The following is a 106,365-nucleotide window of genomic DNA, read 5'->3' on the forward strand; positions in this document are numbered from 1 at the left end:
CGCTTAGTGCGCCGGCGCTCGCAGCCGGCCGCGCTTAGTGCGCCGGCGCTCGCAGCCGGCCGCGCTTAGTGCGCCGGCTGCCGCGCTTGCGAGATGGAAATGGCAATCCACTCCAGGACAGTTGCCTAGAAAATCCCATGGACAGAGGAGCCTGGTAGGCTACAGTCCATGGGGTAGCAAAAGTCGGACATGACTGAGAGACTTCACTATTTATTAGTAAATTCTCAGACTTAGCATGCACGCAGAGCTTAGAGTTCTTTGTCACTGAGACTGGAATGGAAAGCATTTTCTTCAGAGCAGGGGTGTTCAATAACATTTCTGAGAAAGAATCAACATCTGGGGATGTTTCAGGCAGGTGTGCTTTTTTTTTAAGTCTTAGTTTTTGTTTATTTGATTATTTTCAGCAGGATATTGATATAGACAGATTTCAAATAAGTAAGGAGGTAATATTTTATTCTATCAAGAACCGATCTGAAATTTTAGAATTAGAATGGCCGCTGGCACTCTAGGCCGCTGCCCCTGACCTCGGACGTGGGGTAGCTCCTCTCCTCATTTTACATATGAGGAAACAGACACACAATGTGTAAGTAAAATTTCTAAGGTCACTTGGTAGTAAAGCACCAGTAAATATAGAGTTCTATTGATTATCTCTCTCCAGAGCCTTTTTTTTTTTTTTAAACTATACTAAACTTTTGGTAATTATTCCTTCTTTACTCCTTGTCCTCGTGTATAGCGTGTAGTTAACTCATTTAATCTTCATACAACACTGTGAAGGTGGTGCTGTTTTATCAATTTATAAAGATATTTTTCTGCTTCTTTAAAAAAAAATTTGAAATCTTCTCAATAACAGAGAGCAGAAATTCACAGTAGAATATTTGAACAACATAGTTAACAACCTAACAGCCATATGTAGAATAGGTAATTGAAGTCACTCAGTCATGTCTGACTCTTTGCGACCCCGTGGACTGTAGCCCACCAGGCTCCTCCATCCATGGGATTCTCCATGCAAGAATACTGGAGTGGGTTGCCATTTCCTTCTCCAGGGCATCTTCCCAACCCAGGGATCAAACCCAGGTCTCCTGCATTGCAGGCAGACGCTTTAACCTCTGAGGCCACCATGTACTCCCCTCTGGCCTGAGGCACCTGGCTCACTTGCAGGTTAAACCAGGCCCAGAGAATGAATCCTGTTTCCAATCAGTTCCTTCCCTTGGCCTGCCTGAAACAGCTCCAGATTTTGATTCTTTCTCAGAAATGTTATTGAACACCCCTGCTCTGGAGAAAATGCTTTCCATTCCAGTCTAAGTGACAAATAACTCTAAGCTCTGCATGCATGCTAAGTCTGAGAATTTACTAATAAATAATGAAGTCGCTCAGTGATGTCCGACTCTTTGCGACCCCATGGACTGTAGCCTACCAGGCTCCTCTGTCCATGGGATTTTCCAGGCAACAGTCCTGGAGTGGATTACCATTTCCTTCTCCAGGGGATCTTCCCGACCCAGGGATTGAACCTAGGTCTCCTGCATTGCAGGCAGACGCTTTAACCTCTGAGGCCACCAGAGTGGCTCATATGTGGAATAATGTAGCCCAAAACTACAAAATAATTCATTTCAACTATACTGTACAGATAACATTTACCAAAAATGTTATTTAGAAATTATAGTAAATATTTTAAATGTTATTAATTTATAAAAATTTATAAGGCAAATGTCAGTAAGACTCAAAGGGTTGAATTATACAGACAATGCTATTAAGTGAGAAATTGGTACCAAATGGGAATTAGAAAGTACCCAAAGGTTTAGAAATTAGTAAATAACCTTCCCAAAAAAACCCATGAGCTGAAAAATTATAATAAAAAGTAAAAATATTTTCAACTAAATAATATTTTTAGTGAAGAATTTTTTGTCCAAAAATGTCACAAAAATGCTTTTTATTAAAACTTTGTGGTATAGCTATAGCATCACTTAAAGGAAAATGTATAGCTTAAATGCTATAGTATAAAGAAAAACTGAAAACTAATGAATTAAGAGTCTGTCTCAAGAAGTTAAAGATGGGCTTCCCTGATGGCTCAGTGGTAGAGAATCTTACTGCCAGTGCAGGAGACAGGGGTCCAAGCCCTGGTCTGGGAAGATCCCACATGCCACAGAGTAACTAAGCTCATGAGCCAGAACTAAAGCTGCAACACAACCTAGAGTCCATGTTCTGCAGCAAGAGAAGCCACCACAGTGAGAATCCTGCACACTAGGCCTGGCGTGCTGCAATTCATGGGGTCACAAAGAGTCAGACATGACTAAGCGACTGAACTGAACTGAACTGAACCACCAGAGAGGAGCCCTTGCTCACTGCAGCTAAACCTGCAAAGCAGTGAAGACCCAGCACAGCCAAAAGTGAATAAATAAACAAAATTATTTTTAAAGAGTTAAAAAGAAAAAGTCAAAGATAACTCAGCAAATAAGCTCCTTCCCCACCAAAAAAGTGAAAAAAATAAACAGCAGGAAGGTAGAAAAAGTCAACAAATATAAAACCTGGAATTTTATAATGACCATTAAAATTAGAAATCTCTGGGTGAGGTACATCCCAAAAAACAAAAGTCACAAATAACCAATTTCAATATTAAAAAGGGTGAATATAGCAATACATACTGAAGACATTTAAAAAATAGTAGAAGAATACTGAATAACTTTGTGGATGTTAATAATAAAGAAATTAAATTAGTGGTTAAAAATCTTTTCATAAATAAGACTCTAGGCCTAAATGGCTTTACCAGCAATTTCTGATAAGCATTAAAGGGAAAATGAAGTCTATTCTTACATATACTCCTAAAAATAGAATGAAAAGAATTCTCCTGCACTCACCTTAAGAGTCTAGCATAACCTTTACATGAAAACTCTTGACAGTGCAAGAGTAGAAAATTATAGTCTGGTCTCACTTATGAACATAGATGCAAATATGTGTGTGTGTGTGTGTGTACACTGTTTATCTTCATTATTCAAAAATTCCATATCTGCAAATTCACCTAATCAATAAAATTTAATTCCAAGATCAGTACCCTTGGTATTTTCAGTCTCATTTTTGGACATGCTCAGTGTGGCAAAAAATTTAAGTCATCTGACATACACCTTCCTAGCTGAAGTTGAGCAAGGCAAGCTCTTCCTCATTGTTCAATTCTCAAGTATAAAAATGTCCCTTTTTCAGTCTTTTTATTGATTTTACTTTTAAAATGACCCCTAAGCATAAACAAAGTATATCTAAAAACAAGAAGGCTGTATGATGTCTTACAGAGAAAGTACTATATTAGATATGCCTCTCTTAGGCATGAGTTATAATGGTGTTGGTTGTGAGTTCAGTGTTGATGCATTGTAATATATATTAAATAAGGTATTTTTAAACAGAAATACACATAAATCCAAGTTATATGTTGATCTGATAATTAAAGTATTGTAATCAGAGGCATAATCTTCTGTTTCCCTTAGGAGCATGGTTCAGTGATTGTGATGACTTTATAGACCAGAACCACCACAGATAGAACCAGCTGTATATACATATATAAAACAAATCCTTTAATATATAAAAAGAATAATTTATCAAAACCAAATCAGATTATTCCCAATAATGCAGGCTTGATTTAACACTACAGAACTGAGTGTACTGTATCACATAAACAAATTAAAGTCATATCTCAGTAGCTGGGTAGAGTGCATTTCATAAAATCCAACATAGATTTCTGTGAAAAATTTTTTTAACAAAAGGAACTAGCAAAGTATAAGAAGAGCTTCTTCAGCTTTATCAAGTTTTCTATATAAAACCTGCAGCAGTCATTGTGTTTAATAGTGAATTATATATTAATGGTGAACTTATACTTAATGTCTCTCCTGAGACTGAAAATAGTAACTGCTTGTATTAGTCCTGTTTAGTACTGTATTAGAGGCCTGAAGTTTGAGCAAACACTGGGAGATAGTGAAGGACAGGGAAGCCTGGTGTGCTCTAGTCCATGGGGTTGCAAAGAGTCAGACACGACTTAGCAGCTGAACAACAACAGAAGTCCTGGGAAAAGCAGTGAGGCAAAAAATAGATGGATGGATGGGTGGGTGGATGGATAGACAAGAAAAGAAATAAGAAATGTTTTTCACAGATTTCATATAACTATATACCTAGACTAGGATACTCAATATACAGATTAGCAGTTGAAATAACAGAAACTTAGTCAAGCTGCCTGATACAAATCATTATACAAAATGAGTTGCATTTCTGTAACCAACAATGAAAAATTAAATTTTTTAAAAAAATAAGAGGGTTTATCCATAGGGGGAAAGCAGTAATAGCATCAAAAAATTATGCTAACAAATTTCTTGAGCTAACGAGAAATATAAATCCAATAAAATATACATGGGACCTTTAAGAGAAATTGTTAAAGCTGTTTGGCGACAATGAAAGAAACCTAAGTAGATGGAGAATAATAGCATGTCCATGCATTAGAAGACTTGATATTGTAAAGATGTTAATTCTTCCCAAATGATCTTTAGACTCAGTACCATTCTCATCAAAATCACAATGGGATGTGTTGTGTAAAAGGTACTACAAACACAGCAGTGAATCTGAATTAAATTATAGAAATAGAGATGACCTTCACAAATTTATATTAAGTGAAAGAAGAAAGTCACAAAAGCAAATGTGCAGTGTGAAACTGTATTACTCAGAAAACATTCATGGTGGGAAGACTATAAAAGGAAACCGAGGGAATGTTTATCACTAAAATCAGGAAAGTGGCTGCCTTCACAGAATGGATTTGGGGATGTTGTCAGGGAAGATTGTGTTTCTAGGATGCACCTGGGTAGTATTTATTTGATGTTCTCTTCACTGTGTGATTAGTGTTTAAACTGTAAATATATGTTTGATGTAAAAAAAAAAAAAATTGCAGAGCTAAACCAAAGAAATTTGAAACGGGATTAAGTGTATTACTGAGAGCAACAACCTCAGATATGCTGTTGATACCATGCTAATGGCAGGAAGTGAACAGCAACTAAAGAGCCTCTAGATGACAGTGAAAGAGGAGAGTGAAAAAGCTGGCTTAAAACTCAACATTCAAAAAACTTAAGAACATGACATCTGGTCCCATCACCTCATGGCAAATAGAAGGGGAAAAAATAGAAGCAGTGACGGTTTTTTTTTTCACCCTTGGGCTCCAAAATCACTGCAAACGATGACTGTAGCCATGAAATTAAAAGACGCTTGCTCTATGGAAGGAAAACTTTGACAAACCTAGACAGCATATTAAAAAGCAAAGACATCACTTTGCCAATAAAGATCTGTACAATCAAAGCTATGGTTTTTCCAGTAGTTGGGTACAGATTTGAGAGTTGGACCAAAAAGAAGGCTGAGCACTGAAGAACTGATGCTTTCAAATTGTGGTGTTGGAGAAGGCTCTTGAGAGTCTCTTGGACAGCAAGGAGATCAAACCAGTCAGTACTAAAGGAAATCAACCCTGAATGTTCATTGGAAGGACTGATGCTGAAGCTGAAGCTCCAATACTTGGGCCACCTGATGCGATGAGACAACTCATTGGAAAAGACCCTGATGCTGGGAAAGATGGAAAGTGAAAGGAGAAAAGGGCAGCAAAGAATGAGATGGTTTTATAGCATCACCAGTTCAATGGACATGAATTTGAGCAAACTCTAGGAGATAGTGAAGGACAGGGAAGCCTGGCATGCTGCAGTCCATGGGGTTGCAAAGAGTCAGACATGACTAAATGACTGAACAACAATGTTATTAAGTTATTCCATTATATTAAGTTATATTAAAAAGTGTCTCTTTGCAGCTCCATAGACTGTAGCTTGCCAGGCTACTCTGTCCATATAATTTTTCAGGCAAGAATTCTGGATTGGGTTGCCATTTCCTTCTTCTGGGGATCTTCCCAATCTAGGAATTGAACCCACATCTCCTGTGTCGGCAGGCAAGTCCTTTACCACTAGCACCATCCACTATCTGGGAAGAGCTGCTGGGTGGGCAAGAGACAAACTGGAGAACAATTATACCAAAGAAGTTCTCGCATTGGTGTGAAAGTTCTAGGCTCCACAACAGACTTCCCAACCTGAGGATTTGGCAAAAAAGATTGAGAATCCCCAATGGATTTGACTTTGAAGGCCAGTGGGATTTGATTACAGAACTTCCACAGGACTGAGGAAACAGAGACTCTTGGAGGGCACAAACAAAACCTTGTGTACACCAGGACCCAGGAGAAAGGAGCAGTGAGCCCACAAGAGACCGATCCAGACTTGCCTGTGAGTGTCCAGGAGTCTCTGGCAGAGACGTGGGTTGACTGTGGCCTGTCACAGTGTCAGGGGCACTGACCACACCTGGGAGCCACCAGGGAAACCCCTCTTGTGGCTCAGCTGGTAAAGAAACCGCCTGCAATGCATGAGACCTGGATTTGATCCCTGATTGGGAAGATATCCTGGAGAAGGGAAAGTCTACCCACTCCAGTATTCTGGCCTGGAGAATTCCATAGACTGTATAGTCCATGGGGTCGCAAAGAGTCAGACACAACTGAGTGACTTTCACTTTCGTATTTGATGTTGAATCCACTTAAATGATTCAGAATACTCTATTCAGGTAGAAAGTTTATAAGAAGCACCTTTTAAACTGTTACAAATTTTTTTTCTACCCAGTTTATTAGATCTATCAGAATAGTGTAAGGCAAATTCTGCTTTTACTATGTTTAGGAAGGTCATTAGTGGACAAACCACATAGGATTTTATAATATAACAGGATGTTAATAGCTAACAATATCTACCACCTTTTTCAGCATTTACCATGTACCACATACTAGGTCAAACATTATAAATGTAATCTCATTTAATCCTGGAAACAACTCTTAAGTGCGACTATCATTGTTGTCTCCGTATCACACAGATAAAGGACTGTGTGATATAGAGACATGAATCACGTTTTAAGTCTTTGATTCCAGAACTCCTGTTCTTAACCATAGCTCCATGTAAGGATTAGAATGGCAATCTAGTGATGTATTTAGCGTTACATATTGTTACAGGTTCTCATTTAGTCTAACTGGTTATGATTTGAGTATTCATATTTGTTAATTCAGCAGTAAATGTCAACTATATGCCAGGCATTTCCATGGTTTATATCTACTCAGTCTTTTGCCCCATTTGACAGCTTGCAACCTATACCGCAAAAGTACGCTTGTCACCTTCTTCCTTGGAGCTAGGGTATTGTAATATTTCAAGTATCACTAAATTTAATTCAGCTTTACAGATGATTGTTATACATGTCACTTGGACTACACAATAATTGACTTCTTGATTTTGCTGCAGTACAGAAAATTACCTCTTGAGCCCAAGGAGCAGCTCTTTTTGCTGAGAGTGCTAATTCTTTTATTTCTTTATACCCTATAACCCCCTCTTTAGATGAGTTTTTTAAATAAAATTTTATTGACAAATATTTTGATATGTTCATACTGTTTTTACAGTACTATAACCTGCCATGTCCTGTACCAGACTGATCCTGTATAGTTTATTTATGATCAGATGGTGATTCTGGTCATTTCTATAAAATGTTAGGATATCAGGCTCTTGGTTAAAAACATACTCCTATTTATTGCATTCATTTATGAAAAAAAATCTTTATATTATTTTGACTTATAGTGCCTTTTCTAGGAGCTTAGTATAGTTTAACACCTCTCTAATGGATCCTATGGCAGTATACTAGCCAAGGTATAAGGAACAGAAGCTGGGCAGATTTTTTTGTGCCCTATAGACTTTAAAGAACCCAAGATTCCATTTATTTACTCAATTATTTCACTATATTTCTTTCCTTTATGTTTCCAGTATCTACTCATAATTTTTTCAGAAAATTTTTCTAAATATCAGTGAAAATGCATATGTCTGAAGTTGGTTTTTATTATTGCTTTACCATATGAAAACTAGACCAACAAAATTCTACTGTTTTCCTTCATCCTTATTTGCTGCTATGTAGATCCATATTGGGCTTTCCTTGTGGCTCAGCTGGTAAAGAAGCCGCCTGCATGTGGGAGACCTGGGTTTGATCCCTGGGTTGGGAAGATCCCCTAGAGACGGGAAAGGCTATCCACTCCAGTATTCTGGCCTAGAGAATTCCATGGACTGCCCATGGGGTCACAAAGAGTTGGACACAACTGAGCAACTTTAACTTCACTTCACTTCTTCAGATCCATATTAGCTGCATTTGACTAACTTTAATGATCATGTATAGTTTGGTTACCTTCTTTTTTCCTACTACTTTCGTAAATGAGGCATGCTCCTGCACAAAATAAAATTTTTTCATTACTTAAAAAATACTATTCTATTTTTTTTAGATATTTGTTCACTTTCTTTTTTTTAATTTTTAAATATAAATTTATTTATTTTAATTGGAGGTTAATTACTTTACAATATTGTATTGGTTTTGCCATACATCAACATGTATCCGCCACAGGTATACATGTGTTCCCCGTCCTGAACCGCCCTCCCTCCTCCCTCCCCGTCATCCCTCTGGGTCGTCTCAATGCACCAGCCCCAAGCATCCAGTATCATGCATTGAACCTGGACTGGTGACTCGTTTCATATATGATATTATACATGTTTCAATGCCATTCTCCCAAATCATCCCACCCAAAAATACTATTCTATAACAGCTTTTCTCTTTGGTCCTTAAGTCATTGACATCATTATGTTGGCAACTGAGAATTAATTTGTGAATGGATTCTCTCATCTATAGTTTTCAAAATGCGATCTAGGAATCTGAGAGCCTTCCAGGGTCTCTTTGGGGAGGAAATTATTTTCATAATAATACTAAAATGTCATTTGCCTTTTCTACTTTCAGTCTCTCTTGAATCTAGGGTTGAGTTTTCTAGAAATTTCATGGCATGTGATATTACAATAGCTTGAATGAAAAGCAGATAAAGAGAATCCATTCATCTTCTATTAAGCCAGACATTAAAGACTTGAAAAAATGTAAAACAATAACTCACTTTTACTACCTTTCTAATTTAGATTTTCATTATGAATTAATGTTTTTAAACCACTGAGTTTTGGTTTCAAACATGGTATTATTGGTAGATATAACTTGCATAAACGAAAGAGTTCTTCAAGGCCCTCAGTAATTTTTAAACATGTAAAGGGATCCTGAGACCAAAAAGCCAATAGTCTATGTATCTTTTTTATTCTCAAACGTTTGAATTTTTCTTATATTTTATTTCATATTATAAAAGGCATACACTGAAAATAATCTATTTTTAGGTTGCTACAAACCTCAGGAAAGATCAGATTACTTGACGTTGGCAGCTGCTTTAACCCATTTCTGAAGTTTGAAGAATTTCTAACTGTTGGCATAGACATTGTACCTGCTGTAGAGGTATGCATAGTTCTGTTTGTTTTGTTCTGAGACTTGAACATTTTACATGTATATATACAAAGGAAAGCACTGTCTTTACACTCCTGAAATAGCAAATATATTTCCTGTGTACAAGTTGATAAGAGGCTCTTTCTATTCAAAAATAAATGTATAGTCTATGAAAATTTGAGCATTTCTTTAGCTAATATTAATTTGACCAATACCATATTTGTCATTTTGTTTCTTGTTTATCATCTGTCATTGGAGTCAAGAAATTGTAGTAGGTTGCAAAGTTCAAAGGTGTAATGTTTCAGCTTTTTATTTTTTATTTTGATTTTTTTAATGCATGTCTTTCTGAAATGTACTGTGATGTAGAGCTAATATGGAATAGTAAAGAGCAGGGTCTTGGAGACTGCCAAATTTGTACTTAGTAGATAAAACTACTTTAACTTTAAAAAGAATGTTTCCTCTGCTTTTAAAATTAAATTTATTTCCCTCAGTGACATAAATTCATAACTTTTGCAGTTTTAACTTTTGATATGGCACCAGGCATGAAAAAATTTTTACTAATTTTTATTGCTATGAAGAGATTATGTAACAGTATAAACTCTAAGGGTCAGAGATTTTTTTTACCCCCACCATTATGCTCCCAGGATCTAGAAGAGTGCCTGGCTTATTAAGTACTCCATAAGTACTTTAAAAAGAGAAAGAAATCTTACTTTCAACCTCACTTTGACTGTCTGAGCCTCAGTTTTCTCCTCTGTTCAGTGAGGTTTGTAATGGACCATACCTATAAAAGTACTTAAAGCATCTAGCAAAGGGCCTATTATATAGTAAGTGCTAAAGAAAAGTTTGCTGTTATAATTGAAAAATTCCTGCCTGAAGTGTCAACTTTTAAATGAATTTATTCTTTAATTTTAATGAGCTTGGCAATCTTTATGACTAACATTGACAAGAAAATGCTAGAAACCTTTACTATTATCTCTGCTTTATAAAGGTAGAGAATTCCTGTGCCATCAGAAGCTATAGTCTTATTTTATTTTCTTTTAAATATTTACTTATTTATTTGGCTATGCCAGGTCTTAGTTGTGGCACACAGGATCTAGTTCCCTGGGCCTCCTGTTTTGGGAGCACAGAATCTTGGCCACTGGACCGCAGAGGAAGTCCCAGAGTTATAGTTTAAAGTGCAGGTCGATTTGCACATGGATTCTCTCCCCTTCCTTCCTCAAGATACACATTAGAGATATCCTTCAGTGACTGCTAAGACATGATGACCATTTAAGCTAAACCTCAAGCTTAAATATTATTCTTAAAATATTAAATTATTTATAGATAGGGCTATAAATTTTCAACTGTAAAACCATTAAGGAAGGCAGAAGAACATAAGTTTAGTAGTAGAATCAGACTTTTATAGTTCCCAGAACCCTATAACTAATTTTAAAACAAAAGGAAGGGACTTATACTTCCAGGCAAGATGCAGTGACAGGGACCAGTCTGACCCTCTTTCCTCCTGCCTGCAGCAACTAAAATGTTGACAAAATATTCAGAATAATATACAAGAGACTGTACATCAGGTAATGAAGGACAGTGATCCCCAAGAGATGGAAAAACAAGTGAGGCATACAGTTTTACCAGCACATAGTCTTCAGAGAGTTTCCAGTATGTGGCACAAACAGTGGATCCCAAGCAGAGCACAGCTGGTAACCCTGAATTATGGAGGCAGAGGTGAAAGGCGTGGGATATCAAGACAGCTAGGGTTCATGGACAAAGTACCAAAGATGTGAGAGCTCCACAAAGAGAAAATTCCAGAGGTCTGCAAAGAATTATTCTTGTGTACTCAACTGAGTACTTACCAGTACATTTCTGTGAGAAAACTATATGAACCTGGAGGGTGTACCACTTCAAAGGTCTAAGGGTTATATCGTGTGGTGCACTCACACAGGCTGGAAAGCAGTACCTGTTCCCCCTAGCCACACTGAAAACCTCAAGAATCACAGTGCCTTGGGTAGAGTACACAAAACTGCCTTACCTCAGTGGTGGTGGTGGTTTAGTCGTTGTGTCCGACTCTTGGGACCCCATGGACTGTAGCCTGTCCATGGGATTCTCCAGGCAAGAATACTAGAGTGGGTTGCCATTTCCTTTTCCAGGGGGTCTTCCCTGACCCAGGATTGACCCAGGTCTCCTGCATTGCAGGCAGATTCTTTACCAACTGAGCTACAAGGGAAGCCCAGTAGTGGAGAATAATTAATAATGGCCTCAGTAGTGAAGAATAATTAACCTTCGACTGAAGGCTGCTCTAGTCCCATGAAACAAATCTGGAAACAAGAACCAAAAAAATCAAACTGTCTCCAGATAATTCAACTATTAATACATCCCAGAACAAAGTTAGAATATTTATAGCAGTACAGAGTAATCCAGTACAGAGCAAAGTAAAATTCGCCATACCTGACATCCAATAAAAAAGTAATCAGCCAAGTAAAGAAGCAAGAGAATAGGACCCACAATGAGATCAGTCTTCTAACAGAAAGCAACTGTGAACTGCCACAGATGTTAAAATTAGGAAACAAGGACATTAAGATGGGAATGTTATAACTATATTTTATATGTATAAAAAGTAGAGCTATGAGAGAGAATTAAAAATAGCCAAATATAACTTCTGAAGATGGATACTATGGTGTATGATATGAAACATGTACTAAATGGGACTAATAGTACATTAGCTATTACAGAAGTTAAACTGAGGACATAACAATTGAAACTACCCAAAAGTAAATAGACTTTTTTTTTAATGGAAGAGCATCAGCAAACAGTGAGTCAGTTTCAAGTGGCCAGATATAAGCACAATTGGAGTTCCCTCAAAAAGGGGGAGAAGAGAATAAAAGAAATAAAATAATGGTCAGAATTCTTCCAAATTTGATAAAAGCTAATAATAGAGCTGGCCTTGAGCATCCCAGGGGAATGGTTCCGGGACACCCCACCACCACCACAGGTGTCAAAATCTGGATGCTCAAGCCCTTAGAGTCAGGTCTTACCTGGGTTCTATGTCCACAGATACAGAGAACTGACTGTATATTTCTTAAAAATAAACCCATGTCTAATTGGACCTGTGCAGTGAAAACTCATGGCATGTGTTCAAGAGTCAACTGTAAAATTGAGTTTATAATCTATATAAAAATGTATGATAACAATAGCACAAGAGAGGAAAAAGGGAAATATACTATATGTATAGTAATAGGTTTTTATACTATATATTAAGTGGTAAGATATTATGTGAAGGTAAAAGATGTAAGATATTATGATAGGTAAAAGATGTAGACTATAAATTCTAAAGCAACTAGTAAAATAAAGAGTTACAGCTAATAAATTAGCAAAGGAGATAAAATAGGATCATAAAGAAATTTCTTTAATCCAAAAGATGGCATATAGAGAAGAAAGGAAACAATGAACAGATGGGAAACATAGAAAATAAATAGCAATATTATACCTTTAAACTTAAGCTTCCCAATAATCACATTAAATAGACATGGCTTAACCACCCAATTAAAAGGTAGAAATTGTCAGACTGGATTAAAAAACAGGACTCAAATACATGTTGCCTATAGGAAATGCACTTCATCCCACACAAGTAGGATGGTCAAAAGATTTAGAATGACACTATTAAAATCAGACAAAGTAGATGTTAGAGTAAAATATATCACTAGCAATAAAGTTGCTTATTTCATCTTAAAAAGATCAGTTCATCAATAGTACAAAACAGTCTTCAACATTTATGCATCTAATAAAAGCTTCAAAATACATAAGCCAAAAACTGATAAAGTAGCAATTACAGACATTTATAAAATTATAGTTGAAGATTTAATCAACTTTCAATAACTGATGGAATAATTAGAACATCAGTGAAAGAACACTAAGAAAATTAGATATTTTGGAATGAAGATAAATAAAAACATAAGCTATCAAAAACATAGGTATGCATAGGATGCCTCTAAAATCACTACACTGTACTTCAGAGACTCCCCTAGCAGTCCAGCAGTTAAGACTCCATGATTCCAATCCAGGGTGCATGGGTTCAATCCCTGGTCAGAGAACTGAGCCCACATGCCATGTGGCTCAGCCAAAAAATAAATTTAAAAATAGAGTAATACTGTACTTAAAGGAAATTATATAATACTAAACACCTTTATTATAAAATAAGAAATGTCTCAAAGCAATGACATCAATTTTCAATTAGAAAAAAAAAAAAAAGCCCATACTAAATCCAAAATGCAAGAAAGAAAATAATAAGATTATAGCAGGAATCAATGAAATAAAAAACTTTCAGAAATATAGTAGGGAAACAATTGAAAGCAAATGCTACTTGAGAAGAACAATAAAACTGATTAAATCACTCAGCATACCAATTAGGAAATAAAGAGAAACATGACATCCTACATATTTTACTAATATTAAAAGAAAGGATAATAAATATTGCAAAAAAATCTACACCAATAAATTCCACAAATTAAATGGACAAATTCTTTGGAAGACACATAACTACCAGAGCTCACTCATAAAGAAATAGACAACCTTAACAGCTCACAATGTATTAAATAAATTTTAATTGGCAGTTAAAAACTTCCCCATAAAAAAGAAGACTCCAGGCTCAAATGACTTCACTTCTCAACGTATTCTGTGAGGCCATTCAGTTCAGTTCAGTTCAGTCGCTCAGTCGTGTCCGACTCTTTGCAACCCCATGAATCGCAGCACGCCAGGCCTCCCTGTCATCACCAACTCCCGGAGTTCACTCAAACTCAGGTCCATCAAGTCCGTGATGCCATCTAGCCATCTCATCCTCTGTCGTCCCCTTTTCCTCCTGCCCCCAATCCCTCCAAGCATCAGAGTCTTTTCCAACGAGTCAACTCTTCGCATGAGGTGGCCAAAGTACTGGAGTTTCATCTTTAGCATCATTCCTTCCAAAGAAATCTCAGGGCTGATCTCCTTCAGAATGGACTGGTTGGATCTCCTTGCAGTCCAAGGGACTCTCAAGAGTCTCCTCCAACACCACAGTTCAAAAGCATCAATTCTTCGGCACTCAGCTTTCTTTACAGTCCAACTCTCACATCCATACATGACCACTAGAAAAAACATAGCCTTGACTAGACGGACCTTAGTTGGAAAGTAATGTCTCTGCTTTTGAATATGCTGTCTAGGTTGGTCATAACTTTCCTTCCAAGGAGTAAGCGTCTTTTAATTTGATGGCTGCAGTCACCATTTGCAGTGATTTTGGAGCCCAGAAAATTAAAGTCTGACACTGATTCCACTGTTTCCCCATTTATTTGCCATGAAGTGTTGGGACCAGATGCCATGATCTTCGTTTTCTGAATGTTGAGCTTTAAGCCAACTTTTTCACTCTCTCACTTTCATCAAGAGGCTTTTTAGTTCCTCTTCACTTTCTGCCATAAGGGTGGTGTCATCTGCATATCTGAGCTTATTGATATTTCTCCCAGCAATCTTGATTCCAGCTTGTGCTTCTTCCAGCCAAGCATTTCTCATGATGTACTCTGCATATAAGTTAAATAAGCAGGGTGACAATATACAGCCTTGACGTACTCCTTTTCCTATTTGGAACCAGTCTGTTGTTCCATGTCCAGTTCTAACTGTTGCTTCCTGACCTGCATACAGATTTCTCAAGAGGCAGGTCAGGTGGTCTGGTATGCCCATCTCTTTCACAATTTTCCACAGTTTATTGTGATCCACAGAGTCAAAGGCTTTGGCTTAGTCAATAAAGCAGAAATAGATGTTTTTCTGGAACTCTCTTGCTTTTTCCATGATCCAGCAGATGTTGGCCATTTGATCTCTGGTTCCTCTGCCTTTTCTAAAGCCAGCTTGAACATCAGGATGTTCTCGGTTCACATATTGCTGAAGCTTGGCTTGGAGAATCTTGAGCATTACTTTACTAGCGTGTGAGATGAGTGCAATTGTGCAATAGTTTGAGCATTCTTTGTCATTGCCTTTCTTTGGGATTGGAATGAAAACTGACCTTTTCCAGTCCTGTGGCCACTGCTGAGTTTCCCCAATACCAAAACCAGAGACATTACAGAACAACAAAAACCTATAGGTCATATCCATCATGAATATAAACACAAAAGTTCTCCACAAAATTTTAGCATATTGAACCCAACAATATTTCAAAAAGGATAATATATTACGGCAAATTTTGACATATTCCAGGAGTGTAAGACTGGTTTAATGTTCAAAAAAATGCTCAATCTCTTAACATCTATACAAAATCTACTCAACATGGATTAAAGAAAAACATAGGCAGAACACTCTCTGACATAAATCACAACAATATTTTTTAATCCATCTCCTAGAATAATGGAAATAGAAACAAAAGTAAACAAATGGGAGCTAATTAAGTTTAAAAGCTTCTGCAAAGGAAACCATAAGTGAAACCAAAGAGAACCTACTGACTGAGAGAAAATGTATGGAAACAATTCTACTGGTAAGGGATTAATTTCCAAAATACACAAACAGTTCATGCAACTTTATATATATTTTAAAAACCCAGTCAGAAAATGAGCAGAAGCCCTAAAGAGACATTGTTACAAAGAAGACATACTGATGGCCAACAAGCACATGAAAAGATGCTCAGTATCACTAATTGTTAGAGAAATGCAAATCAAAACTACAATGAGGTATCACCTCCCACCAGTCAGAATGGCCATTATTAAAAAGTCTACAAGAAATAAATGCTGGAGAGGGTGTGAATAAAAGGGAACCCACCTACTCTGTTGGAGGTTCTTTAAAAAACTAAGACTAGAATTACCATATCATCCTGCAGTCCCACTCTTGGGCATGTATTTGGAGAAAACTCCAATTAGAAAACATACATGCACCCCAATGTTCATAACAGTATTATTTACAATTGCAAAGATATGGAAGCAACCTAAGTGTCCATCAAGAAGATGAATGGATAAAGAAGATGTGATATATATGCACAATGGGAATATTTCTTAGCCATAACAAAGAATAAAATAATGCCATTTGTAGCAACATGGATGGACCTAGAAATTATCAGATTAAGTGAAGCAGTGAGACAGAGAAAGACAAAATATTATATGTTATCACTTATATAGAGAATCTAAAAGCTAAATGTATATAGTAAAGCAGAGGCAAACTCACAGATAGAGAAAACAAACTTGTGGTTACCAGTGGGGAAGAGGGAAGGGAACAAGGGCAAGATAGGACTATATGATGAAGAAGTATAAACTACTATATATAAAATTGATAAGCAACAAGACTATATTGTACAACACTCTGGAATATAACTATTATTTTGTAATAACTTTCAATAGGATATAATCTATAAAAATACTGAATCACTATGCTAAACACCTGAAACTATTAATAATAAAATATTGTAAATCAACAGTACTACAATAAAAAAAAAGACATCATTAAGAGAATGAAAAGATATAATCTGAGAGAAATATTTTCAAACAATATATCTGATTAAGAACTTGGATCTGTAATAAAGAACTCTCAAAATTCAATAAGAAAATAGGTTTTTAACGATCCAGCTATTTTTCAGCATGCAAAAAGTTGAACAGATACTTCACCAAAGAAGATACCCAGGTAAACATCACTACTTATTAGGAAGAGCCAAATTCAAACCTCAGTATACTACTACACACCTATGACTATGATTAAAATTTAAAAGTGTCAGTATTGTAAAGTAAAATAAAGTAAAAATAAAATTTTAAAAAAAGTGTTGAGGAGGAGGTGGAGAAACTGGAACTTCCATAAACTCCTGGTAGAAATGTAAAATTCAGTCTAAGCACTTTTGAAAATAGTTCTGGAGTTTCTTTAAAAGTTAAACATGCACATGCTATATGATCCAGCCACTACTTTCCTCGATATTTGCCAGGACAATTGAAACATGTCTGTTCAAAGACAGGAATGCTCATAGCAGCTCTAGTTGTTACTGCCAAAAATTAGAAACAACTAAGTTATCTATGAAAGGTATATGGAAAAACAAACCGTGGTATATCTTTTATATAGTATCATACCTCAGCTGTTAAAAAGGAATAAATTATCAATACATGCAAAAAAAAAAAAGAATGAATCTTAAAATAATTGTGCTGTATGAAGGAAGCCAGGCAAAATAAGAGTACATTATTCTGTACTATTCCACTTATGTTAAATTCTAGAAAATACACACTTGATCTATAGTGATAGAAATCACATCAGTGATTGCCTAGTGATGAGAAAGAACAGGGAGGATAAAAGGAAGAGCTATATAAGGGGCACAAGAAAACTTTAGGGAGTGTTGCATCTGTTCTTAATTTGATTACAGTAGTGGTTTCAAAAGTGTATAAACATTAAAACTTATTAAAAACGTACACTTTAAATGTGTTGGTTATTAATTCAGGTTGTACATCAATTTATACTTCAATAAAGCTATCCCAGTCTCCCCTCCAAAAGGAACAAAAGAAGAAAAACAATCTCTTTCCATATAATAGAACTTTATGTATTGCTTTTCTTGATAGATAGTCCAGATGCTAATGAGACCAGCTTGTCTATACACTAATGAGGGACTAAGGTATTAGCTCATATCTTTGATAATTAACTAACTATTGTTTTATATAAGGATAGCTACTTTTATCTAATTTTAAAACTGCATTCTTATTCTGGATTATTTTCATACAATTTTAATATTCAGCAAATGATGCAGTGCTGTTTCTTGTAGTGTACTTCACAGTCACTTGACTCAGTTAATTAAATTTAATGTGTAGTTTATTTCAATAGATATATTATTAAAACTACTTTTGAGACGGTTAAAGTTAAGGATTGAAAAGATGCTTTACATGACTTTAAAAAGATTTGGTATTTTGCTTTTTTACAAATTTATAAATCCACTTTCATTGTCCTCTGACTTCTTTGGTTCATCTTCATTTCATAGTATTTTTTGTTTAAAGTTATTTTTATACTAGCCTGTTTTAGGTAACTATAAATGTTTAAGTGAATGATAAGTATGGCTAAGTATAGAAATAAATCATCCCTGTAAGTTCTTACCCAAGTTAAATTTCAAACAAAGCCTTAATATTTTAACAATATATGTATTTAAAAAGTATTTTTAATTGTTTCTCAGAAATACATTTTTTTAAATGATGACTAGAAATTCTCTAGGCTTAATTACTCTGAGATTTTTCTGAGTAAAAGTTTTGGTTGAATAACTGTGTAAGTGGAATAATTTAGACGTGAAAGGTACATACTTAAAGCTTGAATTATATAGAAATGCTGTGAAATAGTTTGGTTTAAAATTTGTGTAGTTCGATGCAAGTAATCTTAAAATTCTCAATATGCCTTGTTTTTTTCTTTTTGCAGAGTGTATATAAATGTGACTTCTTGAACTTGCAGCTTCAGCAACCACTCCAGCTTGCACAAGATGCTATAGATGCCTTTTTGAAGCAGCTGAAAAACCCTATTGATTCTCTTCCTGGAGAACTTTTCCATGTGGTTGTTTTCTCTCTTCTTCTTTCTTATTTTCCATCACCTTACCAGCGATGGATTTGCTGCAAGAAAGCCCATGAACTGTTAGTGTTAAATGGTTTATTGCTTATCATCACACCTGATTCCTCCCATCAGAACCGTCATGCTATGATGATGAAAAGCTGGAAGATTGCTATAGAGTCCCTGGGCTTTAAACGTTTCAAGTATTCAAAATTTTCACATATGCATCTGATGGCATTTAGAAAAACCTCCCTAAAAACCACAAGTGACTTGGTTAGTAGAAACTACCCAGGGATGTTATATATTCCTCAAGATTTCAACAGTATAGAAGATGAGGAATATTCTAACCCTTCCTGCTACGTTCGATCAGATATAGAAGATGAACAACTAGCATATGGTTTCACAGAGCTCCCTGATGCTCCATATGACTCAGATTCTGGAGAAAGTCAAGCCAGCTCTATTCCTTTCTATGAGCTAGAAGACCCCATATTACTTTTAAGTTAATATAAAAGCAAAAGACCCTTTCAGTCCAGATTCCTAAACTTAATTGCTTACACTAATCAGAAATACTAACATGAACTCAGTACTTAAAACCTGGTTTGCATAGAAGAAATGCAAAGGTTTACAGAGTTTGCTATTTTTTTCTACTTCTGGATTTTAAAATTTATTCTTATAGAGAAAGCTTAATGTTTCATGCAGAGTGACTCCTGTCCTAGCAGAAACCACTGTTACTTAGCATTTAGCACTAAGATATTATAGAAAGGTACCTTTTTCTCTTTAGTGCTATTGTGAAAAATGAAGCATAATTTGCTATGTATTTTTATTTTCATCCTCTCAGTGTTGACTTAAACCATTGCAATGAGAAACTAAAATATGTATGTAGAAAGCTGTAGATTGCACTTTGATGACTCACAAGTTAAATGTGACAGAGATAGATTGGTTTAGCAGTTTTGTGATGCACTTATCTTATTCTTTTTTTCTAACTAAATTGTTACCTGTTATAGAAAGCCATTTTGGCTTTGCCTGATGATTCAGCATTCCCTAGACCTTTTGGAATTGATGATGATTCTTTTTCTTTCTTGCTCATTTGGCAACGTCAGACATTGGGGATCTATTTCCCCCAACGTATGTATTCTAATTTGATTAGCACAGTACAGTAAACGCCATTGCCAAAATAGAGTTTCCATATCCCTCTGGTTGATTTGGGCATTGGTGGTGAGTATATATTTAACTGTGAGAATTCACTTTTACTTTTTTAAATTTAGGTTTCATTACAAAATTTTCTATTTAAGCAAGGAACAATAATACTCGATACTGACCTAACTCACCTTTGTGAAAGGGTTTGCACTTGTAAGAGAACTTATGTTCTACCTAGACCAACCTTAATAGGGTCCTCACCTTTCCGTTAAGGAGGTGCTGCACTACAAGTCTGGAAACTATATAGAAAAATTTTAAATTAACCCTCTGCTGGTAATCTCATAAAATGGTTTTGACCTTTTGGTATTCTAGTTTCTATCTAAAGCCCTAGCAGAAATTTGTCTTTGAATATATAAACATTAGTTGGCTGTGGGAATTTTCCCTTTCCACATTGATAAATGCCTTTCTGTGTTTCTGAATCAGAAGCAAATGATTAAGGAGAAATATATGTCCAACAAGACAAGATCAGTTTAAATGTTTAAATGGCTAAGAACATTTAGTCCACATTGTCTTGTCAGCCAGCAATTGTCATGTAAACTATCATTTTTAAGAGTGCCACTGTGTGGATTTTTTTTTTCAAGTGGTTATTACATTAAAATTACCTCATACTGAGGTTTTTGCACTGAAATATCACAGTTTCAGATTTCATGGTTAATGTTGTGTGTGTGTGTTTTTAAAGGAAACTTGCATTTTCAGTAGTTGATCCTAAATTCATAAACTGCACTTCTTTACTCTGGTAAAAGTGTTTTTGTGCTTATTGTGAATTGCTGTAGTTAACTTTGAATGTCACACTTTATTTAGAAATACAAAATTTACCCTGTAAGATATAAATGGCTGAGTGTGTGTACCCAATATTTCAAATTAAATTTCAAATTCTAAATTAATGAAAGTAACAAGATTGTAATTAACCTAAAAGTCAGTTGAGTAAATGCAATAAATATTGGTTGCTCAAATGTGCCAGAAGTAACCTGAAGTTTTGCAGTTACTTTCAATAACTAAGATTACTTAATTATAAAGAAAAATTAGGACTTTCTTTCCAGTTAAGCACTACAGGTCAAATCTTGTAGCTCACCCAAAAAAAGGAGGGGAAAAAAAAAAGTACTGTGTTCAGGGTAACATAGAAATGTGTGTTGGTAGTACTCCCTTTAGCATACAGGCATTTTCTGTGATTGGGCTAAATGCCATCTTAAGGGCAAAGAAAACAACATATGAAACAAAATTACTTTGAAAGTAAATGAAAACCATACTTTTGAGAGGCTGGTATAAGTATTTGACCTTGGATTTAGCCTTTGTGTTACAGCTAAAATGTTGGTGCTATAAAATCTTCTGATTGTTTACAGATGTTGATTCTGCTTATGCTCCAAAGTGTGCATGGTGTATTTTAAATAGTACTTTAAAGAAATATCTCTTTATAAAAACCTATACTCTGATTTAGTATAAGTTCGTTTGGATATATAAATCTCGTTTGTTACTGTAAATTCATCTTCAGAATTAGGTTGGCGCAGAATTTAAACTAATATGTATTAATATCCACCAAAGCCAATTTAACATATAAATGTTAAAATGTAAGCATTCCTGTGGCTTGGAGCCAGATTCTCTACATAATGACAAGAGAAGTCCATAGAGCCTTCTAATACTGTATGGGTACTCTTGAAAATGATTTCATTTGGATATAAAGTTAAAGGGCCTCCTGTCACATTTACAACAGTATTCTCCAAAACAATTTGATGTTTCAAAAACAAATGATCATTTGCTTGGTTTCTTCAGGATTATGACTAGATCAAGTGGTTTATAATGGTAGTTGCCAAGTGGTGGGAGGTGGCTTACCTGAAAATGTATGTTTGTGTTTGTTGTATTTTTTCACATTTTGTGAACAAAGCACATTTATTAAAAATTTTAAATTTTCTAATATTCATTGTCTGTTATTTACAAATTGAAAGTTTTGTGGTCTTGACCTAATCTCACTAAGTGATTTCAGAATTAGGGAGCAATTTGAAACTTAAATGACTTAGAATTTTCTAGCTGGTTTCATCTAGTCCAGTCCCTTAATTTCATAAATTCATTCACCGAGATTCAGAGAGCTCAAGTGACCTCCCTATTGTCATACTATTTACCAACGAGCGAGGACAACCAACAACATAAATTCTTGTTCATTATTTGTCAACTATATCATATCCTACTTTCCTTGAAAATTACATCCAAGATAAATTACCTAAGTATATCAGTTATTTTAGGGCAGCAGATGGTTTCCTCATGACGTGAAGGAATTCTTTATTCACGGAAGAAACATTTGAATTCTGCCATGTACAGTATGCTAGGGAAATAGCAGGGCTTGGTATGTTCACAGCCCCCTGCTTTCATGGAACATGATCTAATGATGATGACAAGCATTCTACATGGAGTTAATATCAGTATCTAGGAATGATTGCCTACTGCTCCTATACCTTTGCCCCTGCTTAACTCCATTAATTTGCTTCATAAAAAGTGAAAAGGTTAAAAAAAAGTTGTAAGACAAGACAAAAACTGTTTAGCAAATCACAAACATATTGTAGATAAGAGGGATATGTTGTTCATCCCTCTAGAAGAGTGCAAACTAAAATTCTGATTGTAAAAGGCAAGAAAAAAAAATAGAACTGAGCTTTTGCTCCATTTTCCCATACTTTTCTGAGCACAGGGCTGCAATGGTATTCCTCCTCAAGAGTTTACATACTAGGTAAGAGAAATGTAGACAAGATTTGGGTCCTTCTTGGTGTTGGAAATTATTAGCAAATAACTCAGATGGTAAAGACTCTGCCTGCAGTGCAGGAGATCTGGTTTGATCCCTGGGTTGGGAAGACCCCCTGGAGAGGGGAATGGCAACACATTCTAGTATTCTTGCCTGGAGAATTCTATGGACAAAGGAGCCTGGTAGCTACAGTCCAAGGATTGCAAAGAGTTGGACACGACTGAGCAAATAACATACTTAAAGGTAAAAAACATTTCTCTAAATTACCAGTCCAAAAAAGCATGATACAAATGTTTATTCAAAGAATGTTGGTATCATGGTAATTTTATTCTTCCTCAAAACCAGAACGTCCATAACAGTTTAAATACAAATTCAAATCCATGATCCACTGAACACAAAGCTCCCCAAGATTATAAGTGGTGGCCCATGTGGTTGCAAAGAGTCAGATGAGACTGAGCACTCACACACATAACACAAATTACATACTACCCAACAAACCACCATGCTACAATAGCTAGCATTTTAGTGAAGGACATCCAGATGTTACCAAGGGAGAAAAGTAATTAGGTTTGTGAGAGCTGGACTGTGAAGAAATCTGAGCGCCAAAGAATTGATGCTTTTGAGCTGTGGTGTTGGAGAAGACTCTTGAGAGTCCCTTGGACTGCAAGGAGATTCAACCAGTCCATCCTAAAGATCAGTCCTGGGTGTTCTTTGGAAGGACTAATGCTAAAGCTGAAACTCCAGTACTTTGGCCAACTCATGCGAAGAGTTAACTCACTGGAAAAGACTCTGATGCTTGGAGGGATTGGGGGCAGGAGGAGAAGGGGACAACAGAGGAAGAGATTGATGGCATCACGGACTAATGGACATGAGTTTGAGTGAACTCCAGGAGATGGTGATGGACAGGGAGACCTGGCGCACTGCAATTCATGGGGTTGCAAAGAGTCGGACACAAATGAGCGACTGAACTGAACTGAAACCCTAATTTGTCTTCAGCTCAGTCACTCAAGTCATGTCCGACTCTTCACAGCCCTATGGACTGCAGGACGCCAGGCCTCTCTGTCCATCACCAACTCCCGGAGTTCACTCAAACTCATGTCCATTGAGTCAGTGATGCCATCATACAATCTCATCCTCTGTTGTCCCCTTCTCCTCCCTCCATCAATCTTATCAGGGTCTTTTCAAATGAGCCAGTTCTTCACATCAGGTGGCCACAGTATTGGAGTTTCAGCTTCAGCATCAGTCCTTCCAATAAACATTCAGGACTGATTTCCTTTATGATGGACTGGTTGGATCTCTTTGCTGTCCAAGGGACTTTCAAGAGTCTTCTACACCACAATTCAAAATCATCAATTCTTCGGCACTCAGCTTTCTTTATAGTCCAACTCTCACATCCATACATGACTACTGGAAAAACCATAGCTTTGACTAGACACACCTTTGTTGGCAAAGTCATGTCTCTGCTTTTTGATATGCTCTGTAGATTGGTCATAGCTTTTCTTCCAAGGAACAAGTGTCTTTTAATTTCATGGCTGCTGTCACCACCTGCAGTGAATTTGGAGCCCAGAAAAATAGGCTGTCACTGTTTCAACTGTTTCCCCATCTATATGACATGAGGTGATAGGACCAGATGCCATGATCCTAGTTTTCTGAATGTTGAGTTTTAAGCCAACTTTTTTCACTCTCCTCTTTCATTAAGAGGCTCTTTAGTTCTTCATTTTCTGCCATAAGGGTGGTGTCATTTGCATATCTGAGGTTATTGATATTTCTCCCAGCAATCTTGATTCCAGTTTGTGCTTCATCCAGCCCAGCATTTCTCATGAAGAAAGCTGAGCGCTGAAGAACTGATGCTTTTGAACTGTGGTGTTGGAGAAGACTCTTGAGAGTCCCTTGGACTGCAAGGAGATCCAACCAGTCCATTCTGAAGGAGATCAGCCCTGAGTGTTCTTTGGAAGGAGTGATGTTAAAGCTGAAACTCCAGTACTTTGGCCACCTCATGCGAAGAGTTGACTCATTGGAAAAGACTCTGATGCTTGGAGGGATTGGGGGCAAGAGGAAAAGGGGATGACAGAGGATGAGATGGCTAGATGGCATCATGGACTTGATGAACGTGAGTTTGAGTGAACTCCGGGAGTTGATGATGGACAGAGAGGCCTGGCGTGCTGCAGTTCATGGGGTCACAAAGAGTTGGACATGACTAAGCGACTGAACTGAACTGAATCTGCATATAAGTTAAATAAGCAGGGTGACAATATACAGCCTTGACATACTCCTTTCCTGATTGGGAACCAGTCTGTTGTTCCATGTCCAGTTCTAACTGTTGCTTCCTGACCTGCATATAGATTTCTTAAGAGGCAGGTCAGGTGGTCTGGTATTCCCATCTCTTGAAGGACTTTCCAGTTTGTTGTGATCCACACAGTCAAAGGCTTTGACATAGTCAATAAAGCAGATGTTTTTCTCAACTCTCTTGCTTTTTCAATGATCCAGTGGATATTGGCAATCTGATCTCTGGTTCCTCTACCTTTTCTAAATCCAATTTGAACACCTTGTTCAAGTTCATGATTCATGTACTGTTGAAGCCTGGCTTAGACAATTTTGAGCATTACTTTACTAGTGTGTGAGATGAGTGCAACTGTGTGGTAGTTTGAGCATTCTTTGGCATTACCTTTCTTAGGGATTGGAATGAAAACTGACCTTTTCCAGTCCTGTGGCCACTGCTGAGTTTTCCAAATTTGCTGGCATATTGAGTGCAGCACTTTCACAGCATCCTCTTTTAGGATTTACAATAGCTCAACTGGAATTCCATCACCTCCACTAGCTTTGTTCGTAGTGATGCTTCCTAAGGCCCACATGACTTCCCATTCCAGGATGTCTGGCTCTAGATGAGGGATCACAACATTCTGATTATCTGGGTCATGAAGATCTTTTTTGCATAGTTCTGTGTATTCTTGCCACCTCTTCTTAATATTTTCTGCTTCTGTTAGGTCCTTACCATTTCTGTCCTTTATTGTGGACATCTTTTCATGAAGTGTTCCCTTTGTATCTCTAATTTTCTTGAAGAGATCTCTAGTCTTTCCCATTCTATTGTTTTTCTCTATTTCTTTGCATTGATCACTGAGGAAGGCTTTCTTATCTCTCCTTGCTATTCTTTGGAACTCTGCATTCAAATGGGTATATCTTTCCTTTTCTCCTTTGCCTTTCACTCCTCTTCTTTTCACAGCTATTTGTAAGGCCTCCTCAGACAACCATTTTTCCTTTTTGCATTTCTTTTTCTTGGGGATGGTCTTGATCCCTGTCTTCTGTACAATGTCACAAACCTCTGTCCATAGTTCTTCAGGCACTCTGTCTACCAGACCTAATTCCTTGAATTATTTTGTCTTAGAGAAATTCAAACCATAACAATTGGAGTTAATTTATTTTAAAGTCAGATTTAAATGTGTGTTTCATCCCAGATTTGTTTCAGAATGAGCTTGGTAGTTTAGTATGTATTTTTCAAATAAGAATTTTTTTACAGATGGCACTACTGAGTAGTAATTTTGAGTCTATATAAGCAGTGTTCAACTGTGAATTTTATTTTTAAACATAACACCTTTGCTCAATTAATAGAAAGCTATTCCACTTTTTGCAATAATATAAAACATTTATTATTAATGTCACTGATTGTCTTTAATAATTGAATATATTGGTAACTGTTTTCCATTGTGTGTGTGTGTGTGTGTGTGTGTGTGAGAGAGAGAGAGAGAGAGAGAGAGAGAGAGTCACTCAGTAGTGTCTGACTATATGTAACCCTAGGGTCTGTAGCCCACCAGGCTCCTCTGTCCATGGAATTCTCCAGACAAGAATACTGGAGTGGGTTGCCATTCCCTTCTCCAGGAGATTTTCCCAACCCAGGGATTGAACCTGGGTCTCCTGCATTGCAGGCAGACTCTTTACTATCTCAGCCACCAAGGAAGCATTATATTTTAACAATTTCTAAGATTGGGCCTATCAGCAGTACCAAAAATGAAACCTGTTTTTGAAGTTAAAAGAAAATACGAAGAATTAGGCTATAAGCTTATATGCAGAGTACACCTTGCAAGCCGGGCTGGAGGAAGCACAAGCTAGAATCAAGATTGCAGGAAGAAATATCAATTACCTCAGATATGCAGATGACACCACCTTTATAGCAGAAAGTGAAGAGGAACTTAAGAGACTCTGGATAAAGGTGAAAGAGAAGATTGAAAAAGCTGGCTTAAAACCCAACATTCAAAAAAACTTAAGATCATGGCAAATAAATGGAGAAACAATGGAAACAGTGACACTTTATTTTCTTGGGCTCCAAAATCACTGCAGATTTTGACTGAAGCCATGAAATTTAAAGCTGCTCACTCCTTGGAAGAAAAGCAATGACAAACCTAGACAGCATATTAAAAAGCAGAGATGTTACTCTGCGTACAAAGGTCCACAGTCAAAGGTATGGTTTTTCCAGTAGTTATGTACGAATGTGAGAGATAGACAATAAAAAAGGCTAAACACTGAAGAACTGATGCCTTCAAACTGTGGTGCTGGAGAAGACTCTTAAAAGTCCCTTGGACTGCATGGAGAACAAACCAGTCAACCCTAAAGGAAATCAACCCTGAATATTCATTGGAAGGACTAATGCTGAAGCTGAAACTCCAGTACTTTGGCCACCTGATGCAAAGAGCCAACTTATTGGAAAGACCCTGATGCTGGTAAAGATTGAAGGCAGGAGGAGAAGGAGACGAGAAGGGATGAGATGGTTGGATGGCATCACTGACTCAGCGGACTTAAGTTTGAGCAAACTCTGGGAGATGGTGAAGGACAGGGAAGCCTGGTGTGTCCATGGGATTGCAAAGAGTCGGACACGACTGAGCCACTGAACGATAACAGATGACTTGCAGAACCATCTCTTGAAGTTGTCGTTAATAATTAGAAGACTGTAAAACATAAATTTATTTTTATTGTTGGATTCGAATGCCCATGTAAACCATAACAGTAGTAGGAAACATTACTCAAAGGACAAAACAATGCCTGAAAGTGTTTCTTGGCTCTGGGCCTATTTATAACTCTTCACAAAGAGCCAGGATAATACACATACATCTTTGACTTGCATGTATATCTAACCTGTTGAAGGGGCAGTCACAACCAAGTAAATCAGTATAGTCTCCTTTTGACATTTTTTCCATATACCTTTGAGCTGGTGTGGGGAGATTCAGATACTGAGGAGAATGACTTGTCACAGAGATATATTCCATTTGAGGCTATTATAGATCTCCATAAGTTATTTACATTTATACCCTAGACCTACAAATGTTTCTTACAGTTAACTAATGCTACTTTAGCTATTCCCATTCTCTTCTTCTAAGGAAAAAGAATACAAACACGGCCATGGCCATTATTAATTTAGTTCTCCCTCAAACTCCTGTCCCCTGTTTGGATGTGAGTTTGCCCAGATATGCTAAAACATGTAGGAAAGATGAAGTAATTCAGAAACAATTATAGTTTTTAAATCACCCCAGGCCTTTTCACTAGGAATCTAGGACATAACATGTTTCCCAAAGCAGGCCTAGAAGTGAAAATTCATGCTTGCTGGAAAGAAGAGAAGTAAGCAGGCTAAATCTCTGGAGCCTCCCTATAAGTAGAAAGATGCTTAGGAAACAGACTTGAGCCAGAGGCTCTAATGGCTTGATTGTAAAAAGGAACTTACATGTTTTTTTAGTTTCATTGAAATATGAGTATAGATCAAAGTACCAGAGTGCAGGTTACTTGGAAAGTAGGAAGTCAGGAATTTGAAAGTTAAGAAGATAATACTTTGATAGAGAGCAAAAGATCTGGAGCTTGTGTAAGCAGAAATATTATCAAGGTAGGAGGGACCCCAGTGACCTGGAGAATGATGCCAACTGGAATGAGCTATAGAATAGGAGTTAGAATGTCAAACCATCTCCTTAGCCTTGCTTGATTCATCAATTGAAGCTTCATTACTACACTATTACACTAGACTAGGTACTGTAAGGAATGAATATCTGTGCTTTTTAGGACTGAAAATGTAACTGAAGAAAAGAAATTCATTAGCATTAATATAAAGCCAGAAAAACTTTAAAGAAAAAATTTTAAATTGAAGAATAGCGTATCCTGGCACTGTTGCATCTAGTGGTACATATCAATGAAATCTGTTCATGAAATTGTGGCACACTGTTCATAACCAGTTTAGATGCAATTTATCTAAATATGGATATCTCTCATCATGGAAGTACTAAATGTAAGTGATGCCCGTCCCTGCATTATTTCCAAAATGTCAAAGAAGTGGCTTCCTTTGCGGCTCAATTGGTAAAGAATTTATCTGCCAACGCAGGAGACAAAGTTTTGATCCCTGATCCAGGAAGATCCCATATGCCGCAGAGCAACTAAGACTGTGTGCCACAACTACTGAAGCCCGCAATCCCTACAGCCTGTCCTCTGCAACAGGAGAAGCCACCGGGACGAGAAGCTCACACACCAGAACTAGAGTAGGCCCTGCTTGTCAAAATTTAAAGAGAAAGCCCATGCAGCAATGAAGACCCAGCACAGCCAAAAATACAATAACTTATTTTACATGTCAAAGGAAAATTAGCAAAAAAAAAAAAAAAACTTTCAAAGACAAAATATTCTGCAGCTGAAAAGTAGTTCATTGGCAGCAGTAACAGAATGATTTCTTTCTGGCAAGAAAATCAGCAGTATTAGTTAAGAGTCCTAAAAACATTCATATTCTTTAACCCATCTAGGAATCTATCAAAATAATAATCAGAAATGTAATAATATCACAAATGCAATGAGCTTAAGTGCTCACCATTATAGTATTTTCAACAGTAAAAAGGAAATGCATCCTCAACTTTTAAAATTAAGGAAAACGTTCACTAAATCATGGTTCAAGCACATGATCAAAAACCTATCATCACTGATACAGTAGAGAGGGCTTCCCTGGTGGCTCAGTGGTAAAGACTTTGCCTGCAATGCAGGAGAGGCAGGAGATGCAAAGTTAGTTAAGTTAGTTAAGCTCTGGAAAAGACTGCTTCTTGTCATCTATTATTTTTTCTCTCTTATTTCTCAGAAAGACAACTCTGGTTTTTGGATGGGGTTGTGGCCACTCAAAAACATGGCACATTTCCCAGACTCTATAAATGCTAAATACTGGTCAGTGTGACATAAGCCAAAGTATCTTATACAGCTTTTAAGAAGTGTCATTAAAGTAGGGGTGAGGGGGAATACTCTTGCCTCTTGTACTTCCTTCTTCCTGTTGATGAGAATTCAGAAGTGACAGATGGAAATTAAGCAGCCATCTTGAACTCAGGAGGGAGCAATGCCCTGAATAGAAGGGCAACAAGGGGGAAGGAATCAGGAACTTGAACACTGAGGAGCACATCTGCTCTGGAACACCTACTTCTAGAAATAAACTTCCATGAAGTCAGTTATGAGCTTTCTGATACCTACATCCGAACATAATCTGAAAATCTGGGGTCTATGCTTTGGGTTTCTGATTCAGTTGACCTGGGGGGCTGTAGGTCCTGATAATCTGCATTTCTAACACTTGGAGAATCACGACACTAACGGAACTAATAACTCAGTGGTTCTCAACCCTTGGTTCATGTTAGAATCACTGGGGAGGTGAAAGGGAGGGTCTTTTAAAACACACACAATCTACCTGGGACTCACTGCAGAGGAGACTAATTGATCTGGACTGTATGGGTGTGTAGGCTAAAGATCTTCCAGATGATTATAGTAAGTGTACCAGGACTAAACACTGTAATCCTTTCCCTGCTTACTCTGAACAGCCACAATGAGACTGTGTTTCCTGTAAAGGGGAATGGTAGAAAGTTGTACTTGATGGCCTAGGACTTCAAGCCCAAAGACCAAGGTTTAAGTCCCTGCACTGGGACAGTGTAGTTTCTCTGGACCTTGGATACTTTATCTATAAAATGGTGATGAAAATATTTACATCATTGTGTTTTTGTAAAGATTTGATTATATGTTTGAGGTGAAATAACTGTAATCTCAAAGTATTACATAGAAATAAAAAGGAATCAGGCCAAGAAGATTGCTTATAGAGAACCTGAGTTGATTTAGCCCTGCTGCTGCTACTGCTGCTGCTAAGTCGCTTCAGTCGTGTCCATCTCCTAGCGACCCCATGGACTGCAGCCCACCAGGCTCCTCCATCGGTGGGATTTTCCAGGCAAGAGTACTGGAGATTTAGCCCTAGAACAGGATTGAAGAATTGAAAGAAGTAGGAGAAAAATAAAAGAGAACTTAGAAATAATGTAGGAGCCATCTGTGACCCCCTTTCGACACAGGACTGAAATGGTAAGATCATCCATTTCCCCTGCCATGGGTGCTGCCCCTCCTCTTTTTTAAAAAATTATGATTCTATTTTCAACAGGTGTTCTTAATCTGAAGTAACTCCTCTGGTGAAATTCCTGGCCTGGAGCACACAGTTCTTGCCTGCAGAGAAGCAAGTGTTGGAAGAATGGATGTCCCAGTTAGGATCATTACACTGTCATCAGCAACTGCAGCTTGAATTCTGTCACTGAAATAGTTCCCAGGTGGCTGTTTCATATACAGGTGTTTGGCTATCCATGTGGCTGATGTCCAAGAACTGACCCTAATAGTTCTAGTTTCCAGATAAATGGCACCAGGCAAGGGCTTGGGGCTTAGAACATACCTCTCAGGGCCTCAGTTGCCAGTTTAGGAAGTTTGGGCTTAATTTTTCTAGTTTGTATAACTCATGATTTTAATCCAAGAAGTGACACAGAGTGTCTGCAGAGTATATCTGTCAGGGGTCAAGGCCCCCGTGTGGTGGGTTAGGCTGTGGTGAGGCTGACAGAGAGGTGACCAGCATAGAAGTTACTAAAGTAATTCAGGGTCAATACCTCAGCTCAGATAGTGGCAGTGCAAGTTGACAGGAAATGACAAATGCAAGAAATATGGTGAATGAATAAAAGCAGCACTTGGCCTTCACAATCGTCAGGTCCTTTTAGTAAATGCTGGCAGATTTCAACAACTGAAGATGGGTGAGAGGTACTCATCTCCTCCCTCGGCCCAAGATAGTGTCCTACAATGTAAGCAAATCTCAGACAGAATAGTACTACATAAATATTTATCAACAAGCAGGTACACAAAATAACAGCACACAGACAATATTTTGTGACAAAGTACAAAACAGAAGTCTAGACTCCAAAGGAGCCACTCTGATGGGTGTCCCTCTGCTAGACTCAACAGACATACCACATTTATGCAAAGACAGAAGTGCCTGTCCAATAGTCTGCTGCTGCTGCTGCTGCTAAGTCGCTTCAGTCGTGTCCGACTCCGAGCAACCCCATAGACGGCAGCCCACCAGGCTCTGCCGCCCCTGGGATTCTCCAGGCAAGAACACTGGAGTGGGTTGCCATTGCCTTCTGCGGTCCAATAGTCTAGCCAGCCACATATCCTGACCACCAGTTATTTCCACAATGAAATATTCTAATCTTTTATTCTAATTAACATACCTCTTGTGAAGATTTACTTACTGATATTGTAGGCATTCGGAGAAGGCAATGGCAACCCACTCCAGTCCTCTTGCCTGCAAAATCCCATGGACAGAGGAGCCTAGTAGGCTGCAGTCCATGGGGTCGCTAAGAGTTGGACACGACTGAGCGACTTCCCTTTCACTTTTCACTTTCATGCATTGGAGAAGGAAATGGCAACCCACTCCAGTGTTCTTGCCTGGAGAATCCCAGGGACGGGGGAGCCTGGTGGGCTGCCGTCTATGGGGTTGCACAGAGTCGGACACGACTGAAGCGACTTAGCAGCAGCAGCAGCATTTTAGGCACTTGTGCATCCAACTTTGAAGAGTTCTGATTAATCTTTCAAATGCTAATTACCCACCCTGGAGTGTGCTGATTAAAGTTAAATAGCTACCCACTCCCTGGAGAAGCCCGTGAAACAGAGGAGCCTGGCAGGCTCCGTGGTGTCCCAAGAGTCGGACACGAACTTAGCGACTAAACCGCCACCACCAAGAGCTATAAACAGTGGGAAATAATGGTAGGTACAGAAGACTGGCAAACAGGAAGTGCTTCTTAGAGAGGGAGGAGGGAATTCATACTTTCTGAGTACCTTATGATTCCGGGGGGAGGGGGTTCCCTGAATATTCACAATATTTTTTAGATGGAGAAACTGAGGTCGCACATACGATAGGAGAAACCAGAGTGCAAGTCATCAGCTCCACAGCTGTTGTGAAACGCTGCCTGAGTACTATCCCCTTACGTTTATTCAGCGAGTTCAGATACAAAAGAGAATCAGCCGTGCACTCAGAAGGACCCTCGGGCTGTGGGGCGCGTGAACGTGTAAGAGACTGGGGGAGCAAGGGAATGGAGCAGGCCATGATTGGGGAGCTCAGCGTTGATGGCGGAATAGAGGCCTAGGCGGTGGACTAAAGGGAGGCTTTAATTAGAAAATGAAGCCAGAAGGGCTTTGAAGGCGAGACTAAAGAGCCTAGGCTTTTAGCCGGTCAGTGGACACACATTCATATATTATGCAATATATACTAAAGAGCAGCAACGCCTCCTACAGTAGTTATTGTCCTTGGGTAGCCAGGCTGCCGGTCCTGCCCCAGTTTCAGTCCAACCCGAAGCGGCGGCCTAGATGCTTGATGGACACGGCCGATCCTTCGTGGTCTTCCAGGTACCAGTTCCCCGCCCATTCTATGTCTGAGAAGGCAATGGCTTGTGCCCCAGGTGGAGCCGTTTGCGTTCGCGCAGCGCCGAGAGCACCTGGGTCCACGGCGGGGCGGCGGCTTTGGGCGGGGCCAGGGGCCGGCTGCCGGGTCTCGCGGAGGAAGCGCGTAGCGCGGCTTGACCCCGGCGGCGTTCCGTACCGTCGCGAATCCGGCGGCGGGAATATGGCGGCCGCAGCCGGGCCAGTAACGGAGAAAGTTTCCGACGAGACTGGCCTGTGTTAGTGCGTGTGGCGTGGGGCCCTCGACTTGCCTGGAGTGCCGTGTCCGCGCTCCGAATCGCAGGCTCAACCGCAAGGGCCCTTCCTTTCCCCTGCTGGCGCAAGGGCCGACTCCGAGGGCTGAGAGAGCATTGGTAGCAGCGGCCGAGGCCGGGACAAGGGGTCACCGGCGGGGCGGTGAGACCTGGGCACAGACAGCGCGCAGGGCTTCGGCGAGGTGCGGGCCCCGAGCTCCGCCCGCCCGGCCTCGCGGGAAGGAGGTAGGGCTATCTGCCTGGGGAGAAGTTGATGTGTGGGGTGGAGGATGGAAGGCAGGGCGCCTCTCCGTATCCCCCAGCGGTCCCCCACTCAGCTGGGTGCCCACTTGTGGTTTCCCACAGCCGGGCTGCTGCTTAGGCCTCCTCCTAGGAGAAGGCAGAATGGAAGAAGAATTGCTATTGCTGCCGTATTGCTGAGGGGTTTAATATTCTAGATACCTTTCTCCTCGTGTGGGATGGGTCCAAAGAAGAGTTCTCATGAATTTGTAGAACCGAAGCACTGGAATTCCCCGACCCTGGCTGCTCTGTAGATTCTTTCAGCTTTTGACACTTCCCCTAGACTGGACGTAAGTAGTTTCCGAGTCAGAACACGATGCGTGTGATAGTGTTTTTTGGGCTCAGTGAACCATTCCCTAGAAGGACGTAAAAGAGAACTTGCCGGTTTGGAGGAATTTGGATGAGATAAGTGAAGGCTGGAGTAAGGCTGGGAGAGAAACAAGCCAAATGTTCATGGCATCTCCCTTAGTTCTATGACTTCGGAGTTGTGGGTTATTAGACAACTTGTTTATTCTCTTTGTATATTAATATGCGTCCTAGAACTGATTGACATTGTTATTAAATATAGTTACTTCTGTATCAGTCTTCATTTCTTCAGGTATTTGTTGAATATCTACTTGGAGTCAAACTTTGTTGGAGTCAAACTTTCTGCTAAACCCTGGGTGTACAGTTTTGAAGACAAACTTTGAGAGACCTTGTGATCTAGTGGGGAATGCAGATATTAAACAGTTGATCAATATTTTTCCTATTATACAGAAAGTATGTGGATCATATAAATGAGTCAAGGTGATTGCCCTAAGAAATGATTTAAGCTGAGACCTGAAGAGTAGGAGTGAGCCAGGTGTGAGGACCTCTGGTGGGGTCTGGAGGAAAGAAAGGAGTATACCTGGAGAGGGAATAGCATTAGTGTAGTTCAGAATTGAAAGATCCCTGTGGCTAGAATACAAAGAATGGTAAGAGATGAGGTGGGAGAGTTATTCACATCCAAGGAGAAAAGCCTCCTAAGGCATTTTAAGGAGCTTAGACTTTATTGCTTAGAGTGATGGGAAGCCTTTGGAGGCTTTTACATAACAGAATGATGTGACAAGTTTTGGCTTTAAAAAGGATACTTTTTGGAGAAGGGCAAGAGTGGATAGAAGGAGACTTTCAACCATGAGATGACGGTGGCTAAAATTGGGGTTGTGATCTTGAGGATGGAAAGAAGTAGAAACATTTAAGAAGTGTCTAAGAAGAGTGGGCAGGACTTGGTGACCATTAAATATAGGTGGTGAAAGGAGGGTTAGAATAGTATATAGGATGCTATAAAACAAACCTGACAATTACTAACTTTTCCTGTATCAGTGGACTCTTCTGTGCTCCTTTTTTATCTACCTCTCAAGTAATTCCCACTGAATCATTTGTGCTGGCAGACCCACTGAAAAGGATTGCACTGCTTTGTTGTTTTACTCTCTTGATTGAGGATGTTTGTCTTTTAAAGAAGGTCAAAATGGGGAAAGACTTTTGTGAATTAGCCATTTAAAAAAATAATATTCTGCCATGTTGATTTTGCCCCATAACAGGGTAACTGCATATATTCCATGCTATGAATGTTCTATACTTTAATAATTACATGTTTTCCTTTATTTTTTTTCTAAGCTTTTACCTCAGTGCAGGACAGAGCTAGTACTTTCATTTCTGTCAGGTAGGTTAATATATATTAATGCACATTTAAGTGTATAGTGAGAGAAGGGCCTAGGCTTGGGTTTGAACATCCAAAGGATAGATTCAGAATGAAGAACCTGCAAGGAGACAGGAGAGATCAGTGAATTAGGAAGAAATTCTGAAGACTGGTCTTTGGAAGCTAAAGGGAGGGCAGGTTTCAGAAGGTGAAAGTGAAGTTGCTCAGTCGTGTCCGACTCTTAGCGACCCCTTCCAAGCAACAGACTGGAGTGGGTTGCCGTTTCCTTCTCTAGGGAATCTTCCCGACTCACGGATTGGACGCGGGTCTCCCACATTGTAGGCAGACGCTTTACCCTCTGAGCCACCAGGGAAGCTCTGGGAGTCAAAAATGTCAAAAGTTGTTTGATGAATGTGCAAGATAATGAGTGTAAAGTACTTATGGGATTTAGGAATTTAGGTTATTTTAGAACTTGACAGCAGTTTGTTGTTGTGTGGTGGAAACCATGGTTTAGTTCATGTGAGAAGTAAAGCAATCAAATATTGGCTGTCAAGGAGACAGATGACTGAACTTGGGGGAGGAGATGGATTATTGAGTTTCAGTTTTGTTTCTGTATGTATATATATATATATTTTGGTATCATTTTTTAAAAGAGCTTTGCAAGTGTTTAAGCACCAGTGGATAAGAGAATAGTAGGAGTTGGAAGAGAGGAGCGAGTGTGAAGTTCTGGAGGAGTCCATGAGGAAGAGTCACACGTACGGCTAGAAGATAGAACCTTCTTTTCTTAAATCAGGAGATGGTAGATATAGGTGAGTTTGTGGTGTTGGAAACTCAGGTAAGCTCCCTTTTGATGACATCATTGGAGACAAAGTCATCTGGTGAGAATTTGGTCAGAAGTGGATGTCAGAGATTTGAGACTAGGGAAGGGAGGCTTGCCTAGCCCCAGAGAATGAGAGTGTTGACTAGAGAAACACAGAAGTATGTCTCATGAGTTGAGTTGCAACCATTTAGTCTGGTGTGTGATTTTTTTTTTTTTTTTGTCTCCCACAGTGTTCAGTTTTTGAACCCAGACTGTACCATCAACCCTTAGAGGACATGTATTCCGGCGTATTTGTTGAATGATTATATAACACGTATAAGTGATGTTTTTTAAAATGCAGTGCATTCTAGATGGTGTCAGTTTCTCATACTTAAGTAAAAGATAAAACCTAAATATACCAAAGGAAGATATTTTCTTTAGTGGTGTGTGGTATCTTAAGGAATGATTGAAAATATAATTGAGGAAAATCATAATTCTTAGTTAATTAAATAAACTTAGCTGTAAAAAAATATACTTGTTGAACTTGTAAGTTAGCAATAGTACTTTGAACCTCCCAGAGACCCTAAAGTTATCATCCAATGTCATTCTTCTGCAGCAGTATGGGTAATTCAGGGTTAATTCAGGTTATCTCATATTTCTCTTGGCTCTTTTAGTGTCCTGCGAAAGCAGAAATAAGCTGATTGCAAAGTAGTTACGTTTTGAGTTTTTAATCTTGTTGAGTTCTCAGTGGATATTCAGTGTGACCATAAACCTTTGCATGTATCATGTTTTCTGAAATAGCATACTAGAAAATTATCTAGTAGATAGTTAAATCATTTTGTTTGATGATGTCATGTTTGAAGTGCAACCTGAAGATTGAAATAATTATCTGAGTCCTTTAACAAATAACTGTTGTGATAAGTTTCCAAAAATAAAATCATAGGTTTTAAAATTTACTTTACAGTAAATATTGGTCAGCATTTCAGTTTTACAGTTTTGACTAGAAAGGTCCAGAATTGGTTTGCTACAGAGATTGTATGTTTGATCATCAGAATAACTTAATAGAGTTAAAAGTACAGGGAGAATGATGGATCAACTTTAGTGACTGAGTAACTTTAATACAGTTAAACTTCTAATAAGTTTATTAGTGAAACAGTGTTGAGACTAAGGTTTTATAGCATTTTAGAAGTAACTGGTAAAAAGATGTAGAGGATTTTAGGCAGGTGGTAATGGTTGCTATTATTGGATTATTATTAAAGAAAGCTGTAAGTGAAATGAAGTCACTCAGTCATTTCCGACTCTTTGCGACCCCATGGACGGAGTAACCTGCACCAGGCTACTCTATCCATGGGATTTTCTAGGCAAGAGTACGGAGTGGATTGCCTATTTCCTTCTCCAGGGAATCTTCCCGACCCAGGGATCAAACCCGGCTCTCCTGCATTGTAGACAGACGCTTTACCGTCTGAGCCACGAGGGAAGCCTGTTATTGGATACTGGTGCTTTTCAAGTTAGAGGTAATAATGACGTCCCTCATTTTGTTTGAGTTGACTAGCTTTCCACTATTCCAGACCCATCTGCTACATTTAAGCTGAGTTGAATATCTCATCATTGCTGTTGTTGAAAAACTGGGTATTGGAATAAAAATAGATTAGGTGAATTCCTTACCATCTCTGGAAAAAATTTTGTTGATGGCGACCTAGTCATACAATCCTAGAATAGGATAAGTAGAACAAATCTCCATTTTTGTTTGGATAAACTGAAGAGTTTTTAAGCCAGAGACAGTTACCATTTAGATACATGTAAGTCAGATTTTAAACTGGGTATCTAAACAAACTTTATCTCTCACTTGGTCATTATTTTTTAATAAGAAAGATATATGTGAAAGGTAAATTACATAAAATTAACAGTGAAATATTTTTTTCTTCTTTTTTAGATCACTGTAAACAAATTCCACCAGAGAAAGTGCTGAAATAGGAGTTACAGATACATTGGATTTGCTGGATGAAATACAAGCAGTTAATTTTCATAACGTGGGGAGAAAGCCCAGATTGACAGATTAATGTGTAAATCACTGCGTTACTGCTTTAGTCATTGTCTCTATTTAGCAATGACAAGACTGGAAGAAGTGAACAGAGAAGTGAACATGCATTCTTCAGTGCGTTACCTTGGCTATTTAGCCAGAATCAATTTACTGGTTGCTATATGCTTAGGTCTCTATGTAAGATGGGAAAAAACAGCAAATTCCTTAATTTTGGTCATTTTTATTCTTGGTCTTTTTGTTCTCGGAATTGCCAGCATACTCTATTATTATTTTTCAATGGAAGCAGCAAGTTTAAGTCTCTCCAATCTTTGGTTTGGATTCTTGCTTGGCCTCCTGTGTTTTCTTGATAATTCATCCTTTAAAAATGATGTCAAAGAAGAATCAACCAAATATTTGCTTCTAACTTCCATAGTATTAAGGATATTATGCTCTTTGGTGGAGAGAATTTCTGGTTATGTCCGCCATCGGCCCACCTTACTAACCACAGTTGAATTTCTGGAACTTGTTGGATTTGCCATCGCCAGCACAACTATGTTGGTGGAAAAGTCTCTGAGTGTCATTTTACTTGTTGTAGCTTTGGCCATGCTGATTATCGACCTGAGAATGAAGTCTTTTTTAGCTATTCCAAACTTAGTTATTTTTGCAGTCTTGCTGTTTTTCTCCTCATTGGAAACTCCCAAAAATCCAGTTGCCTTTGCATGTTTTTTTATTTGCCTGATAACTGATCCTTTCCTTGACATTTATTTTAGTGGGCTTTCAGTGACTGAAAGGTGGAAACCCTTTTTGTACCGTGGAAGAATTTGCAGAAGACTTTCAGTTGTTTTCACTGGGATGATTGAGCTTACATTTTTCATTCTTTCAGCATTTAAACTTAAAGACACTCATCTCTGGTATTTTGTAATACCAGGCTTTTCCATTTTTGGAATTTTCTGGATGATTTGCCATATTATTTTTCTTTTAACTCTTTGGGGATTCCATACCAAATTAAATGACTGCCATAAGGTATGTTTTACCCACAGAGTAGATAACAATAGCCTTGACAGAATCATGGCATCCAAAGGGATGCGTCATTTTTGCTTAATTTCAGAGCAGTTAGTTTTTTTCAGTCTTCTTGCAACAGCAATTTTGGGAGCAGTTTCCTGGCAGGTAAGCTTACAGTTTGTTTATTATGTCAATGCCTATGATATGTGATTAAATGTTTGCTTCAAGAGTTGAATTATTAGAACTGAAAGGTCAAGCTGATAATTTCAGAAGTAGATGTCGAGGGCGGGGCACTTATTTAGTATTGTTTCTGGATTTGAGTACTGAATGAATATTGACAGGATAATTTCATTTGCTTTCTAGCAAGAGGTATGAAAATATTAGGAATACTCAGGATGTGACATGCCTCCTATCTTCTGACTGTTGATTAATGAAACACTTCATGGGTTAAAAATTCTTAGAATATTAACATTTGAAGGGTATTTAGAGATTGTTCTTTAATTTTTTCACTTTACACATGAGGAAACCAAAAGTCAGAAAACGTACCCAGAGTCACTGGTACTAGCCAGAACGAGGTTGCCTAACTTCTGTCTAGTCCATTGGTCTCATTTCCCTAAAGGTTTTATATAGAAGTTGATTAGATATGTAATAACATATCACATTCTTTTTTTAAAAGGATTTATTTCTTTATCTGGCTGCACCGGGTGTTAGTTGTGGCATGTTGGAACTTCAGACTTCATTGAGACATGCAGAATCTTTATTTGTGGCATTTGAACTCTCAGTTACAGCATGTGGGATCTAGTTTTCTGACCAGGGATCAAACCCAGGCCGCCTGCATTGGGAGGGAGCACAGAGCCTTAGCCCCTGGACCACCATATCAAATTCTTAATTTCAAATTAGAGCCTCTCCTAAGAAAGGAAAAATTAGTTTTGCAATACATTTGCCTACAATATGTTTTAAAAATATATTTTGTAGACAAAGACATTCAAACTAAATGGTTGGAGTTTATATCTATAGTTTATATCAGCCTTCTGTTCTCTGAACATTTATTGACTGTACTATATAACGGGTCATTGGAGAAGGAAATGGCAACCCACTCTAGTATTCTTGCCTGGAAAATCCCATAGCATACTGAGGCTGAAGATCTCAAGGTGAATGAAAAATTCCTCTGTCATTAAAGAAGGCACAGTCTCTAATGGGAAGCAGAAGAGGCAGGCATGTAAACCAGTTATTATTATTACACTTTGAAAAATACTATAATTTGAGTATATCAGGTTGGGATGTAGGGCAAAAATGAAGGTGCATTTTGCTTGCAGTTCTCTGCTTTGCACTACTTAGTTGCAACGGAGTGATTTCTAGATACGAGCATTTGAAGAGAAGGTGTGGAGACTTGCCTGGGCATGGTGCATTTTAGTCATTGTGGGCTAGGGCATAGAACCTGTGTGGGAGTCAATCAGATGATTTAAAAAACAAACCAAAAAAACTATTTGCCAGTGCTCAGAACTATCAGAACAATGCTGATGGTTGAGAACTCTACCAAGAGTTCTCCTTCAGCTTCCTCTTCTCTGTCCTTCCTGCTTGCTCCTTTCCCACCCCTACTTTTTTTCATTTCCAAATGAGCCTCATTTGTTTTTGACACCTTTCCAGATCATCAAATCCTGTTAACCAAATATTTTATAAGTCACTAAATTCCTCTTTTCTTATACAAATGATCTTAAGCTTGGTATGTGTACTACCAAGAGGCATATAGAAGCTTTCCATTGAGTAGGTCAGCAAAGATAATTTTAAGACAATCAGTTTCCAGATTACCTTCCATTCTCCTTTCTTAAAGTTGATCTACTTGAGAATGCCCCTCAATGTAGATGTGGAGTGGTTACTTATTCTGGTTTTAATTTGCATTTAATCAAATTTAAATGCATTTAAACCGTCTCTAATGACTGATGATGTTGAGTATCTTTTCATGTGTGTGCATTCATTTTTCTTTGCTGACGTATCTGTTTAAATCTTTTTTTGCTCTAAATTGGGTTTTGTGTCTTACAATTGAATTTTAAGGGTTTGTTTTATATTCTTACTTAGAAGTCTTTTATCAGGTATATGATTTGGAAATGGGTCGGGAAGATTCCTGGAGAAGGAAATGGCAACCCACTCCAGTACTCCTGCCTGGAAAATCTCATGGATAGAGGAGCCTGGTAGGCTACAGTCCATGGGGTCACAAAGAGTCAGACACGACTGAGTGACTTCAGTTTCACTTTTCTCCTGCTGTGTGGCTTATCTCTTTTAAAAAATTTTAATTATTTCTTTTCTGTTTGGCTGCAGTGGGTCTTTGTTACTTTGCATTTATTGCTTTGCATGGACTTTCTCAGTTGCGGTGAGTGGGGGCCACCCTTCGTTGCGGTGCTTGGGCCTCTCATTTCGGTGGCCTCTCTAACTGCAGAGCACAGGCTCTAGGCACACAGGCTCAGTAGTCAGGGTGCGTGGGCTCCAGAGCACAGGCTCAGCAACTGTGGTGCATGGGCTTAGCTGCTCCATGCCATGTGGGATCTTCCTGATCAGGGATTGAGCCTGTGTCCTCTGCAGTGATTCTCGGGTGGATTCTTATCCAGTGTGCCACCACGGAAGTCTTTTTTTCTTTTTTAAAATGATATCTTTTGAAGAGTGCAATCTTTTAACTTTACAAATCCAATTTGGCAACTTTTTCTTTTATGTACTGCAGTTTTTAGGATCTTATCTAAGGAAATGTTGCTCAGGCCTGGGTCACAAAGATTTTTCTCCTATTGTTTTCTTTAGTTTTATCATTTTAGCTTTTACATTTAGGTTGTGTGATCCATTTTGAGTTAAGTTTTGTTATTGTATGAGGTAAGGAATTTTTTTTTCTTTTTCATAACATGGCTTTCTAATTGTTCCAGCACCATTTGCTGAAAAGACTATGCTTTCTCTTGTTGAATTGCCTTGGCACCTTTGTCCAAAAACAGTTTCTGAGCTCTCTTTTTTGTTCCATTGTTCTATATATCTTATCCTTAAAACAGTACTATGCTGTCTCACAAGATATTTTCTAATTTTCCTTGAAATTTCTTCTCTGATCTATGTTAAAGTTTGTTGTGTGATACTGTAATCTTTGGGGGATTTCCCACATTTTTTCTGTTCAGTTCAGTTCAGTCACTCATTCCTGTCCGACTGTTTGTGACCCCATGAACCGAAGCACACCAGGCCTCCCTGTCCATCACCAACTCCCAGAGTCCGCCCAAACCCATATCCATTGAGTCCGTGATGTCATCCAACCATCTCATCCTCTGTCGTCCCCTTCTCCTCCTGCCCTTAATCTTTCCCAGCATCAGGGTCTGTTCAGATGAGTCAGTTCTTCGCATCAGGTGGCCAAAGTATTGGCGTTTCAGTTTCAACATCAGTCCTTCCAGTGAACACCCAGGACTGGTTTTTTTATTATTAATTTCTCATATAAGTCCAGGTGACTGGAGAACATAGTTTCTGTGATTTTAGTGTTTTGCTAAAACTTGTTTTGTAGTCTGTCATGTGTTATATTCTGGAGAACGTGTGTGTGTGTGCTTAGTCGCTAAGTTGAGTCTGACTCTTGCAGCCCCATGGACTGTAGCCTGCCCTGCTCCTGTGTCCATGAGAATTTCCCAGGCAAGAATACTTGAGTGGGGTTGCCATTTCCTTCTCCAGGGGATCTTCCCAGCTCAGATATCAAACCCGCATGACCTTTGTCTCCTGCATTGCAGGCAGATTCTTTACCCACTGAGCCATCAGGGAAGCTCCCTTCTGGAGAGTACATCATGTTTAATTAAAAAGAATAAGTTGCTGCTGTTGTTGATTGAAGCATTCTGTAAATGTCAGCTAGGTTAGGTTTGTTGGTGGTAGTGTTCATGTATTTATGTCTTTGCTGATTTTCTGTTTAATTCTGAGAGAGTGATACTGAAAATACTGACAGAGTGATACTGAAAATATCTGTTAAATTACTAGATTGTGTATTTCTCAATTTTGTCATTGTCTTGCCTTAAGTATTTTGGGGCTCTGTTTTTTCTAGGTGTATATACATCTTTAATTATACTTTCTCATGTATTGACCTTTTTATCTTCATGGTAAGCAGCATAGTTGAATAGTTAAAAAAGAGACCTAATAGCTTGCAAAATGTAACATTATCTAGCTTTTTACAGAATTTGCCAACTCTTGTTTTAGGCCAGTGCTTCTCAAACTTTGATAAAGGTAGGAATCATGTGGAGATCTTGTTAAAGTTCTAAAGACTAGAATTAAGTAATTCGGGAGGAGAGCCTAAAACTCTGCAGACCTAAAAACCTTAAAAATGATGCAGATAGAAGTAAACCTATTCAGTAACAAGGTATTAATTTAGCTATTCAAGACTAATGTGTATCAAAATTGGTGTTTATTCCTTTTGGCTGCTCTGGGTCTTACTTGCTATGCATGGCTTTTTTCTAGTTGCTGCAAGCGGGGGCTGCTCTCTAGTTGCCATGCACTGGCTTCTCATTGTGGTGGCTTCTCTTGTTGCAGAGAATGGGTTCTAGGGCATGTGGGTTTCAGTAGTTATGGTGCGCTGGCTTAGTTGCACTGGCATGTGGAATCCTCCCAGATGAGGGATCGAAGTGTGTCCCCTGCATTGATGGGCAGACTTTCCCATGCTGGACCACCAGGCAAGGCCTCCATCAGAGTTTTGTATGCATTGGTTGCTATTTGATAACTTCTTTCCGTGATGCAGGCATTGAGTTTTTGATGCAGTTAACTTTTTAAAAATTGAGATTTACAGTGTTGTTAGTTTCAGGTGTACAGCAGTTATTCAGTTTAGACACACACACAATCTTTTTCAGATTCTTTTCCCATGTAGGTTATTAGAAAATGCTGACTAGAAGGATTATATAACAATGTATCCTGCCTGAGGACAGTTTCTGGATTAAACCTACTGGCTAATTCTGTTATCTTATGGGAGGAGGTCTGGTAAGGTCTTTACAACCTCCAGACATTCTTTGGATTCATTGGAGTATATAACTCCATTGCTAACACTAGCAAGGGAGTACTCTTTCTACCCCCTTCTGATGCGTATGTCAGAAGCTTTCTCTATCTCCTTTATACTTTAATAAAACTTTATTACACACACACAAAAAAAGAAAAGAAAATGCTGACTATAGTTCCCTATGCTATATAGTAGGTCCTTGTTGTTTAACTGTTTTTTCTATAATGGTTTATGTATGTTACTCCCAGATTTCTCATTTATCCCTCCCTCCCTACCTTTCCCCTTTGGTAACCATAAGGTTGTTTCCTAGGTCTGTGAGTCTGTTTCTGTATTGTAAATAAGTTCATTCCATAATTTTTTAAGATTCCACATATAAGTGATACCATATTTGTCTTTCTCTGATTTACTTCCCTTAATGTGATAATCTCTGTGTCCGTCCATGTTGCTGCAAGCGGCATTATTCGATTTCTTTTTATGGCTGAGTAGTATTCCATTGTGTATATATGTGCCATATTTTCTTTATCCATTCATCTCTCGATGGACATTTAGGTTGGTTGACTGTCGTGGTTAGTGTAAATAGTGCTGCGGTGAACATTGGGGTGCATATATCTTATCAAGTTATGATTTTCTCTGGATTTATCTCCAGGAGTGGAGTTTCTGAATGATATGGTAGTTCAGTCTGTCTGCCCTCTGATGCCCTCTCTCAGCACCTACTGTCTTACTGGGGTTTCTCTTACCTTTGACGTGGGGTATCTCTTCACGGCTGCTCCAGCAAAGGGCAGCCACTGCTCCTTACTTTGGCCATGGGCTATCTCCTCACAGCTTCCGCTCCTGACCTTGGACGTGGGGTATCTCCTCTCAGTTGCTTGCCGCTCTTCTTTCAATTAGATTTTTCTCAAACTGCTTTTGCTCAACATTCCTAAATAATATAGATACAAATTAATTTAAAAGTCACTCCATTGTGTCTGACTCTGTGACACCATGAACTGTAGTATGCCAGGCTCCTATGCCCATGGAATTCTCCAGGCTAGAATCCTGGAGTGGGTATGTCTTTTGTTCTCCAGGGTATCTTCCCAACCTGGGGATCTGACCCAGGTCTCCCGCATTGCAGGCAAATTCTTTACCATCTGAGCCATCAGGTAAGCTTTTTTTAATAATTAATCTAAACCCATTTTTTTCATATTTCTGTGACAGTAATACTAAAGTGTCAAATTAATTTTCCCCTCTGTCCCATAAAATATACTTCAGTGGATGGATTTCCACTGAAAAACAGTTCCACTGATTGAGTGGGGGCAGTCCAGGTAAAAATGAGAAACTTGTCTTTAGAGCCACAGGTAGGATGCACAGGTAGGATGAATGAAAGCAGAGATAACACTAAAATCTGGAAGACTAGCTAGGATCAAGAGATAAGGACCTGGACTAAGGTGACAGAAAAATTGCTGTGGTAAGGATATGACTGATAGAAGTATCAAGGGAAAAACAGATCTTATTTAAAAGTAAAACTTAAAGAGAATTTGAAATAAGCTGATGAAATGTAGAGATGAGTGTTCTGACGGTGGATAGTCAATGTTAAAAAAATGTTGACAGAATGAAGGGAGCAGATTGGAATGTAGAGTAATCGATTTTATTGAGTTCATGGCCTAGTAGGCATTTGTTATTAACAAAACATTTTAGAGTAGGTTTATTTTTTAAAGTGTATTTTTAGACAGTCAAATCTGTCTCATTTTACTACCAGGATAGTAAAACCAAACAGACATAAACATGAGACTAATCTCATGGAGCACAATTGTGACTTAATTCCCCAAATGGACTTAGCCATTTTTTCATTTTAAGGTTTTTTTCATGTAAGTAGTTTGGGGTTATTTTATTTTTTTGTGTACAATTCTTTGATTTTGACAAGTGCACATAGTTTTATGACCAGTACAATCAAAATATGGAGCAGTTCCATCACCCCAAAATTCCCTCCTGCCCCTCTCTAGTTAGTCCCTCTCCACCCATCAGTACTTGGCAACAGAACTGTTTTATGTCTAGAGTGCCATATACATGAAATCATATAGTGCATATCTGTTTGAGTCTGGCTTCTTTCACTTAGCATAATTCATATGAGATTTAGCTATATTGTTGTTTTATATCAGTTTATCCCTTATTATGGCTGAGCAGTATTCCATTATGTGGAAGTCTCACACTCAGTTGAGCGACACTGAAATTAGTTTTTGGTATTTTTAAGTAGAGCTGCTATAAATGTTCAGACAGGGCTTTGTGTTAACATAGGTTTTTATTTTACCTGTGTGGGTTGTATGATAAACATATGAGTCATGTTTAACTTTATAAGAAAATGTCAAACTGTTTTCCAAAGTTGCTGTACCATTTTGTGTTCTCACTTGCAGTGTATGGGATTTATCCCTTTGTTTTTGTTTTTGAACCATTCTGATAGGTATGTAGTGGTAACTCATTGTGGTTTTCTTTTCTATTTCCCTAGTAGCTAATGATGTTAAGTATCTTTTCATGCTACTGCTTGTCTTGAAAATTTTAGATCTCTTGGCTACTTTTAAAATTGGGTTGTTTGTTTTCTTAATGTGTTGAGATATAAGTCCCTTATTAGATATTTGCCTTGCAAATATTTGCTCCTAGTGTTTGACCTTTTTTCTTGTTTTTTGAAGAGCAGAGGTTCTTAATTTTGCTACAGTCTTAATTTATCATTTTTTTCTTTTATGGATTATCTTTTGATGTCATATGTGAGGAATCTTTGACCTCATTTGAGTAGAATCTGACTGATCCCACGTGGATAGCTTTATTTTTTGTTAGCTTTACTGAATTTAATGAAACATTTTCAGAATGAAGACAGTAATATCATTCCAAGTCATTTACATTAAAAAGCTGGAATTTTACCATTAACCTCTGTTGCGTTTTGTTCATAATCTCACTGCAGTTTTAAAATGCAACATTACACCTGTTGTTTCCTGCAGTTCGCCTTATGTTCATTGAATGTGCTATTTGCATTCCACTTTTGTACTTTTTTCCTTAAATAAGTCGTTAAGAAGTATTAATACCTAACACAGTACCATAGCCATTTGATGATAGTTTTATTGCTCAGCCATAGGCTTTTCTAAAATCGATACTTGACAATTCATATAAGGAAAAAAAGGGAGGAAAGTGTCCAGATTCCCAAGGAAGCATATTCCCCACGGCCTGCTGCTTTGTTTAGCGATTTTCTCTGAAATCTTTCACATGAGATTTTATATGCCTTTCCTTGCCACCCACTGTCATTTGCAGAGTCCATGGGGTTTTGAGGCAACTTTTTGGAGGAGCCCTTTGACCCAAACCAGAAAAACCATAATCACAGTTAATTTCTCTGCAGGGGAAGCTCTAGCAATCACTGGATTTGACTGAGGTAACAAGATAGTTTCACACGCTAGGAAGGGAGGGAATCCACGGAATCCACGGATGCGGCACAGTTTCAATTCTAGCAAGATGGCTAGACAGCCATATCATTTCACTTGGCACCGGGAGTAGAGAGTTTTCAAAATTGTTGCCAAAACTAGAAGTTTACATTTCACAATTTTTTGTTTTGTCTCATTTCTCTTCCTAAAGTTTGGAGATATTTAGGTCTCAATTAGAGGGTCACTAACTCTTTTTTTTAGCTTAAACTTATACTTTTAATTTGATGTTTTATCTTTTCTGCAGAACACTATGAAACAGGAATAGATGCTTTTATTTCCTAAAACAATAGCGATAATCTGAGTATAATTTTATTCATGGAATAAGAACATGAATTTGTCCTTTACTGTGATTTTTCCAGCTTTTAAAAATTAATGATGAGATATTTTCATTTTAATAATAAGACTTATTTATTAGCTGTTTTTTTTTTTTTTCATGTGCTATCCGCTGTTCTCTGTACTTTGAGTGTATTTAATCCTCATGCTGCTTTAAGATAGTTGTTGTTCAGTTGCTAAGTTGGATGTGATGCTTTGCGACCCCATGAACTGCAGCATGCCAGGCTCCCCTGTCCTGCACTATCTACCAGAGTTTGTTCAAATTCCTATTCATTGAGTCAGTAATGCTATCTAAATATCTTATCCACTGCTGCCACCTTTTCCTTTGGCCTTCAGTCTTTCCCAGTATCAGTCTTTTCCGATAATCTGAATCTTCACATCAAGTGGCCAAAGTATTGAAGGTTCAGCTTTAGCATCAGTCCTTCCAATGAATTTTCAGGGTTGGTTTCTTTTAGGATTGACTGGTTTGATATCCTTGGCAGTACAAGGGACTCTCAAGAGCCTTGTGCAGCACCACAAGCATCAGTTCTTCAGCACTGAAAAGCATCAATTCTTTAGCATTGAAAAGCATCAGTTCTTCAGCACTCAGCCTTTTTTCATGTATAGATGTGTCCAGCTCTCAATCTGTACATGACTGCTGGAAAAACTATGGCTTTGAATATACGGATTTTGATGGCAGAGTGATGTTCCTGCTTTTTAATATTGCCTATGTTTGTCATAGCGTACCTTCCAAAGGGCAAGCGTCAAAAATTTCATGGCTGCAGTCACTATCCACAGTGATTTTGGGGCCCAAGAAAATATAGTCTGCTACTGCTTCCACTTTTTCCCTGTCTGTTAATATTTGCCGTGCAGTGATGGGATTGGATGCCACAATCTTAGTTTTTTGTATGTTGAGTTTTAAGCCAACTTTTTCACTCTCCTCTTTCGCTTTTATCAAGAAGCTCTTCAGTTCCTCTTCACTTTCTGCCATTAAAGTGGTATTATCTACATATGTGAGGTTGTTGATTTTTCTCCCAGCAGTCTTGATTCCCAGAGAAGGCAATGGCAACCCACTCCAGTACTCTTACCTGGAAAATCCCATGGATGGAGGAGCCTGCAGTCCATGAGGTCACAAAGAGTCAGACACGACTGAATGACTTCACTTTCACTTTTCACTCATGCATTGGAGAAGGAAATGGCAACCCACTCCAGTGTTCTTGCCTGGAGAATCCCAGGGACAGGGGAGCCTGGTGGGCTGTCGTCTGTGGGGTCGCACAGAGTCGAACACAACTGAAGCGACTTAGCAGCAGCAGCAGTCTTGATTCCAGCTTGTGATTCACCCAGCCCTGCATTTTTGCATGATGTATTCTGCATAGAAGTTAAATAAGCAGGGTGACAATTCACAGCCTTGTAGTCCTTTCCCAATTTTGAACCAGTCTGTTGTTCTATGTCTGGTTTTAACTGTTCCTTCCTGACCTGCATACAGGTTTCTCAAGAGGCAAGTAAGGTGCTCTGGTATTCCCATCTCTTTTAGAATATTCCAGTTTGTTTTGATCCACACAGTCAAAAGCTTTAGTGTAGTCAGTGAAGGAGAAGTAGATGTTTTTTTGAAATTCTCTTGCTTTTTCTATGTTCCAATGGATGTTGGCAGTTTGATCTCTGATTCCTCTGCCTTTACTAAATCCAGCTTGTACATCTGAAAGTTCTTGGTTCATGTCCTGCTAAAGCCTAGCTTACAGAATATTGAGCGTAACCTTACTGGCATGGAGATGAGCACAATTGTGCAGTAGTTTGAACATTCATTGGCATTGTCCTTATTTGGGATTGGAATGAAAACTGACCTTTTCCAGTCCTGTGGCTACTGCTGAGTTTTCCAAATTTGCTGGCATATTGAGTACAGCACTTTAACAGGATTTGAAATAGCTCAGCTGCAATTCCATCACCTCCACTAACTTTTAAAAAAATATTTATTTTTAATTGATGATTGTTTTACAATATTGGTTTGATTTCTGTCATACATCCACATGAGTAAACCATAGGTGTACATATATCCCCTCCCTTTTGAATATTCCTCCCACCTCCCGCCCATTCTGACCCATCTAGGTTATTTGAGAGCCCCAGTTTGAGTTCTCTGAGTCATACAGCAAGTTCCCACTAGCTCTGTATTTACATATGTTAGTGTATATGCATCCATGCTACACTCCATTTATTTCACCCTCCCCCTCTTCTCCCCCACCCTTGTTTATAAGTGTGTTCTCTATGTCTGTGTCTCCATTGTTGCTCTGTAAACATTCATCAGTACCATTCTTCTAGGTTCCATATATATGTGTTAATATATGATTTTTTTTTCTGACTTCACTCTGTATAATAGGCTCTAGGTTAATCCACTTCATTAGAACTGACTCAAATGTGTTCATGTTTATGGCTGAGTAGTATTCCATTGTGTGTGTGTGTGTGTGTGTGTGTGTGTGTGTGCACGCGCGCGCGCTTCTTTATCCATTCATCTGTTGATGGACATCTAGGTTGCCTCCATGTCATGGCTCTTGTAAATAGAGCTACAGTGAACCTTGGGGTACCTGTGTCTTTTTCAGTTTTGGTTTCTTCAGGGTATATGCCTAGAAATGGTATTGCTGGGTCATATGGTGGTTTTATTCCTAGTTTGTTTTTTTTTTTTTTTTAAGGAATCTCAATACTGTCTTCCATAGTGGCTGTATCATTTTACATTCCCACCAGCAGTGTAGGAGGATTCCCTTTTCTCCAAACACTCTCCAGACTGTTTGTGGATTTTTTGATTACAGCCATTCTGTCTGGTGTGAGGTGATACCTTATTGTAGTTTTGATTTGCACTTCTCTAATAAGAAGTGATGTTGAGCATCTCTTCATGTGCTTATTAGCCATCTGTATGTCGTCTTTGGAGAAATGTCTGTCTAGGTCTTTGGCCCACTTTTTGGTTGGGTTGTTTGTTTTTCTAGTATTGAGTTGTATGAGCTGCTTGTGTATTTTGGAAATTAATCCTTTGTCAGTTATTTCATTTGCTATTATTTTCTCCCATTCTGAGAGTTGTCTTTTCACCTCGTTTATAGTTTCCTTTCCTGTGCAAAAGCAGTTAAGTTTAATTAGGCCCCCTGTATTTATTTTTGTTTTTATTTCCATTGTTCTAGGAGGTGAGTCATAAAGTATCTTGCTATGATTTATGTCATACAGTGTCCTGACTATCTTTTCTTCTAAGAGTTTTATAGTTTCTGGTCTTACATTTTAGGTCTTTAGTCTATTTAGAGTTTATCTTTATGTATGGTATTAAGCAGTATTCTAATTTCATTCTTTTGCACATAGTTGTCCAGTTCTTCCAGCACCACTTATTGAAGAGATTTTTTCCCAGTGTATTTTCTTGCCTCCTTTCTCAAAGATCAGGTGCCCATACATGCGTGGGTTTATCTCTGGGCTTCTATCTCATTCCATTGGTCTATACTTCTGTTTTTGTGCCAGTACCATACTGTCTTGATGACTGTAGCTTTGTAGTATAGTTTGAAGTCAGGTAAGTTGATTCCTTCAGCTCTCTTCTTTCTCCAGATTGCTTTGGCTCCTTGGGGTCTTTTGCATTTCCATACAAATTGTGAAATTTTTTGTTCTGTGAAAAATGCCATTGGTAATTTGATAGGGATTGCAGCCATTTTCACAATATTGATTCTTCCAACCCAGGAGTGTGGTATATCTCTCCATCTGTTTTTGTCGTCTTTGACTTCTTTCATCAGTGTCCTATAGTTTTTCATATATCGCACTTTTGTCTTCTTAGGTAGAGTTTATGCCTAGGTATTTTATTCTTTTAGTTGCAGTGGTAAATGGGATTGATTCCTTAATTTCTCTTTCTGGTTCTTCATTGTTAGTATATAGGAATGCAGGTGATTTCTGTGAATTGATTTTATATCCTGCCACTTCACTAGATTCACAGATTAGTTCAAGTAATTTTCTGATAGTGTCTTTAGCGTTTTCTATGTACAGTATTCCACTAGCTTTTGTTAGTAGTAATGCTTCTTAAGGCCCGCTTTATACTCCAGGATATCTGTCTCTAGGTGAGTGACCAAACCATGATGGTTATATGGGTCATTAAGACCTTTTTTGTATAGTTCTTTTGTGAAGTTGTGCACCTTCTTAATCTCTTCTGCTTCTGTTAGGTCCATACCATTTCTGTCCTTTATTTTGCCAATCTTTGCATGAAATGTTCTCTTGGTATCTCTGATTTTCTTGAAGCAATCTCTAGTCTTTCCCACTCTATGGTTGTCCTTTATTTCTTTGCATTGTTCACTTAAGAAGGCTTTCTTGTCTCTCCTTGCTATTCTTTAAAACTGTGTATTTAGTTTGGTATATCGTTCCTTTTCTCCTTTTTCTTTATCTTCTCTTCTGTCAGCTATTTGTAAGGCCTCAGACAACCATTTTACCTTGTGACATTTCTTTTTCTTGGGGTGGTTTTGGTCACCACCTCCTGTGCAACTTGACTAACCTCTGTCCATACATAGTTCTTCAGGCACTCTGTCTATCAGATCTAATCCCTTGAATCTGTTTGTTACTTCCACTGTATAATCATAAGGGATTTGATTTAGGTCATACCTGAATGGCCTAGTGGTTTTCCCTACTTTCTTCAATTTAAGTCTGAATTTTGGAATAAGCAACTCATGGTCTGAGCCACAGTCAGCTCCAGGTCTTGATTTTGTCAGCTGTATAGAACTTTTAAATCTTCAACTGCAAAGAATGTAATCAGTCTGATTCCTGTATTGACCATCTGGTGATGTCCATGTGTAGAGTCGTCTCTTGTGTTGTTGGAAGAGGGTGTTTGCTATGACCAGTGGGTTCTCTTGGCAATACTCTTAACCTTTCCTCTGCTTCATTTTGTACTCAAACAAACTTTCCTGTTTACTCCAGGTTCTCTTGATTTTCCACTTTTGCATTCCAATCCCCAGTGATGAAAAGAACATCTTTCTTTGGTGTTAGTTCTAGAAGGTCCTGAAGTCTTCATAGAACCATTCAACTTGGGCTTCTTTGGCATTAGTGGTTGGGGATAGATTTGGATTACTGTGATGTTGAATGGTTTGCCTTGAAAACAAACTGAGATTATTCTATCATTTTTGAGATTGCACCAAATACAGCATTTTCGACTCTTCTGTTGACTATGAGGGCAATTCCATTTCTTCTCATCTGAATTAAATTCCCCCACTCCCATCCACTTTAGTTCACTGATTCCTAAGACAGGAATCTGGAATGTTAGGTCTGTGAATCAGGGTAAATTGGACATGGTCAAGCAGAAGATGTCAAGAGAGAACATCTGAGATAGATATCATTATTATTCCCATTTTGTAGAGAAGAAACATGCTTAGATATTAGGAAATCCAGGCAATCTGTCTTCACAGCTTTCACTCTGAACCACTTTACTTAGTTCCATGTATCTTTAGAATTAAAAATGAGCAAATAATTTAATGTAACTTCTGTTTTACCCATTGGGAGAAGTAAGATGCAACACCCTGTCCAACTTTGATTCCCATACCAGTGTTTTGCCTTTCTCAAGATTGTGGTTTACAAAAATTTCCATTTTTGACATCTCTTGCAGCTACTCAAAAAAAAATTTTTTTTGCTAATGTATCTACTAGGGCCTTAACTCAGTCTGCTAAATAGCAGTAGTCAATTTAGTTGAAAAGGTTATTGTCATTTAAATTTCTGTTTTGCTCATAAAGATCTCATTGCAATTAAAAAATTTTAAATTACAGCTACCATTTTACTGTGCTAGACGTATTTCACCTATTTCTGATCTGTGGAATAAGCTCATAAAATATCCCTCTTTTATATATTCAGACTGAAAAGCTTAATTAATTTGTTCATGTACACAGAGATGGTAGTTAGGAATGAACCAAAGTCTTAACTCCAACAAACCTTGAGTCCTTCCCACTACACCCTGTTGCCCCTACATAAAGAAATCCCTGCTTTAAAACTGTTAAGTAGCTTTCTAATGTTCTTGAAGTTTCTGAACTAAGCAGAGGTTGGAAGTTGCCTGCTGTGCTGCCATGCTCAGTTGCTTCAGTCACGTGACCCCTTTGTGACCCCATGGACTAGCCCTCCAGGCTCCTCTGTCCATGGGATTTTCCTGGCAGGAATACTGAAACTTGCCTATTGTTTCTTAAATATGGGTATCTTAAATTGAAGAACATTATTTCTGTTTACATATTGTTTTGTAGCATACATTTATATATTTTGTTTCTTAATTAGACTTGTATATAAAACATTTCCCAAACCTGGCTTACTTAATGTGACTTGTAAACAAATATTTCTCCCAAATAACAGTCATATGTCTTATGTAAATGCCATGTTTTTAAAAATGAAACTCCAACATTAAATAGATAGATTTTGTTCCTATTAGCTGAGAAATTTTTAGGATATTGAGTCTTTTGACCATGACTTGAAAGCCCAGATGAGTAGAGAATAATTAGTAACTACTTTTACTGAAAGGATATTAAAGTTGTTTACTGGTTTGCTATTTTTCTCAGCTTATATCTGCTTTGAAATTTGGACCATGTCTTCATGTTTGATAGTGAGCTTAGGGTGGTTTGTAGAAGCAAAGGAAGATGAATATCCATACTTACTAGTTTTGGTCAAGTAATTTGTTACAGGGAGTTGTTTAAAATATAATGTGTACTTCAGAGTCACAAATGACTCTCAGGTTGAGGCTATAGTATAAAGGGTTGCAAGCCAGTGAAATTGAAACTTTCTGAATGTGGCAAGTGGATAAAACATCCTAAATTTATTTTGGCCCTTCGGACGTATTTGCAGTCTGTTGCTAACTTTCATCTGTAAATGTTATCTTTTTAAAAAATTAATTTAATTTTGTTTAATTGAAGTATAGTTGATTTATAGTGTCATGATTTTTACCAGAGTGACTCAGTTATACATGTACAGACATTCTTTTTAAAATATTCTTTCCCATTATCGTTTATCACAGGATATTGAATATAGTTCCCTGTGCTATACAGTAGGATGATGTTGTTTGTACTTTTCCTATGTATAAGAGTTTACATCTGCTAATCCCAAACGTCCTGTCCTCCTCTCCTCTCCCACCCACCTCGCCCTTGGCAACTACAAATCTGTTCTGTATATCTGTGAGTCTGTTTCTGTTTTGTAGATAGGTTCGTTTGTGCCATATTTTAGATTCCACATGTAAGTGAGATCATATGGTATTTGTCTTTCTCTTTCTGACTTATGTCACTCATTGTGATATCTCTACTTGCACCAATGTTACTGCAAATGGCATTATTTCATTCTTTTTTTATAGCTGAGTAGTACCCCATTGTGTGTATAAGTATGTACCACATCTTTATCAATTCATCGGTCAGTGACATTTAGATTGTTTCCATGTTTTGGCTATTATGAATAGTGCTGCTATGTACATAAGGGGTGCATGTGTCTTTTTGAATTATATTTTTGTCTGGGTATATGCCCAGGTGTGAGATGGCTGGATCATATGGTAATATTACTTTTGTGAGGAACCTCTATACTATTTGCCATAGTAGGTGCACTAGTTTACATTCTCACCCACAGAGTAGGAGGGTTCCCTTTTTCCACATGCTCTCACATTTCACTTTCTAATGCTAGTCATCTGACTGGTATGAGGTGGTATCAGGACCTCATTCTAGTTTTAATTTTTTATTTCTCTAATAATTAGTGATGTTGAGCATCTTTTAATGTGCCTGCTGGTCATCTATATGTCTTCTTTGGAGAAATGTCTGTTGAGTTCTGCCCATTTGTTTGTTATCAATTAAGTCATTTGGTGTGATGAGTCATTTAAAGCCTGTATTCCCTTTGTGGATGATCTGTCCGCTGATGAAAGTGGGATGTTTAAGTCCTCCACTATTACTGTGTTACTGTCAATTTCTCTTTTAATGACCATTAGCATTTGCTTTATATGTTGAGCTGCTCCTTCATTGGGTACACTTATATTTGCAATTGTTGTATCTTCTTGAATTGGTCCTTGGATGGTTATGTAATGTCCTTCTTTGTCTCTTGTAACAGTCTTTATTTTAAAGTCTGTAACGAGTGTCACTCCTCCAACTCTGATTTCCATTTGCGTGGAATACGTTTGTCTATCTCATCAATTCCAGTCTGTGTGTGCTCCTTGTAGCATGTCTCTTTTATGTAGCATGTCTCTTGTGTTCCGTGACTCTTGTAGCATATATTTGGGTCTTGTTCTGTATCCATTCGTGGGATTGTGTCAAGGGGTGTGTTTAGAGGTGACTGTGAGCTTAGCACAGCTCTAGGCAGCCTGTCTGTTAATGGGTGGGGCTGTGCTACTATCCTGCTAGTTGTTTGGCTTGAGGCATTCCAGCACTGGAGCCTGTAGACTGTTGGGTTCAGATCAAGTTTTGATGCTAAACTGGCAGCCTCTGGGAGAGGCAATGCTGATCAGTATTCTCTGGGGCCTCTGCCACCGGTGTTCTTGCCCCCTGCCTCTTTGAACCACAGCTGGCCCCCACATCCCTAGTAGATCCTCCAAGACTTGTACATAGGTTCAGCCCATGCTCCTGTGGAGTTACTGCTTTGTACTCGGTCTCAGTATACATGGATTCTTATTGACCCTTCTAAGAATGGAATCTCTGTTTCCCGACTCCTATGGAGTTCCTGCACTGAAGCCCCACTGGCCTTCAAGGCCAAATGCTCTGGGTGTTCCTCATCCCAGTGTCAGACCCTTAGTCTGAGGAGCCTGACATGGGGCTCAGGATTTTCAGTCTTGTGGGAGAACTTCTGCAATATAATTATTCCAGTTTGTGGATTGTCTACTCACTGGGTATGGGATTTAATTATGTCACAAAAGCACCCCTCATATCATCTTATTTGTGGGTTTTTCTTTGACTGTGATTGTTGTTGTTGTTCAGTCAGTTATATCCGACTCTTTGCCACCCCATGGACTACAGCACGCCAGGCTTCCCTGTCCTTCACTGTTTCCCTGAGTTTGCTCAAATTCATGTCCGTTGAGTTGATAATACCATCCAGCCACCTCATCCTCTGTCATTCCCTTCTCCTCCTGCCTTCAGTCTTCCCCAGCATCCCCACATCAGGGTGTTTTGCAGTGAGTCAACTCTTTACATCAGGTGGCCAAAGTATTGGAGCTTTAGCATCAGTCCTTCCAGTGAATATTCAGGGTTGATTTCCTTTAGAATTAACTGGTTTGATCTCCATGCAGTCCACGGAACTCTCAAGAGTCTTCTCCAGCACCACAGTTCACAAGAATCAGTTCTTTGGTGCTCAGCCTTCTTTATGGTCCAAATCTCACATCTTTACATGACTACTGGAAAAACCATAGCTTTGACTATAGAGACCTTTGTTGGCAAAGTGATGTCTCTGCTTTTTAATATGCCGTCTAGGAAAAGGTCGATTTTCATTCCAGTCCCAAAGAAAGGCAGTGCCAGAGAATGTTCAGACTGCTAAACAATTGCACTCATTTCACATGCTAGCAAAATAATGCTCAAAATTCTCCAGGCTACGCTTCAACAGTACTGAAGTATATGTACTGAAAATTGCCACATGTTCAAGCTGGATTTAGAAAAGGCTTATTTGATCCAGAGATCAAATTGCCAAAGTCCACTGGGTCGTAGAAAAAGCAAGAGAATTCCAGAAAATCATCTACTTCTGCTGCAATGACTATGCTAAAGCCTTTGACTGTGTGGATCACAACATGGACTGCAGCATTCCAGGCTTTCCTGTCCTTCACAATCTCTCAGAGTTGCCTCTGCTTTTTAATATGCTGTCTAGGTTTGTCAGAGCTTTTCTTCCAAGGAGCAAAAGTCTGGCTGCAGTCACCATCTGCAGTGGTTTTGGAGACCTAGAAAATAAAGTTTGTCACTGTTTCCCCATCTATTTACCATGAAGTGATGGGACCAGATGCCATGATCTGAGTTTTTTGAATGTTGAGTTTTCAGCTAGCTTTTTCACTCTCCTCTTTCACCTTCATCAAGAGGCTCTTTAGTTCCTCTTGCTTTCTGCCATTAGGATAGTGTCATCTGCATATCTGATATTTTTCCCAGCAGTCTTGATTCCAGCTTGTGATTCATCCAGCATGGTATTTTGCATGATGAACTCTACATAGAAGTTAGATAAGCAGGGTGACAATATACAGCCTTGTTGTACTCCTTTCCCAATTTTGAACCAGTCTGTTGTTCCATGTCCAGTTCTGTTGCTTCTTGACCTACATGCAGGTTTCTCAGGAGACAGGTAAGGTGGTCTGGTATTCCCATCTCTTTAAGAATTTCCCAGTTTGTTGTGATCCAAACAAAGGCTTTAGCATAGTCAATGAAGCAGAAGTAGATATTTTTCTGGAATTCTCTTGCTTTTCCTATGATCCAACAGATGTTGGCATTTTGACCCTGATTCCTCTGCCTTTTCTAAACCCAGCTTGTACATCTGGACATTCTCTGTTAACGTACTTTTGAAGCCTAGCTTGGAGGATTTTGAACATTACCTTGCTAGCATGTGAAATGAGTATGGTTGTGCAGTAGTTTGAACATTCTTCGGCGTTTTCCTTCTTTGGGATTGGAATGAAAACCTTTTGTACTCCTGTGGCCACTGCTGAGTTTTCCAAATGTGCTGGCGTATTGAGTGCAGCACTTTCACAGCATCATCTTTTAGGATTTGAAATAGCTCAGCTGGAATTCCATCACCTCCACTAGCTTTGTTCATAGTAATGCTTCCTAAGGCCACTTGAGTTCACACTCCAGAATGTTTGGCTCTAGATGTGTGGTCACACCTTTGTTTTTATCTGAGTCATTAAGATCTTTTTTGTATAGTTGTCCTGTGTATTCTTGCCACTTATTGTTAATATCTTCTGCTTCTGTTAGGTCCCATACTCTTTCTGTCCTTTATTGTGCCCATCTTCGCATTAAATGTTTTCTTGGTATCTGTAATTTTCTTGAATCGATTTCTAGTCCTTCCCATTCTATTGTTTTCCTCTGTTTCTTTGCATTCTTCACTTAAGAAGGTTTTCTTAGCTTTCCTTGCTATTCTTTGTAACTCTACATTCAGATGAGTTTATCTTTCCTTTTCTCCTTTGCCTTCGCTGTCTTCTTTTCTTAGCTATTTGTAAGGCCTCGTCAGACAACTGTTTTGCCTTGTTGCATTGTTTCTAGGGGGTGGTTTTGGTCACTGTCTCATTTATGGTGTTGCAGCCTCTGTCCATAGGTCTTCTGGCACTCATATATCAGATCTAATCCCTTGCATCTATTTGTCACATCCACTATATAATCATAAGGGATCTGATTTAGCTTATAACTGAATGGCTTAGTGGTTTTCACTACTTTCTTCAGTTTAACCCTGAATTTTGCAATACAGAGTTCATGATCTGAGCCACAGTAAGCGCCTGATCTTGTTTTTGCTGACTGTATAGAGCTCCTCCACCTAGGCTGCAAAGAGTATAATCAGTCTAATTTCAGTATTGACCATCTGGTGATGTCCATGTGTAGAGTCTTCTGTTGTGTTGTTGGAAGAGGGTGTTTGCTATGACCCATGCATTCTTGGCAGAGCTCTGTTAACCTGTGTCCTGCTTCATTTTATACTCCAAGACCAAACTTGCCTGTTAGTCCCCATATCTCTTGACTTCCTGCTTTTGCATTCCAGTCTTTTATGATGAAAAGCACTTTCTTTTTTTGGTGTTAGTTCTAGCAAGTCTTGTAGGTCATTGTAGAACCGTTCAGCCTCTTCAGCATTAGTGGTTGGGGCTTTAACTTGGATTACTGTGATATTGATTGGTTTGCCTTGGAAATGAACTGAGATTTTCCTGTCATTTTTGAGAGTGTACCAGTACTGCATTATGAACTCATTTGTTGACTGTGCAGGCTACTCCATTTCTTCTAATGGATTTTTGCCCACAGTAGTAGATACAATAGTCATCGGAATTAAATTCACCCATTTCCATCCATTTTAGTGCAATGATTGCTAAATTGTCGACGTTCACTCTTGCCATCTCCTGTTTGACTGCTTCCAATTCACCTTGATTCATGGACCTAACATTCCAGGTTCCTATGCAATATTGTTCTTTACTTTCACCACCAGACATATCCACAACTGGGCTTAATTTCTGGTTTGGCTCAGCCTCTTCATCCCTTCTGGAGCTATTTTTCTACTCTTCTCCAGTAGCATATTGGACACCTACTGACCTGGGGGGTTTATCTTTCAGTGCCATATCCTTTTGCCTTTTCATACTGTTCTTGGGGTTCTCAAGATAAGAATGCTGAAGTGGTTTGCATTCACTCTTCCAGTGGACCACGTTTTGTCAGAACTCTCCACCATCAGTCTTGGGTGGTCCTACAGTATATGGCTCATAGTTTGATTAAGTTAACAAAGCTGTGATCCATGTGATTATTTTGTTTAGTTTTCTGGGATTTTGGTTTTCATTCTGTCTGCCCTCTGATAGATGTGGGTAAGAGGCCTGTGCAAACTTCCTGCTGGGAGGCACTTACAGTGGAGAAAACTGGGTCTTCCTCTGGTGGGCAAGGTCCTGCTCAGTAAGTCTTTAATCCAGTTTTCTGCTCATGGATGGGACTGTGCTCCCTGCCTGTAGTTTGGCCTTAATCTGTGGTAGGGGTAATGGTGGTAATGGCGACCTCCTTTAGAAGCCTTATGCCACATGGCGCGCCTCCCAGAACTGCTGCCGTCAATGTCCCTGACCCCACGGCAGGCCTCAGTCAACCCACGTCTCCACCAGAGGTTCCTGGACTCACACAGGCAAGTCTGATCAGTCTCTTGTGGGGATCACTGTTCTTTCCCTGCACCTTGATGTGCACAGGTTTGCTTTGTGCCCTCCAGGCATCTCTGATGGGTATGAAGTTTGATTTTAAACACGATTGCACCCCTCCTGCTGTGTTGCTGCAGCTTCTCCTTTGCTCTTGGATGTGGAGTATCTTTTTTTGGTGGGTTCCAACGTTCTCCTGTCGATGATTGTTCAGCAGCTAGTTGTGATTTTGGTGTTCTTGCAGATGAGTGCATGTCCTTCTACTCCACCATCTTTTTGACTTGATTGTAAAATACCTTTTTTGGTAGGTTCCAGTGTTTTTGTAGATGATTGTTCAGCAGTTGTGATTTTGGTGTTTTCATGAGAAGTGAAAGTGTTAGTCACTCAGTCGTGTCCGACTCTTTGCAACCCTGTGGTCTGTTGCCTGCTAGACTTCTCTGTCCATGATATTCTCCAGACGTGAATACTGGAGTGGATAACCATTCCCTTCTCCAGGCGATCTTTCCAACCCAGGAATCCGGCCCTGGCCTTGTATACTGCAGGCAGGATCTTTATCATCTGAGACACCAAGGAAGCCCCTTCATGAGAAGAGGTGAGCTCACGTCTTTCTACTCTGCCATTTTTTCCAGAGTCAGGGGCTGCTTTTAGTTTGGATGCTGTCTCTCCTCAGTGTATGCTGGCCATTATCCCCTTGATATGTGGTATGCAGGTTCAGAGGTCCTTGTGCACACTTAGGACAGAGGGGGCAGTCTTCGACACCTGCTCTTGGGTCTCCTGGGGGTGGCGGCTGTCTTCATACTCCTGGGACAGCAGGGGCAGGGCTTGGCACTGCTCATGGGTCTCCTGTGGGCAGATGCTGTCCACACTCCCAGGAGAGTGGTGGCAGTGCCTGGCACCTGCTGTTAGGTCTTGTAGTGGCAGTTCATAGGCACCTCTGGGGCCTAGGATGGCCGCAATGACATGCGCCTGCCCCCAGAACTCCTGTGGGCAGTGTCCTGTTGCCGAATGGTCACAGGGAAAGGAGCTCTTACGGTGCTCTCACCCCTCTTCCCATGCACCCCCCCAACAATGGCACTTGGTATCTCTCATCAGCCCCAGCTTCTTCGGAGTACCTGCTCTGTTGCTACCATCCAGCCTCTTCAGGCTGTCTCCATGCAGCCAACACTTGTCCTCTCCCTGGGTCTGACCTCTGAAGCCTGTACTTTAGTGCCTAGCCCCCAACTTCACCAACATATGAGTATCTTAGGCAGGGGAGTGCAGGGTCACAGTGCCAACCTTCTGTTCACGTTACTCTGTTTTGCCCTCCACAAACGCTGTGCTCTATTCCTAGCCTCTGAAGCTCCCCTCCATCTAGGCTGATCTCCGTGCCATTGAGGGACTGCCCAGGGTGTGGGAAACTTGCCTCCACAGCTCCTCCCTGGGTGCAGGCTTCGTCTGTTTCTTTTTTCCTTTGGTCCTACCCAGTTATGCGGAGGTTTTCTTGCTCTTTGAGAAGTCTGAGGTCTTCTGCTGGCTTTCAGTAGATGTTCTGTGTCGGTCATTCCACTCGTAGATGTGTTTTTAATGTTTTTGTTAGGGAAGGTGAGCTTCCTGTCCTACTCCTCCATCATTTTGACCACCTCTCCAACCAGTAATTACATTATTTGAATGTACAGTGATCCTTAGGTATCTACAATGGATTGATTCCAGTACCTCCTCTGAATACCAAAATTTGCAGTTACTGAAGTCCCTTATATTTATGGTGTAATGCAGTTAGCCATCCATATCTAAAAGTTCCCCATCCACTTTTATGTGGATAAGGGTTTCATTGATCAAAGTATTTCCTATTATAATGGAACAATATATGCAATAGAAGGTATAGAAATTGAAAAGAAAATAATGAAATTATCAATATTTGTAGATAGGATGATTACCTATTAAACCTAAGAGTTAAACAAGTAATGTTTAAAAACAGCCATTGAAATTGCTGTAGTAATAGTTGTGAGAATTGTTGCAGCTTTTAGATTGTAAGCTATGTCATAAAAGAGTGATTTTTCTCACTGATATAGTTATTAACCTAAGTATAAAAAGTATGTAAATTCTCTTGGACATAAGTTGTATAAGAAGAAGTTGGTGTTTATAGTAGAAATGTATTTTTTAATAAATACATTACACTCTCTAATGAATTTGCATCCTGATACTGTATCCTGTTAGTGATACAACCTAGATTAAGATATATAAACTGTTAATGCCCACAGCTCCCTAGAAGAAACAGAAATCCTCTTGGAGAAGGTCTAGTTATCCTAGCTCTGAAATTAGTCATATAATATTTTTTTTGCATACAGTGTTCAGCTCATAACCAGATTCTTTCTCCATCCTCCACCCTCACTCACTCACATGGCATCAAGAGCAAGGGGCAACAGAACCAGCAGACAATAGGCAGACCAAAATGTCCTGGTTTATTGGAATTATCAAACACAGAAAGCCATCATACTTATTTAGCAAGTCGAAAACCAAAAGCAGAGATAGTAAATAATGGTGGGAAGCTGGAAGCTATTAATACAAAAAAGCGACAAGGCAGATTTGAAAAATAACTGGACAGGCTTTTTTTTCGTTTTAGACATGTTTTTGAATCAGAAAATAAAATACCTGAAATTCACTCAGTGTACAAGTTTAACAGATTAGACAAATGAGAAGTGAGCATTAATGAGCTGGAAAATATAGTTCAGAGAAAGCTATGAAAGTAGAAGCTTGAAGAGGAAAAATAGAGGAAATACTGTACAGAAGTCTAAGACTCATAAAAGATACAGAGAAATCTCATTTGTGTTTTACTGGAGTCCCAGAAAGAAAGGAGGAAATGTGGGCAAAAGAAACTATTTGAAAAAATAGATAGGCCAATGGAACATGAGTTAAAAAAGCAGGTATCAGAATGCCTGATTTATGACAAAAATAGTACAGTAATGTGGAATGGTTGAGATTTTCAGTAATTGGTAAATAGTTGAGTGCTCATATGAAAAACTTAATTTGAACTGTTCTTATAAAAATCAACTATATTTGGATTATAGACCTAAAAGCAAAGTGCAAAAAAAAACAAAACCTTTAGAGGATAATGTAAAATACCTTCTTGACCTTTAGGTAGACGGAGAAGATTTAGCAAGACACAACATGAGTACATTACACTTATATTGATAGCAAAACAAAACTGAATCATTAGTAGACAGCCCCATGGCAAAATATTTCACCAAAGTTGAACCCAAATGATCAAAGATATTTATTTAATATGATCATCAGAGAACTCAATACTTATTCTGGTTTTATTTATCACAGAGGAAAAATATAAGGAATCTAAATACACAAATAGGAAATCAGCTAATTAAAATTTCATAAATATGATAGTAATGCCATTTGGTATTTACAGATGATTTAGAATTACATTAATAAGCTTATAGTGTATTAGAAAGTTTGAAGAACATTATAGATCATCCCACTTTGGTAAAAGACTAAATATTTGTGATAACATATATTGCATGAAGTTTGAACATATTTTAAACAGCTGTGAATGGTAATGGTACTCAGAATGAATCTAATCATATCTTTTTCTAGTGTTTCTAAATTGAGCAGGTACTGTATTATTTATGTAACTGATAACACACAATATACCAAAAGTGGGCTTCCCTGGTGGCAGTAAAGAATCCACTTGCAATGCAGGAGACTGCCTGCAATGCAGGAGATGTGGGTTTGATCCCTGGGTGGGGAAGAGCCCCTGGAGAAGGAAATGGCAGCCCACTTCATTATTCTTGCCTGGGAAATCCCATGGACAGAGAGGAGCCTGGTGAGCTCCAGTCCATGGGGTCTTGAGAGTCAGACAAAACTTAGCAACGAAACCACCACCACCAGTGTACCAAAAATAGGGCATTCTATCCATTTTTCCATTATGGGATTCAACTTTTTTTTTTCTACTAAAATTCTGATCGAATGAACCACTTGTTAGTGTTGGGAAAATGTGTATTCATTCATGCACATACACACCTAACTGTGTAATATGTGCAGTAGCAACACAGAGAATGTGGAATACTGTCCATATTGTAAGAATGCAGGGTGGTATTGAGTGACTCATCCTTTCATTTTATTTTCATTTAATGGGTCCTTTTTTATTTTAATTGCAAATACTACCTAAATCTGCCTTCTCTTAATATTTCGCCTGCCTCCCTTTTTTATTGTTTTTAGGCTGCTTAAATGTATAAATATATTTTAGTTTTGATTTAGTTACAAAGAGTCTAGATATTTTCAAAGGAAAGCTGTATTATAAGAATGGAATTCACATTTTAAAATGGAGTTTACATTTTAAATTTTTCTCTTAATTTCTGGACTTTTCACAAGGGAAGAAAAGACCCTTTCTACACTCTGATAAATGAGTGTTATTTGAAAAATGGTTTAAAGCATGTGGGTATTAACAGGAAAGGATTTGTTTTCTGGCTTTTTTCTCTGTCATATTAAAGATGTTACATAATTATATATGTTTTTAGTTTGGGATGTTATTTGACAAATTTTAAAAATACAATATGCATATTATGTTTGTTTCACCATGATGTCCAGGAGTTTATAGATAAATTTAGGCTCTGTTGTTTATCCATGTGTTCTTAACTTGTGTCTTTCAACATATAATGGATTTTAGATCATTAATTATCCTTTCAATCCTTTTTGGAAGTAGGGGCAAAAAATGAATAAATATGGATTTATAAATATATACATACTCACTACATAAGTTTAATCACACATGCTATGGTAAACATACTGTTTTAAATTTTTTTTTAGCCAACAAATGGAATCTTCTTGAGCATGTTTCTGATTGTTTTGCCTTTGGAATCTATGGCTCATGGCCTCTTCCATGAATTGGGTAGCTGTTTAGGAGGAACATCTGTTGGATATGCTATTGTGATTCCCACCAACTTTTGCAGGTACAGTAACCTAGTGTAATTAGTCATAGCACCTTGACTCTTAACATCCTTCCAATATTTGTATGAATGTAAGATGATAGCTCATTTTTTCAAAGCTACAATATTCTCAAAATATAATACTCTTGCATTTTTTTCATTTATCCCAAATGTTTAAAAACCTTTATCTACTCTGAGTAGTAAATCTTAAGGGTTCAATTAAAGTTTTGTTTTTGGTAAATGTGATTAGAGTATGTTTTAGCTAAAAATCATAAAAATATAAGTAGATTTTTCTTTGTAAAGTTATTCCATTTTCTTAGGAATATCTTGTTTAAGGAAATGTGAAACCACATGGTGAAGTGTAATAGAATGTACACTGGACCTGAGCATCCTAAATTCTAGTTCTGTGTTCCTTTAGGCAAATCATTACCTCTCTGAACCTCGGTATCTTAATTTAAATTGCAGAGAGAGGAATGTCCTGAAGCGGTAGTGAGAATATGAATGTAAAAATACTATCTACTTGAAAATGTAGTGCAAATACCAGGAATTCAGAAACATTCACAATAAAATCAAATATCTCATGGCAGTTTTATTAAAATAATTTTGACTCTAATATGTGGCTAATCTGTTTCAATTTATAATCATTACTAAATTTTAGTTTTTCTTTTATAGTTTAAGTACCTTTGAAATAGAAAAATAGTTCCTTGCAAGTAATGAATTATGCTGACAAAGTAGTCATCATATTTTCCTTGGCCGAGGTGGGAGAAAACTGAACATAAAGTTTTTATTGGATTTTAAATATTTGACATAAAACCACAAAGTTGACTATTTATAGTAAATATTTTCCTCCATATTAAAGATTTGATAAATAAGGTAAAGATTCTTATAAGAAGTAAAAGAAATATATTTCAAAAGATTCCATAAAGTAAGATATGATAACTCTCTAGGAAGAATATGTGAAAGTAGTAATTTGCACAGATTTTTATTGTAATTTTTGATTATGCATTGTTTACTCTTTCACTGTTTTGTGGCTGTTAAATGATAAAATATGGGACAAAATGTTTTTTTAATGAAAGCTTTTGTAGAGTTATCAGAATAGTATGGATAAATACATGAAGCAAAAGTTTTCAGAATTCCTACTTAGAAGTCTAGTTTCTGAGAAGGAGTGATGATTTTTTTTTTCTCCCTGAATATTGATTTCATCCTGCTAGTTTTAAGAACTAGTTTATCATCTTTACCAACGTACCATTTTACATGTATTCCAGGATCAAGCCTGTCTTCAATTAGTGTTCAGTAGTATAAGGCAATGGACCTAAATTATAATAATTGTTTTAAAATGTCATTTATTAAAAGGTAAGTTGTTCTGTCATTTGTGTACCTCAAGTTAGTAAAACTTGAACACTTTATAAAGACTGTTTTTCAATATGGAAATTAATTTAAAATACTGTTTCCGTACTGTGTTTTTTCTCAAGAAAAAAAGTACTTTCATTATTGTCCCCAGTCCAGGGTTCTTGAAACATTTTGGGGGTAATATTAGTACAGTCTTGCTTTTTAAAGTCTTGTTTAATATCTCATTTGGTAAGAAGATGCCAAATTCTTGGTAAAAGAATGAAAAGTAGTACAATCCACATTTGGAGATATCCTCCCAGCTTTCAGTTTTACTTATTTTTTACGTGGAGGATAATTGGTTTACAATGTTGTGTTGGATTTGAATCACACCGTGATTCAATCACCAGTATACATATATTCCTTTCCTCTAGAACCTCCCTCCCATAGACCCCCCCATTCCACCCCTCTGGATTGTCACAGAGCACCAGATCTTATTGATAAGAGGTATAATTTTTAGAAACTAGGCTTTGATTTTCCAAGCATAATTCTTAGCACTGTGGAAAATTTAGAAAAGACAGGATTTTTAAAAAACAGATTATGCCATTTAGTTATTAGTAACTTAGTCTTAGATAATTTATTATAAATGAAAAATAGGAATGTGACATACAATGAACACTTCATGAACACCAAAATGATGGTTTTTTCCTCCTTTTTCAGTCCTGATGGTCAGCCAACACTTCTTCCACCAGAACATGTGCAGGAGTTAAATTTGAGGTCTACTGGCATGCTCAACGCTATCCAAAGATTTTTTGCATATCACATGATTGAGACCTATGGGTGTGACTATTCTACAAGTGGACTGTCTTTTGATACTCTACATTCCAAACTGAAAGCTTTCCTTGAACTTCGGACTGTGGATGGGCCTAGGCATGATACGTATGTTTTATATTACAGTGGGCACACCCATGGTACAGGAGAGTGGGCTCTTGCAGGTAAGTCCACCTCTGGCAATTTCACTATTGTGCAGATACACGTATTTGTGGAAATCTGTCCTTCACACTGAAACAGTGTTTCCAGATTCTCAATTTTCCACTTTATAGTTTACCAAGTATACATATGACTGTTTTGTTTACCTTTTCTCTGGCATACTTGTTTAGCATAACTCTAGAGGTTTCGAAAATTATGTTTTGTGTTGATTGGAAGAAAAAAAAAATTCTGCTTGATGTGAGACTTATAATTAGTTTCCCTTTAAACTATTTTCAGAATTATTAAATAGTTACATTTTTCAGAATCTGATTAACTTATTTGGCTAATACTTCTAAGTCTTTAAGATTATAGATGCCGATTTCAATAGTTCTTCACATGTTCAATTTTATTTGTTAGAAAGCTCACCATAATTTTAAGCAGCAGGTAATATGATGTGGTTGGAGTAGTGTTTAGGTCAGGAGACCTTAGCTCTGTCCTAATTTGCCCCAGCACTGCTGTTTGAGGCAGATTACACTCTCCATTTCAGTTCTCTCATCTGAAAATAGAAGGGGTAATATTAAACCTCCTTGCCAAGGGAGAAATGAGATTTAGATGTAAATTTGTTTGTTGGTCTTCCCAACTAGAAGAGGAGACTGTAAATCGAAGGCTTTGTTTTATGAGATAACTTGCTTAGTGCTGGAAGAGAGTCTGGCAAATAGTAGGAGATCCTTAAGTAGTAGATAGATGGATAAAATCATTGAATGAATCATGACAAAACAGGTAATATTTTAGATTAGGATTAATTCATTTAGACTTAATTATACCCTTTTTTTCTAAAAATTTTTTATATGTTTTACCCCATGAACACAATAAAATAGTCATAAAATAGAAGTAGAAAAAGATATTCATAGAAAAATATAAAGAAGTATTATGGAAGGACAGAGATAAGAGTGCCAATACAAGAATCCCAGAAGAAAGGAAATAAACTGAAGGTTAAAGTAGACATGATTTCAAACTGTCATGGTCTCACTAATTTAGTGCCAGATTGGTTTCCAGGGTTTTCTTATAAATAGATTTTTGTAATTTTTTGGTCTAACAAATACTGAATAAGTCAATGGCTATCTAGAAGGAGTAAAGTCAAACTAATAAGGGATCAAACCCAGGTCTCCTGCATTGCAGGCAGATTGTTTACCATCTGAACCACTAGGGAAGCCCCAGTACTTACTGAGCATGTTTGAAGCATAGCTGCTATGCGTGGTACTTTATACACATTATTAAATTTAATCTTCACTTGAAATTCTTTGAGATACTGTCACCTCTATTTTTCAAAGGATGAAATGAAAGCTGAAAGTGGTTACATAACTTACCTATGGTCATATTCCTCCTAAATGATGGAACCACGATTCAAGTCCGGATTTGCCTGATGCCTAAAATCCCCCCTCCCCGCCATTGTACTGTGTTGCTGCCAAAGGTTAAAACCACAAAGGCACAGAAATGGCATGTTCTGGATCAGAAGATACTTTTGTTAGCATGGTTCACCCATTTTTGAAATACTGTAATATGAAAGAAACTAGTCAACTTAAAACTACTTCAGCATAAGGTTATAAAATCATTTACTCAACTTGTGACTTTTTAATAACACAACATATAAAACTACTTTTTCACATTTACAGCTATTTCAAATTCAGGTAAAGTATATAGCATTCTGTGTACTTCAGAGCCCAAGAGAAAAAGTTAATTCAAACGTTTTTACAGAAATATATTTCAAACCTAAAAGCAGGGATTGATTATTTGAAAACTGCTACTGAAATGCTTATAATAACTCAAATGCAAGGGGGGGACGCATAATTTTGGTGGCCATGCATATATTCTTCATTATTTTTTATAAGAAAGTAATTTCATTTTTTAAATTTCATTTAATTACTGCATTAATTATAGTTTTTTCCTAAGCATATGATTGTAGTAAAGAGAAATAATGAATTCTACCCAGTGACTTGACTTTTGAATAGTTAGTAAAGCATCCTGTCCTCTACATAAATAACAAACTTGTTTCATTGGAACAATAACAAAAATGATTGATATTATGTCAGCAGTGGTGGCTATTAGACTTAACCTGGAAATTTTTTCATTATTGGTAATATCAGATGTGTGGGTTGGAGTGTCAGGTTGAAATAGGAAGGCTGAGAGGCAGTGGGGAGAGCATGCTAACTGACAAGCTTATCCCAAACAAGTCCAAGCAAACCATATCCGGTGTGGGCTTTGAGATCATTGCTATATCTAGACTTTTTAAAATATTATTTATTTTTATATGCTAAATATTAAACATACAACGCTTAGAGAATGCTTTAGTGAAGAAGAAAGCAGCCAGGGACAAATTATAGCTCCACAGTGAAATGCAGCTTTTCCATTACAAGACAAATTCTTCATTTCCAAAGGTTAAATTGGTTAATACTTAAAGAATTCCACTGAAGGAAAAGAATCTAATCCATACTGTTCTCTGACACTGTGCTTTCATTTGATTATCTGCGTGTACATTTTTTCTTTATCAGAGTATAGTTGCCTTACCGTGTTGTTAGTTTCTGCTGTACAGCAAAGTAGATCAGTTATATGTATACCTCTATCCCCTCTCTTTTGGATTTCCTTTCCATTTATGTTGGGCTTCCCTAGTGGCTCAGCTGGTAAAGAATCCACCTGCAACGTAGGAGACCTGGGTTCGATCCCTGGGTTGGGAAGATCTGGAGAAGGGATACCCATTCCAGTATTCTGACCTGGAGAATTCCATGGACTGTATAGTCTATGGGGTCACAAGGAGTCAGACACGACTGTGTGACTTTCACTTCACTTCCCATTTAGGTCACCACAGAGCACTGAGTCGAGTTTCCTCAGCATACAGGTGGTTCTCATTAGTTATCTGCTTTATACACAGTAGTTGTGATATGTCAATCCTAGTCTCCCAATCCATCCTACTAACCCCTATGTCCCCCCTTGGTATCCATACATTTTTTTCCTCTATGTTTGTGTCTCTATTTCTGCTTTGCAAATAAATTTATCCATACCATTTTCCTGGATTCCACATACATGCATTAATACAGTTTGTTTTTCTGACTTATTTCACTCTGTATGACAGTCTCCAGGTCTAATAACTTTAAAAGCAAGCTTATGTTTACATGAAGTATTTATTACTTAATATAAACATTTTCCCCAAAGTTTGTATTTTTCTTAACTCTTAAAAATTTATCTCAAATAAAAGATGGCTTTGGAAATAAACTCTAGGTGTTCAGTTTACTGATATTTATAGTCATTTTTTCTTAGAAAATGTAATAGACACCAAGATGAATAGCAGTAGCATAAATGTCAGTGTTCTTATGTTTTCCTTCACTGTGAATTGAGAACAATTTATGAAGATACTTTAAAGTAGGGTTATAGTTTAGGTAAATAAATGTCTAGTAGTTACCTTCTACAATATTATACATTAAAAAATATTATAAAGATGGCATAAGTAGACCACTACAGAATTCTACTATTAGCCAAGAAGACTTGTTCCTGTATGTGTAATTTTCTCTGTGAGACACTTTATTGTAAAAAAAAAAACAGTGGAGAAAGCATAGGTTGACAGGCCTTACCTTCCCCAGGAGGGCTAGGCTTTGCCCCATAATTCAGCAACCATGTACTCCCCGCTGGCCTGAGGCACCTGGCTCTCTTGCAGGTTAAACCAGGCCCAGAGAATGAATCCTGTTTTCAATCAGTTGCTTCCCTTGGCCTGCCTGAAACAGCCCCAGATGTTGATTCTTTCTCAGAAATGTTATTGAGCACCCCTGCTCTGAAGAAAATGCTTTCCATTCCAGTCTAAGTGACAAAGAACTCTAAGCTCTGCGTGCATGCTAAGTCTGAGAATTTATTAATAAATAGTTTTCTTTAAAAAATTTTTTTTCTTAAAACCTTTAGATAGGAAGCATCAGGATTAGATTTTACTTGAGGTTAAGAGTAGGTCTAGAACTCACTGTGAGAAAAATCTGTGTGTGCTCCTTAACCCATATCTTTACTCACAGTACTTAGAATATGTAGTCTTCTTACACTTATAGGACTTCATAATGTGGAACCTAGTATCTTTGCCTCTTTGCTTGAGGGTTGAAAAACAATTTGGTAATGACAAGAGAGACAAATTAAACAATCTATTTAACCTATAAAGCAGTTTATCACAGATAAAGTCTTTAAAAACATTCTCAATTACTTAAACAGCATCAGATAAATGTTACTGAGATAAATGTAAGTACTTTACATCTGGGCCAAAAGCCAGATTTGACATAGAACCTTTTCATAGGAGAAAGCAGAGCAAAACAAGACAAGAGAATTAGTATAAAGGGCTTTAATGCTGCTTTAAATTTCTTGCTAATATCTAAAGAGCATGTGTGTAAGAATTAGTGTAGTATGTGCTACAGAATCTTTATTGAAATAGTTGTAGAAGGCAAGTTAGACAGTGTTTACTGGCAGATGGAATTCGTATAATAACTCATATAATCTATGTTGTCCTCTCCAGAGAAGTTTAATAAAAGTGGAAATAATGAAAAGTGAGCTTGATCCTTTTAAAAAGGTACCTTTAGCAGAGTACATCATGAGAAACGCTGGACTGGAAGAAACACAAGCTGGAATCAAGATTGCTGGGAGAAATATCAATAACCTCAGACATGCAGATGACACCACCGTTATGGCAGAAAGTGAAGAGGAGCTAAAAAGCCTCTTGATGAAAGTGAAAGAGGAGAGTGAAAAAGTTGGCTTAAAGCTCAACATTCAGAAAACGAAGATCATGGCATCTGGTCCCATCACTTCATGGGAAATAGATGGGGAAACAGTAGAGACAGTGTCAGACTTTATTTTTGGGGGCTCCAAAATCACTGAAGATGGTGATTGCAGCCATGAAATTAAAAGACGCTTACTCCTTGGAAGAAAACTTATGACCAACCTAGATAGCATATTCAAAAGCAGAGACATTACTTTGCCGACTAAGGTCCGTCTAGTCAGGGCTATGGTTTTTCCTGTGGTCATGTATGGGTGTGAGAGTTGGACTGTGAAGAAGGCTGAGCACTGAAGAATTGATGCTTTTGAACTGTGGTGTTGGAGAAGACTCTTGAGAGTCCCTTGGACTGCAAGGAGATCCAACCAGTCCATTCTGAAGGCAATCAACCCTGGGATTTCTTTGGAAGGAATGATGCTAAAGCTGAAGCTCCAGTACTTTGGCCACCTCATTGGAAAAGACTCTGATGCTGGGAGGGATTGGGGGCAGAAGGAGAAGGGGACGACCAAGGATGAGATGGCTGGATGGCATCACGGACTCGATGGACGTGAGTCTGAGTGAACTCCAGGAGATGGTGATGAACAGGGAGGCCTGGCGTGCTGCGATTCATGGGGTCGCAAAGAGTCGGACATGACTGAGCGACTGAACTGAATTGAACTGATAGAGGTCTCTGTGAAGCAGTATATTAGTAATAAGTGAAAAACAAATTTTGCATTGTCACAGTCTGGTGAATAAGGATGTGATATATGCTCTGTTTTTATGGATCATATTACTGATAGAATCCAAATTCTAAAAGATTCTGTCTCTCCAGTATTGTCATTTTGATAGTTTAGCAAAGAAGATGGTTGCTCTTGGTAGGAATACCTATTATGGAGCTAGGTTGTTGGAGCTTGTATTAGTAAATTGTAACATGTTAAAACTTTCTTCTAATTATAAAAATAACAGTAAAAATCTTCAAAGATACAAAAATTATAGCAAAGCCCACCTGAAATACAAACACCCAGACAATAACTATTGCTATTATTTTTGTAGATATACTTCTATGTCATGCTTTTTCTAATATCATAGATATTTTGTCATTAAAATTTCTTTATAAATATCATTTATGATAAAACTCTCTCATAAGGTTATAATTATTTCCTTTCCCTCAGTTGTTTCAGATTTTACACTGTCTGAGGTAGCAGTGGGAAGATGATCTTTATATGTGATTTTTGTCCACATCCCTGCCCTTTCTTAGGATAAATTGCTAGAATTGGAAGGATTGGATTAGTATACCATTTGAGACAGAGCCAGAACTAGAGTGAGGTGAGAACGGCAGATGCCTGGGGCACAAAATTTAATGGAGTACTAAAAATTAAATGATCAAATTTTAATACAGTATATTTAAAATTTTAATGCAAAAAAAAAAAACCCATACAATATGAACAAAATGTGTAATGAGTAGCTAGCTGTAAGACAGCTTTCTAGGTCAGAAATATTTTTACCTTAGAAATTTCTGGTATATGTTTTTTTTTAATCCTTTGTTATTTTGAGGTATAAAATTGATTTTAAAAATAAACCAATTCCAAACTCTTGTTCCTAGGAGGGTGAGTGTTTTTATCTAGTAGGTACCCACATATGAGGATAAGTTAACAATTTATCAGAGATGTAGAACAGGGGTAAGCAAACTTTTTCTGTAAGGATCAGGTATTTTTGACTTGATAGGCCATAAAGTCCCTCTTGCAACTATACTTAGCTTTTTGTAGAATAAAAGCAGTCATAGACATTTATAGAAACATGAAATTTAAATTTCCTGTAATTTTTACATCACAAACTTCTCAAAAAATTTTTTTACACTATTTAAAAATGTAAAATCAGTTCTTAACCTCTCAGGCCATGCGGCAGGATAGATATGACCACAAATCATAATTTGCTGCCCAATGTAGAATATTAGCTTTGCTGTATAATTTCTTTTTACCAAATTTACCTTTATTAAATAATTTTCTTATTTTATCATAGCATTTTAAAACAGGATGATTGGATTTTTTAGTTTTTTTGGTTTGGTTTTTACTTGAAAGTCTATTTTCTGTTTCTGAAAATTCTTCTGAAAAGATACTTTGAAAAGAAGGCACCCTCTTTTTTCTTACATATTTAACTTTAAAAACTTAAAGACAGTACACTCAAGACAAAAGAGTATTGTTAGTAAGACACTTAAATTCTTGCTCTACTGAACTTTGTTTTGTTCACAGGTGGTGACATATTGCGCCTTGACACACTTTTAGAATGGTGGCGAGAAAAGAATGGTTCCTTCTGTTCCCGACTTATTATCATACTAGACAGTGAGAATTCAACTCCTTGGGTGAAAGAAGTAAGAAAAATCAACGACCAGTATATTGCAGTGCAAGGAGCAGAGATGACAAAGACAATAGATATCGAAGAAGCTGACCCACCTCAGCTGGGTGACTTCACAAAAGACTGGGTAGAATATAACTGCAACACCACTAATAACATCTGCTGGACTGAAAAGGGACGCAGAGTGAAAGCAGTATATGGCGTGTCAAAACGGTGGAGTGACTACACACTACACCTGCCAACAGGAAGCGATGTGGCCAAGCACTGGATGCTATACTTTCCTCGTATTACATACCCACTAGTGCATTTGGCAAATTGGTTGTGTGGTCTGAACCTTTTTTGGATCTGCAAGACTTGCTTCAGGTGCTTGAAAAGATTAAAAATGAGTTGGTTTCTTCCTGCTGTGCTGGATACAGGACAAGGCTTCAAACTCGTCAAATCTTAATTTGGAACCCAAACTGGAATATTATTGAGAGTTTATTCTACCATTTATCACTAACTTGCCATTTTTTGTATATTGTATTTTTATTTGTAACAAATATCTTGCTACTTCTGTAGCTGATCTTATTTTGTCTTTTCTCAAGTAATTATGGTATGTGTAAGGAGTTGGGAGTAAGCATTTTATACTAAAAGTATATAGGAAGTCAAAATGTTGACTTTGTCAATGCATAAGAGATGTTAAAAAATAATAACAATGCACTTTGAGGAATGTTTGCATATGCCTCTGATTAGAAAGAAGACCTGTCTCTGCCCTGCAGTGGCCAATGAAGAATTATCAATGCCTTATTTTCTAGGCATAGATTAGAGAATGTAAACCAGACAATTTGTTTACTGTTATAAGAAAACTACCAGTTTGCTTACAGAAGATTATTTTTGTGAACAATAGGTTTGAGTCCAAAACCAGTTGAATTTCAGACTCACTCTCAGAAAAGGGAAAAGGAAGAAGTCTGCTTAAAAGGAATATGTAAAATTTGCTTATCGTACGTCACATTTAGACACTTGGCTGTGACCTGTTACCAGTATCGCAGAGAAGCCCAAAGCACTGTTTAGGTAAAAACATTCTTCATATAGGTAACTGTAAGAAACTAGAGCCTACAACTTGCTCCTTCATGCCTTGCTGGGAGCCTCTGAAAGCACTGGCAATTTTAAGAGTCTTTCTCAGGGTAACAATGTTTTCTTAATAAAAATGTTTTCAGCTACAAATTCCTCCCAAATAAATTTTCTTCCCTTTCAAAATGTAATTTTATGAAAGAAATGTAGCCATTTGTCATTGATTTAGGCTATTTTCAGTATTAAGAAATGGTTTTGATCTCTGTAGAGTTAATGCTCTGTCATGAAAACAATTTTTCAGATCCCCATTAGTGGTAACACTTTTCTACTTGAGGTCAAAGGATTGGAAACAGAGTCATTTTTTTTTCTTGTATACCTGTAATGTATTATGTAAAAAAGTATTCATACTGGTAATTTCAGTTAAGCATAATGGTGTGGTTGTAATTTTAAAAACTTCAGTGTTTTACCCAAGTAAAGCAGGCATGGATCAGGCTATCTCCTAAAAGGTAATTTACCTCCTATTCCTTTCTAATAATCCTAACATTCTGTTTTCATCTCTGAGAAATAACACGAAGGGAATAGATTTAAATTGGAGGATACTCTAATCTTTGCTGTTTAACAGTGTAATTTCTCACCATAAAAGCCATTTTTTCCAACCTCAGAGAGAGGAAATAATGCCTCTACCATTTTCTACTTGTGACTTGAAAATAGCAGTTCTAGTTAGGAAGAAGTCACTTAGCATCAGGGAACTTGTATACCACTATCTATGCAGTGTTGTTATATAGTCTGATTATTTCTGTGTTTTGAGTATGATTTTCCTAATGCTATGAATAAAATTTTGTCAAAAATTAATTTTTCACATAATTAGCAAACAGTAGTTATTGAATATTTTAGTATATTAAAAGGGTTAGTCAAAAAACATGCAAGTATTTATTAGAGTTTATGGTTAGTAGGTAAATTTGAAATTTTCTAATATTTGGTTATATATTTATACCATCATCCAAATGAAATAGTATAGTGTTTCACTACTACCCAGAAATAGACTAGCAGACAAGCCAAGTGTTAAAATCATGAGCTTACAGCTACAAAAGTTGAATCAACGCTAAGTAAAACCACCTTTTAAATTCTGAGCCAGTGTTGAGCAAATGAGCTTTAACTAAAGCATATCCCTTTACTCTGAGAAAGCCAAATATAAAATTATATCCTGCATTCTTTATAAAGTGAAACTAAGATTTTGCTAAAAGTGACATTCAAAAGGTAGCAGACATTTTTACAGCCACAAAGCTAATGCTTTGATATATATTTTCTATAAAGTACAACTGAAAAAGCTCTGAGCTAAAAATGCGATTTGAGCCTACTTACTAACTTTGATGAAACAAAGTGACAGTTTGGAGAAGGAAAATTACAGGAAAGATAATTGCTTACTTTTACCTTAGGATTCAAAGACAGATGTGACAATGAGACTAATTTTCTTGTGGCCTCTGTTTTTTATATCGTATATTTAGGAAGGAGTTAAAGTGATAGAAATTATGAAAGGGCAAAATTTTACCATGCCACTAAAAGAAATAGATAATGTGGAGATGTTTTTCAACATACTATTGACTTGTTTCCTTGTGTAGTACCTTGTTAAAAACTACACAAAAAAGTCTAAAAACATCTTTAAAAAAAAAAATTTCATTCAAAATTTGTTTTAATTTGCTCTGACTAAATTCTTCTGGGACATTTGGATTTATCTTTTTTTGTATAGCTTTCTCTCTCCCTCTTCTTAATATAAAATTCTAGAGAAAAGACCTTTTTCAGGAAACAATTTTTATGAACAGTGTTTTCATAAGTTATACACTTTTTAAAAGCTACATTACTAATTAAAATGCATTTATATTTAATGCATTGGTGGGTAGAATTTTTTTGAACTAGAATTTTCATTAAAGTCTATTTGTAACTATACATTTTGTTTGTAACTTTTGGCTTAAATATGTTTACTGTTTGGGGTACTGCATTTTTTATAGGTATTCTTTCACATTTAGAGCCTAATCTCTTTCAAGGCAGTGTTCTACATTACCTTTCCACAGGTGATGTGTTAATATTATATATGTCATAAGAAAATGGCTTAATTTTAAGCATGTGATTAAGTATATTTGATAGTAAATGCTCAAAGGAGTTAAATCTGTGAGCACTTTTTAACATCTGTATTGGAAGATACTAGACTGTCATCTCTTCAAGCAAAGGCTTACACGTCTTGATATTTCTCATATAGTTACCCAGAAGAGTGCCTTGCATATTATAGGAGGTATTTTAAAAATATGTTTAACTGAGTGAATGAATTTAGATTCATAAGGAGGAATTGGAATAATCCAATTGTAAATTATTACATTTTCTTAACAGTTTTACTTTAAGTGGGTATTATTTCAAGATCCTCATTGTTAACAGTTACCAAAGACAATTACAGCATCAGTGAAAGGAAAACAAATATCACATTTGTAGTTAAAGAGCAATAAGGATCAGATTAATGAAGGAAAAACTTTAAGATAGGTTTGATTGAAAACATACCTGATTATCACCAAAAAGTAGCTCTTTCAAGGTTGAGTCCCTTTTCATCATGTCCTCCAGGAGACAGATTGGAGATTTATCACAAATGGAAATTATTAGAAGACAGTCTGATGAACAAAGAAAGCATTTGCCTGTGCCTGTCAGTAACTATTAGATTGTAAAATCAGGAAAAAAAAAATGGGCCTCTGAACATAAGCAGTTTCATGACAAGCTAAGAAAACTAAAATCATCTCATCTTTGGCATATCCACAATAGTTACATTTCATAAAGTATGAAAGTGAAATTTAACCAGCGATTATTTTGAGCAGCTATTTTGTTGATAAACGTTTACATTTATGTTTTTTAGGAACTATTACTTAGACCAAAGCTGATTCAAAACTGAACACTGTAGGCTGACTGCAAAGCTTTTTTAATATTAATATGTAAAAACCCTTTTGATTGATTTAAAAATTGAATTGGCCAGTCATCTTGTGTAATGACTTCACAATATTATTTTTTTTTAACTGTGAACTTAATTGAGAGCAAGTGGACAAGTTTAGTAAACTTTTGTTGTTGCTGTTTGGTCTGGACCTAGAACTCTTGGTCAGTTTTAAATCGGTGTGGCAGGGTAAGTAAGGAACATGGCATATCTCCTTATGCAATGTTTACTCCATGTGAATTAAAAATATTTTTATATTAAAACATACCAACATATTGAGCAATATTTGATTAATTCTTAGTGTAAATCACAAGACTTGAAAGCAGTTTTAATCTTGCACTAGGTTCTTTGAGCACAACTTTCAATGTTAATGATATTCTATACAGAATATTTTAAAAAATCCTTTGTTATATCTTGGAAACGCAAACAACACAGTGGATTTTCTCTAAATAAATAATTTTGTTTGAATACTGATGGAATTTCAGGTGGGTACCATCTTAATGCAGTTTTAAAATAGGTATTTCTAGGTTCTTTGGAATCCTAATGCATATTGATTTCTTGTTCTACACAGGTATTGGTGAGGAAAGTGGGGTGGGGATTTTGATTTGAAATCTGTTATACATCCACATGCATTCATACACATTCTCACGTATTTCTCTCCTACCTAATTAGAAGAGATACTGCTATATTTTTTCCAAAACCTAACCTCTGGCTTCTTTTCCCCCTTTCCACGTAAAACAACTAATTCATCAGTAACAATATAAATGTCAATGGCTGTCATCTATTGAATGTTTATTATGTTCTAGTCACTGTGCTAAGCACTTCTGTATACATGATTTTATTAAATTCTTACAACCACTTTTTATGATGGATATACTTTTATGAATAAAAGGAAGCTGAGGAAGTGAACTTAAGTAACTCTCCCCAAATGACACAGCTATGGCTGGCTAAGAAACTGCATCTCAAACTGAGCTTTAAGCCAGATTTTATACTGTGGGACTCTCACATACCCAAACAAGGTTTTACTCAGGTATAAATATCTACATGCCCTTGGAGAACTGTTTGCCTATTTTGTCAAGGGGGTAAACACCTGGCTATAAGCACATAGGGCTTTCCCTGTGGTTCAGCAGTAAAGAACCTGCCTGCAAGGCAGGAGACATGGGTTTGATCCCTGGGTCAGGAAGATCCCCTGAAGAAGGAAATGGTAACCCAAATCCAGTATTCTTGCCTAGGAAATCGCATGGACAGAGGAGCCTGCCAGGCTCCACTCCATGGGATCACAGGAGTTGGACACAACTTAGCAACCACACCATCACCACTATAAGAATGTAAGTATAAGGAAGATCAGCAACTAAAAATTAGTTGATATAAAGACCTTGTTATTAATTATTCTAATACCAACTTCATTTCTCAGCTTCTTCCTTAATTTTCCAGCAGTCTCTGATGCTGAAGCCTTTTTGGAGTTGTACTCGGCTGCTCAGACACACCTCCCCAGGGGCATATTTTACCAGGCTGCTAGGCTACTGTTTGCTTTCCTCTGCCACCCAGTTCATACTCTTGTATCCATTCTGTCTTCTGGAGGTGTGCTGAAATCTCTGGTCTGGCAATCAGCTCAGTTCAGTCACTCAGTCATATGTGACTCTGCGACCCCATGAATTGCAGCACGCCAGGCCTCCCTGTCCATCACCAACTGCCGGAGTTTACCCAAACTCATGTCCATCCAGTCAGTGATGCCATCCAGCCATCTCATCCTCTGTCATCCCCTCCCAGCATCAGAGTCTTTTCCAATGAGTCAACTCTTCGCATGAGGTGGCCAAAGTATTGGAGTTTCAGCTTTAGCATCATTCCTTCCAAAGAACACCCAGGACTGATCTTTAGGATGGACTGGTTGGATCTCCTTGCATTCCAAGGGACTCTTGAGTCTTCTCCAACACCACAGTTCAAAAGCATCAATTCTTTGGTGCTCAGCTTTAGATTCCCCCTATTCCCCACATCTTAATGGTATGTGTTAGAATTGGAGCTGCCATGGACTGGGAGATTTTGCAGGAAAGAGGAAACCAGCCAAACTTGACAACATTATGGGCTTGTGAGATGGGTCTGCAAGGGCAGTAACTGCTTGCATAATTCTTCCCCCTTTCCCTGGAATTTTGTCAAGGAAGTGGCAGTGGAGGAGGGCCTTGTAAGTGAAAAGAATTCATGCAGCTTTGCCCATCACACTTAATTGCCACGGATGGAACAAATTTGAATGCAAACTATGTAAAATGGACTTACTTTTAAACACTTTTTAGTTCAAACACTAAAAAGATGAAATCACTGGCTATCTCAGTAGATGAGGCTTGGGAGTTTATGAACTAGACTAACTGAAGGTGAACTCAATCTAATTAAACCTTTGGCTCAGCTCTGACTCAGTTCAATTTGTGGGGGATTCTGGGTAATTAAGGGGATTAAGGGTAAGACCTTCACACTAACCACCTAGAATCTTTGTGATCCTATAGACTATACAGTCCATGGGATTCTGCAGGCCAGAATACTGGAGTAGGTAGCCGTTCTCTTCTCCAGGGGATCTTCCCAACCCAGGTCTCCCACGTTGCAGGTGGATTCTTTACCAGCTGAGCCATAAGGGAAGCCCAAGAATACTGGAGTGGGTAGCCTATCCCTTCTCTTCAGTGGATATCTTCCTGACCCAGGAATCAAACCAGGGTATCCTGCATTGCAGGCAGAACCTAGAGTGAAAGGCATGCTATGTCTGCACAGACACCAATTACACTTTACACTGTTCTTATATACATAATACAGACTAAAAGAGGGAAGGAACTGGACCCTTTATCAAGAGTAAGCAGTCAAGACAGACTTGTAGATTACTAACACGCATGAATTTTCAAGCCAAATAGATGATTCTAGGACTACTAATAAATGTACCAGAAAATTTTAAATCACTGGATGGCACTTGGGGGGTGGGGGTCAGTCCCTAGCAGGAGGTGTCAGAATGTATAGCAGGAACCACAAAGAGGACAGATGTGGCATAGACTAAGGAGGGCATCCACACCAGGGACTGAGAGAGATGATGATGGGAGATCGGTTACATAAGGATTTATCAAATATGAAAATATTTTTAAGATGATGGGAGCAGATTCTCCCATTAAAGGAAGTTGCAAACATGGCAAGAATACACAGAAGAACTGTACAAAAGAGAGCTTCACGACCCAGACAATCACGATGGTGTGATCACTCACCTAGAGCCAGACATCCTGGAATGTGAAGTCAAGTGGGCCTTAGGAAGCATCCCTATGAACAAAGCTAGTGGAGGTGATGGAATTCCAGTGGAGCTATTTCAAATCCTGAAAGATGATGCTGTGACAGTGCTGCACTCAACCTGCCAGCAAATATGGAAAACTCAGCAGTGGCCAAAGGACTGGAAAGGGTCAGTTTTCATTCTAATCCCAAAGAAAGCCAACGCCAAAGAATGCTCAAACTACTGCACAATTGCACTCATCTCACATGCTAGTAAAGTAATGCTCAAAATTCTCCAAGCCAGGCTTCAGCAATACGTGAACGGTGAACTCCCTGATGTTCAAGCTGGTTTTAGAAAAGGCAGAGGAACCAGAGATCAAATTGCCAACATCCTCTGGATCATCGAAAAAGCAAGAGAGTTCCAGAAAAACATCTATTTCTGCTTTATTGCCTATGCCAAAGACTTTGACTGTGTGGATCACAACAAACTGTGGAAAATTCTGAAAGAGATGGGAATACCAGACCACCTGACCTGCCTCTTGAGAAACCTTCCTGCAAGTCTGGAAACAACAGTTAGAACTGGACATGGAACAACAGACTGGTTCCAAATCGGAAAAGGAGTACGTCAAGGCTGTATATTGTCACCCTGCTTATTTAACTTATATGCAGAGTACATCATGAGAAATACTGGGCTGGAGGAAGCACATGCTGGAATCAAGACTGCTGGGAGAAATATCAACAACCTCAGATATGCAGATGACACCACTCTTATAGCAGAAAGTGAAGAGGAGCTAAAGAGCCTCTTGATGAAAGTGAAAGAGGAGAATGAAGAAGTTTGCTTAAAGCTCAACATTCAGAAAACGAAGATCATGGCATCTGGTCCCATCACTTCATGGCAGATAGATGGGGAAACGGTGGAAACAGTGGCTAACTTTATTTTTCTGGGCTCCAAAGTCACTGCATATGGTGATTGCAGCCATGAAATTAAAAAATGCTTACTCCTTGGAAGGAAAGTTATGACCAATCTAGATAGCATATTAAAAAGCAGTTTTAATTACAGTATTAATCACAGCATTACTTTGCCAACAAAGGTCCGTCTAGTCAAGGCTATGGTTTTCCCAGTGGTCATGTATGGATGTGAGAGTTGGACTATAAAGAAAGCTGAGTGCTGAAGAACTGATGCTTTTGAACTGTAGTGTTGGGGAAGATTCTTGTGAGTCTCTTGGATCGCAAGGAGATGCAACCATTCCATCCTAAAGGAGATCAGTCCTGGGTGTTCATTGGAAGGACTGATGTTGAAGCTGAAACTCCAATACTTTGGCCACCTGATGTGAAGAGCTGACTCATTGGAAAAGACTCTGATGCTGGTAAAGATTGAGAGGGCAGGAAGAGAAGGGGACGACAGAGGATGAGATGGTTGGATGGCATCATCAAATTGATGGACATGGGTTTGGGTAGACTCCAGGAGTTGGTGATATACAGGGAGGCCTGGCGTGCTGCAGTTCATGGAGTCACAAAGAGTCAGACATGACTGAGCAACTGAACTGAAGAGGATAATTGTATTAAAATGAGGTATATGTTAAAAAGCCAATAGAAGAGATAAAATAAAATACTAAATGTATCTATGTGCACACACACACACATATATTTGATTCTAAAGAAAGCAGGAAAAAAAGAACAGAGAACCATTAAGAAAAATAGAAAACAACTACTGAGATAGCAAATTTAAAATGAACCTTATTGATAAGTATTGTTGTTAAGTATTGTTGCTAAAGTATTGTTGCTAAATTTTATCTGACCTTGGGACCCCATGGACTAGAGCCCTAGCCCACCAGGCTCCTCTGTCTGTGGGATTTTCCAGGCAACAATATTGGAGTGGAATGCCATTTCCTTCTCTAGGGGATCTTCCCAACCCAGGAATGGAACCTGCATTGATAGGTGGATTCTTTACCCCTGAGCCACCAGGGCTTTCCCATTGATAAGTATATTGAATGTAAATAAACTAATGGCTTCAATTAAAAGAGATTTGGGTTTCCCTGGTGGTCCAGTGCTTGAGTCCACCTTGCAATGCGGGGGACACTGGTTCAATTCCTGTGCCACAACTACTGAGCCTGTGTTCTAGAGCTCACGTGCCACAACTACTAAAACCCTCTGGGTGAGAGTCAGTGCTCTGCAATGAGAAGCCACGATGAAGAGTAGCCCCAGCTTACTGCAACTAGAGAAAGCTCAGCAGTTAACATTTTGGACCACATAAGTCTTTGTTGCAGTAGGCTCACTGCAGGATATTTAACAGCATCTGTGACCTCTACCCATTAGATACCAGAAACACCATTCCTTTCCCTTCTGTTGTGACAACAAAAATTTTCTCCAGGTATTTCCAAATGTGCCCTGAGGGACAAAATCACCCCTGATTGACAATGTTAAACACCCCAACATTCGAATCATAGGTGTCCCAGAAGAAGAAAGGGCATGAGAAAATAATTGAGGAGATAATAGCTGAAAACTTCCCTAAAATGGGGAAGGAAATAGCTACCTAAGTTCAAGAAACCCAGAGAGCCCCAAACAGGATAAACCCAAGGCAGAACACCCCAAAACACATATTAATCAAATTAACAAATATCAAACACAAAGAGCAAATATTAAATGCAGCAAGGGAAAAGCAACAAGTAACACACAAGGGGCTCCCCATAAGGGTAACAGCTGATCTTTCAATAAAAACTCTTCAGGCCAGAACGGAATGGCAGGACATACTTAAAGTCATGAAAGGGTAAAACCTACAACCCAGATTACAGTCCCCAGCAAGGATCTCATTCAGATATGAAGGATAAATAAAAACCTTTACAGATAAGCAAAAGCTGAGAGAATTCAGCACCACCAAACCAGTTCTTCAATAAATGCTGAAGGATCTTCTCTAGACATGAAACACAGAAAGGTTTACAAAATTGAACCCAAAACACCAAAGTAAATGGCAATGGGATCATACTTATCAATATTTACCTTAAATGTAAATGGGTTGAATGCCTCAACCAAAAGACAAAGACTGGCTGAATGGATACAAAAACACGACCCCTGTATATGCTGTTTACAACAGACCCACCTCAAACCAAGGGACACATACAGACTGAAAGTGAAGGGCTAGAAAAAGATATTTCATGCAAATGGAGACCAAAAGAAAGCAGGAGTAGCAATACTCTTATCAGATAAAATAGACTTTGAAATAAAGACCATGAAAAGAGACAAAGAAGGACACTACATAATGATCAACGGATCAATCCAAGAAGATATAACAATTATAAATATATATACACCCAAATAAATAGGAGCACCTCAATGCATAAGGCAAATGCTAACAAGTATGAAAGGGGAAATTAACAGTATCTTAAATAATAGTGGGAGACTTTAATACCCCACTCACACCTATGGATAGATCCACCAAACAGAAAATTAGCAAGGAAACACCACGGATAAATGATACAATGGACCAGTTAGGCCTAATTGATACCTATGTTACATTTCACCCCAAAACAATGAATTTCATCTTCTTCTCAAGTGCACATGTAACATTCTCCAGGATAGATCACATCCAGAGTCATAAATCTAGCTTTGGTAAATTCAAAAAAATTGAAATCATTTCAAGCATCTTTTCTAATCACAGTGTGGTAAGATTAGATGTCAACTACAGGAAAAAAACTATTAAAAATACAAACATATGGAGGCTAAACAACATGCTTTTGAATAAACAACAAATCATGTAAGAAATCAAAAAGGAAATCAAAATATGCATAGAAACAAATGAAAATGAAAATGAAACTACAACCCAAAACCTATGGATACAGTAAAAGCAGTGCTGAGGAAGGTTCATAGCAATACAAGCTTACCTAAAGAAACAAGAGAAAAATCAAATAAATAACCTAAATTTACACCTAAAGCAACTAGGAAATGAAGAAATGAAGAACCCCAGGGTTAGTTCCCTGGTGGCTCAGACAGTAAAGCATCTGTCTGCAATGCAGGAGACCCAGGTTCAATCCCTGGGTCAGGAAGATCCCCTGCAGAAGGAAAAGGCAATCCACTCCAGTACTCTTGCCTGGAAAATTCCATGGATGGAGGAGCCTGGTGGGCTACAGTCCATGGGGTCACAAAGAGTTAGACACAACTGAGCAACATCACTTTCACTCTCAGGGTTAGTAGAAGGAAAGAAATCATAAAATTGGGGCAGAAATAAATGAAAAAGAAACAAAGGAGACTATAGCAAAAATCAACAAAACTAAAAGCTGGTTCTTTGAGAAGATAAATAAAATAGACAAACAATTAGCCAGACTCATCAAAAAAAAAAGGGAGAAGAATCAAATCAACAAAATTAGAAATGAAAATGGAAAAATCACAACACAGAAATACAAAGGATCATAAGTGACTACTATCAGCAACTATATACCAATAAAATGGACAAATTGGAAGAACTGGATGAATTCTTAGAAAAGTATAACCTTCCAAAACTGAACCAGGAAGAAATAGATAATCTTAACTGACCCATCACAAGCACAGAAATTGAAATTGTAATTAAAAAATCTCCCAACAAACAAAAGCTCAGGACCAGCTGGCTTCATAGGTGAATTCTACCAAAAATGTAGAGAAGAGCTAACACCTATCCTACTCACACCCTTCCAGAAAATTGCAGAGGAAGGAAAACTGCCAAACTCATTCTATGAGGCTACCATCACCCTAATACCCAAACTAAAGATACCACAAAAAAAGAAAACTACAGGCCAATATCACTGATAAACATAGATGCAAAAATCCTCAACAAAATTCTAGCAAACAGAATCCAACAACATATTTAAAAAATCATACATCATGACCAAGTGGGCTTTATCCCAGGGATGGAAGAATTCTTCAATATTTGCAAATCAATCAATGTGATACACATTAACAAATTGAAAAATAAAAACCGTATGATTATCTCAACAGATGCAAAGAAAGCATTTGACAAAATTCAACACCCATTTATGATTAAAAAAAAAAAAAAACAACTTCCAGAAAGCAGGCATAGAAGGAACATATCTCAACATAATAAAAGCCACACATGTTAAATCCACAGCAAACATTATCCTCAATGGCAAAAAATTGAAAACATTTTCCCTAAAGTCTGGAATAAGACAAGGGTGCCCCCTCTCACCACTACTATTCAAAATAGTTTTGGAAGTTTTAGCCACAGCAGTCAGAGAAGAAAAAGAAATAAAAGGAATCCAGATTGGAAAAGAAGTAAAACTCTCACTGTTTGCAGATGACATGATCCTCTACATAGAAAACCCTAAAGTCACCACCAGAAAATTACTAGAGCTAATCAATGAATACAGTTAAGTTGCAGGATATAAAATTAATACACAGAAATTCCTTGCATTCCTATGCACTAACAATGAGAAAACAAAAAGAGAAATTAAGGAAACAATTCCATTCACTGATTCACCATTGTGACAAAAAGAATAAAATACTTAGGAATAAATTTACCTAAAGAAACAAAAGACCTATATGTATAGAAAACTATAAAACACTGATGAAAGAAATCAAAGATGACACAAATAGATGGAGAAATATACCATGCTCATGAATTGGAAGAATCAATATAGTGAAAATAAGTATACTACACAAAGCCATCTATAGATTCAATGCAATCCCTATCAAGCTACCAATGGTATTTTTCACAGAACTAGAACAAATAATTTCACAATTTGTATGGAAACATAAAAAAAACTCAATTAGTCAAAGCAATCTTGAGAAAGAAGAATGGAATTGGAGGAATCAACCTGCCTGACTTCAGACTATACTACAAAGCTACAGTCATCAAGGCAGTATGGTACTGGCACAAAGACAGACATATAGATCAATGGAACGAAATAGAAAGCCCAGAGATAAATCCATGCACCTATGGACACTTTATCTTTGACAAAGGAGGCAAAAATATACAATGGAGAAAAGACAATCTCTTTAACAAGTGTGCTGGGAAAACTGGTCAACCACCACTAAGAATGAAACTAGAACACTTTCTAACACCATACACCAAAAAAAAAAAAAACTCAAAATGGATTAAAGATCTAAATGCAAGACCAAAAACTATAAGACTCCTAGAGGAAGACATAGGCAAAACACTCTGACATAAATCACAGCAAGATCCTCTATGACCCCACCTCCCAGAATAATGGAGGTAAAGCAAAAATAAACAAATGGTACCTAATTAAACTTAAAAGCTTTTGTACAATGAAGGAAACTATAAGCAAGGCAAAAAGACAGCCTTCAGAATGGGAGAAAATAATAGCAAATGAAGCAACTGAAAAATAATTAATCTCAAAAATATACAAGCAGCTCATGCAGCTCAATACCAGAAAAATAAATGACCCAATCAAAAAATGGCCCAAAGAACTAAACAGACATTTCTCCAAAGAAGACATACAGATGGCTAACAAACAAATGAAAAGATGCTCAACATCACTCATTATCAAAGAAATGCAAATCAAAACTACAATGAGGTACCATCTCACGCCGGTCAGAATGGCTGCTATCAAAAGTCTACACACAATAAATGCTGGAGAGTGTATGGAGAAAAGGGAACCCTCTTACACTGTTGGTGGGAATGCAAACTAGTACAGTCACTATGGAGAACAGTGTGGAGATCCCTTAAAAACTGAAAACAGAACTGCCATACGACCCAGCAATCCCACTGCTGGGCATACACACCAAGGAAACCAGAATTGAAAGAGACACATGTACCTCAGTGTTCATTGTAGCACTGTTTACAATAGCTAGGACATGGAAGCAACCTAGATGTCCATCAGCAGACAAATGGATAAGAAATATGTGGTACATAAATACAATGGAATATTACTCAGCTATCAAAAAGAATGCATTTGAGTCAGTTCTAATGAGGTGGATGAAAATGGAGCCTATTATACAGAGTGAAGAAAGTCAGAAAGAAAAACACCAATACAGTATATTAACACATATATATATGGAATTTAGAAAGATGGTAATGACAACTCTATTTACAAGATAGCAAAGAGACACAGATATAAAGAAAAGACTTTTGGACTCTGTGGGAGAAGGTGAAAGTGGAATGATATGAGAGAATAGCATTGAAACATGTATATTACTGTATGTGAAATAGATGACCAGTCCAAGTTTGATGCATAAAACAGGGCACTCAAAGCCAGTGCACTGGGACAATGGGATGTCCCAGAGGTGCAATGGGATGCAATGTCCCAGAAGTGCAATGGGATGTCCCAGAGGGACGTGGGAGAGGAGTTTGGGACTAGGGAACATGTACACCCACGGCTGATTCATGTGAATGTATGGCAAAAACTGCCACAATATTGTAAAGTAATTAGCCTCCAATTAAAATTAATTAATTAATTTTAAAAAATCACCCCTGATTGAGAACCAACTGACTAGATGAAAACCAAGATCCAACAATATGCTGCACATTCTTAAAGGGAAAGGATAGGGAAAGGATGCAAATACTAATTATAAGAAAACTGGTATGATTATATTAATATCAGACAATGCAGATTTGAAGACGAAGGGCATTTGCAGAAATAGAAATAGTTCATAATGATAAAGAGAATCTACCTATTAAAAGGACATAAATGTTCATGCACCTAATAACAGAGCTTCAAAATACATGAAGTATAGATGGACAGAAACAAAGGGAAAAGAAAATCTATAGTCATGTTTGGAGACTGAAACACTGCTGTTTAATTAATTGGTAGCATAACTAGATGAAGATCAGGAAGGTTATAGAAGATTTGAACAATGTATTTAACCAACTTGACCTAAATGATACTTCTAGTATTCTAGAAGTGTTCTTAGTATTTTAGAGTACATTCAACAACCACAGAGTATACATTCTTTTCAAGTGCACTTGGAATGTTTACCAAGATACATCATATGCTGGGCCAAAATGTAAGTCTCATTAAATTACAAATGACTGCAATCAAACAAAATATTTTCTATAACAACATAAATAAAAGTCAATAATGAAAAGGCATCTACAGAAGTCTTCAAATTTTTAGAAAAATAACATATTTCTAAGTAACTGCTGAGTCAAAACCAAATCACAGGATAATTATTAAATATTTAAAATTAAACTTCGAAGTTCTTCAAAACAGTTTGTTTTCATACCCCACTTTCTCAGGACCAACTGGTTTTAGATATTCCCCCCCACAAAAAGCTTCATTAAAATCATTCAATTGCTTTCGAATCTTTGGGCAGTCACCCTTTGTTTTTCATCTCACACCTATAGGAATGGAAAATCTAAAAAAACGTAGTAAATGTTAAACTTATAGAGTTTTACAGAGATAGGTGTAAAATAAATACAGATCTCCATCTTTCCTTATTTTATAAGCCCAGAAATCATTTTTAGTGTAGAGGATATTAGGGTTGCAGAAAATTATGGTTATAATTAGCTTATTGCAAGTCATATATTTGCAACTAGGAATGATCTTATAATGCTAACTATGTTGTGAAAAGGAATTATTTTAGTGTTAGATTTTGATCAAGCTAAAATTAAAAAAAATTATATCTAGACTTGTGAGTGAAATTGCAGGGAAAAAAGAAAAAAAGAAAAATCTAAAGCAACCAGTATTTTTTTTAAAGGATACGTTATCTTCAAAGAAGCAAAATGTATACTAATAACATTATTTAAGCAACAGCAGCAAGAAAAATCAACAGGCAATAGAATGATGAAATCAATATGCAGAAAGAAAATAATGACCAACATAGGAAGTCTACACCCAGGACTTCCTATGACAGAGTGGATAGGAATCCACGTGGCAATGCAGGGTCATGGGTTTGATCCCTGGTCCAGGAAGAGTTCACATGGAGCAACTATGCTTGTGTATTATAATTAATGAGCCTGTGCTGTAGAGTCCAGGAACCACTGTTACTGAGCCTGCATGCTGTAACTACTGAAGCATGTTCGCCTAGAGCCTGTCCTCCTCAACAAAAGAACCCACTACAGTGAGAAACCTGCACACTGCAGTGAAAACTCAGCAGAACCAAAACTAAATAGAATTTTTTTTAAGTCTACACCTAGCACAAATATCCTTCAGAAACGAATATGAAATAAAGACATTGTTAGGCAGCAACCCGATGGACATGAATTAGAGCAGACTCCAGGAGATAGTGGAGGACAGAGAAGCCTGATGTGCTGTAGTCCATGGGGTCACAAAGAGCTGGACACTGAACAACAAGGTAAAGATTTAGAGAATTTGCTACCAGTAGACCTTCAATTAGGAATTAAGTATATTCTTTGGGCAGAAGCAAATGATACTGGTTAGAAGGTTAGCTATGCAGGAAGCAATGAATTCCCAAGAGAATCATAAATACATGGTAAATCTAAATGAACACTGACTATGTAAAGTAATAATAACCTGTGGTTTAAAGTATCATGACAGTCGCTCAGTCATGTTCGACTCTTTGAGACCCCATGGAGCCTGCCAGGCTCCTTTGTCCATGAGATTCTCCAGGCAAGAATACTGGAGTAGGTTGCCATTCCCTCTCCAAGGGTTTAAAGTATAGAGAGTATTAAAAGCATAGGTAAATAACACCATATTGATTGTATTTTCCTGTTGGAGTGTTAAAAGTACTAATTAACTTATAATTTCTAGGGTTAAAAAATACCTAACTTTCAGACTAACAGAGGAAAAACTAGAATTAAAACTTGGTGACTTTCATTAAAAAAGCAAAAAAGAGGTGAAAAGAGAACACAGAATGGGCAGGATAAATAGAAGTCATGTTAAGATGATAGATTTAAACCACATTTACTGTTTTAAGACTTGGAGCACAGTACATAGGAGTCTGACAGAACAGAGTGACTTAATCACTTTGTCCTAGTGAAAGTGAAAGTCATTCAGCCATGTTGAACTCTGGAATTCTCCAGGCCAGAATACTGGAGTTGGTAGCCTTTTCTTTCTTCAGGAGATCTTCCACCTTGCAGATGGATTCTTTACCAGCTGAGTTACCAGGGAAGCCCAAGAATACTAGAGTGGGTAGCCTATTCCTCCTCCAGAGGATCTTCCTGACCCAGGAATTAAATGGGGGTCTCTGGCATTGCAGGTGGATTCTTTACCAACTGAGCTACTAGGGAAGCTAAGAAGTCCTCTTTAGTAAGTTCCCAAAAATGGAAGTTTAAAAATGCTACTTCGTGAACACTTTAGGTATCAGAGCGGCAACAAGGCACTCTGCATCCATTCTATCTTTTTATCCGCACGATGAACTCCCTACTTGGAGGTGAGGATTGCCAGAGGGTGCTCAGTTAGTCAGCGACCAAACAGGATTCAAAACAGTTCAAACTCATCCCAACCTGAGCATACATCCCACCATGACACAATTCCTACCATATTATAAATCTAGTTTGGTCATGTTGTTTAAATATATCTTAAGCTTTTAACTGCTCAGAAGAAACAGATGGACAAATGTTTTGCAACAAACCCAACTTTTAAAAATTAAAATTCCCAAGATTCCTCTAAGTTAAATAAACAGATTTTTAAGACAAACATACCAAGCTTAGCCTATAGTCATGTGCACAGCTACTCATATTCAAAGCAAGCATTTGCAGAGATGCTGTGCATCCTATATTTTTCCATTTTGTGGCCCACACTGCATATGCATTTCAGTTTCTACTTGGATATCCATTTAATTCTGCCAAGAATATGCATTCATTTCTTGTTAAAAGTAGAGTTTTCATTTCTGAAATGATTTATACGGGAGGACAATATAATTACATTAGAAGACATTTTAATTTGCAAATTCATTTCCAGCCAAGATTTGTGCAAAATAAAATCTAATTTATGCCAAAGAATATCAAACATGCTAATCAATTTTTTTAATGACTTCCCAAGAAGAAACTGGTGTTGGTTATGATTTTTTACACAGCATTGTTATCTTCCAACCATATTGCTTTTTAAAAGTATTCAATTTATTTTTATGCTCTTTCAGTAATGAGGATTGTGTTATCTATTTACCACAAAATGAGAACTTCATTGCTCAAATGATAAAAAAGGAAGATTTTGATTGTTTTCTTTCAAGTCACTTATTTCCAGGCACATTCACTTTTATTTCTGTCACTTTTTTTTCCTACTGCTTAATCCCTAGTGCCTTCTATACTAATCTGTTAATTTTATATTATTCATACTGTTCATGGAAGAATTGATGCTTTTGAACTTAGTGTTGGAGAAGATTCCTGAGAGTCCCTTGGACTCCAGGGAGATCAAACCAGTCAATCCTAAAGGAAATCAGTCCTGAATATTCATTGGAAGGACTGATGCTGAAGATGAAACTCTAATACTTTGGCCACCTGATGTGAAGAACTGACTCATTGGAAAAGACCCTGATGCTGGGAAAGATTGAAGGCAGGAGGAGAAAGGGAGGACAGAGGATGAGATTGTTGGATGGCATTGCCGACTCGATGGACATGAATTTGAGCAAGCTCTGGGAGTTGGTGATGGACAGGGAAGATGGCGTGCTGCAGTCCATGGGGTCACAAAGAGTCGGACATGATTGAGTGACTGAACTGAACTGACATATTATTCAATATAATGCTGAAGTGACTGTAGCTTGTCCCAAGACCGTTACAAGAGAACAAGTTGTAGAAAGAAAAATTGTCACTAGAAAAGATAAATGGATGACACACTGGACCTTAAGCTCTGTTTCTAATGGAAATTCTCATGCAGCCATGAGGAAACATGAACTGCCTCGTTAACTTTACGTCCTAGTTCTATCAGCGATTGATTTTTAATGCCTATGTTCATCATTTATGAGCTCTTGCCAGTCTTTATACACATTTACAATTAAGCTTTATAAGGTGAACTAGTCACACGGTGGTGCTCACTGCATCATCAGTGAGAATAATTGAAGAATAATTCACAAAGAAGAAACAGAGCTGCTGGGCCAGTACTATTTTGTGATGCAAATTACTAATGATTAAATGTCGAATGTGGAAGCTATAATTGCCACTGTATTTGAATTGACCTTAAAAATCACCAACATATCATGAAGATACTTTTGGAAAATTGAGGTAACATTGCTTACTTTTTTTCATATTTCCACAGCATCTTTCAGCCAACATTTCTGACAATACTGCAGTGAGGCCATCTGCATCACCAACATATTTGTCACGGACCGAAAGATAACAGATTTGGAAATTGTTGCACATCAAAACAAAGCAGATCACAGTGAGCCAAAAACATTAGTTTTTCAAATGGGTTTTTAAATGCCAATTCCATAGTCTCAGTAAATAATCCATTGAGCTTTTTAGAGTTGTTTGGAATAGCTCTTTTTTCCTTTTAATAGAGAGGCATATTTTTTAAAAGTAGAACACTAGGTTTCAAACGTGCTTTTGATAGTTTGTGTATAGTTGGAGGTGGGACAAAACCGTTAAGGCTAGTTTTGCCATTACTGCAACTAAGTTAAAAATAAATGTCCGGAAACCAGATTGATTTGGGAGATATTTTTGACTTTACCCCTAGAGGATAGCTAACATAGCCAACCTCTGTTGTAAGCCTTGGTATTTGTTAACTCATTGATTTCTTTCAACAATCATCTGAAGAAGGTACTGTTGTTATCAATATTTCAGGAAAGAGAAAATGAGGCAGAGGGCTATGATAAATCACTAGGATCCTTCAGTAGGAAACAGAAGGGTCCCATCTAGGTGGTCTGGCTGAGAAATCTAATTTCTAACCAATGTGCTGTCTCTCTTTAATTGTTCAAATTGAGGGCAAAAAGTTTTCTTTCCTCAAAGGCACAGAGGCACATTTGGAGGAATTCTAGTATATGCAGGAAGTCTTGAAGAATATTTACAATGGAGCCAATCATTAATTCAATTAGTGGATCCTGTCTGTGGGTTCTTCCCTAATAGAAGACTGAACTGCAGACTTTCAGCCTCTGACATTTAAAGTCTTGCTCAGTGCTCTACTATATATCATTTAATCCTCACAACAACTTTATAGCCTGCAGTGCATTTATTATCTTAATTTAAACCCACATGATGTGGACTTTTGTGAAAATGAATGCAGAGAATACCACAAATATTCTGAAAATGCCAAGGGTTTAATATAGTTCTACACCTCTTTTATATATTTGTAAAAAGCTTTGCCATAAAAATTTGAGACCAAAAATATCAAAGTTATTCTGATAGTCTGTTCTGTAATGAATTTTCCTAACTGAAGTATAGTGGATTTACAATATTGAGTTAGTTTCAGATGTACAGCAAAGTGAATAAGTGTATATATTCTTTTAGGTGTATAGATAGATAGATTCTTTTCCAGTGTAGGATATTATATCAAATATAGTTCCCTATGTTATACAATAAATCCTTGTTGTTTATCTATTTCATATATAGTGCTGTGTATCTGTTAATCCCATACTCCTAATTTGTCCCTTCTCCATCCCTTTACCCTTTGGTAAGTTTGTATTCTTATGCCTATGAGACTATTTCTGCTTTGTGATATCACATGTATTATTTTTTAGATTCCGCATATAAGTGATATCATGCAATATTTGTCTTTCTCTGTCTGGCTTTCTTCACTATGATAATATCTAGTTTTTCTAACATAAATAAGTTAATACAAGAGACATATGAGGCAATGATGTTAAAATAATGTGGAAATAATATTGGCTGTTTCATAGACTGTTTTTCTAAGTCCAAGGGATTCAAAACTGCAGAAACAGGAAAAGAAAAAGCCCTCAGATGGGCTGGTGATCTGGCAACATGAGCCTTTGGGGCTGTATTTTAGAAAAACTACCAATGAAAGCCTGTTCACAGGGCTCTTTCCCCAGAGAGGTGCCCGAGCCTGGGGCAGTTCTTGGCTGCTTGGCAGGGCCACTGCCTCCTGTGATTACTAAGACTGCAGCCCCATAAGCTCTGATTTCCATGTCCTCTGGCTCTATCTCAGCTAAGATTAGCCCTCACCTGATAAAAATTTGTCCTCATTCCTATTCTATTGTTTTGTGCAATCTAATATTCTTTGCCGCACATTCCAGCTACTCTGTGGAGACGGAAATGGCAACCCACTCTAGTACTGTTGCCTAGGGAAGCCCATGGACAGAGGAGTCTGGCGGGTTACAGTCCATGGGGTTGCAAAGACTCAGACACGACCGAAGCGACTCAGCAGGCACCAGCTACTCTGAGCTGCTTGCCTTGATGGGCCATTTTAATCCCCAGCTATGAATGAGGATATTTGGGGCGTGGGCAGTGGTGGCTGTTAGTGCTCTGGTTATCATTATGAAAGGTAGCTTATAATGCAAAACAGTAATCATGAACAATCAGATGAAAATATTTTTAAAATATTTTCAGATATTACAATTCTTTACCTTCATGTTTGCATTTTCCCACCAGGTTCTAAACCTGCTCTGTGAGAGGATATCCTCTGTGGGAGGATATCAAAGTCACCAAGGAAAAATTTTATATAAGCCATACCTTTCTACCCTTCCCTTCTGCAAGACTATGTTATGTTGAAAACTACCATTCTTAGCAGGGGAGTGAAGGGGATGAAGTATAACCTACATTTCCCTAATTCCTCAAAACTTTCAAACTCAAGAGTTTCAGGATCCTTAGGAATTTATAGACTTTTTTTTGATGGCAGGGAGGACAGTTCTATGTTTAAATGTACTTATGTAACAAGCTTTCCAAAGGGTAAAAGAGTTCTGTTTTATGTTAAGTACTATCATGTAAGATGTATCAGTATATATTTTTTACAGCAATTTTAATGATTCTTTCATATCTAGACTGATGAAGATGCTGTTAGTTTTAGAAATATCAGTTAAAGGGAGAAACACTAAAGACTCCTCCTAATTCTCTGAAGATTTCAGAGTAAAATTATTTCTATCTGGCTTTTAGTTTAAAGAAATCTTGGTCTTTTACTTTAAATATGTATGTAGATTGTCATTTTCTGTTTCTCCCGAGAGACTTTTCTGTCCTGAAATCAGAAGGCATCCCTTTAGGTTGGTGGCCCTCAGGTGAATAAGAAATGCAGTTGAGATTGAAGAAATGATGAATCTGCTCAAACTATCTCCTCTTCCTTCCATCATGTCCAGCTATCTAGCTTGAAATATGCACTGTTAAAAGTGCACAGCCCCATAACCAGGTTAGACAATTTGGAATTGTTGAGAGTCTCTTTCATTATTTGGCACTACTGATTTTATTAAATAAATTTAATAAATTTTACTTATTTACAATTTACACTCCACATATCTTTGACATATTTGAGATGATCAACAGTAAAACTATATCCATTATGGAAATAAAAAGTAATTCTTCCCCTCTTTCCTACTTATCCTTCCCAACAATACAAACGTGAAAGTCAACTTTGAATTCAACATTTGTTAAAATTATAGGAAAAACAATAAGCCAAAATAATATTTGATTATTTCCTATCAGAATATTCTGGTAACCTTAGGCAAAGGGGAAACTGGATAGGTAGCGAAAAGGTTTTGTTTAGAATTAAGAAAATGTGCCAGTTAGTAGGTTTTTGTCTCCCCTTCTAACTGTGTTATGTGATGCTGGAGTGGGGACTTTGCAAACCACTTTGCCAACTGGCTCCCTATTAAGCTCTGCCAATTATAGGTGGGTGGGTGGGTCGGTGGGTGTGTGTGTGTGTGAGAGAGAGAGAGAGAGATTTTAAGTGTGTGTGTGTATGTGTGAGAGAGAGGTTTTAAGCACATCTAACATCTTTTCCTTGTTTTTCCAGTTCTAAGGGAGGCAGCTGCTACCTCATTTTCTTTTTTGCCTTTTCAGTCACCAAATTAACTTTACACCTAATTGATAATTACTTATGCTCTATTTTCTGTTAAATAGTCTGACTTAGTCTCATGACTAGATCTTAATGGATACAATGATGGACACCAGGTCATGTCTCACGTCTCCTAATATGTTTACTTACATGAAGCAGCATGCCTCCTAAGATAGTCACACACTCCTCCTGAGCTCTTAATTCAACAGTCTTCCCATGAGATCAAGCTTTTGTTATATATAATGTTTCTTTTAACAAATAAGCACGTAAAGCATTGTTTTATTCCATTTTTAATTTTTGGTAAAATTCTTATGGTTAAGATTGTCATTTGCTTCCTTTGGATGTGTAAATGGACCATGTTAGTCAGACCCATGACTGCATGAATTACACATGAGTAGAAAAGCTCCGTTAGCTCCTCCCAAGGACTAATTTTTCTATTTGAAAATGGTAAATAAATTGAGGATGGTGGTCCTAGAAGGTTAAAAACTAAACCCAGTTAGAAGTCTGGTTTATTTAATGCTATCAGAATATTTTTTAAAAAATTAAAGTTGGTAGAAAGACTGCTAGTTCTATACAGAAAGATATTATACTGAGAGTCAGCAATTATTTTCTGCACAAAGTTTAATTTCCAACTTTCTGACAAGCCACCATTGCCTTCTCAACATTACTGTTGTCATGGGAGAGTAAAGTTCTCTTTTTCTTCCACAGATTAGTCCATTCATAATGCACAATAACCAAGGCTCAGGGGTTTTCAGGACTATAAGAAAACATATGGCCAAGACAGTCAAAAAAGAAAGACAATATAAAAACCAAGATCATGAAGCAGGAAGGACCTGAATTTTGAGTTTAAATAGAAGGTAGGAGCCAAATTTACTTAGGATTACCTTAACAGTGGAGCACAGAAGACAGAGGAATAGCATATTTAAAGTACAGGAAGAAAAAACTATCAACCAAGAAGTCTAAACGCAGCAAACTTTGAGAGAACTTAGAGCCGCCTAACAAGAAATACTAAATAAAGTCCTTCAGACTAATAAGAAATGACTCGGGATGGTAACTTGAATCCACAGGAAGAAACAAAGAGCACCAGAAATGATAAATATGTGAATAACTATAAACAAGTATAAAAATTTTTATTTTTCTTATAATTACTCTAAGAGATAAAAGAATGTATAAAAAATAATTATATTGTTGGGTTTACTATATAAATGGATAATATATAGCACAAAAAAGAGGGAGGCTACCTTAGAGTAAAGCTGCTATTTTATCAGAATTAGGTCTGTTTTAACCTGATGTACATTGTGATAAATTTTGATGTAAAAATAACACCTAGCATAATCACTAACAAAATAACTAAAAAAAATACTTAAAAATTTGGCAGAGGAATTAAAATAATACAGTTTGACACAAAAGAAGGCTGTAGAGAAGGAACAGATAAACACAAAATGTGACTCATACAACTTAATAGAAAGAAAATTAAACAATCTGATTTAAAAATGGGCAGAGAATCTGAATTTAAATTTTTCCAAAGAAGACATACAAATGACCAACATGTACATGAAAAGATGCTCAACATCACTAATCAGGGAAATTCAAATTGAAACCCACAATGAGATAGTACCTCATACCTGTTAGAATGGCTATCATCAAAATGACAAGAAACAAGAAGTGGTGGTGAAAAAAAGGGAACACTCGTGCACTGTTGGTGTGATATATATTGGTGCAGCCTTATGGAAAACAGGAAGATTCTCAAAAAGTTAAAAATAGAACTACCATATATGATCCAGCAATTTCACATCTGGATATTTATCTAAAGGAAACACAAACACTAACTTGAAAAGATACAGGCACCACCGTGTTCACTGCAGTATTACTTACAACAGCCAAGATATGGAAGCAACCTATGTATCCATCATAGATGAATGAACACAGGCGACGTGATACACACATGCACGGAATGTTATTTGACCATAAAAGAAGGAAATCTTGCCATTCATAACAACCAGGATGAACCTTAAGAGCCTTATACTAAGTGCAGTAGGTCAAAGACATCTACTATATGATTTTACTTACATGTGGAACATTAGGAAAAAAAATAAACACTAAGCTCATAGCTAGAGAGAATAGATTGATGTTGCCAGAGGTGGGATTAGAGGCAGACAAAATAGGTGAAGGGGGTCAAAAGATAAAAACTTCCAGTTATAAATTAAAAAGTCATGCTGATGTAGTGTACAACAGGGTGACTAGAATTAATAATACTGTATTGCATATCTGAAAGTTGCTAAGAGAGTAGATCTTTAAATTTCTCATTACACATACACAAAAAAATTTGTAACAGTGGTGACAAATGTTAACTTACTGTGATCATTTGCAATATAATTATCAAATCATTGCACTGTACACCTGAAATTAATAAAGTGTTAAGTCAATTATATCTCAACTTTCTAACAATATAAGACATCTAGAAGATAATAGCAAAATGCAAACATTTTCAATGAAATCAATACTTGCATTAATGTGATTATACTCTAATTGAAAGGCGGATATGGTCAGACTGGATTAAAAAAGCAATTATCCAGTTATATGCTGTCTACGGAGACACATACAGAGTCCAAGGCACAACTGGTCAAAAATAAAAGAATATTAATATATCTGGAGTGGCTACATTAAGATTAATGGACTTTAAGTCAAGAAATATTACTAAAGACAGAGAGACATTTCATAATGATGAATCAACATATCATGAAAATAAATCAGTTTTAGTCTACACTTACCAAACAAAGGATAGACAATTAAATAACTATAATTAGAAATTTTAATGCCCCACTTTCAATATTGGATAGAACAACCAGGCATAAAATCAAAATGGACATAGATAAATTGAACACAATTCATTTAATCTAATGTGTAGATTGTGGTAAGTTAAGATGCATATAGCCACCCACATTCTATCCAACAGAGAATATATTGGGTTAGCCAAAAAGTTCATTTGAGTTTCTCCACACAACAAACCCTCACAAAACTCAAAAAACCATATAGCTAATATAATTCTTTCTGGTGAAAACCAATGCTTTCTCCCTGATTCAGGAAGTGAAGGATATCGATACTCTCATTGCTTCTGCTTCAGTGCTGTACTGGTGATTTAGCCAGCTTAATAACAAGAGAAACCAAGGTAATGTAGATTAGAAAGAAAGATAGATATAAAACTTTATTATTTGCACACGGCATGATGTTATGTACAGAAAACCCTATAGAATCAAAAAAACTACTTTAATAAATCAGTTTAGCAAGTTTTCAGGACATAAAATACACAAAATTACATTATATATCTACGAAAACAATGAACAATCTGAAAACAAAATTAACAATTTCATTCACAATAGCTTCAAAAAGAATAAAATAGTTATGAACAAACAGCAGAAGAGATATACACTTTATCTCACGAACTTTGCTGAAAGTAAAGACCTAAGTGAAAGGAGAGATATAACACATTCATGGATTGGAAGACTCAATATTGTTAGGATGGCAGTTCTCCCCAAATTGATCTATAGAGTCAAGGTCAGCCTTATCAAAAACTCAGCAAGTTTTTTGGTAGAAATGGGTGAGTCAATACCGAACTTTATATGGAAATACAAAGAACCTAGGACAGTCAAAATTTTTGAAGAACAACAGTTAGAGACCTTACACTTTTGTTTCCCCAAAACTCCCAACTAAAGCTATAATCAAGACATTGCAATGTTGACTTAAGAACAGACATATAGATAAATGTAATAGGAGAGTCTAGAAATAAACCTTTATACTTATAGTCAATCAGTTTTCAACAAAGTGCCAAGCAATTCAATAGGAAAAAGAAAGTCTTTTCAGAAAATGGTACTAAAATAACTGAATATCCATATGAAAATAAAAACCTCAGATCTTCACATTATAACATTCAGAAAAATAAACTAAAAATGGATCACAGATCTAGATATATGAACTAAAAATATGAAACTTCTAGAAGAAAACAGGAAAAAAATCTTCGTGATACTGAGTTAGATTTCTTAGAAATCTTTTTTGTTCCAAAATCATGATCAATAAAATAGAAAATTGATAAATTGGACAGACCTCATAAAATTAAAAACTTTTGCTCTTCAAAAAGCACCATTAATAAAAAGTCACAAACTAATAGAATACATTTGCAAGTTATATGCCAGATATCCAGAATAGAATTAAGAAAAGAAAACCACTTAAAACTCCATCATAAGAATTCAAGTAACCCAATTTAAAAATCAGCAACAGATTTGACAAGCATTTCACTAAGAAAAATATATGAATGGCTAATAAGCCCATGAAAGGGTGCTCAATATCCTTAATCATTAGTACTGTAAGTTGCTCAGTCACGTCCAACTGTTTACGACCCCACAGACTGTAGCCCACCAGTCTCCTCTGTCCATGGGATTTTCCAGGCAAGAATACTGGAGTGGATTGCCATTCCCTTCTCCAGAGGATGTTCTTGACCCAGGGATCAAACCCTGGTCTCCTGTATTGCAGAACTCTTTACCATTTGAGCTACAGGGAAGACCTCATTATCATTAAAGAAATGCAAATTAAAATCATAGTGAGATACCATTCCAAACTCATCAGAGTGGTGCAATGTAAAAGACTGTCAATATGAAGTGTTAGCAAGTATGAGAAGAATCTGGAACCCTCATACATTGCTGGTAGGAATGTAAAATGGTAAATAATTTAGCAGTCACTTCAATAGTTAAATATTAGCTTACTATGATTATAGTTAACTTACAACTCTCTGGGACTTTCCTGGTGGCTCAGTCGGTAAAGAATCTGCCTGCAATGCAGGAAACTTGGGTTTGATCCCTGGATCAGGAAGATCCGCTGGAGAAGGGAATGGTGACCCACTCCAATATTTTTGCCTGCAAAATCCCATGGACAGAGGAGGTGGGTGGACTACAGTCTATGAGGTTGCAAGAGCTGGACACAATTTAGTGACTAATCCTCCACCACCACAACTATCTAGCAATTTCACACTTTGACAACTACCCAAGAAAATGAAAATGTATGTCCATATAAAGACTTGTAAATGAATATTCATAGCACCATTAGTCATCATAGCCAAGGACTGGAAACAATCCAAATGTCCATTGGCAAGTGGAGGCATAAACAAAGACACAGAATATTTTCAACATGACAAGGATTCCTAGGTTGCCCTTCTTTAATCACACTCATCCCCTTCCTCACTGTACCTCCCACACCATTCCCTGTCCTGCCCGTGATCCCTGGCAACTACTAAGTTCTCCTCAATTTGTATAATTCTGTCATTTCAAGAATGTTGTATAATGAAATCGTACAGATGGTAGCTAACCTTTTTTGGATTGACTCTTTTCACTCATCACAATGCCCTGGAGATTCATTCCAATTGTTGCATGTATCAGTAATCCATTTCCTTGTTATTACTGAGTAGTAGTCAAGAATATGAATTCCAGTTTCTTTAGTCATTCACCCATTGAGGAAAGTTTGATCTGTTTTTAGTTGTTGGCTATTTCAAATAAAGCTGTCATAGACATTCATTTACATGTTTTTACATGCTGCTGCTGCTGCTAAGTCACTTCAGTCGTGTCCGACTCTTCACGACCCCATGGACTGCAGCCTACCAGGCTCCTCCGCCCATGAGATTTTCCAGGCAAGAGTACTACAGGACAAGTTTTTATTTTTTCTGGGATAAACACCCAAGAGTATAAACAGCTGGGTGTTATAGTAGTTGCATGTTTAGTTTAAGAAACTGTCAAACTGTTTTCCAGAGTATCTAGGAACTATCTTTTTAAAAGTTCTAGGCTGAGAACGAGAGCAGATCAAACCAGAAGATAAATGAGCTAAAGCCAAAGGTGACGAGGCCCTGAGTGCTGGCAGCATGAATGATGCACCACAATGCTCCCCTCAAACAGTAAGTTAGGTCCCCAGAGCGTGTGCTCTCCAGCAATCACTCAGTGTCCTTCTCCAAGAAAGGCGATCATCAGAAGGCTTACAAGGATGGTGACAATCGGTTGACTTAAAACCTGACTGGGGCAAGGGCTCTATTCCCCAAAAGCAGTAGCTCTTGAGTTTTAAACTCATTCAAAAATCACCACTCAAATGTATGAGATGAGTTTAAACATGAAGCAAATAATCCTCAATCCTCAGCTCAAAGATGGTTTACAGAATATGGAGCCCTGGTCAGCAGAGAGGAAATTCAAGAATCCTTTCATCATGTCTGATCTATACCAGAAGTTGGACAGTGATTCCAGGACAGGAACACTGCTCATGGATCCTACATACCAGGAACCGATAGAGCAACACACAACAGGCCATCTGACCCGGGCTAAACCTGCAAGATCCGTAGGTCATGACTACCCTCGGTGTCTCCTCCAAGGAGATCTGGGCAGTCTGGATGAGGAGAAAGAAGCTGAGACACCTGCACCACCACCATCTTCTCCCAAAAAGGAGACCAAGCCAGAGCCAATGGAAGAAAATCTTCCAGAGAATAAGAAGCAGGCACTGAAGGAAAAAGAGTTGGGGAAGGATGCCTGTAAGAGAAAGAAAAAAAAAAAAAACTTTGACTCAGCCTTAAATAGTACGACAGAGCCAACACCAGGACCCCACCAACATGACTCACATGACCAATCGAGGAGCCAGGTACTTCACAAAGGATGGCCAGAGTGAAAGGAGATTGGTGAGAAGGCCTTTGAAGAGCAGCTAAACAAGCGAGAAGACTATCAACAGATTGCCAAACCTCACACTCAAACTGGAAGAGCCTATTCCATGGAAGGAAAGCACAAGAATGGCGTCCATTTCTACAAGTCTCTGGCAGAGCACCAAACCCTGAACTACATAAACCCGGAAAAAAGGCAATGAAAATATTCAGAGAGGGGACTATCCCCAGGCCAGAAACCATCAAATGGGAACCTGAGAGACACCAAATTGTACAGCAAGTGAGCTGCCTGCTCCATCGAACTCCTGGAGTTTCAGCTGCACTCAAGGACTGTGAGAAATATATCCAGTTAGAACTGACTCTCACCCAGGGTTATCCATGGAAAGTAGCTGCCCTAAGAATCAACAAAGGACTATAAAAAAGCCATGGATGTCCGCTATAAGGCACTAGACCTGGACTCCGACAGTAACGAGGTAGCTGACAGTCACCATGGCTACACGGTGTTACAGAATCACCAACACAACAGCCTTGAAGATGTGAAGAGATAGGCCATGGCCAAGGTGCAACAGATGAGTGACCTGGCCACGTGGCTTATCTTGGAACAGATGACGAAGAACCCTGGCACTCAGAAGACACTTAGAGAGTCCTGCAATAATGTGGAAGCTCCAGAAGCTGATGGAGGTGGGTCTGATTGCAAGCAGGTAATGACTCATTATCTCCTTCCCTTCACCCTCACAGGAGCCAGAACTGTGGCAAGCAGCATGGAGCAGAAGGGACAGACAGGGAAAGGAGAACAACTTATCTCTCTATGTTTATATAGACCAACGTGGAAGACAGAGATTTGTACTCCGGTTATTCGTGCAGCCTCTCGGCCCTTCTAGCACTAACACTGTCTCTCTTGCTGCCCCCAGACTGCACGTCTCCCACCCGTGCTCCTCAGTGACTGTCCAAGCTGCTCTGCCATAGTTGGTGATTGGTGGGGTGGGGGGTGGGGTGGCGGTGGGCAGGGAGTGGAAGCATTAGCCTCTCAGTTGTGTCCTTGACTCTTTGCGACCCCATGGACTGTAGCCCACCAGGCTCCTCTGTCCAAGGAGTTCTCCAGGCAAGAATACTGGAGTGGGTAGCCATTCCCTTTTCTAAGGGATATTCCCAACCCAGGGATCAAACCTGGGTCTCCTGCATTGCAGGCAGATTCTTTTACCATCAGAGCCACCCGCCAGGCAAAGGGGGAGGCTGTTCTTTCCAACCTCAGGTCCCAACTGTCTTCACACTATAAACTCTATGACCTCTTCACCAGCAAAACCAGCCAGTC

The 106,365-nt window shown here is 37.8% G+C and overlaps 2 protein-coding genes and 1 pseudogene across 2 annotated transcripts in view; all 3 read left to right on the forward strand.

Annotated features, from left to right (window-relative positions):
- The window catches only part of BMT2 (base methyltransferase of 25S rRNA 2 homolog), a 78,362-nt gene extending 56,399 nt beyond the window's left edge, over window positions 1-21,963 (forward strand). Inside the window, exons 4-5 of the mRNA XM_040260156.1 lie at window positions 9,267-9,381; window positions 18,730-21,963. Of these exons, the coding sequence (XP_040116090.1) occupies window positions 9,267-9,381; window positions 18,730-19,359 (745 nt within the window). The 3' untranslated portion in view covers window positions 19,360-21,963. The remainder of the gene's footprint in view (window positions 1-9,266; window positions 9,382-18,729) is intronic.
- Window positions 21,964-33,499: 11,536 nt separating this feature from the next.
- On the forward strand, window positions 33,500-80,147 carry TMEM168 (transmembrane protein 168). Its single transcript, XM_040260157.1, has 5 exons — window positions 33,500-33,999; window positions 38,443-39,696; window positions 65,816-65,958; window positions 67,981-68,255; window positions 75,250-80,147. Exons 2-5 carry the CDS (start codon window positions 38,569-38,571, stop codon window positions 75,795-75,797), a joined length of 2,094 nt encoding a protein of 697 aa, XP_040116091.1. The 5' UTR covers window positions 33,500-33,999; window positions 38,443-38,568; the 3' UTR covers window positions 75,798-80,147.
- Window positions 80,148-92,857: 12,710 nt separating this feature from the next.
- On the forward strand, window positions 92,858-105,758 carry LOC120877517 (annotated as a pseudogene).
- Window positions 105,759-106,365: the final 607 nt, after the last annotated feature.

The sequence above is a fragment of the Oryx dammah genome, unplaced genomic scaffold, assembly GCF_014754425.2.
Source record: "Oryx dammah isolate SB20612 unplaced genomic scaffold, SCBI_Odam_1.1 HiC_scaffold_18, whole genome shotgun sequence".
Classification (NCBI taxonomy): Eukaryota; Metazoa; Chordata; class Mammalia; order Artiodactyla; family Bovidae; genus Oryx; species Oryx dammah.

What these genes read in the sequence shown, in the direction of transcription:
- TMEM168 (XM_040260157.1), top strand. Translation starts at nt 38,569, where the DNA reads ATGTGTAAATCACTGCGTTACTGCTTTAGTCATTGTCTCTATTTAGCA. An exon ending in TGGGAGCAGTTTCCTGGCAG is followed by an intron (nt 39,697 to 65,815) that starts GTAAGCTTACAG and finishes ATTTTTTTTTAG; the next exon opens with CCAACAAATGGAATCTTCTT. An exon ending in AGGAGAGTGGGCTCTTGCAG is followed by an intron (nt 68,256 to 75,249) that starts GTAAGTCCACCT and finishes TTTTGTTCACAG; the next exon opens with GTGGTGACATATTGCGCCTT.